Source organism: Scedosporium apiospermum (genome assembly GCF_000732125.1).
Source record: "Scedosporium apiospermum strain IHEM 14462 chromosome Unknown SEQ_SAPIO_0077, whole genome shotgun sequence".
NCBI classification, from domain to species: domain Eukaryota; kingdom Fungi; phylum Ascomycota; class Sordariomycetes; order Microascales; family Microascaceae; genus Scedosporium; species Scedosporium apiospermum.
In genome coordinates this window covers 187,012-308,907 of record NW_015971778.1, presented here as the reverse complement: position 1 = coordinate 308,907, position 121,896 = coordinate 187,012, and the positions used below count along the sequence as shown (strand labels likewise).

Below are 121,896 nucleotides of genomic sequence, written 5' to 3'. Positions count from 1 at the left end.
TCGACTTGGCAGTTCCATATGGCACTATGTAGCTATACGCTAGAATCTGGCAGGGTTATGACGCTATGGAAATAGGAGATTACAATTTCCGGTTGTATTTTGCCTCCACCTTTTCGTTTCTCTCCAAGGAGAGTTGAAGGGATAGTAGAGAAATGGGAATACACCACACACAAAGTATAAAGTGTACATAACCCTAGGCCGATGGGAAAGACGAAGCATGACAGAAGCCGCCTCGTGTGCTCTGCTCGCTGTCACTTGTATGTTTAACGATTGACTTGTCTTATGGCACGCTTCGCTATGATTTGTCCCACTTACACGGTCCTTTTGACCGTATTGTTTGCCTTGACTAGCTTCGGCTCGTCGTCTCACGTTCTGTTCGACGGCGGCACCATAGTCATTTTCAGCGAGCAAGCACGAGCCGTGCAGGTCTTGAGGAATCACTCAGTCCTCATCGAAGGTGATAGAATCTCAGCCGTCTTTCCAGCAGGATCAGACCACCGAGTCCCCTCTGACACAGAAGTCATTCCTGCAAATGGCAAGATTATTTCTCCTGGGTTCGTCGATACGCATAGGCACTTGTTTCAGTCGGCGTTCAAGACAATCGGCTCCAACATCACCATGGCCGCCTACTTTGCGACGCTGTCCCCATTTAACCCTAGCGTCATATCTCGATTTAGGCCCGACGACATATACTACAGCTAGTTGATAGGTATTTGGGAATCGTTGGATGCCGGAGTCACCAGCATTGTAGACCATTCGTATGGTACTTTCTCAGAGGCAACATCCGAGGCAAGCCTTCAAGCATCAATTGATACTGGTGCAAGAATTTGGTGGTGCTTTGGGGTTCATCAAATCCCGAACAATTTCACAATCCCAAGGCAGTTTGATGTTTTCCGCAGGCTGGCTGAGAGTGTCGACTGGAACGCCACGCCGGTGGAGCTGGGAATCTCTTACGACGAATTCTATAATGCACCGAAGAGCGATGTGGACGGAGTGATAGGTCTTATTAGGTGAGTGCCCCCTCGTCTGCTTAGATCAAGTTGAGAATAACTTAAAGGGTATATTAGACAGTTCAACATTTCAGTCTTAACAACCCACTTTCTTGGAGGCCCTTGGATCGGTAAGGGATCTTCTTCATTACCTCTCTCCCGTCTCCTCTGTAAAACCAATGGCCACTAACAGAAAGAAGCCCCGAATAGCCCCACGCTTCTCAATGAACTCGGATTGTTGAACGGCTCAACGCCCGTCATATTTTCTCACGCGACCGGAATCACGCCCGATGATGTTGCATTGCTCAGGCAATACAATCACCACATTGCCATCGCCCCCGAGTCAGAGATGCACTTCGGGCATGGTTATCCGCACTCGCACAAGGTCATGGATCAGGCTGCCCTGGCCATTGACGCTTCATGGGCATGGAGCGGAGATCTCGTCTCTCAGGCCCGACTATGGCTTCAGTCCGTACGGTTGAGGTTGTATCAAGAGGCGCTTGACAACTGGACAATCCCGAAGAACAGCCCCATGTCGGTAAGCCAGGCATTCCTGCTCGCGACTCGGGCCGGTGCCCAAGCTCTTAGGAGGTCGGACTTGGGAATCATCTCGGCAGGGGCGAAGGCGGACATTGTCGTCTTTGATGGGAACGCCTTCAATTTGATGGGCTGGAACAACCCTGTTGCGGCCATCATTCTCCACTCCCATCCCGGAAACGTCGAGCACGTCCTCGTAGATGGCCAGTTCCGCAAGAGAGATTTCAAGCGTGTCATTCCTCGCGTTGCTTCGCGGAGCCTGGAAGATGCGACGGATCGATTTCTCAATAGTGCCAGGCGCTTGCAAACACAGTTCCTGAAAGACCCACCTATTATCCTTGGGGGGGATCACAAGCCAGCGGCTCCCTACATCACGCTTAATGAAGTGGATGCCCTGCCTGGAGAGGGAACTGGGTACTAGCCGTCTACTCCTCTACCATTCTACCCAATTCTAAGAAGATTGGAATAGTGATGCGTCGGTCATTTACTCGGAAATGCTACAATGTATCTTCTTCTATAAAATAGTTTCAAATATAAATTTTAATTTGATTCTCAATTGCGCACTCCAAAAACTAATTACACAGATCAATTTTGAAATCGAGGCTGCCTCGGATTTCTGGAGCATGGCCTTGAACGCATCGAACCTCTCACTGTATATTGCTAAGATCTCCGCACACAGCTTTAAAGTTTGGGTGAGAGGTGAGAAGTGAATTCAGCAGGTACCTTCTTCAAATTTCAGTAGATACCGATGACAGTGGGCTTTACTTCATCATCGAGCAACTTTCGAACTACCGCTCGACAGGTTTGGGCTGATGCTGGGGCAATAGTAATTTGCCTGTTGAGATAAATGATCTACCTTGTGCTGGTGGAGGCACAGATTTACAGATGCAGATGTTGAGTATCGGCAAGGAAATGGGGTTTAAAGCGGCAGAACACAAGATATCCTAGTACAGGGTGGCGGCGTAGTAGGTATTTTGCATCTGTATCAGTCTCCCAACAGTAGCATAAAAACGTGCTTTAGTCTTTTGGTTATGCTCCTGGTTCCTGGTGATGACGATGCTGATTAATGTATGCCAGTGTTGTGTTTATGAAGCCTTTTTGTCATGAAACAACCCCTTCGTGGATGGATCACCAAATGTGTAACTTCTATGACGCAATGGCCTGGCAAGAGGAATGCAGACAGACATTCTGGGATATTATTGCCCGATAAGTCACGGCCACCATTACTTGTAGGATCGATCATTAGCTCTTTGCGCGAAGTCAGATGAGGGCGAAAGAAGAACATACAAAGGAGAAGTGAGGGGAAACAAGCATCAGCATCAAATCAGCAAGGGGTGCCCTTCCATGCCGGTAGTGAACTTACATGGACACGCCCGTCGCATGTAAGTCAAGACCCTAATCAACCGGCCAACCACCCCAACCGGCCCGCTTTTGCTTTTAAACGTGATGATGGACAATCCATACGAAGTATAGCATACCAAGTTAAAATTGTATAACTATCCTAAAAAATAGAAATCGCCGGTGGACTAGGGTCTTGACAGAGTGGTAAATACCACGTTGTCCACGTACTCCGTAGACCCCCAGGCAACTCTCAACAGGGAAGGCTCTACCAACCTAGTTGAAGGTTACAGATCCAAACAGCCCCCGATCCAAAGTAGGGATTTATAATCAGGATAGCCCCACCTCAGCCGGCCTGGGACCAAGCCCGCAAAGTCTTGGCGAATTATATTTCCTAATCGGGTGTAGCACGTCCGGAGACATCGGAGTCTAGGCTAGGTTTGGAAGTATTATTCGCCGATTGAAAATCAAGGTCCCCGACAATCCGCAGCGACGTTGTCCATCCGATCACATCAAGCAAACAAACATGAAGATTCGACAATTGACAGTATGCACTGCCTGCAGATCCTGGAGGCTCGGGCTAAGTCGTCTACTTGTAGGCCTTTGGGCGACCTAAGCGAGCTGACAATATGCTCTAGTGCGACGGCAAACGTCTGGGATGTTCCCAGTGCCTCCATTTGAAAAGGCAGTGCCCTGGATGTCACGGCGTCACGACATGACCGCGACCAGGTCACGAGGAAGCGGCGCGGCACGGTAGAACGAAAAGGTCACCTAGTCGCCTTTGCCAAGACGCGACCGATCGATCTAAGGACAGATCGACCGAAGAAGAGATGGAAGGGGAAACGTCTATATAAGTCACGGAATCCACCATGTATCTAGTTTGCCCTTCCAGACTCTTCAGTAGTCAATTCAAGTACCACTGCACCCCTACACTTGAATACACACTTTTCATACGATATCTCGTGAATCGCTGCTTGACTGCCTCATTTACTTCATAACAAGCACCCACGACCTTAACGCCAGCCGCACCCACCTGATATCCTGCAAAGCCAGTGTCAGGGTCGTAATAGGAGACTTATTTGAAGGTAGTCGAAGATAATATAATAAGGGATATAAGGAGTATCTGTTATATGGGGTTCCTGTGGAAGATAAATAATATCTAAAACTAAGTTATACTTGTCTGTCTCCTACCGCCTGAAGATGTTAATAAGAAGTGTACTAAGCTATAGAGGCACATCTGATTCAATGAAATTGATTTCTGTGGCCAAGGGAGCCATGGATGCTACTTTCGCGCCTGCCTCGTATTTGTCGCGAATACTAGAGATGAGTACCCACACTGGCAAGATGCGGGTTTGAAGCAGGGCTTGTCACATCAACCTACAAGTAGTGTAGAACTTCAAGTCTGAAACACGTGGGAGTGTCACTAACATCTCGGTAGCCCAGAGCCCCACCGAGTGAAGAAGTCTCTAAACCTTGTAATACAGCTGGGCTGGGGGAAGAGAAATTATGGTTGATGGCCCGTGTATACTAATATTTCAAAGTCCGTAGAATGGATAAGAGTGCTTTGCTCAACCGGGGATCTTGGTCGCCGAGCGAGGCCATGTGGTCGCCTAGAGTTTCCGTTACCATCCACCGGAGCTAATGGAAGTCGCCACTGCTTCAGTTCCATCCGGACATCAGTTTTCCCCCCTTGAACTTTAAACTCTGTGCTGGTTGCCGTCTTAATCTCTTTCCCATCTAGACTTTCAGAGAATGGGATGCCTCTCTAGATAACTTCACCTTACGCTCACACCTTCTTTTTTTCTTTTCTTTTCTTTTTTGTTTACATGGCGGTGCAGGTTCACAGTCAATTCGCGACGTTCATTATCCCTTTGTTAGGTTTCTCTCCAAATCATCGGTCATCATCGGTCATCTAGCTACTGCTACCGAGTTCCGACATCGAGCAGATTCGAAACCTTCCGGTTCGTGATATCCAGATGAAGAAGAACTCTTTCCAATGGGCCCGTGGCCTTACAACAAGAGCTTTCATTTTCCATTTCTTGTTTTGGGGATTTCATTGGGGAATTTTTGCTTATGGATGGTAAAAATATTATCTTTGGTTCCTTTTTCTCTTGAACTACTCTTGACTCCTGTGATAGGTATTCGCAAAATTCCGACGAACGCTTGCGGGGTGTTAATCTTCTTGAATTCTCGATATGGATTTCTCGAGGGGCTGGTCTAGTCCTGACCGTCGATACGTTCGTAATTTTACTTCCCATGTGCAGAACGCTTCTCCGCTGGGCGAGACCCAAGTTCAGATTTTTGCATCTAGACGAGTCAATCTGGTTTCATAGGCAGGTCGCATATGCCATGCTCGTGTTTACAGTTGTACATACAGCTGGGCATTATGTCAAGTACGCCGCCTCCTTTACCCTAAACTTGACGCGAAAAAAAAAAGAAAAAAAGAAAAAAAAAGAAAGGAAGAAATAAGAAGAGATAAAATACTGACTGTGAGCTGAAGCTTTTACAACATCGAGAGAACCCAGTTGCGCCCGGAGAACGTAACGCAGATTCATTACACGCAACCAGGACCGGTTACAGGCCATGTGATGCTTCTCTGCATGCTTTTAATGTACACCACGGCCCACCATAAGATTCGACAACAAGCCTTCGAAACCTTCTGGTATACGCATCATCTATTCATTCCGTTCTTTTTAGCGATGTATACGCACGCTACCGGTTGTTTTGTTCGTGACTCAGCAGAACCCGTTTCTCCTTTTGCTGGCAAGGAATTTTGGGACCACTGTCTGGGATACAACGGGTGGAGATGGGAACTCGTATCCGGCGGAATCTATCTGTTGGAGCGACTATACCGCGAAGTACGTGCTCGTCGCGAAACAAAAATTGTCCGCGTCATGCGACATCCGTACAGTAAGACTAGTAAGATTCCCTTGATTATCTCGCCAACATGCTAATTGTCTTTCATCTCCGCAGATGTTGTAGAAATACAATTCCGCAAGCCCAGCATGAACTACAAGGCCGGACAATGGCTCTTCCTCAACTGCCCCGATGTTAGCTACTTCCAGTGGCACCCGTTCACCATCACCTCGTGCCCATCCGACCCGTACATCAGCGTGCATATGCGGCAGGTGGGTGACTTCACACGAAACTTTGCCGATGCCGTCGGAGCCGGACCCTCGCAAGACAAACTGTACGATCAGCTCGATCCGAATGGCGTGTATGAGATTGCACTCAGGCACGGCGAGACAATGCCCAGCCTCCGCATCGACGGACCGTATGGCGCACCAGCCGAAGATGTGTTCAGAAACGAAATCTCAATACTTATTGGCGCCGGAATCGGTGTTACTCCATGGGCGTCTGTCCTGAAAAATATATGGCACACACGTAGGAACCCCGACAAGCAGGGCCGTTTACGTCGGGTGGAATTCATCTGGGTCTGCCGAGACACTACGTCTTTCGAGTGGTTCCAGACACTCCTGTCATCCCTCGAAGCTCAGGACGAGGACAATTCTTTTCTCGGGATCCATATTTATCTTACCCAGCGGATCGACGGAGATATGGCTGCTAATATCATGCTCAACACGGTCGGAGCAGGCAAAGATGCGGTCACTGAACTGAAGACAAGGACGAATTTCGGAAGACCAGACTTTAAAAGATTCTTCGGCGAGATACGAGACGGTATTATGGATGGTTCTTATCTGCCTGGGCTTGAGGCGTCCTTCAAGAAAAGCGTCGGGGTCTACTTCTGCGGCCCTAGTGCGGCCGGGAAGGGCATCAAGGCTGCTTGCAGGGATATCTCAGGGCGTGAAGTAGAGTTCAAGTTCTGGAAAGAGCATTTCTAACGCCAAGGCATGGAGTTGGGATCAACCCATTCCTGACGTGTACATTAGCTTTGTGTTCTGGGGGGAAAGTCCGGGTTGAACGTAGGAGTAGGAACGTGCAGCTGCACGGATTCATGAAGCGTGGTGCCCCCATCTTTTTGCATGACCAGTACTACATTACTACATCATCGCATGCAGCATAACGCAGCCGAGCAGTCCAAGTAGATTTCAAAAGAGCCTTGGCCATTTACTTACAGAATAGGATAGAACGTGTGTAAGCACCAAAGGGCCGCTTATAAATCTAGTCTAACTTCGTCGTAATTTCAGGAAAGCGAAACGAGCATCAATGAGCAGGCCCTCTCCCAAGTCTACACTCACTCCTCACCCCCCTTTTGCCAAAAAAATGGGGACTCTCCTGACCTTAAGGCTCGGCCGGTTTCGAACATAGTACCTAGCATAATCAGGTGACTAGTTATTCTTGGTGGTTGGTGGTCTTCTTGACAGATCCTTCTTAAGTCGGCTTCCTCCCGACTGGCCCATCAACCCCGTCATTCGATTAAATACTTGCTGTCGGCTGGGAAAACTCTCTTCGCTTGCTCTATTCGAATCTTTTATTTTGCCTCCAAACGTGGAAAATTGCATTTGTAGCCCCTGAGAACCTTTCACCAGACCAAGAGCCATTTCGACATACATGGCGAAGGACGTGACCCGCTCGAAAGACGAGGGACCTCACGGACTTCTGGAATCAGTCCGATCTCTTTGGTTCCGACATATGGTGGGCCATGATCAACTCGTCGTTCCAAGTCCCGAAGACGTTCAGCCATGGTTCACCCAGAATGATCAGTTCGATAAAGAGTGCGAGTAAGTTAATTTCGTCTAGCGTTGAGCTGAACGGAGTGGGCTGCTCATGTTCATCTTCCACCTAGCGCCGAGTTTGGGGGCACCCTTTCTGTCATCATGCAAGAAAATCCCAGTGCAATTGACATCCTAGAGATCTTGAAACCCTCTTCGCCGCTAGACTGGGTCAGTGTGATTGTGTTGTTGGATCAGATTCCACGAAATTGTTTCCGGGGCCCTGATGCAGCCATTGTCTACAACTTTTTCGATCCCAAGGCACTCGATCTTGCTTTGCAAGCTATTGAAGCAGGCATTCCCGAACATCCCCAAGTGCGATATCGCCAAGGGTACCGATTTTTGTTCTATATGCCACTCGAGCACTCCGAGAGGAAGGACATGCAGGAGCTAGTAGCAAGGGAGCATCAAAAGATGTTTGCCGATAGCCTGAAGCTGATGGACTCTCCGGCAGACCAGTTGGAGAGCGACGCCCGCCAATGTCGGGACTCTCTCATGAGGAGGAGAGCACAGTTTGAGGACTGGGTTTCCACACTTCAACGGCTTGACAGGCAACACATGGCAGAGCTCGATCACTTTGGTCATTTCCCCCGTCGTAATGAAGCACTGCAGCGCCCTTCGACAGAGGAGGAGGTGGCCTATTTAAGGGAAGCAGGGTGTCATTGAATTCAAGTCCAATGGAGAACTGGCAGAACGTTAGGACATATAGAGAATGATTCACGGCTTGATGAAGTCCTCGAGCAAGTCGTGCTGGAGGTAGACAAAATTGATCCAACCCACAGACCTTCCGAAAGTTAACCCCGTCGGCTGGTTCCTTGCTCGTGAACTTCGTCACGACACCTTGTCCTGATCGCTGTACGCGCGGCTTCAGGGTTTTGAAACGATGGGGATTTCTCTGTCAAAAAGCAGAGCTCTTCGAATTTTTGAATGGCTCTTCTTTTAACCTAGAGAGGAACCTGCTGCATAGGAAAGTTGCATGTTCGTGTTTCATTGACTTTATATGTTGTGTACTGGCTCCTTACTGAAGCCTCAATCAACTCCGCCCGTTTGCCTATAGCATGATAATATAAACATTGTTATTAGATATGACACTCGATTGGTGTTCCGAGGCGCCGTTTCTAGGTTCGTTTTGAGCGGGCTTTGATATCTTACGGGAGGTGGAGGATCCCTGCTTCTTAGGGCGAGCCCCTAGCCCCGAACTAAGCGCCACGGAGTAGTCGTCCCGTGGGAAACTCAATACTGTGGATGGAGCCAGGGTATGTTGAGGAGAAACGATATCATCGGAGGTGCGACTAGAGTTGATAAGCATGCACTTTGTGTTGGTCTCCGAGCCTCACACAACTTCGATACCATGTTCCCTTATGCCACGAAAGGTTCAAAGAAGCCCCGGGCCCCGTTAAATTAAGCTAGCCTTACTGCAGGAAGGAGCTGTTGATGCCCACTGGAGGAAGAAGTGTAAGGTCCGTGTGTAAGCGCGCCAGAAACAAAGGATGAGACGTAGGATTGGCGACAAGTTTGGGGCCCTCAACGTAGGACGTTATCTTGATTCACTCCATCTAAGAGCAAGACGCGACGCGCTCTCTCATCTACCTCCAGTGACCCGGAATCATTCCATTGAAAACACCTATAAAGGACATATCCTCTTCCGCGCGCCACCCACAATCTACTTCCACTCAACCACATCAACAAACCCATCAAAAAGAGTAACTCTTCATCAACAAAAAAGAGAACTCTTCGTCACCATTCATCATCATTCATCAGAAGCCTATCGGCATAGTACAGAACTCCTTGGTAAATACTTCTTATGACAGTCTTTTGAGCCGTAAACCAATACTAATATCAAAAGTCAAACAGCACAACGGAAGTGCGATCTAGGGTGACCATGGCCGACACCGCCGATAACCAAGCGACCGGCAACACCGAGACGGAATCGAACCAGAGAATGCCTCATGGAGAGAGTGCCTTACCACCCGCTGATCATCCCATATGGGGTGAGGCGCAATTGATGGATGGCATTTCCCTAAAAGGGAAATCTTATGTCTTCAATGAACGGGCCAGGGCTCTCAGACGGCCCGCGAACGTTTACGGGCACAACGGAATCCAGGTCAGTCCTAAGTGATAGTCTCCCGTCATGCCTATTGCGGTTACATTTGTTTTTATGTCGCTCGGCAAAGCCTTCAACCATCAAAGGTAGACTGACCTCGGGGCTTGTGTTTATAGGTTGGGGCCTGGTACCCTTTCTACGTTAACGCCCTACTAAATGGGGCCCATGGACACCCTGTCAAGGGAATCTTTGGGACGCACCAGGGAGTAATATCTCTGGTTTTATCGAACGCTTATTCTGGTGAGGATGGGTACGATGCCGACGACGGAGACGTGATTCGGTACGTCGAGATGGGCGCACACAAGGTCACGCCCTTGACGCAGAACGCTCATGACAGGGCGAGGGAGAACCTTTCCCTCTCTGCCTCCTACGAGTATGGAAATCCGATTCGAGTTTTGCGTTCATACAAGGCGGGAGGCCCATGGGCGCCCTCCGTAGGCCTGAGATACGACGGCCTATACAAGATCGTTGGTGTAAGGGGGTATGTTAACGAAAAAGAAGGAAAATATTTCCAGTACCGTCTGGAACGTGTGGCCGCCCAAACACCCCTCAACGATTTAGCCACCATCCCTTCAGAAGACCAGGTGGCATCCTATCGGCAAATCAAGGCCGGGTATTGACTATGAAGGAAGCGTGATTACCGGCTTTAGGAAGGTAGGGATCGGAGGCGGTTTTGGGCCAGCCATAGGGGAAGTGGTTACATAGAGGTACCTGGCCTCCGGCTTTATTACCCGTTTACCTTTTAAGATTTAGAGCTTGTGTATTGATATCAGCGGTCACGGTCTTATTAAGACGGAAAATATCCGCCCTGTGGATGGTAAACCACGGCGAGGCGCAACTATCTGTTTCGGGGCGAGCCTAATTGATGGCCGTGTAGGGCTAGGCCCGAGGGAATTCTCTGCTGAAACTATATGATAATTCGTGTGATGGAGCGGCGGATCGTGCTCGCAGGGTGTTGGGAAGCCCCGAGCGTCGAGTAACTCGTTCATTTATACTTCTCAGCCTGTCTTTTCGACGGCTATGCATTTACTCATGAGACGCACGTGATGTGAAGAACATAGATCGCGTTGCCGAAGGCGTTACTCTTGGAGCTGCTTGGTCCTGGCAGACCCGGCCACGGTTACGGGAGAACCCAGCCATGATCGATACACAGCCCCTTCTCCGACGCTGACTTCAACTATCGCACACAATCTCGAGAATACTCAACCTGCAGTATTCGACGGGATTTCAGCTTTCGCGGCGCACGCTGTTCACATGAGCGGGTTACAATACGGGACCCTCAGATCCAGCTCTTCGAAAAACGCTGCATCTAGCTTGGTGATCATTAGTTGCTCTTAGTGACATCGTAAATACGCAGCTGCGAGGTTTTCAATATCCCAAGAAGCGTTTCGGGATGCCAGTCAGAGGCAGTCAGAACCGTACTACAGGGATAAAAAAAAAGTTTCGGAGATCGCATTTTTCTCGCCGATTTAGTTGCTTGTTTTTGCATTTGTGAAAAAGGCGTTCCTTCCAATGTGCGGATGCTCCGAGTGCATTTGTACCAGAGGTGCCGGGTGGGGCCAGGAGTGGGGTCCGGACCGGACTAATCGGGTCTTATCTTGCCCCGCTTTCTTTATCGCCGATAAATGAAACAGCCGATCCTGGGAGAATATTAGCCCGAAGCTTCCCGGATTGTTTTTCAGATTGAAGCCAGACTTAAGAACGGGCCGAGTTCGATATTATCCTTAAATAAGATGTCGGTGGCGATCTTGTATTTAATTGTGGGATGTTGGTCGACTTCAGCTATGATGCACGACCGAATGATGGCGTTCCTTACAATGGCTAATACGGCAGAAAATAACACATATAAATCGTATCCAGTAACTGATAACAATGAACCGGTCTTGAGGTTCTGGTGGATCCCTACAGTTCACCTCCTCTTCCTCTTACAATACACAATACAAGTGTTCTTCTGCCCATGCGCATTTAGGATCCATGAATTTATATGGTGGCGCTCCCGGCTTCCAGATTAGGCATGGTGGCCACTTCAATGAAGATCCGCGGAGGGAATGAGGGGACGAGTACCCAGCTTTCCCATGTCGATGCAAGTTCTATTAGTAAAATCTGCAAAGGTTATTATGATCTAGCCATGAGGTACTAAATGAACTCGTCTCCCGGACAGGCACGCGAACCACCGAGCAGGCCGGGCCATCACCGCATCACCGCGACGCTCCTCTTTGCCTATCACGATATGGAAGCCGGTTCTCCCCAGCAGCTGCGAAACCACTTTCGCGATCTCGACCGTATTGCGTCCGCCGCCAGCCCTCCCTCCTTTAGTATGCTCGCCCTATTTAAGGCATGGAAAATGGTTCGCTATGAGGTCAAGATGTCATCCCTACCCACCCGAAGGTCTTCCTCCACCCATGACGCTCCTGGGCCGCAGCTGGTGGTCTTGGATCCGCAGCTGGCTCTACGAGACATCACCTCTGGGTCTGCGACTCAAACGTTTAAAGTCGAGGTAGTATTGTCCATTTTCAAGGACAGGGAGAATCGCCCGACATCTATCATAACTCTCTAAAGGGCGTATTGGTTCATCATTATTGCATCTTCTTCTTTTATTCATTAACCTTTACCTAAGGTAGCCTTGAGACAAGTTTAGAAAGGGCCTAGGTGCTTCAGACCAGAGGTCCGCCCCCTGAGAAGGATCCGCCCCCCAATGGAGGATGGCTGCGTGCAAAACGAGGCCGGGCGGTTCCAGTGCATGCCTCCATACAGCGCAAGTGGCTGGCTCGGCTCTCTGTAGGTTTCTGGCGTAGCACCTCAGCGTAGAAGCCGGAAGTCATCCTCGTTCAACCTAGCGCACCAGAGCAGCAAATTTCGGCCGAATTCGTTCGGTCACGAACGATCCGACAGACACTCCTAGCGCGCTTGCATCAGCATCGGGTTAGCATCAATTGTTTGATGTCCAAATACGAGGTGAAACGAGAATGTTTCGGACGCTCCTTGTCCCGAAACAGGCCAGAATTTTCCTGGCGGGATTTCAGCACATTCCGTCGCAAGCGAATTCCGAATCCCGTCTCCAGCCAAAAAGCTCAAGTTTACGTAAGCCTAACTTTGACCGGTACGCGGCAACAGCCAAGCCGGAATGAGGATACGTTCCGGCCCTGAAGTCCGGACTTCCTCCCGGAGGAGTAGGTTCGTGGGCAATAATAAAGCTGGGGTGACGAACTCCTCATTTCCATCTCTATTCCCCTTGGACCTCCACATCATTTCCCCCCTTTTCTTTACCCATACCTACTCTTCCTGAATTGTTGAGACAGACCTTTTATATTATATTCCAAAACATTCAAAAAAGATGGGCTCCGGTTGCTGTTCCAAAGACAAGGATGGCTCTCGAGCTCTGGAGGGCATGAGAGACAGCAACGCCGTCCTTGGAGAATCTCCAGTCGGCGGTGGTTTGTGCTCTGAGGATGGCACTTGTTGCGATGATGATAGTTGCCATGACGATTGTGACGCTTCTCTCTCCTTCGATCTCCAATGATGCACCTCGAAGGATGAGGCCTGTGATGGTACGTCTTACCTGCCTGATACGACACCCTTTCTGGCATCTTTTGCTAACGATTGATATTTACATAGAAAACTGCGTTCTTGCCGTTGCTGCCTTCGAATGTGAGAAGGACTGCGATGATGACTCCGCTCACAATGGTTCGTGTCGTTTGTGTCGTTCGTGCCCTCCCTACAACATAGCAGACCGCGACGCTAATATCAAAAAATTTCGATAGAGGCGGTCGGTCATAAGCATGCCCATGGCAATGATGGCAAGCATCCTACATCTGCCTGTTCCGATCATATGAACAAGGCCTTTGAGAAATATGCTGCCTACCTCGAGAATGCTCGCTGCATCTGCCGAAGCATCCTAGACCGTGGCTTCAGTTCCACCTGCTGTGCCAGCCATAAGAAGGAAACTGTTCCGAACTCTGGTCCCAGTACCTCTGCTGACAAAGAGGGACATGGCCTGTCTAGTGCCCATGGGCTGCGTACCCGACGGCACCACCACCATCCCAAGTCAAGCGGCGTGAAGTACCGTGGCGCCCATCTCCACGGTATTGAAGCTCATAACCAGGACTGCATCTCGGCCGCCCATGGCCATGATGACCACGGAGACCACAGCGACCACGGTAGCCATGATGACCATCCTCACTGCTCTGGAAGTGACTGTGCTACCGCAGCACCCCCTTCCACATTTGCTAACAAGGACATGACATTGAGAAGGCTGAAGGCCTAGAGCTTGTCTCTCTTGTTTTAGACGGAATGACGTGCTCTGGCTGCGCTAACAAGGTCGAGCGCGCCCTGAAAGGTTCTCAAGGTGTGTCTCAAGGTGTGTCACACGTTCGCGTCAACTTTGTCATGGGAAATGCCTATTTTGCTGTCGACCCTCGAATCGGCAACGTCAACCAAATCATCCGAGATGTCGAGAAGAGCACGGGATTCGGCTGCGTTAAAAAGGCTGCCGGCGGCCAGACCATCGATGTTCTTTCCTCTGGTGCGTCGGCCAAGGCTCTTGCCAATATGGACATAGCTGGAGTTACACAAATTACTATCACCAACAAGAAGATGGTCCAAATCGCCTACGACCCAAACGTCATTGGAGCTCGCGCCATTGTGAAGAAGATCCGTTCGCTCACTGACGGCCTTGCCCCCCCCCCCCCCCCCCCCCCCCCCCCCCCCCCCCGGCTGCTGATCCAACCCTATCCATGGGAAAGAAACGTCTCTACGATGCTCTTGCAAAGACGGTCGCCGCAGCCGTGCTAACTATTCCGGTTCTTTTTCTTGCTTGGGGAAATACCGGCGTCTCTATAAAGACTAAGGCCATTATCTCTCTCGTCTTCGCCACCCTCGTGCAGCTCATTGCCGTCCCTGTCTTCTATCGCCCGGCAATAATGATTCTAGTTCGCGAGCGGACCCTAGAGATGGATATGCTCGTCACCATCAGCATCACCGCCGCTTACGCCTATTCCCTCGTCGCATTTGGGTTTCGCATGGCTGATAAACCCCTTGAAACGGCTGAATTCTTCGAGACAAGCACGTTGCTCATCACGCTCGTCCTGCTCGGTCGCTTGATATCTGCCGTGGCTCGCATTCGGGCCGTTGCCGCCGTCTCTCTGCGATCTTTGCAAGCTACTACTGCGACCATTATCGAGGATGGCGTAGAAAGGGAGATTGACACCCGCCTTCTCCAGTTTGGAGATCGGTTCACGGTGCAGCCTCACTCCCGTATTCCGACCGACGGCCGCATCACCAAAGGCGCAAGCGAAGTGGATGAATCCATGCTCACAGGCGAAAGTGTTCCCGTGTCCAAGAAGCCCGGAGATGTAATCATTGCTGGCACAATCAACGGTTCTCCCCCCCTCCAGGCACAGGTCACTCGTCTCCCCGGCAAGAACACTGTAACCGACATCGCTCAGCTCGTGGAAGAAGCGGCCGACTCTAAGCCTAAGATTCGAGACTTAGCCGATAGGGTAGCCGGATGGTTTGTCCCTGCCGTGGCGGTCATCGCCGTCATAGTCACAGTAATATGGATCGTTATTGGCCTCAAGGGTACGAAGCAGCCAGCGTTCAAGGCCGTGCCGGACGCTGTCACGTACGCTATCGCCGTGCTTGCCGTATCTTGTCCATGCGCCCTCGGTCTTGCCGTTCCGATGGTCCTTGTCGTGGCAGGTGGCATCGCCGCCCGCGGTGGTGTCGTGATTAAGTCTGCCGAGTGTACTGCCACAGCTCGCAAGGTCACGGATATCGTATTTGACAAAACGGGAACTTTGACAGATAGTAAGCTCGAGGTCGTCGCAGAAGAGTCCTTCGCGTCAAATTCCCGCGAAGCCGCCGCCATCGCCAAGGCCCTTGTCACCGGGAACAACCACCCCGTCTCACTCGCCGTCGCAAAGCATCTTGAAAAGAACGCTGTTAAGTTAAGCCCGCCCCCTTGAGCAACGTCCACTCCGTTCCTGGTGCCGGTGTTGAAGCAACGGACTCTGGTGGCGCGGTTTTCCGAGCAGGAAACCCGCAGTGGACCAATAGTGAATCTAACCCTACCGTGTCTGCTCAGCTATCGGCAGGCATGACTCTCCTCCTGGTAACCAGCAACTCAAATCCAGTGGCACTTTTTAGCCTTCGCACCTCTCTCCGCCCCGAAGCTGCCACCGTAGTGTCACCTCTCACGGCCCGTCGTATCGCCGTACATATCGTTTCGGGTGACCAAACACAGGCCGTTAATGCGATAGCCTCTCTAGTCGGAGCCCCCCCGGAGAACGTCGCAGCGCAGCGCACCCCCGCCCAGAAGCGCGACTACGTAGCCTCCCTCATGGCTCGTGGTAAGAACGTTCTTTTCTGCGGCGACGGCACAAACGACGCCGTCGCTGTCGCACAAGCCAACGTTGGCGTTCAGCTCAGCGGTGGCCAGGGTGAGGCCGTGTCCGCTAGTGACGTCACTCGCGGTGCCGCCGATGTCGTCCTCCTCTCTGGACTCAACGGCATCCCTTTCCTCCTTGACGTCAGCAAAGCTAGCTATCACAGGATTGTATTCAACTTCGTCTGGTCCGCCGTGTACAATGTCCTGGCTATCCTTCTGGCAGCGGGGGCCTTTGTCAACATCAGGATCCCTCCAGCGTACGCCGGCCTGGGCGAGACTGTCAGCGTTCTGCCTGTCATCTTCGCTGCAATGACTATGCTGGCTCTAAACTTTCGCTCCTAGGGTTAATTGTATTGCTTCATGTATAGCCTTTGGGGACTGGGCTCTAGGCAGAATTTGGAGCATTCTCGACGGAAATATTGATTCTTATCTGTGGAGATAACTCAATGTAACGCAAGATATGTGCACTAGTTGATTTTGAAAGGTTAGCTTCTCCTCCGGCGAGTATCCGGATTATAGCTGGTGAGCTTGGACGTCACAGCCTATTCATCTCAGGTAGAAAGAAAGTATTGACGATCTATATATATGGCCAATTTCTACTCTTCAGCCCGGGGGCCTGGGGGGAGAACAGCTCGCAAGTCGCATCTATGGAAGGCCACACGGCAGCCTCTTGATAAGGCCTAGGATAGAAGATATGTAACAGAATTGCCTTCCATGATGGGCGGAACGGCTGATCCCTGGACAGTAAAACCCCGAGGCCCCTCAACCATTTTCAGAACGAAGCTACGAATTAAGAACGGGTTGAGTTCGATATTACTCCCGAAGTAAGGCGTTCGATGGTGACCTTGCAATTAATCTTGGCTCTTGGCTCTGGTATCTGCGATAAGCTTGATTTTAGTCGTGAATGCGGACCGCATGTGTCAGGTAGCTAAGCATTTAAGACTCCAAAAATAAAAGGGGGTTTTTTAGATTCCCAAAGTTTTGGGGGGGGGGGATCGACTAGATGACCCAACCAACTAGGAATTCTTCTTGACAACCGCCCAGAAGGGGGTTACGACTGACTACATCCACCCCATGGACCCCGCCGCTGCCGACTTACTGAAAGAAAGGCCTGCCGCTGTCGAGGTGTCGACTTGGAGGAGCTTAGGTTCGGAAAGTTGCTATCTAGGTAGCACCAACCGAAGCAAAGACTACGAATACGATGCCCTTGAGAAAATGAGAAAAACGTCTCACCCCAAGGCCAACGACGGAGAGAGGAGATCGTTGGAAAATAGAATCATCAGGAGAGCGAGTGTAATACGTGTTGTATCAACATAGACGGGAGGTTCTCAAGACACGATTCCGCAGATTCTACTTGTTGAGGAGTTAAGCTAAGGAAGCTATCTTCGTTCGGTGCCTAAGTAGAGTCTGCGTTCGTCCAGCGCCTACCAACTTGATTATAAGATGCAGAGACGAACCGTCGCCCAAAAACACACCGGGCGCCTCAAAACAGAGATTGGTAGTATCTTAGTAAGGCTTACGAGCCCTATGATATAAATAGCTACCCTGAGAGATAACAGATCCTGAGACACAATATTGCATGGATGACGGCTTCTTTCTGTCGGGGCGGCTACTTACGGCTAGTCGACTTGGCTGAGACGCAACAGATATCGTTATGATGCTGTAACGTAGCGCCCCGTGGGCTGCCTTAAATAGCTTGCGCGTCTAGCAGCTATTATAATCTTCCGGCAAAGTAACAGGTATGCATGCACCCCGGTCCCGATTAGATGAACGGTGAAACCAGAGGGTGACACTCCAGTCCAATCTCCTTTTCCCTTCCGTCGTATTCACTCATACGCGTTTCACTCGATCCCGTCCCAGATCCCTACCAGCTGGTCTTCTCACCCTACAGTAAGTCAGACCCCCCCCTTGCTAACACCCCCCACTTTCTAACACCCCAAATTCCACACTACCATTTCATCCCAATCAACTTCAAACCTATATTCCTCTACCATTTCCAATCCAAACATCTTCATATTCTATATTCAGCTTTTTCAATTAAAAATAAAATAATATATAGAAGAAGACCTCTAGGATATACTTAATATCATCATAAACAAGATATCAAAGTCTAGGGCTACTAAAAAATAGGGTATTCTAAAACTAACTCTTATAAACTAAATAAATAATATAAATCTAAAAAAAGAAGCCTTTTCTAGCTTATAAAGACTTAGCACTTCCTAGAAAACCTACTTAATAGTATAAGTTCTAATTTAAAGAGCTTTAGGACTTCCTCTAACTTATATTTAAGTCTACTCTTTTACAAAAAGAATCTTTAAAGCTTAAGGAAATATATAACTACTTAAAAAAAAGTAGATAGAGGGTTTTTTAAAAAGAAACCTATCTATTAAGATTATAAGAAGGAAATCTATTAATTTTACCTATATTAATAATATTATAACTAAGATAATAAGGCCCTAGTTTTAATACCTCTAACTACTTAATATTAAAAATATTAAATAAGAAAATAGATAAAATATAAATAAAGTAAAAATAATAAAAAACTAAGTTAATAATAAACTTATTTTTAAAAGAGCTAGAAAGTATTTAATCTAAAAGAAATAGCTTAGTTCTTAACTATAGATATTATTTATAAAATATATCTTAATTACTAGTTAAACTCTTTTTTTATTAGTTATTTTTTAAAAAAAAATTAGTTTAATAATAATAATTTCTACTAAATTTAGCTTTTTTTAAAAATTAATATTTTATAGTAATTAATAATAAATAGATAATTAATAATATTATTCTAAAATAACTTAAAAAGATCTTTATCTTTTATATTAAGCTAGCTTATTACTAAAAAGCCTATTTTCTTATCTTAGATAGCTATAAAAGTTATATTATAGAAGAATTTATATATAAGTATTTTTAATATAATATCTATCTTCTTTTCTTACCCCTATATATATCTTATATTCTTTAATTATTAGATCTAATTATATTTAGCTTTTTAAAAATAATATATTAAAAAAAAGTTAATTTTCTAGTTTTAATTACTATTTTTATAATAGTAAGAAAAAGAAATTTACTTTCTTATTATTATAAAATTTAAAATAGTAAATTAATTAATAAAAATATTAAAAATAGGTTTATAATATCTAGACTTTATATCATAGCCAGATAGTAAGACCAGGCAGTTAGACCTAGTAGAAAAGGAAAAACTATAGAATAATAAGATTACAGAAAGATAGATCACCTATACTTATAATAATCTATAAGTAATCTAAATCAACTAGGATTATAGTAAACTAGAGTAATCCTAGGAAAAACTTAAAAGGAAATATCTATATAAACTACAGTCTCTACTATATATCTAGTTTATCTTTCAAGACTTTCTAGTAGTCAATTCAAATACAACTATACCCCTATACTTAAATATATACTTCTTACCTATATCTTATAAATACTACTTAACTACCTTACTCTACTACTAATAGATAATATCTTAATCTTATTACTAGTTATATCTACCTAATACTATTAATAAGCTAGTATTAGGATTATAATATATTAACTATTTCTATTTAGTAAGTAATCCTATTAAATAATACTAATATCTAGAAATTATAATATTTATAAAAAAAGAAAAAATTCCTTCTAAGTTAGATAACAAAATTAAGATATATAAAGTAACTAGACCTATTATAGAAATTAATAATAACTTTAATAAAGAAAATAAATATAATAAGGATATTAAGGAGATTTATAATATTATAAGCTAATAATAAAATAAGCTAAAAGATATTAAAGGCTTTATTATTTAATAATAAAATATTAATATTCAAATTAAATAATAAATTATTTAATTAAAGTAAATAATCTAGTAACTAAATACTAATATAATAATAAAGGGAAATATTATTCCTTTTATACCTATTATACTTATTATATCTAAGTTTAAGATTATTATATCTAAGAAATATAGAGGAAACTAATAAAAACTATAAGAGTTCCTAACCTAAATAAAAACCTTTTTATAATATTATAATAAATAGTTTTATATTAAAGCTAATAAAGTTACTATAGTAGCTTAGTATTTTATAAGCAATATATTTACTTAGTTTAAATTAACCTTTTAAGATTATTTAGAAAATAATAAGATTAAATAATAAATAAAAACTATTAAGGTCTTTAAAAACTATAAGATATTTAAAGAAGCTCTTAAAAAAGCTTTTAAGAAACTAGATAAATAATAAGCTATAATCTAATAACTTAAGAAGTTAAGCGAGAAAAAATTTATTACTAAATATATAACTAAGTTTAAATAGATTACTACTTACTTTAATTAGAAAGATAAGCTCTTAATAACTTATTTCTATAATAGACTTAAAGAAGATATTAAAAATAAACTCTATAAAAAAGAAAAACCTACTTAATTAAGTAAGTATATAGAAAAAGCTATTAAGATTAATAATAAGCTATATAAATAATAATAGTAAAAATATAGCTATATTATTATAATAAAAGCCTATAAGCTCTAGACCTCTACTAATAATAAGTAGAAAAAAAGTAATAGTAATATATTATAGGGAACTTACTTAGAATTTATAAAACTTAAAACTAATAATAAAGAAATTATTTTTAAGTTATTAGAAAATAAGATTAGTAAATATTACTTATATAATAAATATAGATATTAAATATAAAAATATTAAAATAAGAATAAGATATAGTTTTAAGATAAGGGAAAGAAAGACTAGAAACTTATATCTAAAAAGAAAACTTAATAATTTAAGATTAATATAGTTAACTATAAATCCTTATTATAAACTATATATTATAATAATAACTATACTATCTATTAAAGTAAAAAAGATAAAGCTAGATAATATTTTAAAAAATTATAAACTTTTAAAATAATAAAATAGGAAGAAATTACTAAAATCTTTAAAATTAAAAATTATATTAAAAAAATAATAAAAAACTTACTAAAGAAATATAAAACCCTAATACTAGAAAACTTATTTTATAAATACTATTATAATAAAGTATATTACTATTACTACTAAATATTATACTTACTATAATAACCCATATATAAATTAGAAATAAAAGAACTTATAAAATCTAAAAAAGAAATAATTTTATATATTAAATTTATTAAATAATTTAATATAATTAAATTTAAATTAAAAAGCTTAAAAAATAAAGTTCTAATATAAATATAAAAGAATATAATAAAACTACTAATAGGATACTAGTTTTATAATATTAAATAAGAAAACTATAAATAATAAATTTAATAATAAAGAAAATAATAATAGTATAAAATAATAGAAAAAGGAGAATAGGTATAATAAGAAAGTAAAGGGGGTACTAGTAAGAGGAATTTTATATAAGCTAAATAAAATATAGATATTAAAAGTAACCTAATCAATCTATAAAGATAAATTAATTAATTATACTAAATTTTTTAAGATTATAAACTCTAAACTAAATAATAAAAAAAAGAATTTTAATATCATAAGGTATATATTACTAAACTTATAAATAATTTATAATACTAAATTAATAACTTAAATAAATAAATTAACTTCTATAAAGCTAAACTTACTAAATTAGAAAAACTAACTAAGTCCTAAAAAAAAACTAAGTAGGTAAATTAAAAATAAGAAAAATAGTTAGCTAACCTATTAATTAGCTATTATATAGTATTTAAAAAAGAAGAAAAGAGAAAAATCCTCTAAAGAATTATTAAAAATTTAGAAGAAGAAATACTTTAGTAAATCCTAAAAATAACTAGGAGAAAACTAGATTTAAAATAACTTAAATAAGAAATAATATAATACCTACTAAATCTAGAAAATACTATAAAATAATAAACTTACTATCTATAAAACTTAAAGAATCTTAAACTAAGAAACTTAGTAAAATAAATCTAATAGATTATAAAAGAATTATAGATAGAAAGTAATAAGTAGCTAAACTTAGCCCAAGACCTAATTAATAGTAAAAAAGAAGTAGCTAAGTTAAGAAAGGAATTATAATTATAATATAAAAAAATAAGAAAACTATAATAACTACTAACTAACTTTTAGAGATAATAATATAGTAATATATTATTAGTTATTAAAGAAGTTACTTAAGTAATAAAACTAAGATCTTAAGAAAATATATAAGAAATAAATATTATAGAAAGATAATAGATCTATTATCTAAAAGTACTAGTTACTATAGTAAATTAAAAGCTTATAACTTTAGTAGATAGTAGAATATAAAGAAACTTTATTTTACTAATAATTATTAATAAATTAAAACTTTTATAAAATATAAAAGACTAGCTATATATTCTAAATATATATAATAAAATACTAGTTAAGTATAAAGATAGGGTTATAAATACTAAGATTATATACTTCTATATTATTATTACTAGGAAAATTAATAATATCTCTTTTAATATTACTAGGATAGTAAATTACCTTATTATATTAAAAATATTATAACTATAAATAAGAAACCTATAAATTAACTAAGTAATTAATTAGCTTACTTAGGATAAAACTAAGTAAAGCTTAGGAAATAACTTAGCTTCTAAGAAGTATTAACTAGAAAAGTTATCTTTAAGTAAACTAAAAGCTTTTAAAATAATAATCTATTTTAAAATACTTACTATAAAAGATTTAAATCACCTACTAAAAAAAAGAAAATATAAATAAATATATATAATAAAAGCTATTATAAACTTTAAGACTAAGCTAATAGTAGATAAAATACTATAGTATATACTAAAAGAATATTAAAAATATAGTAAAGTATTTACTAAAAAACTAGATATTAGACTATTAGAGTATAGCTAGTAAGACTATAAGATACCTTTAAAAAAAGATATATAATTAAAATTTATACCTATTTATAACTTTAATAAAATATAATTTTAAACTTTATAAAAATATATTAAAAAGATATTAGAAAAAGAATATATTAGATTATTAATATTACTAGTAGGATATTTTATCTTCTTTATATCTAAGAAGAATAGTAAATTATAGATATATATAGACTATTAATAACTTAATAATATTATTATTAAAAATTAATATCTATTATTCTTAATTTCTAAATTATAAAATAAGCTTTAAGAAACCTTATAGTTTATAATTCTAGATTTAAAAAGAATATATAATTTAATTTATATTAAGGAAGATAATAAATAGAAAATTACCTTTAAAATATATCTAAAGTATTTTAAATATTTAATTATACTTTTTAGATTTACTAATATTTTTATAAGTTTTTAGATAATAATTAATTATATTTTATAGGAATACTTAAATAATTTTATAGTTATTTACTTTAATAATATCCTTATCTACTTAAATATTTTAGAAGAATATAAAAAATATATATATAAAGTTTTCTAAAAATTATAAAAAGTAAACTTATTAATAAAACTATCTAAATATAAATTCTATAAATAATAAGTAGATTTCCTTAAATATATAATCTAGCTAGAAAAGATCTAAATATAAGAATCTAAGATTAAAGCTATCTTAAGATAGCTAGTACTAGTAAATATTATTAAAGTAAGAAGATTTTTTAGATTTCTTAACTTCTATTAAAGATTTCTAAGAAATTATAATACTAATATATAAGCTTTTATAAAACTTACTAAGAAAGATAACCTATTCTAATAAAGACCTAAAAAATAGGAAACTTTCTAAAAAGCTAAGTAAGCTATATATAAATAACCTATATTCTATTAAGTAGACCTCTTAAAACCCTTTAAACTAAAAATAGATATATTAGACTATAGCTTAAGAATATAGCTAGGTTAGTAAAATAAGAATAGTAAACTCTATCCTATAATATTTATATTAAAGAAACTTAGTAGACCTAAATTATATTATAGAATACTTAATAAGGAGCTAATAGCTATTATTAAAGTATTTAAGGAATAAAAGTATTATCTAGTAAATACTAAATACCCTATTATTATCTATTTAGATTATAAGAACCTTATAGGGTTTATTATAATTAAAAAACTTAACTAATAATAAATATATTAAACTAAAGAACTATTAGAATATAATTTCAAAATTATATATATTAAAGGAAAAGAGAATAGATAAGCTAATATACTTAGTTAATATTTTAACTACTTTTAGAAAGTACTAAGGGAAGTATAAATAATATTATATTATAATAAAAAAGGAAACTTATAGTAAATTATAATTAATTATTAAATAAAATAAAACCTAGAACTCCTTTAGAAAATTAAAGAAAAGTAAAAAAATTATAGGATATATTATTATAAGGATTTTTTAAACTATTCTAATATAAAAAAGAAAGATAGGCTATAATATAGAAATAGAAAAATAATAGTAACTAGTAGCCTTACTAGTTATATCTTTAAAAGAATATATAAATCTATACTATATAACTATCTAAATTTTAAAAAAACCCTTTAAATCTTTAGAAGAAATTACTAGATAGACTAAAGCCTTAAAAACCTTTAATTCCTTACTAATATATATAAACTATATATATAAAATAAACTATTATAGTATAAACCCTATAGGTTACTATAATTAATACTAGTACCTAAAATATTATAGTAGAAGATTATAATTAACTTTATTATTAAGCTACTACTATTAAAAGACTTTACTATAAAAGTTAAGTATAATAATATTATAATAGTAATAGACTAACTTATAAAGTATATTTACTTTATATCCTATAATAAAGTAATATAAGTACTTTAAATTAAAACTATATAACTAAGTAATAAATTAAACTATAAGAAATTAAGACTATTCCTAATTAAATAAAAAGTTTTAAAAATTAATTATAAACTAAAATTACTAAAAGGAATAAAAAGATATCTAATTTTCTATATAATACTACTTAAACTAGTATATAATAATATATCTATAGAAGAGTCTATAATAATTAAATCTAAAGAAGATATTTAAGATATTAAGAAAATTCTTAACTTAATAAATAATAATAATAAAAAAGTTAAATATCTAGTAAAGTAGAAAAATTTTAAATATAGTAAAAATACTTAAAAGCTTATTAAATATTTAATAAGGAGCTAGTAACTTCTTACTATATTCTACTAAAAAAACCTAGACTAACTAAAGGACCTAAATCTATAAAATTATCTTTTAAATTTAGTAAAGATTAGTTAATAAAATTAAAAACCTTAAAAAACTAAAGATCTTCTATTATATAAGACTTCTAGATAGAAAAATAGATACTATCCTTTTTATCTAAACTTTAAATCCCTCTCCTAAATATTTTAGAACTCTTTACCTTAATATTTTTCTTTATCTAATAGATATATATTAAGTAATTTACTACTATTAATAATTATATTTAAAAAATAAATAATACTTTCTCTACTTTAACTTCTTCCTTTTTTAGTTTTCTTTATTCTTATAGAAAATAGGTAATTAAAAGAGATAGTTAGTAACTAAGTAATATTAAAGAAATAAAAACTTATAAGTAGAAATTATAAAAACCCTATTATATAATCTACCCTACTATATATATTCTATATATTAAGAGAACTTTTTATTTATTATATATATTTTATTATTTTTAAAATAATATATATATAATATCTTAGTCTTAGTATTTAATAATTTAATTATATTAATTAAAATTAAATAATTATAGGAAGCTTTAAAATAAGATTTATAAGTATAATTAGATATAGTAATAAATATAACTAAAATATTTTAGTAGAATAAGGAAGAACTTATAAAATAAAAAATTAATAAATAGAAAATCTACTTATAGGTCTTTAGAAATAAAAACTAAGGGAGGGGAGGTATTATATTATAATTATATATAGCTAGATAAAATAGCTAGATAGTTATAATTAATAGAAAAAGGTAAACTATAAAAATATATTAAGTATTATAATCTTAATACTAGCTTATTAATAATATTAGGTAGATATAATTAGTAATAAGATTAAAGTAGTTATCTATTAGTAGTAAAGTAAAATAGTTAAGTAGTATTTATAAGATATAGGTAAAAAGTATATATTTAAGTATAAAAGTATAGTTATATTTAAATTAACTATTAGAAAGTTTTAGAAGATAAACTAGATATATAGTAGAATCTATAGTTTATATAGATATTTCCCTTTTAAGCTCTTTTCTAGGATTAATGTTCCTTTAGTATTAGTTTTAATGAGGACTAACTATGTTCCTTTATTGGTCCTGCCCTGGACTGCTAGGACTGCCCTGTTAGTTTTGTTAGTCCTAATTCTATTGGTCTATGACCTCCTATAGTTTATCCTTTTCTGCTATGCCTGACTGCCTTGGGCCTTCAAAACAGCTAGCCCGTGACACCCTACGGTAGCTTTTGTCTAAGACTACCTCTTTTAGAAGTGCTCGCTTCTTATCGGACCTAAGGGTAGTATATCAAATCATCTTTCTTACTACTATCAACCCGGAGTTAAGAGCTTCCAGACACCAAGGTTCCTCTCTAGTCAACGGTAGTATGATGCGGCAGGCGGACAGCTGTTTCCTGGGGATCCCGATACTATTGGCTGTCCCTACGCTTTGTGCTTGTCATTATCTAGACTAATAAACAATATCTTTATACTGTATCTATATAGATGCCACACCGACATTTACTTAGACGTTGGAGGAGATAGGAGGAATTACCTAAGCAGGCTACCTTGGAAACAATAGGCCCAATGGTGCGAATTAGGTGAGAATGGGTGAGCTTTGCCATAGCCACCGCCGACAACTTCGGGCAAAGTTAAGGGAAGGAAATGTTCACAGGAAGCAAGGTCACCTTCGGGATGTGGATGTAATAGTGTCCTTGCCGAGTCAGGAAAGAATATCTGACAGGAGCTGGGGGTGTATAGCCTCCTCTTCCCAGGGTATTTAAGCGACAGACCTGTGGGACTGGCTCTCGTACTGAATCTACTTGAATTTGTAGAAATTGGTTCACTCGAGGCGGATATTACATCGACGTGATAATGGTACACAATCAGCCGCTGTTGTGAGGGTTGCGATCCGGCCATTTCCACAAAATCGCGCAGAATCTCCGAATCTCTGAATTTCGAAACCCCTAACTCTGGTACGAGGCTGTCGAAGAATTAAGCCTTTCCAACAAACGACTTTCTGAAATCAACTCGGATCCGAACGATTTGCCATTGCCAGCCTCCAATTTCTCCCCATGATCCTATTATTTCCTTCGCGCTATCCTCCGGAAGCCGAAGCCCGCTGACCGCACCTTGCACGTCGACCACTATGAGATGAATTGGTCAAATCTCCCAGCACCATGACTTGTCAGTGCTGGAGAATGCCGTTCAACTAAGAGCAAACGGCCCGAGTCAGGGGAGAGCAAGCCAGATAGCAACGGCGGAATCCAACACAGACCCAACGCCGAGGGATAGCTTTTCCACTGCAGTCCATTAAACTGAGTCTCCCAATGGCCTGGAGAACAATCACCCGTTCAGCTACTTTTGCGTCTCGTCGATTGGATAGCTGAGCCAGAAAGGGTTCTAGATAGTCATCTTACTGAGCCCCCCGCTCAGTATCTCGGCCCCTTCTCTAATGCCTGGGCCAACTTTGCTGCGATTGCCCCTGAATGCCACCAATGGATACGGAGTGTCAAGCTCCCCAGCACCGCTGTGAATCCTACGGGTCTCATCCATCTAGATTTCGTAAAATTAGAGGGCGAAAGCCCCCTAGCTGGTCGAGACCCTCAGGACGATCCTCACCAAACATCCAGGTCCACTGAGGGCCTCCTAGCCTCCATGTTGGCTTGCCTAGTGGATCCCCGCACATCGTGTCTAGTGATAGGGCCAAACTCGGGTTTCGTGGCGTTAACGCACCAGGTGAGTTTTACCATTGGAGGATGGCAATCCGACCCACCGAACTTCAAAATTACGGCCTGTGTTGATGGGTATCTCAAATCAAGACGTTCGCATTCGCGTGACAACCCACTATTGATTGTTTTCAAAGTCAAGGCAGACCCCAAGCCGGCCTTTACCGCGGATAACCTTGAATAGGTGCGGAGGTAGGAGACCGCTGGGATTGCTGCCCTGGCGTCTGCCAACAAAATTGGGGAATATTGCCCACAAAGTGCCTCATTCCGACGCTATCCCTGCTTCACAGATTCTCATATCGGCAACTCCCGATGAATTCTATATCAGTATCGCTGAGATACCTCGTGGATGGCTGCACTATGTCTGCCATGGCAGCGGCGAAGTGTGCCCTATGGAAGGGAAGTTGGATCCCCAGAATGACATGATGACCGTGCAAGAGTATGGTCCTGTATAATGGCGTAACCGGGCGCATCTTGAGAGTTTTGGTTTCATTGTGGCAGCTTTGGCCGCAAACCAACTCGAAAATGAAGATTAGGCAGGACGAGCTCGGCTTTCCCTCCTGGTGGGAGAGCGCTCCGCCCAGGTACCCTGCCGAAACGAGAATGAAGCTAAAGGGAAGGGAATAGGAACTAAAAATGAAAAAGGAAAAAAAAAAAAAAAAAAGCCCCCATGTAACCAAACCCCAAGACCTATTCTTAAAATTTCTCGGTGTATATGGAGGGTCATCTGCCTTTTGATGACGAAGGCCGGCCGCTCTCTCTTGTCAAGCCCTCTTAACTTTTCAAGGAGTCCAGACTCTAATTGGTGTGACCATAGAGGAGAGTAATAAATATCAATTCTCTCTTTGAACAATCTACTCACAACTTCTCTCTGAAACGTCCAGGCAAATTAAACCTCTCTACTAAAACCCTTGTCTTTCAACAGAATATCCAAAGAGAGCTCTCCCGTCCTCCGAAGCACATCTTGCATATCCTTCTTTCCCATCACAGCTGGCTTCGCGAGAATAGTACGGACGATCTCATCTCGGAGCTTTCTATCTCCGTCCAGCGACATTGTGTATACCTTCTCTGCCACTTCGAGGAATTCAGAGCTTTCAACTGCTCGGGGTGCGGCCTCTTCAAATTTCGTCCCGGCAAGAACCTTTAGCCCAGGGACACTATACTTGACGGCGAGGTTGTAGACATTGGCGTGGACGAGAAGATTAGTCTCGAGGATTTCTTCTGCAACGGGTCCTGGCTTCGGGATATCCCAAATCGGCGAGCTCTTCTTTTTCTCCGGGCAGCTTGTAGTGGCCAACAGATCCTCCACTACCTGCACCACCTCTGCAGGTGCCGCCTCTGCTTCCTTCTCTAATTCTGGCTCCGGCTCCGGCGCCGGCTGAAGTTCAGGCTCCGTGTCCCAGATCTTCTCCTTCTTCTTCTTCTTCTCCTTCTTCTCCTTCTTCTTCTTCTTCGAAGTCGTGGTCAACCAATCCCACTCTTCCACCTGCGGTGGCTCTTCCTCTCGTGCCAGCTCAGGCTCGGGCTCAGGCTCAGGCGGTGGCGGTGGTGCTGGCGCTGGCTCAAACTCGGGTTCAAGGCCCCAAATCGATGCCTTCTTCTCCTTCGTCGTCTTCTTGCTCGCGGCGGACCACGCATCCTCCATCTCCTCCAACTCTTTCTTTGGTTGCGGCGGCTCTGGCTCCGGATCTGGCTCGAACCCGCCCCGAATCGAAGGTTTCCTTTTCTTGCTTCCCCAAAAGGACCATGGATCCACCACTTCTTCAGGCTCTCTCTCTGCTGCAGGCTCAGAGTCGAACGGCGGCTTTTCGACGGCAAATTCCAGGGCAGGCTCCTCTAAAACCTTGACAGACGCGTCTGAAACCTTGCCCATTTTCGAAGTTTTGACCTTCTTAACCTTCTTAACCTTTTTCTCCTTTTTCGTGGTAATAATATGTGTCTCCGCCAGCAACGGGGTTTTTAGCTCAATGGCCTCCCCGATTGCTTCCGTATTCGCTACGACATCCCGGGGAGCCCCCTCCTCTCCTTCCATTTGGATGGACTCTTTCTTCATTCTTCTACCACCCCATCCATTCTCAGCCACCTCCTCTGATTTTGTCTCGAACTCCAGCCTCTCTTCCTTACTCTGCCCTACATCTCCTGGGCTCAGAAAGGCTACCTCCTCCGTCCCATTTTCATACCACAATACCTTATCACTAGTGGGACTAAGTTCAACGCTCCCTCGCGTTTCAAACCCAACGGGATTCTCAGAGATTCTTCTTGCCACATCATTTATTTCTTCCCGTGTGACATGTGGATAGTTTAGATGATAAAAGTAGTGGACCATGAGTCGAACGGCGATGGGGTCATCGTGAATCAGGCTGATTCTGCTCTGCAAAGCCAACGTTAGCTACAACAATTGTCAAGTGGCTTCTAAATAGTAGATGGTCTGCGAGTCCTCACACTCTTCCCCCATCCCTTCCGAGGTATTGGCAGCGAACACCTCGGAAGGACTATGCATTTGTGGACATTGTACGTCTGGTCCTGGCCCACTATGGTGAGATCCGAATATTCTGAGGACTCGTAGAGCCTAATTCACCTCAAGGTTAGTGGAGTGAGTTGGAAGTCAAGCGAGATATCATACCTGGATAGTAAGCTTCGCAACTCTACGTCAGGTTCCATCAGATTGGCGAGTGCTGAAACTGCATGCGTGTGAATGAAAAGGATGATCGGAGGAGAGCTAGGGCGGCGGCTCAAGGTTCTCTTAACATTATGGAACGCGCCACCTCATTCCCCCGCTCGTCCAGTCTTTGCTTTTACCTTTAGCAAGTTTCTTGCGCGTTGGCCTGCCGTAGCTAAGTGCGAAGATTATGCAGACACACCACCCTATCTTGGGCAATTATGTGAAGCTCTCCTGCATACGTTCTAATGCCATTCAAGCTCGGCGGTCCACAGCCTATCATTTCTGTGGCACACCAGCCTCATCTCGATGCACAATGCACAGCTGCCTGACTGTCATCTGAGGTGGAGGTCTCGTAATGCGGGTGGTCTTTTATGTGACCACCTCTACATCCGCTTTCATTGGGTGGTTTCTCTTGCAGGAGGACATCAGACGATTTCGTTAGGTTGGAGGAGGTTTTGCCTTTAAGGTCAAACTCGACCACCCGAGGCGGAGTCACCACACTGGCGATATATTTGGACCAGAAGCTGAAATCGCCAAAGTAAATAGAATGAGAAATGGCCAGAAAAACGAAGGGCAACAAATATCCTTCACCTTGACCAATGCTACCTACAGAGCATTGTTGTCCATCATGCCCCGATTCATCCTCTATACTCTTTATGCAATAAAGCATTAATGGATATATTAGTCAGCCGCATCAGCGAGCCAACAATTTGCAACTCCATCCTCACACTTCACCAAATTTCTCTGCAAATCAATCCTTCAGGCACGATGGGAGCATGTCTAATTTTCTATTACTTCTCGAGCGCACCGCCAGCGCTCTCGTACTCGGCTGTCTGTATGCCGGTGCTCCTCTTCTGGTCGGGCATTGCCTTCATCGGCTCTACTTGCACCCTCTTGCCCGGATCCCAGGCCCACGACTGGCGGCACTGACCAATTTTTAGTACGCATACCACGCCCGAAATGGCCGGATGCGTGAGTTGGGCAAGACTCTGCATCAACGGTATGGGCCTGTCGTGAGGATTGGGCCAAATGAGGTTTGGTTTGATTCGGTAGAGGCCTTCAAATGTATTTACAGTACGCCATTGTGCTCCTTTGCAACGTCTGCGTGTGCTTCGATCCACTTACACAAATCACACAGGCCCAGGAAGTAACTTTGAAAAATCGGATTTCTACCGTGAGGCACTCCACCTCGAGTCCGAGATATGAATAAGCTTCTAACATAGCCTCTCCAGTGGCAACCGCCTTGACCAGACCGCAGGTGAACCGGTACCTGGAACCCAGTTTCCCCGATAGTTTGGACCTGCTCTCTGAGCGTGACCTCAAGCGGTATCGCATGCAGAGGCGCCTGATAGGTCCACTATATAACATCACCAATCTGAAGCGCTACGAGGCAGCCATCGACGGCGTAATCGACAAGAGCATTGCCCAGATTCGGTCGCTAGGCAGCGCCCCAGTCGACCTCAAGGAATGGATGCACATTATCACTGTCGAATGTCTCGGTGCAGTAGTCCTCTCCTGGTCACCTGGTCTGTTGAAACAGAAGTCGGATGGTGGCTCCGGTGCTCATAGTTATCTCGGATGGAGGAAGAAAAGCGTTTTCGGGCTCTTTCCACTTATCGTCCTTCTCGAATGCCTTTGGAAATCGGTTGGGAGAGCGTTTGCTGTCTGCTGGGGGATTACCTACCAGGCGCCTAAGAACTTCAAGCCCTTCTTCACAGTGAGTCGAAAAATTCCATTACTTCAAGCTTCCACTAAGATATAATCATATAGGGAGTTCACAGACAAACAAAACGAAGACTAGCACGCGTCGCGAAAGGCGAATCTGCGAGGACTCATCAGGATCTCTTGGCCGATCTCATCAGCCTTCATGAGTCGCGACCTGAATTTAACGAAGAGTATCTGAAGCGAATGGCGGTTACCAATTTTGGAGCAGGACACGAAACCATGACATCCACCTTGACTTCGGTCATTTCAATGGTCTGCTCAAATCCCGATAGCCTGCGCCGTGTTGTCGAGGAGATCAGAAGCGCGGAAAACCCTCGACGGTACGACGCCAGAACCGACCTCACCTACGTTCAAGCAAGCATAAAAGAGGCTCAACGCCTGTTCCCCGTCATCGGCATGTCTCTCCCACGCAAGGTCCCCGTGCAGGGTCTCAATGTCCACGGTTATTACTTTCCTCCGGGGACGACGGTTGGCTGTTGTCCGACTTCCCTGCACAGAAACGCGGATATCTTCGGCCCAGATGCCGACGAGTTTCTCCCCATGCGCTGGCTGGAAAGGGATAACATCAGGGACATGGAAAAATATAATTTGATCTATGGAGGCGGTTCGCGGACATGCCCCGGAAGGCAGCTCGCCGAGCTAGTAGTCACCAAGGTCATCGTGGCTCTCTTTAACGAGTTCGACATTAGAGTAGACGTTCCTCAAGAGGATAAGATGCCCGTTTATTTCATGGCCATGATGAGCGGCGTCAAAGCCAACTTTTCCCCGAAGCAGGCCTCCTAAATCTTAAAGCCATAGTTCCAATAAAAAGAAATTAAAAAAAAAATAACTAATTAATTGCAGGCCCTCCCCTCCCTACCCGTAGGGTTGCGCCTCCCGATTGGACCACCGGGGCCCTGGGCCACCAGATGGGGATCTCCATTGGCCGGGATATTTCTTTATTCGATCCCTGGCAACCGAGCAGCCGCTGTCCTTAAAGGAACTTGGACGTGGTAGGACTCGAACCCAAGCCCTCCCGGCGGGGAGGCAACGGCTACTGTGGCCAGCCGACTGCGTCAGCTGGCTTCGGTGACATTTCACTGCCGTATTCTATCTTATATCGCGGGGAAATTTTGGGATCTGGGCAAGGAAGGAGCGAGTCTCTCGGTGAGGAGGCGGGTTGAGGAAGGGCCGAGGGGACTGGTTGGCCATAACCAAACCTCATTTCGTGCTATCGAGCATGTTGGTAGCCTGTTATCATCATCAACTATCATTCTAATGACAGAGTCACTATTTCTTTTGCCTCAAGTTCCCGTCGAGCCCTGTTCCAGGTCAAGATTCGAGACAGTATCACTCACAGGTGCGAACTCGGTAAGCCTGTCCGGACGACATGGCTTCCACGAGACCTCATCGACGTAAGATTTACAGAGGTAAAGCCCTTCTGTAACGCCGTTGTGTCGATATTCACAGCCCCTAGTCGTCCCGTTGAAGCATTATACGCACTTATAGGGACCCCCAATGCTATTCCAAGCGTAGGATATAGGCTGTGACCAAGAGTTAGATGGCGCAAGAGCAAAGACAGTCAAGTCTGCCGGCGTCTTGCCCAAAATCGACGGTGCTCTAGTATTAGATGACGAACATGTAGAATGAGACACGAAATTCAACTTATTCACTGAGCATGGGTCATTACCGCATCCAATTGCGGTTGCTTCAAGCCGGTAGCCGCGATCGTCGCCTAGCCTTCGCATAAGGTGAGGTGGTAGGTGGCTTCACATCTAGAAGGCCTTATATCATTTAGGACCAAGGTTCCTGGGGCCGAACTCGTTCTTGAATTCTTGGGTATATTTCTCTGCACACCCGCTCTTTAGAATACGGCATAAAAATATCACGTTGCTTTACGCGTTCCAATTGCCTTTGACGGCTCATCTAACTCCTCCCAGGACAGGCAGAGAAAAGTAGTCAAATCTACCTCAGGTCAACTAGGCAACACTTCATAATGCCGTACATTAATTAATCAAGTTTTAGGCCGCCTAAGCCCCAAAAATAGGACTCCTCCTGTGATGAACCCAACAATAGGCTGCTATTGTTAAGGCCCCAGGCTGAGATCCATCGCAAAACAACTCAGCCACGCTCCGAAGAGGATGGGACTGACTCTACTAGACGGAGTATTAATGGTGCACACACCTGACGAGCGGCATAACAGAAGAACGTGACCAGTGTATGGATTGCCCTATACATTAATGTTATATTGTGGCTTCGTATCGCCTCGAATTGCAGAGAGTGAGGCCTCCAACAGAGTGCTACAGCGTAAGAAGTCTATTTATTGTCTCGCAGCAGCCTAAATCGCTCCCGAAGAGGCTCCAAAAAGGATTCACAGGTGCTTGCCGGACTCCGTATTTCATCATGGACGGGTTCAATGGCCAGTCGCCGCATCGACCACTGTCAGAGTCCGATCCAAAGCAAATTCGGCTCGTCAAACTCTTTCCGGGGAAGTTCGAGGACACCATCCGATGCGAGCTCGAACATGTTTCTCTGAGCTCAAATCCCACTTTTGCAGCGCTGTCGTATACCTGGGGAGATCCGGGCAATACTAGTCCGATTGTACTGAACGGTCAGGACTATCATGTCACCAGGAACTTGGAGTTTTTCTTACGGCACATGCAATCAATCCTGAATGAGATAGCAAATGCCCGCCCCAAGGACTCGCCACCTGTCAACCAGGCTACTCTCCACCTACTTTTCGAGAGTTTTTATCGGTGTGTCGAGGATGAACCAGCCGTAAGATCGTTCATCCTAACCAACTTTCTGAGGGATATCCAAAATGGGGAGCTTGGATCAGACTTCCTCACTCCAGAGACCCGGGAGACGACTCACCAAATTTTGGATGATGGAAACTCTCCGGATCTTCAAATACCCGACTCGAGCCAAATGTATCTCAGTATTTGGATTGATGCTCTATGCATAAACCAACAGAATATCGCGGAGCGCAATTGGCAAGTTGCCTTGATGGGGGATATCTATAAATCAACTCGCTTGGTTTACGTTTGGGCCGGAAGCAAGGAGACCGAACCTGATGTCAACGCCAGTGACGCCTTTTCAGTCGTTGATGACCTCACAAGTCACTGGGGGCAAATTCTCGAGTCGACCTCGGACGAATCCCCAACGGAGAGCATGGTGCGTTATCTATGCAGTCCCGAGTTTCTCCGGTCGAATAATGAAGCCATTCAGAACCTGTCTAGATTTCTTCGAATACCGTGGTTCTCTCGCGCCTGGATTCTACAAGAAGTTGTGCTGCCAACATCGCGCCGCCGGATTCAGTTATGGTTTGGGTTTCGCTCCATCAATTTCAACACTTTCATATTTATTTCACCGTTATGCTGTGAGGTGCTCTCGAAATTCCGTCCATTCAGCTTGACCAATACCATGCACAGCATCCAGTATGGCGAACGCGTACTGCGCGCCCGACTGCTTTATTCGACGTTCCTGGGCGATGATGGGGCCAACAAACCTGGTCCATGTAGCCGCGAGATTGCGGTCCGACTTCTTCGCCTTCTGACCGTTGCATGCCCAGGCGTCAACCTTACGGATCCCCGAGATATGATATATTCTCTGCTCGGCATGCTGGCTACAAACCATCTTCCGAACGAGCTTCAACCGAATTATGCACTATCAGCGTCTTCCATCTACCACATGACATCAGCTTTCTTGCTCTCAGCTCTAGGCTCCGAAGCTCTAGATTTTTTCCTGTCGTCGAGAGAGAGGATGGCAAATGTACCAAGTTGGGTACCTAACTTCGTGAGGATGCCTCCAGTCGCAATGCCAAAGACCACGAACGATCGTCAAGACGTTGCAGTTTCCTCCGACTTGACCGGTCTCGAACTACGAATTGTCGTCGTTCAGCACATCGTCTCAGTTGCCATCCCGAGTATACCAGGTAGTACTTATAATTTCGAGCTCCACGAAAGCGTGTCTGTCCTCGTACCCACTCTAGGTAAAGTGTTTGCGGCTTTTGAACATCAAGTTCTCTCTGAATTAGAGAACGGGTCTGGCATAGCCCCGCAGCACTGCGCAAACACTTGGTCGGTATTTTGGAAAAGAAAGATGGGCTCCGACGGCTGGGCTGCTGTGGAGAAGCTCGTTCAGGCGTCCAAGGCAGAATACCCGACGCTCGACTTCAATCAACGGATTTCCGACTCGAAGCTCTTCGGACTCCTGATGGCGCTGGAACATATGTCAAGCAGTGGGATGGCGGTTACGCAGGATGCGCACCTCATTTACCCCATGCGGCCGACACGACTGAAAGTGGGGGACAAATTGTGTACGATTCGAGGCGTGAGCGAACCCTGCATCCTCAGACAGAGAGGTGATAAGTACATCTTTATCAGCCTCTGTACGAACTCAACCTTACCTACGAATGGCGCCGAAGAATCAGAGAAGATGCGGGAGGAACTAGCCAGAATCATCTAGTCACGCCGATCGGACAGCGATCTAGTAGACAGAGCCAAACACACAATCCCGACTATATGACTGACGTATATGGTGTGCTATTGAATACCCGTTATCATAACTAGTAGGACTACTCAGGTTCCCCTTGCGAATCATCGAAAGTTTAACGTATTTCACCAACTTGTAGACATCCCACCGATGCTCGGGACGCGATCATTTTCTTGCGCAGCCACTCCAGAAGTAAGGGGCCACTTCGAATAATAGCCTTGTATGGGGTCATTCCCCCGTTGAGCACTATAGATAGATCCCTGTCTTCGTCCGAGTCGCCCTTTTATGTGGGCTTGAATCAGGGAACTGCCATATTTATTTCCTTTTCAGAGGGGAGCGCTGCCAGCCCGTCGAGGCAACAGACTATACTTCCTTTCGCCAACTTTAATCAAACGTCGATCTCGGAGCAGAGACCCCTTTTATTCTCTCCCCTAAGGGGCGTAGGCTCCCAAGACATACACTAAATATGACATCACTTCAAAAGTACACGACTGATAGACAAAAACTAGCGATAGACTGGGACTGCTGGCTCCCCAATATATATTAACTCGTGTACTGGCAATCTTGTTCTATGTATTGCCTTTTCGTCTTTATTCTTCCCCAATCCCGCCCTCCTTCTCAGCGTCTTCCAGGCGAGCCTTGTCCTCGGCAATCTCCTCTTTCTTCCCGTCAGCCTCCTGATTGGGGCTCGCCTTCCGCTCCTTAACTATTATGCAACCGTTTCCATTGACGATAGCATTCTTGATAGGGTTGCCCTTGTGAGCGTCATTCACCTCGACCCCATTCACCTCAACCCTTGTAGATCTAGCGAGCATCTGGTCATGGGGTGCAACGAGTTGCTCCTTCGCCTCTCTCCGCTTCTCTTTCCTCTGCTGCTTCCTTTCCGCCCTTTCCCGAGCAAGAGCCTCGGCCTCCTCCACGAGCCTGATCTCCTCCCTCACCCAGTCCCCAATCTCCGCCACGGCAACGTCGGGCTCCCGTTTGCGGCCGAGGAGAAACCCTTGAATTTGGGCGGGTGTGAATTTCCCCTCCGGGATCTGAGCACTGAATTCAGAGGCGAACTTCTCGAGTTCCTCAAAGCTATGCTTCGTCTTCGTCTCACGCATTCCGTGGTCGCCACTTTCCGTCTCGGAAGGCGCGTACATCCTCAGGAACATCTTCTCCGCGCTGATGCGCGATATGTATCCGAGGAAAATCATATGGTCGATCCGACCAGGTCGAACGAGGGCCTTGTCGAGCCTATCGGCAAAGTTGGAAGTCATTAGAACGATACGGCCCTCTTGGGACGCGACGCCGTCCAAGACATTGAGGAGGCCAGCGAGGGAACACCCTGGGTTGTGGGACGAGTAGTTAAATTTTGACTTCTTCTTTGCTCGGCGGAGGGGTTGGCCATCATCAGAGTTTTCGGAATCACTCTCTTCTTCTCCGCCAAGTCCACGACGCCGCTGCACACCCACGGCATCTATATCCTCGAGCAAGATGACGCACTTGGGAGGCAATTTTGCGAATTGGTCCTCGAGAGCCCCATCATCTCTCACGCTTGGAAGGTGGCACAGATATAAGTCAATCTTAAAGTAGCTTGCTAGTGCTAGTGAAAGTGACGTCTTGCCAGTTCCGGGAGGCCCATGCAAGAGATATCCTCGACGGTAAGGGATCCCTCTCTTAACGTAGTACTGTCTCGTAGATGGTTCTAGATAGTGCGAGATGTCCCGCAAAAGCCGCTTCTTCACCTCCTCGTCAAAGTGAATCGTCTCCATGGGTCGCACCGGCCTCAAGATAACGGAGCTCCAGCACGCCTCAGAGTATACGCTCTTCTTGGACGTTCGAATAGTCACATAATCCCTGCGCTGCTCTTCCGCAAAGTCACGACAGGTGTCGAGAAACTGCTTCAGCGGCTTCATAGATCTTCCCAGACGCATGATCAGAAGCGGCTCGTGGCCCTCAGGGGCGACAGAAGTCCCAACAGGGAGGAGTTGTTTCCGAGACCCGATCCTGAACTCCATCGGCTGGCAGCTCACCAAGAAAAGACTGCCGTCGTGGACGAACCAGATGGTACCAAACGACGGGAGGTACTGGACTGGAACTCGGTTCTCGTGGCGAATGTCGTTCCTCTCGCTAGTGGGGCTCCAATATTCGGACTTGGCGTTTTCGGTCTTTGCGCTCATCGCCCGGACGGAGCGTTTGGGGAGCACGTTATGAGCCACCCAGTTGATCACGTCCTCGCTCAATTGGTCTTTGCCGGCGATGGAGACCGATGAGATGAAGTATTTGGCTATCCACCAGTAGATGTTGTAGAGGACGGTCTGGAGGCGGACAAGGGTGTTGGGGAGGGTGCCGAGGAGGGCGATTGCAACGGTCCAAGTCGGGATGTCGATGTTTTTCAACCTGAAAATCCATTTGAGGGTCTGCAACAACCTCGTGGCGAAGGGGCGATCTATGAACTGACCCAATGGGGTATTTCTGCCGGAAAGGAGGGAGACGATGCTAGACGAGCCGCTCCAAGGAGGGGAATTCGTGGGTCCAGGGGAATTGCTCATTCTTGTTGGTGTTGCAGGTGCTGTCCCTCTCACTCTGATGATGGAAGGAATGGGAAGTGACAAATGGCTGAAGGAGGGCAGGGAGTTTGAAGTCGATGATACTTTTATGAGGGCATGGAGAGGTAGAAGCTCACCCTGTTCGATCACAATCCTGGAAAGGGAGGTCCTTTTAAAGAACTCGTGGTCCCAGTCTGTCGGAATGGGAGACCTCACCAGCGTCAATTAACCCAGAAAAGTGGCAGAATCAGGCATTCACTAATAGCATTTCAAACAGTCGAGTTGTGCGCGTCAGGCAACCAACAAAAGAGAGGAAGATGCGTCACAAAAGGACAAGAGAAAAAAGTCTACGATGCTGTGGCGTGTACACCCATTCATGCTGCGGACCGAGAGGCCCATAACGACCGACACATGAATCGTCTATTCCAGAGGCCCGGCCTTGGCCAGGTCTCAAAGGTGAGGTTGTACGGAACCGACCATGCCCTGAATGGCGTATGCAGAGTGGCTTTCGCTGGTGGAAGTTGAAAAAGGGAGGGGTGGGTGTTAACCCCGTCCGGATGTGTATTGATTGAATGTCGTCAGGATATTGGACACTGACTGGCCTGCAAAGGCGCTTAATAGAAGCCCCGAGACGTGGCGGGCAAGGCATTTGATCAATTGATCAATGGTCAATCAAGGCCGGAATGGCGAAGTCAATGGCCGGACCTGCAGGCAGCCATGAAAACAGGGTAATGGGAGCGGAGACCACGGGGGTCTGGGACCAACGGCAGCAGAACCAAAAACGGGAAAAAAAAAAGAGAAAAAAAAAAAAAAAAAAAAAAAAAAAAAAAAAAAAAAAAAAAAAAAGAATCTATTAATCGAAGACCAAGAATGACTAGCATTGTGACCAAGCCACATGCTTTGGATTTGAACCGACGAAGCGAACTTGGCCTAACACACTCAGAGCCAACTGCATCGGGAAATCTGTATCAATTGGGCAGATGCTCTGTCAGGAGCACACAATTACACGTTTGCTGCATTCCGGTGGCTGCACGACGGCACTAGCGATGGCACCTCCCTACAAGACGCGATGTCCAACTAGGCTCCAGAAAATCCTGACCAGTGACGGGGTAATATCACGATGGCCTGAGATGGGCGACCAGGATGTCCACATCACCAGCAATGCTCCTCATTAGGCTTAACCGCCTGGAGGCAAAGTAATCGTCTTGTGCAGCTAATATCTGCAGTGCGACGGTTCTATTGGGCGACCAGGACCGGGCCACGAGGGGACTGGGGAGAGACCGAGGCCGCCGTGAGGCTTCAGCAGGCGTTGAAGACATGCTGGAGAATCGAGACGAGGTCGCTCCAGAGGACCCGCCTGGTAGCAGATGCCATAGCTGGCATGGCTGGGACTTCCCAAAAGACAAAGCCAATTTGGATTGTATTTTTGATGGTCTCCAAATTTGAACGACTAGAGCAATTCCAACATGTGCACGCTGACAAAGCAACATGGGATAAATAGCAACTTGAATGACATCAGGATTGGAACAGCGACAAAAGGTCCTTGGATTCAAATTGTTGATGATAACGGCCCCACCTGGCGTTTGCGCTTTTGGCAAGTACCATCGACGCGGAAACCCATCACCACCACACAAAAACGTCACCGGCACTGGCCGCCCATCCCGATGCAAGCCATCACCGTGCTTTAGCTCCCCGCTCTCCACCCACCTCTACCTCTCCCTTCAACCTCTTTTCGTAACCGCACGTCCATCCCGCCCACCCCCCGCCAAATTTCTGGCTGGTTCCCATGACCTGCATCATCAACTTCCCAACAGCGAGTCGAATCGTCTTCTCGACTAGCCGATCCATAGCCTGCCGCCCTTCCATCGCGTCCCTTAACGCTGCTCCGGTCACCTGCTTTGCGCCAGTCGTCAGACCCCGCCATCTTTCTGTTACTTCCTCTCGACCTCGACCACCACCGCGCCCCTCGTTCCAGCTTCGCAAGAGCTTTCAGCGCTCCCAATCCACCATGTCCGTCGAGACTATCCTCCAGGGCAAGTACCCTGCCAAGGCCCATGCCCGACGCGTAGTCGATCACATTCGTGGCAAGGTCCCTGATGCCACCGGTGTGCTGTACGTCGAGGGTCGTATGATGAAGCTGCTGGAGGATAGCGACGCACCAGAGCCATTTCGGTAAGCACTTTAATTTTCGTCCTGGATTGGTTGCCTACATTCGAGATTTAGAAGGCTGGCGGCCATGCTATTACACTAATATCATTTCTTGATGCTCTCTCCTTGACTTACTAGCATATTGACCAAAAACTTTCCAGCCAGCGTCGCTTCTTCTATTACCTGACCGGCTGCCAACTCGAGAACTGCTACTTCGTTTACGACATTGCCGCCGACAAATCCACCCTCTTCATCCCGCCCATCGATCCCGAAGACGTCATCTGGTCCGGCCTCCCTCTGAGCCCCGCCGAAGCTCTCGAGCAATACGACGTCGACGAGGTCAAGTTCACCACGGACGTAAACCCCACCCTCGCCCACCTAGGCAGCTGCGAAGCCTCCAAGAGCACCGTCTACGCCATCGCCGACCAGGTCTCGGAGCACATCACCTTCCTCGGTTTCGATGAGAAGAACTTTAGCCTTCTGAGGGAGGCCATTGAGGTCTGCCGTGTCGTTAAGGACGACTACGAGCTTGCGCTCATGCAAAAGGCCAATAATATTTCCGCCGTGGCTCACAGGCTCGTGCTGGAGAGGGTCAGGAACGCCCAGAACGAGCAGGAGCTTGAGGCGGTGTTTTTGGGAGCTAGTGTTTCTCAGGGAGCGAAGAATCAGGCGTATAGCTCCATTGTTGCCTCTGGGAGGGCAGCCGCGACTCTTCACTATGTGCGAAACGATATGCCGTTGAAGGGGAAGCTCAATCTTCTTCTGGACGCTGGCGCCGAGTGGAACTGCTACGCCTCTGATATTGTATGTTGAGCAGGATCTGTCCAAGTCCATAACCCGCTCCTCTTCCCTCTGTCCGTTTGTGGCTAACATTGATGTCGCATCGTAGACGCGGACGTTCCCCATCTCTGGAAAATTCTCCAAGGAGTCCCGCGAAATCTACGAGATCGTATTGAGGATGCAAGAGGAGTCGATCGCCATGCTGAAGGACGGCGTCCTCTGGGACGACGTGCACTACCGTGCCCATGAAGTCGCCGTCGAGGGTCTCCTCGCTCTCGGCATCCTCAAGGGAACCAAGGAGACGATCCTTCAGAACAGGACCAGCGTCGCCTTCTTCCCTCACGGCCTGGGCCACTACCTAGGCATGGATACCCACGATACGGGCGGGAACGCGAACTATGCCGACAAGGATACCATGTTTAGGTATCTCCGTGTTCGTGGGCGACTTCCGGCGGGATCTGTCATCACGGTAGAGCCAGGGGTATGTGCTCTCAACAAAACTTGCCTTGAGATTGCGAGCTGGACTAACATTGGGTAGATTTACTTCTGCAACTTTATCATCGAGCCTTATTTGAAAGACCCCACGCACTCGCAATTTATCGACGAGTCCGTGCTGGAGAGGTATTGGGATGTTGGTGGTGTCCGGTAAGTGCCACTCGTTTCCTTCGCTCGTTGCCGTCCATCAGAACAGTTAAGAAGCTAACATAATCGGAAAACAGAATCGAGGACAACCTAATCATCACGGCGACTGGATCACAAAATCTAACGACTGTTGTCAAGGATCCTGATGAGCTAGAAAGGGTCATTAGCGCTCACTAAAATTGGATTTCATTAGCTTTGGGATAACCGAGTTGGATATTGTATGCTAGAGGTCAATGACGAGCCCGCGTCTGCTTCGCATCAATACCTGCGTCTACTAAGCAGAAGGTGAATTTCATGTCCGACATGCAAACGTGCCCCACCGTGATCCGACGATTTCTTTCTTTTGGATCCACGAGCCCGACGGAGCTGAGCGGCAATATTTCTCTCGATTCGTTGCCTCTCACCATACATATAACATCCGACCTTGGAGCGTAGACATAGTCTTCTGTCGTGAGCTATGATCAGTCGGCCACACAGCTTTCTGGTTTTTCCCTCTCCAGGAAACGAACTATTGGTTGTTTCAGCCTGTCTAACCTCCCTCGGTATACATGAAGCACTGGGTCGCTAAAAAGAGATTAATGTACAAAAAGTATTGAGGTCCAGTCCCACGTTGGTCACAAAATTTGACAACATACCCACTCTGTCCGCTGATGTTTTGCAGGAGCTAAGCCGGCGTAAGTAAGACCAAGTTTTCCTCTTAGACTGTCATCGATGAAGCATTCGGCCCAGCCCGTTTTGCGAACCGCTTTACGAACTGCCGTGCCAGCCTGATTCCCCCAGCCTTTTATATATGGTGCTCGTTCTGTGCAAGTCTTATCCCTGCCGAGTTGCCAGCTCACCTCTGAGGGTTCCAGGTGGCATTCGCGCTCTTTCGAATATCCATACTCGCCCCATTGACTATCCACTTCCAGTCTGTTGACAGGCGCAACGATTGAGGAAAATAAAATAAAATATCAATCAAAGGCGATTATTGAGAGAAGGCTCCACCAACCTGCCCCTGAGGGACCATACCTCCTTGAGCCGAGATGGGTCTGCGGAAACAGTCACTGGCGGTGGTCCTGTCAACCAGTCTGGAGACTATTCATGGCCGTTCCCACAACGGTGAAGAGACATGTCCACAACCTGAGAATCAAGTTTTCGCTCTATTGGTTTTAACTTTTTTTTTTTGTTTACTATATCTATAACTATATTGGCCCTTAGGTCGGAGGACGAAGCAAAGGCATCAAATAATTTTCCCACGCCCAACACGCAGGATTCTCACAATACCCCTCACCCACCAGAACCAGCCTCCGCTTGCCCTCTCTACTTCATCTCCTTGACAGGGTACATTAATAGTGAGTTTACCAGTGAATTTAGCTCCGAATGCATCTTTAAACGGGTTTTTTTTTTTTTTTTTTTATTATTTCTGTATAATTTCAACTGTAAAACTTCATCGTACAAAATGACGTTGACGTCCGTGATCCTTGGTAACATGGTCACACATGGCGTCTTGAGATGCTGCAACCAATCTTGTCTAACAAGGACAAGATTTTCCCGAAGCCGTAAAATTTCCGGCAACAATGAATTGAAGTTTTAGTCTGCGTAGGCCTCTCATCAATGTATTCACTCACCCAACTTCCGCTTCGCACCACCCCAACCTACTCCTGAATCCCAATACCACCCTCCCACCCACCTTGGCGTCTCACGCGGCGGTCCACGCGGCGGTCCACGCGGATGGACTACGGATTCGGCGCAGCAGTCTGCTCAGGACCTTGGGACCACATGAGCACTGGCCCATCCCTGCCCAGCCTTATGGAGGGTGTGATTCCCTCAACTCCATCTCCATTCCATGCTCCCGCCACACTCCCGCAGTAACCACACCTTCGATTGGTTGACTTTAGCTTACCTCGTACAGCTGCAAGTGATAGGAGCACAGAGTTATTATTCACTTCTTCCAGTTCTGGACGAACCTCTTCGATGCATACGAAGTATTGATGCGCCCAGCCAAGTCTGTCTGCCAAGGCCCCTCTTTCAGGTAGCGACTCTCTTTTCTTTATTGTGTAGTTTTTTCTGCCGCCCCTCTCATCTTCTTTATTCCGCCAGCTCCAGAATTCTCCGCCGACGACGACATACTTCGTAGACACTCCACGCGTTGCCCAACCGGGTGTTGTAAGCCTAACCTATCACTAACTCTTCCCACACTTGCATGCCATGCCGTGCCCAGCCATGGCGAATCGAAGCTATAGGATTGGAATCAAAAAAACGCCCTTCCCGACCAAATTCCAAGCTCCAAAATTCCGAAGTCTAGTCCAAGATGTCTCTGCCTGATGAACCCCTCCAACCCGGTCCCCCTCTTGCGCCAACCCATCCAAGGAGAGACGAGAGAAGTCCCGCGGTCCCCCATCCTCTCCCCAACCCGTCTTACCATCCATTGTTTTATCTCCCCTCTCCTTCCCCCTTCGTCCTCGCCTCTTGTCAGATGATGGGGACATGCTGCCATTCCACTGAGATGTCTCAAAACCTTGCATTTAGTGCTCCATGTAGAAAACCACTAGTGTGGCTGGCCAAAACCCGTACCTTTTTTGTACAAAATGTAGAGCTCCCTCCTCGAGTCCGAATGTTTCATGAACACCATAAAAGCAAAGAAAGATGGCAGAGTAGAGAGATTAAACGCTCCACACGAAACGAACCAAACTTATATACGAAGCCCCTCGTAGCCTCAGCCCGAACGGAACCTGAGTCGTGTACGGCATCGCGAGAGCTGATCCCTTATTTCTCCCTTGCTTCGTGTTTTGAAGATCTTCATCCCCTTCTCAGGGTCACGGAGCATCTTATTCGTTTCCGGTCTTGAGGTCAGCATTCCTGACGAACTGGCGTTTTTTTGTGCCGTTCAGCCCCGACGGCACCATCTCGTTCCTGGCCTCTTTTATCTACGGAGAATCCGTCACACCTGTATCTCACGATCCTCTCGTCGAGCTCTACACCTCCGTTCATTTTTCATTTTCAGTTCTTTATTTTATTTTACTTTTATTTTTTATTTTCTATTTTCGGGTCTTCATTCCTTTCTAGTTCTTCGGGCTCTTCTTAGTTTCTTTTCCTTCTTTTCGTATATCTTTTCCCTTCTCGAGCCAAGCTCTAATCTACAACATAGCCACCATCATCAACACCCCAAACTTCCCCGATGGGCGTCCTCCGCCCTTCACCCCCCGAGGGCAACCTATACCCGCGCCAGCAACCAACACCAGCCCCCGACATCATCCTCACCCAAACAATAACCCGCTCCTCCACAACCTTCACAACCTACGTAACCCTCGGCGGCCCTCCCGCCTCCGCTTTCCAACCCGCCTACCAAACCCCCGAACCGACCCCTTCCCCCTTCCCAACCCAGTCAACCACCGCCCAGCCCGAACCCGAACACGTCCTCACCAGCGGCGAAATAGGAGCCATCCTCGGCTCCATCTTCATCTTCGTCATCGCGGCCCTAGTCGCCTGGGCTTGTCTCGGCACGCGGAAACGGCACCAGCCCATTGACGATGACTCTGATGACGACGGCAGCTTCGCGAGTCATAGTACCCCCATAGCAGGGCCGCCGTTTGCTCATCACAGGCGCATGTCCTCCGATCGCGTCACTACGGACTTTGGGTCCGTGTATGTCGAGAGGTCGCCGTGGACGCGGTATCAGCAGGCGAGGGTTATGAGGGCGGCGCCGGAGGCTCATGAGGTTCGGATGCATCCGAGACCGAGGCCGGTTTTTGGCAATGTGAGGCATGTTAATGTGCCGCCGCGGAGTTATTTCAGTAGAGGTTAAGCGGAAACGAAACAAGACAATCGGGGGGCGATTCAAAGTTAATCGGAAAGTGAAAAAAAATAAGCGATGAACGGAGGTCCGGGAGATCGACAGAATCGACTACACCTCTCTTTTGTCGAATTTGGAAAGGCGTTGAGGTATCCGCATCTTGTATCAGGTTATCTTAGGAGTTTTTGGCCTGGCCGAGGCTCTATAATCGGGTGTTTGGGATTCATAATACGGCCGGATTAAGTTGGAGTATGACAAGGTGTTTCCGGGTTTCAAGGCAAAATGGATTGAGATTTGAGAGCAACATCCCGGCGTCGGCGTTGGTTGAATTATATATAATTTCATTGATATTTCATTCATCTAGCTACATACACCTTGGATTAACCACCCGCCCACCTTCCGCCTGGTGGATCCCCCTTGCCTGGGAAAGGCGACTAAGATGCAAGCAAGCCTCACCTCGACCTAATAATACAATATCTGTGCTCCTTGCCAAAGGCAAGCCGGGAAAATAACTCCACCCTGACGCCTTCCATGGAGCTTAGTTGACAGACAAATACCTCGCTCTCTCATTCCGTAAGCCTGTTTCATTTCAGCCCTCTCCGACTAGCTCAGACGTAGCCCGTCCTGCGAACGCGACCACTACGTCTCGGTCGACCACCGTCCATCGACTCTAGCCTGCTCTCCGCATCGGGTGTGCCCATTGCCGACCGGCTCTCTGAAGCGAGCGTCTTCCTCCCCCGCACCCTAGCCTCCGACTCAGGATCCAAGAATCGATGAACCACTCGGTGGTCGAGAATGCGCTCTTCCTTGTCCCGGCTATTAACCTTGTCTGTTTTAGGCCAGATGTAGCCGTACAGCTTCGAATGCCGCTCGCAACGTGGACACGAACTTTTCGTGTAATAAGCGTTGTGTTGTACGAACGCGATGCTGCAAATCATGCAGTGGATCCAGGCGGTCTCGGGCTCCGAGAGCAGAAGAGGTGTGAGTGTGTAATCGCCAGGGATTCGCTTGCGTGGGGGAGGGGTCGGTTCCTTTTGGAACTCTCCTCGCCGATTCTTGCGCCTCTTTCCTGGTTGTTGGTCTAGAACCTCGTTGGGCGACGGCGACGGGGATTCTGTACTGGGAGGGTTAACTTCTCCGCGAGTCGCACTTGGAGTCGGTTCTTCCCGGTCTGCAAATACGACGGGTGCCGGGCGGCTGGGTACGCTAGATGGCGTTCGAAGGCCAGTGAGGCCACCGTTCGCCAACGCAGCCGGCGGGTGATTCTTCTCATTCCGTGGTGTACATGGCGCCGCCTCGTCTAGTAATTGCCGTTGCACTTCATCAGCATCCTCGTTCTTCGTCCGCGTCCCCCAATCATCCATGGCCTTCCCCACGGAATCCGCTCCAGGGGCTGCCGAAGGGCTGCATTTGGGAGGTGATGAAATGTCTGTTGGTGGTGTTGATTCGGTAGACGTGCTCGGGGCGGGACTGCTTCGGGCTGAGTTGTCCGTGAACTCATCAGGGCTTGGCATGATCGGGCCATACAAGATCAGTGGAACCGGATGTAACGCAGATCCGTCCTCCACCCTTAGTCGTTTGGCTGGCGTAAATGGTGGCGTGGCCAGTGGGTCGAAAGGGCGCTTTGTCCCAGCTACGGCTAGCTCGTCAGAAGGCGAATCAACCGAGGCATTCTTCCGCGAACCTCGGGGGCGTGTCTTGGAGATTCGTGGTCGTACATCTGGCGTGAGTGACGGAGTTCGTGATCTCGAGCAGGTGCTGTCATCCCGTCTGCGCCGACGCAAGGAATAGCCTTGTGGTGGATCCCGTTCGATGCTCTGCGCTAGTGGAACTTCCCCTTCCCCAGAAGCCCAGCCGTTGATACGAGCATCTTCACACGTCTTGCACAAACACTCGCAATTGCCCTCACCAAAGTAGTTGTCGCCGTAGGTCACAGTGATTTCCTCGCCGACGTCAATGTCCCTCGTAGCCACAACTTCCATACCAGCCTGGCCCGCAGTCTTCAACTTCGCATTGGCATTGCAATCGTGATTCGCAAAGCGGGCTGGGCCCATAAATAGGCTTGTACACTTGTTCCGGGAGCTCACAACAATGCTGAAATCCTTCTTCCTGAATGAGATCTCGGCTTCTTCCTTCGGGGTGATGATGACCTGAATACCCGTCAAGTACTTGATCGTCTCGTTCTTTCGTATCGGACGTCGGGCATTAATGCTTGCTTCATGGGTAACGATCGTATAGCGATTGGTCGAGCTGACTTCGAAAGGGCAGTCGGGAAGGTAGATACTCAAATAGCGACGGAGATGTTTGCGAAAGTCATCCCTCTCCTTGTCGGTCTTCAGCGAAATTAAAAACTTTCGCAGTCCATCAGTCTTGAGTAGTCGCTCCTCCGCCTTGTCTACATCCTTGTTGAGTACAATCTCCTCCTGAATAATCTTGGCCACATCCTCCTCTCGAATGCCTCGGGACGGGTGGTAAGAAGGACGATTCTTGGGAATCGTCGTCCAGTAGTACACCTAAACAGAGGGATTTGTTAGTGATACCAGTGGGTAGTGGAACTGGCAGTCGGAGTGACGATTGGCCCCCCTGGTCAGGGAAAATCATACGTGGTCAACCAGCGCATCTGTTAGAATGTCATCGTATGCCGAGATCTGCGCTAAGGTGAGCGCTTGTTTCTTCGGAGGGAGCGAAGCCTTGGGAGGCATGATGGATTCCGAGTCTCGTCCGAATTATGCAGGAAGGTAAAAAAAAATTAAAGAGTGATGTAGCCCGAAAAAATACGTAGTGAATGCTGTCTCTCCAAAGTTCTAACTAATTTTAAGCGCCGTCGTAGAGAAGCACACGACAAAGGGACGAAAGACACAGAGACGCCGTAAAATGAGTAGAAGGAGTGGACGAAGGGAACATTCGACATAGATCCCTTCAATAAAATGGCAGGAGAATACGGCGCAGGTGCCAAAAGAGCGTAAATCTCACAGAGCCAGTCTGGGAGTTGTGAGACCAAATCTGGGGAAAGCCACGATTTCGAGGGCTTCGAAGGGGGTCGTCGTCGACGGGAGAACAGCGGATCCGTGTGGGTTTCAGACCAATCGTGAGGACGTCATAAATGCGAACCGGGTCCAATTGGAGATCTGGATACTGCCAGGACACTGATTTCGCTGTGCGACAAGATTGAGCTCAAATAGATTCAGAACAAAGGGGAGAAGATGTCGATGGAAGGGAGCGAAGAGAGTTTAATGAGGGGGGTGTGTGTCATTGCAGCTGAGAGGATGAGAGGATCTGTATGGAAAAGGAGCACACCAGTCCATTGCGCTTCATCTCTCCTTCCCAGACTAAAATCCGGTGGCAGGAAGCCGCAAGTGCGGTTGCCCTGGGTACTGAGCTGACGTCCCGCTTTGGAAGGAACCGTGCGACAGGGATGGTTTAGCGCCGGCGTAGCCTGACGGGTTGGCTCATTGTTCTGTCAGCTGGCAAGAGCCTGTCAACGCCAGACAGGTGACAGGAGATCTTTGACAAAATCTTTTGTGCTGGACTTCATTGCCATTGTCGTGTCGAACGAGCTGCAAGCATTACCCAATTGCTAGTTGCCAACAATCCTACGCGGCAGCGCCCAGCTTGCAAGATGATTCAATTGAAGGTACCGATTCAGTCATGCCCGCCCTGGTAGCTTTGCCGTTGCTGACACCAGCTTGCAGACGATGCTTAACTGCATCGACAACTCGGGCGCCGCCCTCGTCGAGTGCGCCATGGTTGTCGGTCTCAAGCGACATGCGAGAATCGGTACGGCCCTTCCACCAGCGAACCCCCTCCGGAGTCATAAGCTTTTATCTTTCGTTCCTCTCTAACGCCTTCCTCAGGAGACAGATTAGTCGTCGTCGTCCAGGAGCAGCGCAGCTCAGCCGATGCGGGAGGAATGTCCTCAGCGAACAAGGTCAAGCGAGGCGACATACGGCACGCCGTCGTCGTGCGAACGAAGTACATGACGCAGAGGCAAAACGGAAGCGTGGTCAAGTTCGACGACAATGCCTGCGTCCTCATCAATAAGTCGGGCGATCCCGTCGGCACCAGAATCAACGGCGTGGTTGCGTCGGAGCTCAGGAAGAAGAAGTGGCACAAGATCCTCTCCATGGCACCCATGCAGGTGTAAATTCGACCGATAAACGACGTGTATTATACGAATCAATACGGAGGGTGAGACCTTTGCTTCTCGGAAAGAGAAGCAGACCCGCTTGCAGGGCCGATGAAGCAGAGAGATCTCGATTGGAGTACGCTGGTGGGTGTGGCGGGTGTTCACGATTGTACAATATAAAGAGCGCGACCATGTCGATACAGATGCATTTATGGTATATTAGACTTGAAAACAATGATCCCCTCAACGCCAGAACAAGGTCCCATCCATGGTTATAATGTCAACGTGCATGATATGTATCCGTAACTTCATTTCTCCCTTTTCAGCCAAAACCTCTCTAGCCCATCTTCCAAACTCGTATTCTGACGCCTCGATTGGTAGATATTGGAAAAGCTAGGACCGTAGCCCTAGGAATTACTGGAAAATGTGACCACATTCGCAGCAGACGTAGAACAGTTTCTGAAAGATATATGTGAGCCCATTGGAGGAGCAAAAGGGGTGTTCGGGCGCACGGAGGTAAAACCTACCATTCCAGTCTCGGCACTTCGCTGTTGGGATTGGAAAAACACAGCTTCGTCATGCCTACAGGCAGGACACGTCTTGGTCGCACGGGGCAGCTAAACGGCCGGTTGTGTTAGCAAGCCGTAAACCCCGATGATTTGTGTAATCCCCAGAGTCCGAGTATGATCCTCCATATCTGTGCGTCCGTATCCAAACATGACCGATTACGAAAGGCTAGTGGGCATCCATCTGGTCGGTCGTCGCGTGATTCGTGTCGGACCCGCTCATCTCTATGTCTTCCGTAGTGTCCGTCGTATCAGGCTCCCAGTCGTCCGGCTCGTCGAGGTCATCAAGAAAAAGAACGCTATCGGATATCGATTTGTCGCCGTTGCCCTCCGCATCCGCTTCCGCCATATGTGGACCGCACAAAACAGGACGACCGCACATGAGGCACAGGGAGTTCTCAAGAGAACTTACCGTAGGATCGGAGCCCACATCCTGCGTCACGCCGGCGGTCTCACCGGCGGCGCTGTTCAGGATGTTCCTGAAGACACATGTCGACTGGGCTTCCTCGGTGTACTGACAGGTGCGGCAGGTGAAGAGGAGACGACGGGTTTCGGGGTCTTCTTTGGGGTACAGCATGTTGGAGCATTCGGAGCAGAAGCGGAAGCTGATCTGCTCGAGGTCCTTCTTGTCGGAGTCGGAGGTTGTAGAAGCTGGAGTCGCCATGGTTGCGGTTGACGGGGGGTCAGATAGGTGGGGAAATATGGGTTGGTGAAGAGTTTGTCGACGGCGGTGATGGTGGTGATGGTGGCGCTTGGTTGTCGCCTGAAAGAATCAAATCCCACTGAGATCACGGGTTTGACTCTGCGATCAGAACCAAGCACTGGTTGGGTTTACTGCTTAGTCATAAAATGGCTGGTGCAACAACCTGGGCTGAATGCTCTGATTTGCAATTATCCCAGCTGCATCCTTGAACTCAATGCGATGCGAGCTGGCAATTGTGTGTGATTGATCGATTGATGAATCATAATTATGACAACATCAGAATTTAGGATCACCAATCCCAGCCATAAGAGAGATATCTGCAATATTATCTATTGTCTGGTTTTTACCGTGGGGAATAGGTCCTTTCTCCACGAAGTGTGACCCTGAGGGTGGGAGCCGTCCTCAATTAGCTTAAAAGGATCGGGTTGATCTTATCCTCAGAAAGATATGCCGTCCCGTCAGTTATAATAATAGTTCAATTACCGGAGAGCTGGGAACAGGAACAGATTGGCCTGCTTTCAGGTTGTCTCGGTATCACCGACTCCATCTCTTCATCGACAAGTACCTCGTTGTGTAGTGTACTTTGCAGACCTGGCTGGAAGAGCAGTTGATGCCAAATGCCTCCCGCTAGCGCTGACGGACGGACCGGGATCTGCAGGGTTCAGCCAAAAAGCGCCTCCTCCAGAACCCCTCCCCCACGTCACCATGTTTCATCGCTCCAGGCTGTCGACATGTGCGGAATGCAGACGGCTCCTTCTGAACGGGCGAGAGCGTGGTCTGGTGATGACCTGCAGAACGTCTTTTTCTTGGCCTGGCTCGCTCCTTCCGATTCCCCAGAACGACTCCACCATAGCTCCAGGCAAGAAAATAATAGTGCAATTGTGGACAGTACCTGAACATTGTATGTAATGAATACTGATTACACATGTACACATCTGGAATGCTGCATCTCAACCTCGTTCCTTTCGTTCCCTGCCTGCCCCACGTCGTTGCTAGGGAGCCAAAACTCAGTCATTGAATCCATCCCCAGGATTCTCATTGATCTCGCATTCTCAGGACTAAATCACCAAAGGTCAATGTACGTGATATAATTGGTGTCACCATCACAACTACCCCGCCCCCTCGACATTTCCCCCGATTCCACGCGCCGAGTCCAGAATCAAGGCACCAGGCACACTTCCCATTGTTGTCTCCTCTCTGTCTCGCATTGATCTCTCCCCCATTTCCAACTTTCATCCAAGAAGCCATCTAACACAGGCTGGACAACCACTTCCTCGAGTCTGAGAATAGCAATTGCCTTCCCTCGAATACGCGTTCCCGTCTTTGAGCCTCCATCCCATTCGTGCATTCCTTTCCCTCAAATCAACAAGGCTCGAAGAATCACCAAAACCATGTCTGCAGTGAGTATCCTTCCCAAACCTCATATCAATACAATCCTGCGGCTCTTTGTCTCCCTTCAAGAAGATGTTCTTGTGTAGTCACTATCGCAACGATCCCAGATAGCAATGGCACACAATCGTACAAAAAAAGAAACCCAGCTTCTAACAATAACTTCCAGCCTGAGACCGGTCTCCCTCCCAACTGGGAGGTCCGCCACAGCAACAGCAAGAACCTCCCCTACTACTTCAACACAGTAGAAACCATTTCCCGCTGGGAGCCACCCGAGGGCACCGATACCGACAAGCTCAAGTACTACATGGCGAACCATCACAGCGCGAACGCGCGGGGCTACGTCAAGCCCCAAGGCGTCCACGTTCCCGAGGGAAGCATCTGGGCTGCGCACCTTTTGGTCAAGCACAGGGAGAGCCGCAACCCTTCCAGCTGGAAGGAGGTGAGTGTTCCCCTCTTCTCACGACGAATCTCCTCATTTGTACGAATCGCGAAACCAAAGTACACATTGCTGACCACATTTCCCGCCACTGTAGCCCCGTATCGAGCGCACCAAGGAGCAAGCCAGGGAAATCATCGAAGGCTACCGCGACCAGATCCGGGCTGGAAAATCACTAAGCGAGCTCGCCAAGCAAGAGTCGGACTGTAACAGTGCTCATAAATGGGGCGACTTGGGCATCTTTGGAAGGGGCGTCATGCAGAAGGAGTTCGAGGATGCGGCCTTCGCCCTTAACGTTGGAGAGCTGAGCGATGTTGTCGAGACGGCGAGCGGTCTGCATTTGATTGAGAGGTAGGTGGATCTGCATTCGAGTATTCTTCATTTCTCCCTTTTCAGTTCTTGATCATTGCTAAAACGAACGCATCTTTAGGTTGGGTTAGGATTGTACGTTCAACAATTAATGCGTGTTTACGGAACGAGAAAATCGACTTAACCATCTACGAAACTGCTACTCGAAGAGCGTTTCTAGATTCTCACAGCCAGTCCGGCAAAGTTGAGCAGATGACCGTTGATTCTCAAGTAAAAAGCTCCAGAAAGAACAAAAAGCAATGAAAACAGTATAATGCCAGACGAAAACAAAATTTCCTCCGTTGACTGTGACCGGTCCTCGCCCATGCAACTCTAGGGTTTACCAATGCAGAAAATCCATTCAATAGCTCACTGATACCAAAACACCGCCAAACTTTTTGTGTCTATGCCGCCCGTCTATCCATAAGCCCTCATCCAAAGTCAGAAACTCCCACACTCCAAAACACTGCTCCCCAAGGCATCTCCCTGATGCATTTCTCTCAAACATCGCCCGTCGCAAGTGTCTTGAGCAGGCCCTTGGATGGTCCTAATACCGCTAACATCGTTGTTGCAACACCGAACGCCGTCATAGAAAGTGCAGCATACGGAGCTACTCGACTCTGACGCTCGTACAAATACGAGACACCCATCGCCGCGCCGTTGATGCCGATCGTCGTGCCCACAGCTACGTCAATCGCGGAATCCTGGTGGCCCCTCTGCCTGCTAACTATCTTATCTGCATTGCCATCGACATTGTGGTCACCAGGGCCGTCGTTGTCTTCCATATCCGTTCTTTCATCTGGAACCCGGAATGCACTGAGTATGTAGGGAGATACGAGCTGCCCTACAATACCGTTGCCTACCACGAGCCCGGCGTTGACGGCAATGCTGCCTCCTAATGCAGCTGTCGAGGGCCGAGCTAACGCCAAGGTTGAGCTCCGAGAAGCGAATGCCAAAGCCACGGGCGAAGCAAGCCCGATTGCCCGAGCAAGCAGGAGCGAAACGATGGCATTTAAGCCCGCCAAGAGGGTGGAGATGAGAACGACGGCCAGACCCCTGCGACTGCAGAGTTGTCCGCGACATTCGTAGAGCTTGAAACCCCATACAATAATTCCGCATTCGAGGAGGGATATAGCAGCGTCCCCCGCGCCGAACCAATTGTCCGAATCGCTGTTGGAATCTCCCCCACGCAAGGCCGCGGACCAGACCTGTGATAGCGTTGTGCTGCTGCTGAAGATGGTGAGAACTTCGTCGAGGGAACGCCTTTGGGCTCCGGCTTTCGCGTGGGTATATAACATCATGATGCCTGCCGACACCAGAACAGGGTTGATAAGGGTAGCTAGCGCCGACCCTATGGCTGGCGGTAGCTTTGGCGCCCGAAGAGTTTTGATCGTGTATTGCATCTTGACCGCCACCATCCACGTTAGCCAGAGAGCGCAGACGTCCAGAACGCGGTCGTCCTTTGTGGCTACGGACACAGGAACCCCGATGACAAGTAGGCAGAGCCCGCTCAGCATAACGCTGTACCAAAGATGTGTCCGTCCCTCGGCGTCCGGCGTGGTTGATTCATTTGGTGATGTCGGCCGAGCGCTAGCCGCCGGGCTCACGGCTCCATTGTCGACGAGGACGAGGCCACGACCTCGGGCGAGGTCGAGTCGCGTGCTATCTTTGTCGAGCTGGCTTCCTTGGCTCTGCCCAGCTGTACTGGCCCCAAGTTGGTGTAGAGGGATGGGGCCGTGATCCTCTGGCTGGCCCAGGTGTCTTGTCCTGTCACTTCGCCAAGGCTGCCGGAAAGCGACAGCTAGGATTGTCGCGGTTAGGAGCAAGATTAAACACCAAAAGATTAGGCCCGTAACAACTAACCAAGTTTCCCGTTAGATATATATAGAGTAAAGCAATATTAAAGCCAGAATACGCATGGTGGTATCCCGGAGAACCGGGGTCGTGGGTATGATAGAAGTGCAGGAAAAAACAAAGCGAGGAATAGCTAGGCGAGGTGGAGAGGATGAAGTGGCAAGAAGCCAGGAAGAGTTGATTATGCCTCTCTACTCACAGAAAGTTCCAACGACTCGACCTGCAGTTGCTCCACTGAGCCGCTCCTTGTCGCTCATCATAACCAGGGGAATGGGGAAGGCGAGACCGAGATTCTGATTTATAAAGTCGACCTAGAGAGAAATAGGAGTTGACTCGGTCAGTATGCTTTATTCCCGGAGCGTGATGATAGGCTGATAGTTTGTTGCTCCACAACAGTAAGGAGAAATTGGTTGGCTCACCCTAGATTTGATATTCTTGTGGTAGATACCATCAATCGGAGGCCAGACTTTGCGGAGGGTTGCCATAAGACACAAGACTGCTAACATCCCGAAAATCGAGGCCAGATAATCCACATGTAAGTGGCTCAATGCAATAGTCAGACCCCAGACGGCGACCTCACAGGCCAAGTACATCACGACGACGGGAGAAATGAATATCACTCTCAACAGGAGAAACCTTACGGCCTGCTTCCGCCAAGCGGGTGACTCGAGAGTGTCTCTGATGTCCAGAGGCGGCTGGCGAGGGTATCTGGAGAGGAAGAGCGTTTGCAAGGCGAGACCGGCGGGGCTACCAGGGGTTCGGAGGAGCTGTCTTAGAAGGTGACCCAATTGACCGAGGACGTCGAGGAAGCGACCCAAAGGTTCATTACCCCTGTCATCCATTTTGCCAGTCTCAGAGAGGTTGGAAGTTAGACCTTCATTGATCGACCTTCATTAGCAGCTCTCGATGAAAGAATAGGATAAATGTCTGTTTGGGTTCCAAGAAGTAGAGGAGCTAGACTTCAGACAGTTCATTGCTCCAGTATGAAAAGATCCTCCATAGGGCTAGGCATTTCGATCGCAAGGTTCGAGATACACATGCATCCAATGACGCTGTGAACTGGAGCAATGAGCAGGCATATAAGAAGAGGGATCGTCACAAAGATATCGGTTGAAGATTTCATTCTTCTTGGCAGTGATGACCAAGAATATCTGTTTGTATGTGAGCGGGATCGAACATAAGTTGGGTATTAGAAAGAAGTATGTAATAGCTATTATCTACTCAAACCTAGGGGGAAGAACAAATAGAAGAGCAGTAGGGTCAGAGCCGGAGTTACCCAGCTCCAATTGACAGATCCGAGGCGGACAATGGCAGGCTTTCCCACATGGTGTATCCCGAGCCATTGCTATGTCCACGCTCTAAACAGAGTGGACGCGAAGCGAAGGAGGTATGCATGTGGCCGGTGGAGATGGTCCGGGGAAAACGGCGAGACGGCGGGACGACAAGGAGAAGGGGGGCAGGATTGCCCAAGCCAAACCGGCGACAACTAGGTCCCATAGTCCGAGATACCTGAAGCGCAAGAGGCCCAGTCCTACTCCCATAGAGGTATATAGGAGCGCAAGCAATGTCTGTACACCTTGGACTTCATCTGATATATGCTCAAGCCAGTTCGTAGCGGCCTGATGAAGGTTCCGGAAATCTGAGGAAGGGCAGAACGGAAGGCTGATGGCATTTGTGGACAGATACGACTCTGTGGACAACCGTAGGAGCCCATTATGTCAGTTCTTGAAGCTATTTTTGTCCGTCTTTGCTGACTTAACGATTAAAGTTGCTGGGAAAGATGCCAGGAACTTCGAGGTAAGGAGCTTAAAGTTGTAGAATTACTTGTATTCCCAAGCGTATGGGGTGTCTTTCGTACAACAGTTCCCGAGCTTCAGAATTCCCAGCCCCTTACACATCTAGAGAGCAAGTTCGGAAGAAGAAGTACCTGCGGCCAAGCCAAGGAACGGGTTTATGATGAATGCAAACGCTTCAGGAAGGACCGGGCTGCAGGGACAACGCGGACTGTGGTGGGCTCTGGCCACGTCCTCGACAGAGTACACATCAAGACAACAGGACGATATATATTTAGATATTGGCACGTAGAATGCCGGAACTCTGCAGAATTGTAGGATACATTGCCTGACGATAAGAACAAGAACTGCACAAGAACTGCAAGCTTGAAGCTGAAGTTGCATCAGTGATGCTGGTGTTCATCGTTGAACCAGCTGGTGACAGTTGGTATGACCGAGCTCTCTCACCACTCTTGTTTCTGTCAAATCCCAAGCCCAATTCAATCATCCCATTCATTGCCATCACGATTCTTCACGACCAAACCCACGGATCTGCTCGTCCAATTCCATTGGCACAAGACTTGGAACAATCCATAATACGAACCCGAGAGCTTCACAAGAGCCACACTAGATCCGCTTCTTGTCTCACGGCTCGGCACCTCTTACCGACCTCTCCGCTCTCTCTTCCCTTGAACTGACTCAAAGAGAAGGCCTCCAACTGTGGTTCACCTGGCCCCTGCCTGGGTTCGTGACACTTTACACAACATTTCTTCAACCACAATACGGGACGACGCCACCTTGTGATTTGGTCTCAGCAAGGCATTGGTAGAAAAGCTCTATCGCTCTAGTTCATCCTGTCCTCGGAGCACAAGGTGCAATCCCGTCCGTCACACCCACTCCTCTACCCCTGGGATGTTACATGTTTTGTGCTGTCATCACACACGTCGAACTAGTACTGAGGCCGATGTTTAAAAGCGGCTTCTAGCTCCAGCTGCTGTTGTCAAACGTACTGCACATTCGGGCCGCGCAATCCCTCCTGACTGAACAATACCATCGGGGCCGACTTCCACCCTACAGCTTTAGCTGTTGCCTCCTCTGTGTTTATTTTGCATTTTAAACCTGTTTTGAAACCTTGTGTAAGGGCCGCTCTCACCACGCTCGCCCACCCTCGGTATCCAACCGTTGTAGTCCCCTCAACTTTGCCTCCCTTTACCCATGGACGAGCCGGTACCAACACAAGTTGGAGGAGAAACCATGGACGTGGACACTGTCAGCCGCATCTTGAAGGATTATGGTATCGATATTGGTCGATCTGAGCTGAAAGCTGCCTTCAACTACCAGGATGGTGACACCTCCTTCTCCGAATGGGCAGCCGTTCACCTCGGTCATGAAACTCTCCTCACACCAGACGAACTCGCTCTGTAGGTCATCCGTTTCCCTTTCCGTATTAGTTGTTTGGTTTTATGTTCCCCCCTTTTCCGATTAGATTGAGATGAAATAATACCGCTAACCTATTCATACCCATATAGATATTCGGCCTTGACAAAGTCTGGGTTTGTCGACCGCTTTAACGCCGCCTCCAAGGACTCGAGCACGGTTGGCCTGCCGTATCGAGACGAGTCGGAGGTTCGCCAGGCAATCGATGAATTGAATCGCTCGACGGCTGCGATATCGAAGCAAACCGAAACGCTACGACAGCAGCAGGAGGCCTTGGCGAGATTTGCCAAATCGAGGATCAAGGACGAGGTTGCGAGGTCTGACTTTGATGCTGTGCGTATGCACAAGCTTGCCTTGGAGATTCGAAATGCCAAGGTCCACGTGAGTATCGCGACCTCTTATTTTGATACATGCGCAAGTGCTAGACCGGCGATTAACGCTTGTGGTTCAGGTTGAGGAACTATCGAGGTCCCTTGAAATCAAGATCTCCGAGCTCGAGGAGCAGGATCATACGAAGAATCAAGATTTCGAGCAGAATATCTCCGCCTTGCTGGAGTCAGACGACAAGCTACTCCGGAGTCTGGAGAAGCTGAGCAATGAGTTCACCCTGACGGACGATCGCAATGACGACGCCGTTGATAAACTCCAGGAAACGTGCATGAAGTATGTTTCTCTCTCACCAATATCGCCATAAATTTGGGGACCAACACTAACGATGTCTTTTTAGACTAATAAAGTGCACGGTCGAAATGATGCGCTGTAAGCTAGATCGGACGTATCTCGAGGCACTGTCAAATGCTTCTGGCAGTCAAGATGACGCCGGCTCCGCATCAAGGGAAGACGTCAAAGCTCTCCAAGAGGAACTCGATTCCCTCTACTCGGAGATCCTCCCTGTTGTCCAAATGTCTGTCGAAAATCAGTACATGCGTCCCGCAATGCGAAATATTACAGCCAAGACTACCCAGGCTCTCGACCATGCGTCGATCGCTGTAGACTACGTACGCTCCTCCCCCGCTGCCTCCTACGTGTTCTAATCTTCTAACTCTCTATCTTTAGATCCAAGGTTGCCTCGATTACCTGCTAGACCACACAAACGCCCTCTTATCCCGCGTCGAGACCTACCGATCCCACCAGGCAGCCACTGCAATAGTCATAAGCACAGCAAAAGCAGAACTAAGCAACCCCGTCCCCAAACCCCGCAAGCGCAACGAAGAAAACCGCTCCCCCACCCGCCGCCGCCGTCGCAAATCCTCCAACCACGGCTCCCCAGTACGCACGCGCTCGCGCTCCAACACAGGCGGTCTAGTCCTCCGCCGCCGGCGCTCCTCCACCACCATCACGGACGAGCAGCCCATCGAGACCCTCATGCACATGCTCTCCGTCTCGCTACCCGACCATGCTGGTGCCCGAGAGCAGGTAGCCGCGCTGTCGAACGTGCTCGCTGAGAGGAGCGCCAAGGCGGATGACGTTGCGGCGAGCGCGCAGCAGGGGTTCGAGGAGGGTGCGGCGATGCATCTTGCGGATGCGAAGAGGGCTGTTACGCTGCTGAGGGATTGTGTACTTGCTGATAGTCCGTTCGGGAAGGTGAGGCTTGTGGATGAGGAGATTGAGGCGTCGATTGGGGTGTTGGAGGAGGAGATTGAGAAGTTGAGGAGGCAGGTGGATGGGGTGGATCCTAAGAATGTGAAGGTGAGGAGTGAGAAGAGGGAGGAGCTGTTGAGGCGATGGGGCTCTAGCCGACGATAATGCAGGGGAGTTTTACTAGACAAATGCTCACTTGCTCAATATATGTCAACGGATATCCAATGATACTAATACTGCGTCATGTCCCCCCTCCCCATCTTGAGAGCGATCGTTGGACCTCCTTCTTCCCACAAGGATTGCCAGCTGGTGTCAGCTGCATAGCCGTCCGCACTTGTCGTTGCCCCTGGTACCGGCCGTGGGAGCTGTCGTTCGACTTGAAACCTTGCTTGCGACCGAAGCTCTTCCAAAGCTCCTCCCCACCATCACCTCTTTCCTATTTCCTGTCTAGCTCCCATCTCCAATCGTTTTTCTCAATCGATACAGATCGTATCAACCAGGCGCGTCGCAACTGGGATTTTTCTTTCCTACCAATGCAGTTCCTTACATTAATTTCCTAATTTGTACAATTTCTAACCGCCTGCGCCTCTCGTTTCCGCTTTCCGCATTTACGCTTATACCACCCTGGTTCACCACACCAAAAAAGTGACTCGTAACTAAACCCTTTAATCGAACCCTTCGAAGCCCCGGCATTCGAACCTCCGTTGCGGCGCATCCTATCTTCCCATTTTTTTGTACCCAGTACCCGTCGCAAACCATGTCCGAAGAATTCGACTCCACGCCCGCCCATGAGGTAGCTTTGATGGGGGGCGACACCGAAATGGTCGAAATCCACGAGAGCACCGAGGTTGGCGGGGTCGGCAACGCGACCACCTCAGGAGAGCTCCCTTTTGCCAACGAAGCTCTGACGGAGAAGAGGACGTCGTTCGTGAGCTATTTGATGAGTCCCGTGGTCACGCTGCTGGTTGGTAGCGACGGGAACGGGGCGATTTTGACGGCGCATCAGGCTCTGCTAGTCCAGAGCCCTTTCTTCAGGCAGGCGTGCGCCGGGTTCACTGAGGATGATATCGTACGTACCTATGCTTTCCCTCCTTCCCCCCTCTGTTTTTGCAATCTTGGACTTCCAATGCGCAATGCCCGTTCCCCCACTCCCGAACGAGCCGCTGCTCCAACCCGAGCTTGAGCTCACATGCTAATCTTCTCCCACCCACCAGCCCCGCCAGATCGACCTCGCGGACGAAAACGTCGATGCGATAGGCTCCTTCCTCGAATTCCTCTACACAGGCGACTACTTCCCCAAGAAAATCCCTGGTCAACGCACCTTAGAAGAAGACCCATCCCTCCCCGCGGTAGACGACGACGGCAGCCAACTCCTCCGGCACGCGCGGGTCTACACGCTCGCAGACAAGTTCGACGTCCCGACTCTCAAACAGCTGGCGACGTCCAAGATCCACTGCGTCAACTCGACGGCCAAGGGGGAGATCGCGTACGCGAGGTACGTGTACGGGTATACGAGCGCGGACGACGCGGCTATACGGGCGCCGATTGCGAATTTTTGGGCGACGAGGTCGCATACGTTGCGGTCGGAGGCGGAGGACGAGTTCAAGGCGTTGTGTTTGGAGTTTCCCCAGTTTGGATACGACGTTCTCAGTGAGTTTTTTGTTGTCTTTTCTTAGAGCGCCGGCCTCGTTGCCGAGCTTGTTTGGAGTGGGAACGTAGGCTAATGCATTTCTTGAATCACAGCTCGCGTATTGGACGAGAAGCTCAAGCGCGAAAGGAGCGAGAAGCTACACCCTCAGACAGTCAGCGGTCGCAAACGACAGAGACAGAGTCTTGTTTAAGACCTCTTGGCCTGTGCGTCTGGCCTGGCAGCGTTGTTATACTGCTATTAGTACTTCCGTGCAATAGAAGACACGGCCTCCCCTTGGGCAGTTCCCGGGAAATCGACCGCTTTACTTTTTTTTGTGGTATTTTTGAATGGGTTATTTGGGCGCCACAACTTGCGATTACGGCGTTGGGACCGGTGCAAGGTGGAGCGAGGGCGGTAACATGCGTTCATTGATATCTTCAGAGGAGGTGTGGGTGAAACACGGACGCATAAAACCTCCCGGCAGCGGCAGGAAGAGTAATACTCTACATTATGGGGGCGAATCGAGACTTGCGGTTCCGTTTGCCAAAAGTATACTACCTTTGTCGAGGTTTCTTTTCAGTTGTGCTTGGATAGGAATGATCCGTCAAGAGGTTTGCTTTTATTTTCTGTCTGTATATTATGCGGAGGGAATGTTCTTAAACAGGGTAGCCATAGCAAATACCACAGTTGTACCAAAGATTCCATTCGGCGAAACCCTCGTGAAAAGCCAAGAGACTTGGCACATCCCATCAACGGCGCAATGAACTTCCACTACTCATATCCTGCCATCGATGACCATCCCAGTGACTTAGAACGAGGTATCATGAGCAAACCAGAACATAGCCATCCATGCTGTTCCCCTCACCCATGTATGGGCGCAGTCAACCATCAGCAAATGGTACACACATTTCCGATGGCGCCGAAAAGGGCCGCGGAAGCACATTGATTAAGGCGAACGAAAGGAAACCAGGAGGGTGGTGAGTCCGGATAATGTTCAATGTTCAAAACACAGCGAAGACATGCTCCGGTTTACAACCGGGACCATCCAATTTATTCTACATGACACATTACCACAGGGCGATCTGCACAAGGTGGGCAGGTCCAGGATATTAATCAAGCGCAGACGATGAGAGGTGCGATTATCGACTGATCTGAAAATTTGGAAACGGGGAGCGGGCCGGAACTTGGGTTGGATCCAGCCAGGCTGGCATTGAATGGCGAGACTCTTTGATATTATGCAAACCAGACCTACCTTTACCTTGATTTAACTGATTGATAACCTGCCATGGATGGCGATTGAAGCAGAACCCGGTGCTTTTCATCTTCTCCGGACAGAGCGTTCGCGCGCGCACCCTTCTGCCGATTCTACATTCTAGTGCAGGGTCCGGATTGATCTCTTTGCAGCCCAGGTCTTGCTTCGCCATCCATATAAGGGTGCAAAGCTGCGAGCATGTCCGAATTGAAATCCAACCACAAGAGCCTCGCGAATAAATCCTCAACGAAAATGGCCAGCTGGATTAGCAAGGCAACCAGCTTCTCCGCTGGCGTCGCCATCGCCATCCTCGCCGTAACGTCCCCCCAGCTCCGTGACGTCGCCACTCTCAACCTCGACTCCTTCCACCGCAACCTCCAAAGCTACTGGCCCGGCTGCAGCACGAGCGACCTCTCCTCCTCCTCTTCACCTCCAACGAGCGAAAACGCGACGGCGCTGCCATTTGAATGCCTCGTCCAGCCATATCGGACGCAAATCGTTTCCATGGACCCGCTGGTGATTTACATCCACGACTTCATCAGCAAGCGCGAAATCGGGGCCCTTCTCGACGCCGCTGACGGGCTCTTCAAACCTTCCATGACGACGAAGTACGGACGCACGGCGAAGGATACGTCGAGAACGTCCTGGAGCGCGGGACTCCCCGTCGACGTCGACGCCGTCAAATGCGTGCTCGACCGCGCCAACGAGTTCATGGGAACCATGCTCTCCCCCGGCAAAGACGAGATCGGCTCACCGCAACTAGTCCGGTATAAACCGGGCCAAAAGTTCGATCTACACTACGACTGGTACCCCTCCCCGCAACGAACGCAGCGAGACGACAATCGAGACAGGAAATGGAATCGCCCCACGAGCTTCTTCGCCATCCTCGAAGCCGACTGCACGGAGGGTGAGACCTACTTCCCGCACCTGAGCGCCGTGTCGCCGCAGCACAGGGCGGCGCCGGATGCTTTTCCGTGGAGGGAACACGAGAAGGGCGGGTTGGCGTTTAAGCCCATTGTGGGGAATGCGCTGTTTTGGGTTAACCTATTCGCGAACGGGACGGGGGATGAGAGGACGAGGCATGCAGGGTTGCCGGTGAAGGAGGGGTTGAAGACGGCGATGAATATTTGGCCAAAGCAGTTTGTAGGGCCGGACGCGTGGGACCCGGAGCCGGAAGTTAAGGAGGGAGAGGGAGAGGCCGAGTAGGAGTGATGGGAGAGACATTATCCCGAAGATTGAAGAGTAGTTGGAGTTTGGAGTTGGAGGACAACGGGATAGTTTTGCTAAGGATCAAAGGACTTCCCATTCACGTTCTGGGGGCGATTGTAGTCCCTCGTTGAGTCCATCACTCACTCGAAACATATGCCCCATTCTGCCTCAGGTAAACTCGACGATGTAAGCTAAAGGAAAAGAGCGTCTCCCGCATCTTCCTCGACACCACTCGGTCCCGGCCACACGCTTTATATATGAGTCTATGGCAAGAATGTCCAACCGAGCAGCTCAAGCACCAACACTGCGAGTCATTGGCCTAGCGGTCAGTTGCAGCGCTCAGAAAGCTAGAAAAAAGTGTTTTTCGTAACTCCCTGTCCAGCGGGGAATTGCTTCGTTCGAAGTCCAACCAGAGCAGCGCATGCGATCTTTTTTGCATTTTTTGGGCGAGAAGATAATGAATATGTTCAGATAAAACAGGAGATATCCTCCCACCTCGGTCTTGGAAATTTAAAAGCTCTCCTTTTTTTATTTAATTATTATTTTGTTGATAAACTTGGAAATGCTGCTCTGGGGATGTCGTCGGATTTCATGTAAGAGAGCTGCCACGATCAAGACCATCACGAATTCCGAGTCACGTGATTTCGCGATGCTCTGTGAGGTGAGAAGGGAGCTGAGTTGTGGGAACCAGGAAATTAATGAATTGCTTATTACAGGCTTCTCGATCTCATTACTTCATTGAGAAGAATAATTCCTTCTCAATTCAATCGCCACGGCTGTAAAGTCGTAGAAGCTGGGAAAGCCTCAGCGGCTCCAAGTCATCAAGGCGTCCTCTACCATTTGCCCCTCCCCCGCCATTACATTGATTTAAGCGTTAGCCCCGCCAAGATTTTCATCATCAACTCCCCCGCCCAATTCTCACATCAGAAGCGCAGCATTCGTCCCAGCTCCAAGGGAAGCACATCGTAGCCATGGTCTATTACTTTACTTCCACGGCGACCGATCCGCCGGCCAAGATCTACGTCGGAAAGGACAAGTTCGAGAGTATAGAAAAAAACTCACAATCATCTCACCTCCTCCCATCCGCAGACTAACATCCAAACAGATGAAGACCTCATAAAATACGGCTGGGACGAAGACGTCTGGTTCCACGTCGACAACCTCTCCAGCGCCCACGTCTACCTCCGCATGCAATCCCACCAAACGTGGGACTCACTCCCGCAAGCCCTCCTTACGGACCTTGCCCAGCTGACCAAGGCCAACTCCATCGAGGGCAACAAGAAGGACAACGTCACCGTCATCTACACGCCCTGGGCGAACCTGAGGAAGGACGGGAGCATGGACGTCGGGCAGGTGAGCTTCCATGATCAGAAAAAGGTCAAGAAGGTGTTTGTTGCGCAGAGGGAGAATCCGATTGTGAATCGGTTGAATAAGACAAAGGTGGAGAGGAAGCCGGATTTTAAGGCCGAGAAGGATGAGAGGTTGAAGGAGTTGAGGAGGAAGGATCAGGCTGCTCAGCAGGCGAGGGTAAGTAGAGACCTGTTTCCATCATTTGATCTCTCTCACATCCACATCACCCTCTCTATTGCATCATGAGATGTTCCAAACTGGCTGACGGAATCCACGTCTAGAAAAAGGAGGAACTCAAGAAAGCACAAGAGTACAAGGAAAAGAAGTGGCAAAAGGAGCACGCGTACGATGATCTCTTCGACGAAGACGCGCTCGCGGCTACAAGTAACCAAAACCGCGGCGAAGACTGGGAAGACGACTTCATGTAACGAATAAGAAAAAGAAAATCGAATAAAAAAAAACATCAAATTATATAGCTTAAAGATGGATATCAATAGTAATAAAAAAAACCACAAAAGAAAACAACTCTGCCTGCCAATCGGCAATCTATCCAAGTCCCAATATCCCATTCATCTCGTTAAACCGAACAAAGCCCTCTTTCTCCCCACCCGCAAGTCATAAAAAACGATTCCCGTAAGCTCTCGGCGTGGGCTGCATACAAACAAGCAGCTCACCCGACGGCACCTGGGCACCGGCCACGCTCTTCTCCTCGACCTTTTCCGATAGGTAGGGTATCTCCAGATTACTACTCCTCGTTACCTTTTTCTTCTTCTTCTCGGCAATCTCCTCCTTCACTTTTCGTAGCGCAGCGCGACTTCGTTTCACCTTTTCGCTCTGAATCGGCGCCTGTTCACGCTCATCCTCCGACTCGGCCTCATCATCCTCATCCTCATCAAAGTCATCATCATCAACCTTCAAGCTCGAAATCTTTACAAAATCAGCCTCATCCTTCGCCTTACCCGCGACGACCGCCTCACCCCCCGGTAGCTTCACCTCCGCCGCCTCCAATGTCTCAGCGATATCGTTCAACAACATCTCCATGGGACAGATATACGCCACCTGTTTCCTTTGGCTGTAGGCTAGCACGTGTCCGCACACCCGCCCGTTATTCTTGTCGACGACCCACGCGCCGCTATCTCCCGGCACACCTAGCGGATGGCGCCGGCCCGAGGTGCTGCTCGAGTTCCGCGCCGTGCTCGTGATCTGGTATGCGTGGCTCATCGACTTGCGCCCGTAGATCTTGATGCTGGTGAGCGCCGGGAGGATCTTGCCCGTTTGCACACCGCTCGTCCTCGCGCTACACTGCACTTCTAATCCGGGGAGGAGATCCGTAGCCACGACATTCGTTGGCTGCAGCATCAATGGAGCGCTCCCATCACCACCAGCGGACCGCGGGAAGGAGTTGGTATTTGGAAGCCTATCGCTCTGGAACTCGAAGAGCGCCCAGTCAACTTCGTGGATCAGTCCACCTTCGTGTCGGCGCCGCAGGCCGCTCGAGGCGTACATTTCACCAAGGCTGAAGCTGTCGAGGTGGTCCTCGTTCTTGGTCTTGGGCGAGGGAAAGAACCAGTCTTCGACGTCATCGAAGGCCGGCTGCGTGATGATGTACCCATCGCCGCAGCCAGGTTCGATGCCGGGGATGTCACCGGGCTCGGTGTACTCACCCTCTTCGTCGGATTCGTCCTCTTCTTCCTCTTCCTCGTCGTCGCTCGTAAGCTCGGTGTCGGAGTCAGAGTCGGAATCCGAAAATTCGCAGGCATAGTCCTCATCGCTCTCGCCGGAGGAGCTTCCTGACCAGCCACCGTAGGCTACGGACCTTTGGGGCTCCTCCGCGGACTGGTTGCAGCCGGGGTCATCCAACATGTGGTGAACCGTCATGCCGTACGGCCTGTCGTCGATCATGACTAGTCCGCCGAAACTCACGGCAGGCAGGTGCCTGTCTCCGATCCAAGCGCCAATACTCGCACCATTGAGAGGCCGCTCTTGATAAAAGGGGTTGACTGCAGCAGGCTCATCGTCGCTGTCCTCATCATCATCGGGATCCTGGCGGCCTTTATGTCCCATACTCCGCTTCGCATCCGCTCCGGTGGCAGGGACTTCCCCCTTGCTGGCCCGAATAACCTTGCCCTTGCATACCTTGAGGCCGAACTCGGGTGTGGTACCTTCAAATAAATCCGACATCTTGCGGTTCAGAATGTTCTTCACCTTGCCCACAGAGGTACAAACAACCAGTACTGTGGGCTTGGTGGAAGTCGGTGATGGCCCAATAGCTTCGAGGGAGATTTCCACCGACTCTGGGTACTTTCGGTAAAATTGGCGAAGCGCCGTGTTAATCTTTGGCATGATGTCTTTGTTCCACCTCTCGATATACTCGGCCGGTATTTCGACTTGAGGGTAGAGTCGACACCTCTCCTTAGGTTCTGGTCCCGAGAGACACAACACCGTCAGCACAGTAACACCATGAAATGAGATTTCGAGGTAAAAAAGAACAACATACCGGATGATTTCTCTTTCGAGGCTGGCTTTGTCCCGATCTTAGATCCTTGTTTTTCCTTCGGCTCTGTCCGAGGCGCCTCTGGCTTCCTATCCACCTTTGTATAGCTAGTAGCCACATCGGGAGAAAACTTAGGCGTCAGTGTTTTCAAAGATGTCCGCTCCATCATCGCCTTTGGGGGCAGAGACCTCATCCTCGGCGATGGCGTTGGAACAGCGGCGGCAGGAATGGGGGTAGGGGTGGGTGCTGGCACCGATTCCTCTCTCATCCTCTCCTCCATAACCCTAAGCTCCAATCCACTCACTCCGTCGATTATGCAACAAGCCTCGAGACACCGACTTACGTCCATCTGCACGGAAGCGAGGAGCTCGTCTCCGGTGGGGCCTTCGCCGGAGAACTCTTGTTCGGCGGCGCGCCAGCAGACTTGTACGGCTTTCATGTACAGTGTACCGCACTGGATCGCAAGCTTTTCCATAATAGACTCGGGCACAGATGGAACGCTCGGATTGGGGACCAACATCTCAATGTTGGACCACATACCGATACAGAGAAGCACCATGGCGAGGGAGTAGAGGTCCAACACCCGCAGATCCGTCCAGTTACCCAGCGGCGAATGCTTCGTGATGTACGGGTCCAAAGGATGATGAAAGAGTGGCTGGCGCAACGTCGACGTCTCATCCGAAGGCGTGTCGGGGAAGAGCTCAAACGACGTGACGAGCGGCCGCCTCACGTCAGGCTCGTCAGTATCGTCGCCGATTTTCGCCGAGCAGAAGGCGATGGCGCTGTCGACGAGGTTTCCGTGCGTGATGCCGCGCGTATGCATGTCGAAGACCGTGTTTGCGAGATTGTGCGCGAGGCGGAACTTGGCCTCGAGACGTGGCTCGTAATCCGGTCGCGAGAGGAGATCCCGGAGGGTGTAGAGCTGTCCTGAAGGGGCACGCGTCTGCGGGTCGAAGGAGACGGGGTTGAAGGCGGTGGGGAACTGGTAGACGAGCCCGAGCCGTGAACGTTCCAAATCCTCGTAGTATCCCAGAAGGCGGGGGAGACCGGTCCAGGTGCCCGGGGAACGTTGAGGTCCCCTCTGAAGGCCAGCAGAGAGCTTCTCGAAGCGAGCCATAGGAGGCATGATGCCCGTCGTAGAGTAAATGGAATCAAAGGTAGCAAATTCAAGCAATAACGGAGCCCAGGGCTGGGCATCGCCGGCTCGCGGGAGGTCGGAGAAGGCCTGCTTATTCATGACGACGATATCCCGCTCCTTCAATTCGGAAACGGCGGAATACGCACCATCGGCCTGCGATATGTATCGCAGGGGCTTTAGCGTCGAAGGCGCGATAAGCTGCGGTGTCCGCATCCGCGTCGACTCAAAAGTCTTAGCCTCCTCACCTGACGACTTGCCGGCATGGAACACTCCACTCCCACCGGCAGGCGCGCGGAAGCTCGTAGCCGTAGACGACCTCGTCCTCGACAGGTCATAAAGCGTGTCAATAGACATAGTCAAGTCCCTCACCAAGTCTTCAAACCGGCCCCTATCCCAAATAATAATAGGCCTCTTCCGATCCGCCGCATTTCCCTTCCCCGCGCCTCCATCCCCCCCTCCACCCCCCGAAGCGCCCCCTCTCCCTTTGTAACTCTGCCAAAGCGGCTCCGCCTCGGCCAGGATGTCCTTGATGGTCGACATGATGCTGCCCACGACCTCGCTCAACCCGGCCTTAGAGAGCGACTCGTCGATCTCGGCCGACTGCGTGGGGTCGGACCACTCGACGCCCCAGGTTACGAGCCGATCCTTTTGGATGCGCAGCTTGCGGTGCAGCGCCTTGATTTCGGGGTCCTCGGCATTTTGGACGGGTTCTTTGACAAAGTCGGAGGACTTCTTGGTGTCGTTGTAGAGGTTGCTGAGCCGTTTTTGGAACGGCAGTTGGAAGCCGCCCCTAGGGATGAGGGAACTCATCGCGGACGGAGCTCAACTTGGGGTGTGATGTGGTTGATGCGCTGTGATGCTCGGTGAGTTGTGCATGCAGGGGTGAGCAACTGTCTTATGGCGTACGGCTGAAGGCGGGGTGAGATTGAGTCCGTCCTCCAGAGCGCAAGACTAGATCATTAGAGCGCACGCAGATAGATGCATATCAATTCGATTGTTTGTCGCTGTAGAATCCTCGACTCTTTCCAGCCGATGGAAATGTTGGTTTTAATCAACGGGTGTATCTGTCTCACCCTTCGATGCGATGAAGAGAGGGCGTCAAGCGACAGGACAGGGAATCCTGTTGCCTGGGACGGTTCAGCGACAGACCAAAAGCCAAAAGCCCCGAGTCCATCACCGTTCGCCGATTGGCGGTTATTTCGCAGCCTAGTCGATCCTCGAACCCAGCCAACCAGAAGGGCCGTTTTGACGGGTGCCTAGAAACAGCGCTAATCTTGTTAATTTCATTGCCTGTTGTCCGTCCAATTTGTCCCTCCGCGAGCCGAGACGGGCATCAAAACTGACCATCGTAAAACGGAAGCCTAACGTGTCGTAACGGAGTCCAGTCTGCTTTGGACAACGACTTCGTATTCGTTTTACAGGCATTTTCTCCTGCCCTGCTCACCAGCCAGATTTGCCTCCCATAATCCTAAGAGGACGAGAAGAATGGCAACAAGGAGAACGGATCAAGATATCACAAAGAAAAGTCAATTCAGCAGCAGGGAACTTCGCTAAAAATCCATGCTTTCCACGCTCATAGCCGTACATCCATCATACACTTCATCCCCGAAACAACCCAGTCAAACCCTGTCTAGCTATAGAATAGAATCATATCAGATCCACCCAAGATATCTCTCTCCACTGCTTTCGCTTTCGGGTATTTCTCATCCAGAGGCATCCGTGATGCTCTCTGGTCTGTCCCACTGTCTGCGCTGCACCATTTTAACGTGGGCGTAAACTTTGCCTCCTTGGCAACATTTGATGAAAAAAGCACTAAATCATCCCGACTCCGTTCGCCGATTCCGCCACCATCAGTGAAAGAATGAAAGAACAACGGCCCATACTCGCGACGGGACGCTTTCCACCACGTGTACCACCTTTTCATTTTTTCCCCTTCGTCCCAGTCTGCATCCGTCGTGAAAAAAATGCCGTTTGTCATCCCCATCATTCGCGTCCGACGAGTCCGAGAAGCGTAATCCAGCCAAGAGCTTGCCGTGGCGCAGCTACCGAAAATGTGGAGAGCGTGACGCAGCGCCGTTCGTAAAGGATGGAGAAAGCGAAATAGACGTACAGGCATCGTATGCAGCTTTCGCCTCCCGCTGTGGCGCCGTCTTATAGCTCATCTTTGACGGTCGCATATGTCGCCTCCGCGTTGTCGGACCATAGAAGGCTGTCGGCATCCTTTTTATCTGTCTGTTCGGACATAGGCTCCTCGGGCTTGTCGTCAGCAACAGGAGCACTCTCTTCTTCCAAGTCAGCTGCTCCCCGGCTATGCTCAGCAGCGGGGGCTTCGCTTGCAGAAGCAGACGCCTCTGAAACAGTAACGCTCTCCTCAATTTCCTCCTCGGTTTCCTCCGCTTCATCAAGGATCGGCTCACTCCCGCCCTCTACAGATGCCGCTGCTGCACCAGGAATAATCGGTTGTACGGGAGGCATCTCCTCGACGGGCGGGATAACGCTGGCAGCAGGCGAATCCGCTTCCGCATCGTCTGCAACAGCAGTATCCTCAGAATCTGCAGTGGGTACCGCGTCGGCCTCTGCATGCTCCACAGCATTCTCATCCTCTTCGGCAGGCTCAGGTATAATAGCTTCGGAGTCGCTTTCTCCCTCAACAATTGCGTGAGCTTCAGCCTTGATAGGCACATCTGCAGACTCATCCTTTTCCAAGGGAGGGAGCTCGGCATCACCCCGCGTTTCAGTCTCGAAATCCTCTTCAGCGGGCAAAGGGTCAGCTGCCGCCTCGGTTTGGGCATCTTGGGGGTTCTTAGGGGTTCCCTCTACTTCGTCCTCGACGTCGGCTTCGGGAACGGGTTCTGGAGCATCTTCGGGAGAAGTTCCGAGCTCGGTATCGGCGTCTGGATGCTCCGCCGATGGATTGTCGACGACGTGTGATGGTATGGTATCCGGGTTGGCATCCGCTGCTTCGGCCGCACGTCTCATATCATCGCTATCGAAGTTGTCCGAAGCGTCACCTGCCCCAATCTTCCAGGCAGCAACTTGCTTCAGACGCGCAAGCTCCCTAGCTGCATTCTGTGCTGCCTCCATGCCGTCATCCTCCACATATGCCGCTTCGTTCATGGCGGCTTCCAAGGCGGGGTGGGTCACGATCAGTTGCTGAAGTTCTTCTGTCCACTCGTCGAACCGCTTTTTCATGTCGTGGTACTTCGCCCAGTCCTTATACGTGACGCCGTCCATCCACGCCCACTTCATGCCGATCTTCTGTAGAGCCAAATCCCTCATGTTGCCGAGTATGTTGAAATGTTCCTGTGCGGCCGCGGTTACGGCAGCGTGCAAATCCGCCTCGAAATCCTCGCGCCAGGTGCGAATCTTTTCAGCCTTCTCCTTGACGATAAGACCAGCCTGTCGGACGGCCGCAAAGGCCGATTCTTCAGTTTCACTTCGGGTCACCTTAGAGGATGACTGGACGAGCGAAATAATGTTCTTGTGAAGCTTGGCAATCTCTTCCTCGGCAGCTTCCTTCAATTCGGCGACAAGTCTGTCCCCCTGACCCCGGACATGTGATTTTATCATGCTTTCGGAGATCTCATGTACTTTATCCTCCATCTCAGCGGCGCCCTCATCCGCCGCATTGGCGAACTTGGTTTGCCACTGGTTCAAGTCCTCGGCGACAGTCTCGGCAGCGAGGCGTCGAATTTCCTCCTGTGAGGGCTTCTCAGAGGTTTTAGGCTTAACATCGACCTCAACCTCGGCCTCCGATTGTGTCTCGGGGCTGGCGTTAGAATTTCCGCCGGCGCTAGACTCAGGAGCAGGGACGGTGGATACCGACGTGGTCTTCGCAGATGCGACGGAGGACGAAACCTGCGGCGGTGTTGACTCGGAAGGCTTGACTACGAACGAGGACGATTTCGTGTCGGGGCTTAAAAATGACTGTCAGTATTCAAGTGAAGTTGCAGGGAAAGCAATGGCAGACGAACCTAGGAGGCACACTCTTCTTAGGGATACCGGTGCTTGGTGCGTCCCTGTAGCGTCCGAGACGCTGCCCGATCCTGACGAGTTGAGGTTCGACGTTTTCAACATAGAGCCCCTTAACATGTGGCCAGACATTATCATCAAGGAAGGTATACGTCTTGTTGAAGGTCCAGACAGCAGAGGGAATAATGGTTTCTGTAGTGACGGTCTGAGCGGCATCGTAAGCTATCAAAGCGTAGGGTTTAACAAATTCGTAGCTCGGTAAAAGAAGCTCATCGTATGTCCGCAGGGCGCTCGTTCGCGCAGCGTCGTAATATGGCGCCAAACTTTGCGAGATCTGGTCCAAATAAGGAGCGAGGTTGCGCTGGTACTGCTCATTCGCCAATTCGCGAACTTTATCCACCTGAGGCTGGCCTGTGGTTGCCCAGTGAGCCTGCAGGTACTCCTTCGCTTGTTGAGCCTTGGGCGCGCCGTATCGCTCAACTACGGCGCGGGTTGGTGTGATGACGCTGTTGGAAACGGCTTGGAAGTACGGATTGATAATCTCCACGTAAGGGGCGGCGTATTCGTCTAGGTAGGGCTCGACGTGTGGAATGATGGCAGCCTTGGTGTGGAAGTAGGCTTTGCAAATCACCGGAGAGGTCTCGTCGCATTCTTCTAACGTGGATGGGCACCGGAAGAGGATTGTGAGGATGGCGTACCAAGTGAAGAGCCTGTGAACACAACAGATAAGGGGTTAGCTCGCGTCAAGTCTATAAGGTTTTCGCTCTATGCATCTCACCTCGCAGCTGTGTTAAATAGCCAGGCGCGCCAGCTCGAGGTCTTTGCGGAACGAAGCTTCCTCCTCGCGGGTATCGTAGCATTTCCATTGCTTAAACGCGAACCCTTCTTGGCGAGGCCGTTTAGCTCCTCCGAGGGGGGTTGCGGGGGCGGGGAGAGATTCCTCACCACCATTTTTGTGGTGAGAGTGGACGGGAGTGATACGGGTGGTTAGATAGTCAAGAGTTTGGGGTTAATGTGAGGTAAATGTGAGGTCTTATCACCTCGAGGAAAAACGCGACAACAAAGAGATGTCGGTGATGGGATGAGATAGGACAGCGTTGGTGACGGATGGCACCAGGCCAAAAACTCAGTCCGTCGCGTCGTTCGCAATTCTTAGGTGAATTATCCTCGACTAGCTGAGTGATCAGTCGAGATTAGTGCCAAGATGGTGGTGATGTGAGGTTGGTAAGTGGAGGAATGGTTGAAGAATTGCGGTGGAAGAAAATCAGCAGGTCTCATGCAAAGAAGGAACAACGTTCACAGGCTCCTGGGGACGGACCTTTCTTGATTTCCAAGATTGATGTGCAGGTAACTAGCGGTGGGCGGAAACTTGGGAAGGGACAAACCTGGTCTGCAAGGGGACAGAGTGAGTGACAGCAGATAAGTGGGTACCTCAAGTACGCGAGGTCACCAAGTACGAAGTATGTACTGAGGTATTGCCTAGAGTTCCCCGAGATCGTTACCTGGGATTGCGACATGGACTGTTCCCAGCCTCCAAAAAAGATCACTAGGCAAACTCTTACAATCCAAATTCGTCCGTACTCCAAGTCCAGAGCGCTCGTTGCAGTCCTGCGCTGAGGGCATAAATTTTTTTTTTTTTTTTTTTTTTTTTTTTTTTTTTTGTGCACTTCGTATACACAGGTAGTGCGATGATGTTCAAACTAGCTCGAATTTCCTAACGATAGACGAGATAGATTAATCTAGCAGTAGCCCCCATCCATGCCAGAGCATGAACTGCGGGGAGAGAGAACTCAATCCCCGGCACATGTGAGGTCCAGAACGTGATGGAGGTGGAAAGCTGCGTTGAGACAGCGTGGCATGTGCCGATGCTTCGACAAGAAAGTACCTGAGAGCTCAGACCCGGCAAGCAACCCCTAACATCATTCTACGAACTCTGTATCAGCGATCCGAAACAAAAGCCAATAGAATCAAAGTGCAAAGTCTGGGATGTTCCGATGCAGGAGTCCTTGGCACGGCACGCTTCAGACAGAACCTCCGGACCCCGAGAAAATTATCAATGTTTCATCAAGGCTTAAGGAGTCCTCTCATGTACATCTGGTTACCATGAGTTTAAATAAGAGTTGGGACAGATCACAAGGAGTAGGATAGGCACTTGGACAAATGACCGGTGAAAGTGTAGTTAAGTACACACTCCGAAGTTGACCAGAGAGCACCGCATCAGCAGATCTCATCGCACAATTAATTGTATCAGAGAGGAAGAAATCGGCCATTCCCTCCTGCCACTCTATTATTACTCTTTCCTCAGGTACCTCGGGACCGTGAAGGAACAAGATGGCTGGCCTACAATGAATTACAATGAATACATCATTGATTCGAGTGCTGATGTCATCACACGTCAACAATAAATCCACACCGTTTTAATATCTGGACTAAGGCCCACAGGTGTTCTTATTTTGGGCGGAGACAATTCAGACTACCGTTTCCGAGCTAACTTGATCTCGTAAGAAAAGCCCACATTGATTTGTCAAATTTAATCCGTTCAAACTATTCCGTTTTCCCTCCAGCACCACGAAGTAAATCCGTCGAGAAGAAACCCCCCAATTTCTTGAGCCCGTTCGTTGGTCAAGCACCTCCCCACAAGCACACTGGACACAGGGCTGATTTCACGTCAACTTGATCTTCGTTCTTCAAGGTGAACGATATCGCTTCTTAACACCAAGCACGTGCTGTCATTCCTCTATCGACACGACGCCTAGGCACGTCGATATGGTGTATCGCCACTAGACCAGAGGTAAGTCCAGCTTCTTGCTTCTTCCATGCGTGCATGAATCGCCATTCAAGCCCAAACCTCAACTCCGCGCCTCCCGTCGTTTGCAATCGTAGATCGATTCGGACTTTACTAAATGCCCCTGCGCTTGTCAAGATAGGCACGCGCATCCTATTCGAATCACCGCGTCCTCGAGACTGTCACGGCGGCTTTTTTTTTTCTCCATCAGCGACAGATCCGTCCGTTTTGGCATGGTCGATACGATTCATCTCCGCAAGGCTCTGGAGCCATCCCTTTAACATCTCCCGTCATACCCGGCGATCGGGCATTGTCATCACACCGCCTGAGCCGTAGCCGCTTCTTCAGCCTTCAAGATGGCGGACATGGATTTCGATTTCGCGGGAGGTCCTCCCCCTTACGCACGCCGCCGACGCTCCCCATCTCGACCATCTCATCACAGGGCCAGCGACTTCGGCGTCATACCCCAGAATGCCGACCCCGACACTTGCCGCATATGCCGCGGGGAGTCTACACCCAACGAGCCGCTGTTCTATCCCTGCAAATGCAGCGGAAGTATCAAGTATGTCCATCAAAACTGCTTGATGGAATGGCTCTCGCATTCGCAAAAGAAACACTGCGAGCTGTGCAAGACGCCCTTCCGGTTCACCAAGCTCTACTCTCCAAAAATGCCCTCGACCCTCCCGGTGCACATCTTCGTCACACACATGACCAAGTACATCCTCAGTAATGTGGTCGTGTGGTTAAGGGCGCTCTTGGTCGCCTGCGTCTGGCTCTGCTGGCTTCCATACCTTATGCGACGGATGTGGTCGTTGCTCTTCTGGCTAAGCGATGAAGGCCTCGGTAGCCTACTTCTAGCGAAGAACATGGGTTCTTCCACTTCAGCCGATACCGCCGCTCTGGGTGCTTTGGAATCCGTAAATAGCACTTCATCATTGGTAGCGAGCACTACACAGAGCCTACAGGACGCCGCCGCTACCCTCGTAGCGAGTGCTTTCAACACTTCTTCAAACGAAACTGTCACAGGGAATCCGAACGAGCCGGCGCGGCTATTCTTCTTCATTCTTAGAGCGCTCTTCCCATCGATCACACGCAAGAACCCTGCCACAATGGCAATTCAGGATGCCGGTTTCGGTATTGATCCGACACAGGGCTCTCTCCTCAGCAATGTGACCTTTCTGCGCAACCTGACCCGGCAGCCATCGATCAACCGCTTCGTGATTATGGTCCTTGAGGGACAGATCATTACAGTTCTCGTAATCGTCTGCTTTATTCTCATCATTCTGGTTAGGGACTACGTCGTTCAGCAGCAGCCGGAGATCAACATGCGAGCAGCCTTTGCTGGCCAGGAAATAGCGCGCCTCGACGACCAAGTTCCCGACGTCATCCCTCGGAGAGAGCCAGAGGCTCAAGCTCCAGATGCCGCCGGATCCGATAACGAAGGGAACGAAGGTCATTTCCAGGCTCCTCATATCGATGATAATGATGACGAACCTGCCATGCGACCCCCGCGATTCGAGAACGAGCGCCCCATTGCTACCTTCCGTCGTCGCGCCCCTCAGCAGTTAGATGCGGAGCCAGAAGGTGAGGCATCTTCCTCCCATGGAGCAGTCCAACACGGTGGAACTCGATCTCCATTCGATGACCGCGCATCTTCTACAGAGGCCATAGGCGCTTCTCATTCTCAGCATATGCCTGGCCCTCGTATTCCGGAGGATGGGCCTTCAGATGCCGATCAATATCTCCGAGAGTACAGAGAGGCCCAAGACGATCCTGAGGCCATTATGAGACTTCTTGAGCGTGACTTTCAGAGCTTCCCACGTGCCCCCACTCCTACGGTGGACAGTGCGGAGCAATCGACCAACAATGACGACTCTGGTTCATCCGACGTAGCGGAGGCATCTAGCAGCCAGGTAACTGAGCAATCCTTACGGAGGGACAGCTACGGAGCACGTTCCGGAATCGAGGACGTATTCGGCCCGACGACAATGAGATCGTCGAATGAGAATGAAAGGGAGGAAAAGCAGGAGGAGGAGGAAGAAGAGAAAGAGGCTATGTCATCCAAAGCCAGATCCAAGCAGCCCATTTGGAACGAACCCTCTTCGACAGAACGCGGGACTGATGCGCCAGACCATGACCCTCTATTGAGCAATGGGAACCCAGAGCCTGTGGGCTACTCTCGTCGCCGTGCTTTCTCCGACGGGGCCCAGCCGAGAGAGTACGTGAACCCACTCGCGAACAACAGCTGGAGCTTTTCCCCAATTCCGACGGAGCAATCCTCGCCCGATCAAGATGAGTCAAACGACAAAAATGCACCCACCTTCATTTTTACGGCAAACGATATCCTTGTAGCATCACCCAACGGCGAGGAATTTGGCCCGACAGGCCCTAGCAACCCTGATGATAGAGTAGCACGCGAGGAAGATGAGAATGACCGCGAGTCCACCCCGTCGGAAATTTTTGGCCGCCATCGAGAAGAGACCCCTATCGCCGAAGGACCAAGGATGGAAGACGCCAGGGGTCAAGCGCCAGTTCCAGAAGCCGTTCGGGATGCCGCCGATGTCCCCGCACACCAAGTAGCTCAAGAGCGGCCCGTTTGGGCTCGCGTCGCAGATTTCTTATGGGGTGACATTGAGGATGTCAACGATGATGCTGCCGCTCGCAACAACGAGGATGAGGGCGAGGACCTAGATGATGACGATGCTGAGGAAGAAAATGGCGAGGAAGATGATGATGATGCTGACGGTGGTGAGGGTGGTGGAGGGGCGGGATTCGACCAAGACGCTCTTGATGACATAGAAGACTTTGAAGGCATCATGGAGCTCATTGGCATGAGGGGCCCCTTGGCCGGGCTCTTCCAGAACGCCGTTTTTTGCGCTTGCTTGGTCTTTGTGGCCATCTTCGTCTGCATCTTCCTCCCTTATAACCTTGGCCGAACGGCAGTCTGCCTTGTGGCTAATCCCATGCGGATTGTACGCATCCTATTTGCGCTTTCAAAGTTCGTCCAGGATGTTGCGGCCGCTGTGGCGGGTGTCCTCTCCTGGGCTACGTTGTCCGTAATGGCTCTTTTGGGACGAGTAACGGGGCGCCAAGCTCATCTAGAATCCATGAACCTCAGCATTGCGTATACCTGGGAATTGACGGCTAATGCTTCCTCGCGGCTGTCTACCGGATTCATCCAAGAGCTTCCATTCCACGCATCTGAAATACAGAACTTCTCCGCCGTCAGCCACAGTGCTCTCCTCGAATTGAAGGGACATGTGGCCACCGCGTTTGCCGCGATCTGGAATACGATCTCCTTTGCCCTCGATTCCCCTGCTCCAGAGGTCGCGAGCGCTCTACTCAACAACACAGCCTACTATGCGGATCTCGTCAAACATACCACTACCTCCACGCTTACTTCCGTCTTAACCCCCGGCGCCTGGATCATTGACCTAAACAGCAATGATCCCCTGGTCCCCATCGACCCAGCCCTCGCATCATGGTCCGGGACAGACAGGTTCTGGGCCATTTCGGCTGGGTACATAGCCTTTGCACTCTTAGCCACCTTGTATGTTACCCGCGGAGCCCCGTTCTCCTCGGGGCAGCTCGGTCAGGATTGGGAGGCATCTATCGTGGACTTGATCAACCAGGCTAGCGGGGTTACAAAGGTCATCCTCATTATCGGTATCGAGATGTTAGTATTCCCCTTGTATTGCGGCCTCCTCATGGATGCGGCCCTCCTACCTCTTTTCGAGCATGCCACGATCAAATCTCGGTACGAATTTAGCATCAACTACCCTCTAACCTCGATTTTTGTCCACTGGTTCGTGGGAACGGGGTACATGTTCCATTTTGCCCTTTTTGTTTCCATGTGTCGCAAGATTATGCGAAAGGGCGTTTTGTGTAAGTTTAGATTTCTCTTCCTACTGCATTTTCTTGCTACTGACGAGGGTCGCTTCAGACTTCATCAGGGACCCCGACGACCCCGAGTTCCACCCAGTTCGGGATGTGCTGGAGAGGAACTTCTTCACTCAACTCCGAAAGATAATGTTCTCGGCGCTTGTGTATGGCGGGCTCGTCGTCATTTGCCTGGGCGGAGTTGTTTGGGGTCTCAGCTTCGCATCCAGCGTCCTACCCATCCACTACTCGTCCAACGAACCTGTGCTCGAATTCCCCGTGGACCTGCTGTTCTACAATTTCCTAATGCCGCTAGCCGTAAGGGTTCTCCGACCGAGCGATGCGCTACACTCCATGTATACGTGGTGGTTCAAGCAATGCGCCCGCACGCTAAGACTAACATGGTTCCTATTCGGGAAGCGCAAGGTCGACGAGGAAGGCACGCTGGTTCTGGCGCCAGACTCGCCGCATCAAGCGCTCCCCTGGTACCAGAAACTCTTCTTACATATAGACCGGAACGAAGAAGTCGCTCCCGTGTCGTGGAATGATATCGCATCCAACATATTCGACCCCAAGCCGTCCCCCAAGCGCAAGATGACCTCGTTCTCAAAGTTGAAGAAGAAACTCGTGAGGAAGGGCCAACTTTGTCCAGACGGACGGTTCGTCCGCACCCCAGCGTCGGACCAGGTCCGCATTCCCAAGGGACGTAGAGTCTTCCTCGACGTTCACGAGACCACGCAGGCTCCGCTCGCGAATGTGCCGAATCCGAGCCAGTACTTCACCGACCAGTATCAGCTCGTGTACCTACCGCCGAATTTCCGTTTCCGGATTTTCCTCTTTATTTTCCTCATCTGGATGTTCGCTGCCGTCACAGGCGTCAGCTTGACTATCATCCCTCTAATCGTAGGCAGACGACTCTTCAAGTTCCTGCTCCCGGCACACGTGCGCACCAACGACATTTACGCCTTCAGCATCGGAATTTATGTCCTGGGAACGATTGCCTATTCGATCTTCCGCGCAGCTGCGCTCGCTAAGAAACTGCGTGCCTGGGCGGGCGTGGCGGCGAAGACCATCTCGGGACCGGGTGCGGCGAAACGGATTGGCAGCTTGGCGCTCCACGGCGCGAAGTTGACGTACGCTTATTTGAACGTCTTTGTCTTCTTCCCTCTCCTCGCCAGCGCTCTTGTGGAGTTGTACGTCATTATCCCTCTCCATACCTACATGTCGCCTCCCAAGGTACCCGCCATGGTAGGCGAGGCCGTCCCCGCAGCCGGCGGGGATGCGCTAGTGATCGCCTCGGCAAGCAGCATCCACACTATCCGCGCGGTCCAAGCGTGGACCCTCGGTCTCCTCTACCTCAAGCTCGCAACACGCGTGCTCAACACCAACTTCGCGGCCACCCGCCTCGCAACAGCCAGCCAAGCCATCTTCCGGCGCGGCTGGCTCCGCCCCGACGTCAAGATCCTCACACGCGCCTTCGTCATCCCCGCCATCCTCCTCTGCCTCGTCGCCGTCGCCGCGCCCCCCGTTATTATTGTCCCTCTCATCAAGAAGGTCCTCGTGGCAGCGGGGGTGTTCGAGCGCGTCTCGGACGACCCCGTGTCGATGGCGCTGATTTACCGGTTGAGCTTCCTGTCGGCGGCGCTGGTGGCGCTGAGCTCGACGATGGCGTGGAGTTTGGTGGGAGTGTTTAGGGGGTGGAAGGGGAGGATTAGAGATGAGGCTTATTTGATTGGGGAGAGGCTTCATAACTTTGGGTGTGGGGCTACGGTGGCAGCGAGGGCATAGGAGGGTTTGCTGTTGGTTTTTAATGTCTACGATTTGACGATTTAGATTGGGAATTGCTCGGGAAGGGATTGAGCATAGAATGGATGAATGGATGGCTTTTTTCATTCTGATACAATCTTGCTCTGTATTAGTATTGATCGTCTTCGACTCATACACACATACACATACAGATGCGCGACACAAAGACCCTTTTAGAAGATGGAGGAGCATAACCAAAAAATACAAGTTTCTTCTTTTTGTTCAGAAATATCTCGGTGGTGACCTTTGATTTCTTGCTTTGTGATATGCTTCATAAACTGACGATCCATCGTATCGCCTCCCTTCATCAATGTTTCTCACTGTAGCATTTGGTATCGTAGCCATATGTACTCAATTACTGTACAATAAACACAGCCCAAAAAAGAAAGCTCCAATTCCAATCTCCCCCCAAAATAGACAGGAAGAAAACCCATTTTACAAAACAAAGACACCAGCAACAACAGCAGCCGCGGAAAGCACACCGAAGAAGCTCGACGCGAGGGCAGCAGCGCCGCCTTCGTCCCCGGAGCCGCTGGCGCCACCGCTTCCGCTGCCACTTCCATCCCCACTGCCGCTACCGCTGCCGCTGTCGCCGCTGCCAGAGGAGCTGTTGCCGGAGGAAGAGCTGCCGTCGCCTACGAGAGCATCAAGGGTGGAGTCGTCGACGAAGGAGGCAGTTTTGGTGGTGTTTTGGCATTCGCTGGGTGGTTGGCCGGCGGCGCCTTCGACAAATTTGACTTGGGAGCACTGTTTTTCTCGTGTTAGCTGCCTTTTTCTTTCCTTATTTTTTTTTTTTTCGGACATGTCTCTCCCCCTCAAGATGACTTACAGCATAGAGAACACCATCTTCAGCATTGGCAACAACCCCCAAAAGCCCCTGCCTCCCAATCCACGCCTCCGGCACCGTAACCTGCGGCTCGCAGAACTTCCCCGCGCCGTTCTGCTGCACAATAGGGAACGCCTTGGTCCAGTTCGTGGCGCCCGTGATGTCATCCGTCACGCGGAACAGCCAGTTGCTCTGGGGGTGGCCGCCGATGACGGCGACGGCATCTCCGCCGACGTGGAAGTCGGTGACGGTGCCCTTTTCGAAGTCGAGCTCCGCGCCGCCGCAGGGCCCGCTGGCGAGGAGGTTTTCGTTGGCGGGTTCGACGAAGGGGGGGTAGCTGATTGTGAAGTGGGCGGTTGTTGTTGTGGCGAGGAGAGAGAGGAGGGTGGTGGTGAGGCGGGCCATTTTGCAAGTTCTTTTTTTGGAGTTAGGAAATAATTGGGATTAATTCGGGTTCAATTGAGTTTATGAGAGTTCTCGGAGGAGAATTTTTTGCAATTGAGGGTTTGAAAGGAGGAAGAAAAGGTAATTGGGGAGAATTGGAGAGAAAGCAGAAGGGGAGGAAGATCTGTGATGACGACAGAGGCGGCGGATATCCGAAGCTCTATAAGTGGCAACGAGGCATGCACGAACAAGGGTATGGATGCTTGGTATGCAACCTTGGGAAGAGGGGAGCAGGAAGCAGAGAAGCTCCAAAAAGTGCGGGCTAGTATTAATAGGGCCAAGACCGCATTAAGATGCCGGCGCAACCGGTGATCGTTTTATCAGATTTTAACTAAGACGAGACGAGCGAGTTTTGGCTGGAGTTATGGTTGCAGAGGCTATTTGGAGTGGTTCCGCTAAAAAGCTACTTGTTCCGTTTTTTGCTATTTGCCGTCCGTGATGGACACATGGCCAGCTTGAGATTCTCAGGTCTTACGAAATAGGAGCTCGGGCTCAGACACATTCGTCTGTTACATGGCGAGGATGATTCAGGAGAGAGATCTCATTTCCTTCGTATCAATCTTCAAGGATCTTGAGCATCCTTGAAGCTCGAAAAGTACCTGGAGGGTTCGCAGGAGCTTGCAAACAAGCCCCGTTCATCTCTCCCATGGCGGCAGAAGTTACGCCAGTTCTGGGAGGCTGGGTCCTTCTTGATGCCGGGACGACGGCAGCTCGCGCCTCGGCGATAGCTGCGTCCTGTACGAAGTTGCAGGTACGAGAGTAACTGCAGGGAGGGGAAAAAAAGTTCAAACATGCTCAAATCCTACAAACGTTTGATCTCTGAGAGCGAGTTAAGCTGTATGTCCGTGATGTCGAACTTGGGAAGGAGCGTTAGAGCCATGTACTTTGTAGATTCTCACCAAACTCAATCCGGGCACAAGTGAGCAAATTCTTCGAAATTTCCTTCCAGGGCATCATCCCCCACTTTCCTGACATTCGGAAATGGATCCTTGACCCTTCTGTAAAATCCCCGATTGGGCTTCCGCCGCCTCTTGGACTCTTTTGTTCCTCTTCGGACCCAATGGGCTATTGCGGGTGCCTCGCGGCGATTGGTCCGTCTGCGGAACATGAGCGCATTTGAGCAAGTTGTGGCTGGCTCCCCGCGTCGCACTGGATCTCTTTGACTCTTTTGTCAATGCTTGATTTTGTGGGTTTTTGGGCTTGGCCAGACCGGCCCATCCCACCTTTTGGTTCGAAGCTACGAATCGAGAGAAGGGCTTTGAGCGAAGGAGAGCTCCGCTCCGCTTCTTGATCCCACGATCCCGCGCCTTGGTATTTTTCTTCGCTTGAGGCCTTTTGCGCGGGTATCGATGACGATTGTTTGTTCCAAAATTGGTCAGAGCCCCAGAATCTCGGAAAGCGGCAACTAACGACCAGCGGCGTTGATTCCAATCTCGAAGCGCCTGCATTTCTTCCTTGGCTTGTCCATTATCGATCTCTTCGTGGACGACTCCCCCATCCACTCTCTGCAGACTCTCTCTCTGTCTATCCCGACTTGCCGGGGCACCACAACGAGTGCATTCTCACATCTGTCCCGCCCGCTGTAACACATTTCCCTGTTTTTCGTTATATATTTACTATATTTTTTTCTTCCTGGGCTTCAACTCTTGTCATCCGAGATCCAATTCTCCCCCTCCTCTTGCTCCCACCACTTGTTGAACGTGTCATCTGTGAATGGGCAAGTTCTCGTGTCACGGCTATTCTGCATACTTCGTATAAACCCGCGGAGAAAAACAACATGAGCCAGTCCTGATATCCAACCAACCACGTCATTCTCAATTATGGCCAATATCAATTAACCCTCTTGTCTACCAACTTAATCTAATCAACCTTGGCTAACGGCCCCGAAAGTGCCGTGAGAAGCATTTTCACCTTCTTCTCTTTCTTGGGTCCCGGCTAACAGAAGCCGTCTGGAATTCGGCTCGCGAACTGCACCCCAGATTGTTTAGCTCTCATTTTATTGACTGATCTTCCTCGTTTTACCCGTTTCTTTTCATCCTCTTTCATCAAGCTGGGGAACCACGCCACGGGCGGAGAAAACTGCCGGACCCTTCTCAGACAACTTTTGCGCCAAGCTCCATCTGGAATCTAGAGTCGCGCCACTCTCTCCAAAGAGACTACAAACTAAAGAAATAAGAAAAGAGGCTCTCGGAGCACACGAGGCGCGAGAATGAATCACAACCATGGCGGATCCTCAACGACAGGGACCGGCGCTTTCAAAAAGAAGAATAGGGAACTCGCCGAGGCGTATTGGTACATCGTCGCTGGTGTTGTTGGGTTTTGCGGTGTTATTCGGCTCATCGACTATGTGCAAGTAGTAAGGAGGTTAGTTGAGGCGGACTTCTTTCTCCCTTCTTTTTGTTTCTCGGGCGCACTTATACTAACTTCAGACATCATGAGGTTTCCAGGCGGCGGAGATGTCGAGGAGAATACATTCTCTCACCTAGCCGCCCAACAAATGTCTTATCCCAGGCGTGGGCAACGGTGACAGCAATATGCAGAGAACTCTCCTACCCACAGCTTCATATCCCCATACATTGGTTATCATGGGCCAGTCCACCGCCCCTCGGTCGCGTCCTAATCTTGTTCGCCTACTGGGCCGTCATCATTTACATGATCACCTACAAAGCTATCATCGACGACGTATACTTCTGGGAACGCATCGGCTTTCGAAATGCCTGGATCACAGTCACCCAGATGCCCCTCGTCTTCTTACTATCGATGAAGACGAACCCCATCGGTTTGATTACGGGGATTAGCCACGAACGACTCAACTGGTTGCATCGATGGGTGGCGAGGACCATGTTCGTAACAGCGACTATGCACGGGTTCCACTTCTACACCGAATGGGTTATTGCCGACTTTGTTGAGCTCGAGCTGAAGATTATGCCTATGGTCAAGTACGGTCTGGGCGGCTGGGGTATTTTGCTCTGGATGTTTATTACATCATTTTATCCCGTTCGATCCGTCGCCTATGAGGTGTTCGTCATTCAGCATATTCTCTCGGCCGTCATCTTCATCTGGGTCATGTCCAACCATCTGCCTCCCGTGGCTATGTATAACCTGTGGCTTGCTGTGGGTTTCATAGCTTTCGACCGCGCTGCCAGATGGGCACTCCTCGCTTTTAGGAATTTCAAGGTAAAGGTCGGAAAATCGCCGTGTCAGGGGAGGAAGAGGATCGGACACGAAGCACTCGTGCGAACGGCTGGAGACAGCACGACCGTTGTCACTGTCAGGGACGCCCATTTCAAATGGAACCCGGGCCAGCACCTCTATCTGTGGATGCCGACCGTTGGTCCTACCGAAGCCCATCCTTACACGATCGCCTGCGCGCACAAGGTCGCCGGAGAGTGCGTGTGCAACTCGATCGAGTTCGTTATCCGGAAACATTCCGGATTCTCCAAGCGTCTTCACACGGCGGCCCGAAAAGCGCAAGAAAAGGGAGAATTAATGCGCACTACAGCTTTCGTTTACGGACCGTACGGAAGCCCGCCGAGCTGGGACGTCTACGATACCGTCATTTTAATCTCGGCGTCGACAGGCGCGTCTTTTACGCTCCCCATACTCGAAGACATTGCCCGATCGAAGAAGAAGACGTGTCTACGGAGGGTGGAATTCATCCTCACCTCTCGCCAGAGCGAGGAAACTGGTTTCTACGTTCAGCAGGTTCGCGAATACCTAAGCCGCGAACGCACATCCGATATCGAACTCCATGCACACGTCGCCATCACCGGTCCTTGCAAGAACTCACTGCCTGCGACCAAGGGATCCACTATTGAAGCCGCATCCTCGTCGACCTCATCCGTCAATCATGGCGACGAGAAGAAGAGCGTCGACGCCGTCACGCCGCAACAGAATACCCCCACACCAGCGAATATAAACGATGCCGAAAAGGCCGTCGCCGTCGACACAGTCACGGCCACCCCCACAACCCCGGAAATCAGCACGGGCGATATCGACATTATTCGAGAGTACGATTGCCGTCTCGACATAGCCGCGCTGCTAAAGGAGCCTGTGGAGGCTGCTCTTGGCGAGACGTTGGTGGTGGTTTGCGGAGGGCGGCCGTTGGTGGCGAGGGTGAGGAATTGTGTTGCTAGGCTGTCGGATCAGAGGGCGGTTCATAAGGGGACTGGGGCGCAGGGGATTCATTTGCATGTGGAGGAGTATTCTTTCTGAGCTGGAGGTTGTTTTGTTATGCGATAGGCTATGAGGAAGGATGACATTGGCGGAGTATGGAGTTTGGGATAGCGAGAGACTTTGAATGCAACTTATCTATTCCGATGATATGTGATCAAGAGGTCTATTGATCAATGGATTCGGTGTTTTTTCTAGGCTGAGTCCCCCCATCGTAGGGTAGGTAACCTCCTATCCACGCCATCAATCACTTTCACTTTCGCATTCACTGATTCGCCCTAAGCGAGCACTTCTGGTTTCCAAACAACAACAGAGCTCCTATGGCCACCGATGTTTCTCCATTCTTTGAATGAAGTCGATTGCGCCACTATCCGACTCGCCAGCTTGGGGGTTCCCCTCCATCAGCTGCAGCCTGGCCAAGCACTGGTCTGGTCCAGGCCACATCCGTCGGCCAAAATTGATTGGCCATGGCGACATTCACAGCCTGGTCTGCATCAGGACGGAGGAAATGTATTAAGTCTACCCCGCCCCAACCTCCAGTGGCTCAGTTGTGCATTCAACCATTTCATCAACGTTCTTCTCTCTCGACGACCAGAGGAATGCCCTTTGGGGACCAAATGCCAGGATGAGTTTTGGGTTCAGCATCGGCGACTTTCTCGCCGTCTACGATCGCGCAGACAAGGTCAGAAGAGCCTTTGCCGGCGCTCCATCTCAGTTCAAGAACATCAGTGACGAGTACGTCTGCGAACATGTATCAAAACGTTGGCATGGCTTCCGTTAACCAAGCCCTGGCTACTAGAGTTAGAAACCTCTCCATCGCAATTCAAGATATCGATGTCGCCCTCTGCGAGTTCGAGCTCGAAGACCAGCAGAGAACCGAGCTCCAAAAACTTGCTACTAGCTGCGACCAAGTCCTCATTGATTTAGTGAAGACGCTGAGCAAGTATTCCGAACTGGAGTCGAGCCATGGCTCCTTTGTTTCGAAAGGGAAGAGAGTGTGGAAGAGGCTCAAGTGGGAACCCGACGACATTGGAGAGCTTCGACATCGAATCACCAGTAACGTTACGCTGCTTAATAATTTTCATGGGCGAATAACAAAGTGAATACCTCTTTTTATTTGAAAAGAATGTTGTTCTCCCTCTCATGGGATCATTGCTAATTCGGGAAGCCAAATCACTCTCGAGATAAGAAAGGGCGTAGATCGCCTGAATATGGAACAGGATAACGAAGAAAAGCGAAGGATCCTCGACTGGATCACCCCAGTGAAATATTCTACTCAGCATAATGACCATATCAAGGAACGTCAAGAGGGGACCGGCCAATGGCTTCTCGAATCATCCGAGTTCAAATCCTGGCTTCAAGGTGATCGGAAGACTCTGTTCTGTCCCGGAATACCGGGAGCCGGCAAGACAATTCTCGCAGCAGCAGTGGTAGACCATCTTCTGGATCAGTATCGCGCTGACCAAAGTGTCGGCATTGCATACATCTACTGCAACTTCAAATGGACTGAAAAACAGAAACTTGACGACTTGTTTTCCAGTCTTTTAAGGCAGCTCGCTGAGGGTCAGTCCTTGGTACCGGATTCTGTAAAGGAGCTTTACAGGCGATATAAGGCGGAACAGAGATGCCCACCAACACAGGAGCTTTTGAAAGTCCTGCATAATGTTGCTTCGTTGTACCCGAGGGTGTTTATTCTTGTTGACGCTCTCGACGAGTGCCAAATCTCGGGCGGTTGCCGAAACGCGTTCATTAAAGAACTCATCCATCTCCAAGCTTCCACTGGAGTCAATTTATTCATGACTTCGAGATTCCTTCCTGAGATAACGGGTAAATTCGACCGAGAAGGCTGGCTGGAAATCCGTGCCACCAAGGCTGATGTTGAAAGATATCTGGAACATCACATTCGAAAATCCTCACACACGATACAGGAGATGGAAGAGGAGATAAAGCGAACAATCTCAGATACGGTCGACGGAATGTGCGTTATAGGAATTCCCGAGTGGCATAAATCGAAGAGCCATGCACATATGCTAACAAGAATCATAAATAGGTTTCTCCTGGCTCGGATATACTTGGAGCTGCTCACGAGTGAAGTTATGCCAAAGAAAATTCGGAGCATGTTACGTAGATTTAGGAGGACACCCACTGGATCTGGTGAGGAACAGAGGCGTGGGATACTGCACCGTGCTTACGAAGACACGATGGAGAGGATCAAACAGCAAGAACCCAGTCGTTGGGAACTTGCCAAGCAGACTCTCATGTGGATTACATGCGCGATGGAACCACTTCGCAAGGTCGAGCTTCAACATGCCATCACGGTCGAAGAAGGCGACTCGGAGTTAGACAAACGCGATCTTGTTCAGATTGACGACATCATCGCAGTGTGTGCCGGATTAGTGACAATCGATGAAGAGAGCGACATTATTCGATTGGTTCACTTCACCATGCAAGAGTATTTCGAGAGCACTCATGATCAATGGTTCCCGTCTGCCCAGGAAGAAATCACTACCCTCTGCGTGACTTATCTGTCATTCGATAAATTCAAATGCGGAGCATGCAAAGAAGCTTCCGATATTGACAGCCGTCTTGACGACAATGCCCTGTACAGCTATGCAGCGCGAAACTGGGGACATCATGCCCGGTGGACATGGAAGCCGCCTACCGAAAGAATTCTCGATTTCTTGAAAGAGCGTGGGCAGGTTGAAGCATCAATCCAAGCCTTGTTTTTTATTACCCGGCCGACATCACCACGCAATTACCCGGAACGATTCACGGCTCTTCACGTGGTGGCATACTTTGGGATACATAAAGGGGTACAATATCTCCTCGATCGTCACGATGCCGACATAGATTTAGGCGATGGGGATGGCCTGACGCCGCTTAGCTGGGCTGCTATGAATGGCCACCAATCTATGGTGCGCCTGCTTCTAGAAAACGGCGCCAATATCGAGTCGAGGGATAACAACGGCTACACACCACTTGCCTTAGCTGCTGAGCAAGGGCAGGAAGGGGCAATAAAGCTGCTTCTAAAAAGCGGCGCCAATATCGAGTCGAAGGATAACAATGGCCGCACACCACTTTCCATAGCAGCTTTCATGGGGGAGGAAGCAGTAGTAAAGCTGCTTCTAGAAAACGGCGCCAATATCGAGTCGAGGGATAAAAAAGGCCGCACACCACTTTCCATAGCAGCTTTCATAGGGGAGGAAGCAGCGGTAAGGCTGCTTCTAGAAAACGGCGCTAATATCGAGTCGAGGGATAACAAAGGCCGCGCACCACTTTCCATAGCAGCTTTCATGGGGGAGGAAGCAGTAGTAAAGCTGCTTCTAGAAAACGGTGCCAATATCGAATCGAAGGATAACAACGGCAAGACGGTACTTAGTTGGGCTAATGAAAGCAATGAGAGGCATATTCTCGAGTTGCTCCTGGAGAAGAGGCCTGAAGCTAATTCGAAGAATGCTATTCATAAACGAACGCCTCTCGACTAAGCCGCATGCATCGATCGGCGAATTTGGCCGAATAGAGTCTAGGTAGATGTTAGTTAGCTGTTGGACAAGAAAATCTATCTACGCTCTCCATGAGGACTGCGTTTCCATTATGCCTATAAGAAGAAGAAGAATCGGCTGCTTCTGTCCTTCCTCCTCTTACCAATACAGTTAGAAGCTAATGTCAATTCCGAGAGGAACAGGGCCACTAAATGTGAGTGAAGTGGCCATTTAGGATGGAGAGGAGTTGGAAGACACGACACGCAACATCAATGGATCCCCACAGACGAACGGGCATGGAGCGGCACACAGTGAAAAATGGTGCATTTGAATACCCCATGTCGAACCTTGTAGCAAAATCGTAAGTGTTTGCTGTCGCGTCCCATTCCGAACACGAAGAGTGAAGAGTGAAGGTCTTCAGCTGTGCACACGGAAACATACTTTGGCTGTGGACGGGGAGGCCCTCCAGAGAGCACGAAGCAGTCTAGTGAGATAACAGTTCTCGCCAGCCGAGTCCCCCCATTACCTCAAACTTGTTGTTTGCTCCATACCGTGTGAATTGAAAAGAAATTGCAGTTAATCTAGCTGAGTTATACTGTAGTGGTTACTGAACTCCTTTCCGAGAATTTGCCGAAGCAGAATTTTTTTTCTCCTCCCTTTTGGCTATGCCCCCCGAACAGCACAGTCGCAAGAATTAATGCGCGGTTTGGCTTTCAAGGTCGCCCGCCCAGTGCACCAAAGTAATAAGCGTACGAAGTAAACACTTTCTCATAAGGTCAATTGTATGCACTACGCATACAGTTGGGCAGATTTGATGCAGGACGCTCGAAAGGTACAAGTTACTTGCACATGCGACGTGCTTAAGTCATCCGCCTGAGCAGTTGCAAGTCGCCAGTACCTGGCTCCTCTGCTAGTCGAGCGCCCCGCGCTTGCTTGTGGGTTGCCCCGCCTGCCGCTGGACTTCGCTCCTGCCCACACTTTGACTTCACTGGGGTTGAGGGGCGGCTGCATTTTCTTTTTTTAAAGGATGAATCACACACCAGCGCAAACTTGGCGAGCAGTTTCTACGTGTACCAGACGCTCTGCTGCAAAGACTTCTTCCCTCTTCATCCAGCGCAATCCTCTTTCATCGTGCACCTCCCACCCCTCTCTTCAAGTCCAAGCCCGTTATTCGCCTTTTCGTCGTTCCGTCTCCTCGTCCTCTTTACCAACACCCCGACGACCGTTCCCTCGTCGAGGATTTTTACCCCACCATCACCACCTCCTCGCATCCCCCTCCCCGCAAACCCTCACTCACCACCGAACCTTCGCCATGGCCACGACTGAACTTCCCCTCCGCCCCGCGGCAACCTCTGCCGATGCCGCCTCGGCCGCGGAAACTCCCAGCCCTCTCCCCGTTGACAAGCTCGAGTCCTTCCCCAACTGCTACCCCGCCGTGAACCCCTTCGACGTCTACCGCTCGCACCTGACGACGCTGCTCCATGAAGTGACGGGCGTTGATAAGGCCATCATATACCCCGCGCTGCAATGGACGCAGTCGAGCGACAAGGGAGACTTGATTCTCGCTGCGCCGGCCCTGAGGATCAAGGGCAAGAAGCCCGCTGAGTTGGCGGAGGAGTGGGTTGCCAAGGTAGGTTTGATTTTTTTTTTTTTAGCCCTCTAGTCATCGTCGAGGATATATACCACCAGCACTTGTCTCATCCCGACCCTTCCCTCTGCTCAGCGAGATCGATTGCTGACTCTCTGAGATATAGTTCCCCGAGTCTCCTCTTGTCAACAAGCCCGTCGCCGCTGGTCACTTCATCCAATTTTGGTTCAAACCCGAGCCTCTCACGAAGCTCCTCCTACCCATGATCCAGAAGCGTGGCCCCAAGTACGGAACGAACGCGGCCTTTGGCCTCAAGGACCCCAGCGACCCCTCCAAGGGCACCAAGCGAGTAATCATCGAGTTCTCCTCTCCCAATATCGCGAAGCCTTTCCACGCCGGCCACTTGCGAAGCACAATCATCGGCGGTTTCCTAGCGAACTTGTACGAGGGCGCCGGCTGGGACGTCGTGAGGATCAACTACCTCGGCGACTGGGGAAAGCAGTACGGCCTGTTGGCGCTGGGCTTCGAAAAGTACGGAAACGAGGAGGCGCTGACGGCGGATCCCATTAACCATCTTTATGAAATCTACGTCAAGATTAGCAAGGACCAGGCTGAGGAGAAGGAGAAGATGGATGCATTGACGGCGAGCGGAGACACCGCGGCCGCCGAGGACCTCAAGAACAACGGTGTCGACGAGCGGGCCCGACAGTACTTCAAGAGGATGGTCGACGGTGACGAGCAGGCTCTGGGACAGTGGAGGAGGTTCCGTTCTCTCAGCATCACGCGATACCAGGACACGTACGCTCGTCTCAACATCCACTTCGACGACTACTCGGGTGAGAGCCAGGTGCCCGAGGCCGCCATGGCCAACGCCGCCCAGGTTCTCGCCGACAAGAAGATCTCCGAGGACTCGGACGGCGCCGTGCTCATCGACTTTTCCAAGCACGTGGCCGGCAAGGCTGGCAAGAGTCTGGAGAAGGCCGTCATTCGCAAGAAGGACGGCACGGCCCTGTACCTCACCCGAGATATTAGTGAGCTGCTCATCCGACATGAAAAGTACAAGTTCGACCACATGATCTACGTCGTCGCCAGCGCGCAGGATCTCCACCTGAAGCAGCTGTTCAAGATTATTGAGCTCATGGGACACACCGAGATTGCGAAGAAGGTTCAGCACGTCAACTTTGGTCTCGTGCTTGGTATGAGTACCCGAAGGGGTACCGTCAAGTTCTTGGACGACATTCTCAAGGACGTCGGTGCACATATGCATGAGGTGATGAAGAAGAACGAGACCAAATATGCGCAGGTCGAGAATCCTGATGCTGTTGCGGATATTCTTGGTATCAGCAGTGTCATGGTCCAGGACATGACCGGCAAGAGGTGAGATCTAGCCTCAACCCTCTTTTTTTTTTTTTTTTTTTCGCTCTTTTCATTTGCTAACACTTCCCCATCTAGGATCAACAACTACACTTTCAACATGGATGCCATGACCTCCTTCGAGGGCGACACCGGTCCCTACCTCCAATATGCCCACGCCCGCCTCTGCTCCATCTCCCGCAAGGCAGGCTTCACACCCGAGGAAATTGCCACCGCGAACCTCGACCTCCTCACCGAACCCCACGCCGTCAATCTCATCCGCTTCCTGGCGCAGTACCCCGACGTGGTGACCAACACGCTCAAGACGCTCGAGCCCACGACGATACTGGTGTACCTGTTCAAGATGACGCACGTGCTCAGCTCGAGCTACGAGCATTTGCAGGTCGTGGGCAGTGAGAAAGAGGTGGGCAAAGCGAGGGCGGCACTTTATGAGGGGGCGAGGCAGGTACTTAATAATGGTATGAGGGTGTTGGGGTTGTCGCCTGTTGAGAGGATGTAAAATGTGAAATAGATAGGAGATGTAGAAAAAAAGAATATGGGAATCGAATTGGGAATGGGGCTTGATGGAATATAGCATCGATCTCTTCTCGTTTTGATAGATATCGTGTCTTTTACCATGCCATCGTTGAAACATTGCTAGATGAAGAGGTTTGGGAAAGCTGATTGCGTACTACAGAAGAATAATGTCGAGATCAGTCGTCGTCGATGGACTTTCGTTCATAGAGGACAAGAATCGGCCCAAGTTGATGATGAAAAATAATCCAACATCATCACGGTCGTCAGGACGGACAGGACGGATCCCGGGCATTATGGTTCTATTATATTTAGAAGCCAACGCCAACTACACCTCTACTACTCTAAATCTATTTCTTTATGAAGGAAGCTAGATTTGAAAGGCGGATAATCGGGAGAAGGAGGAGGAAAAGAAAAGGAATAAGAAAAGGGTGAAAAGAAAAAGAGAGGAAAAGGGGACATAATGCTGAGTTGGAAAGGCTACTAATAATAAACACTCGATGGAGAAATGAAGAGCCTTCGACTTGAGCTGGCAACAACTTCATCCCTCTTGAACCTGTCGTATACAGTGTACATGACATCCGGAGTGGGTGAGTCTAATTAGGCTTTATCCGTCCTCAGTTCGACGCGGAACCCGAAAGCCGGAGTCCCCACACGACCGGAGGCGGGAAACGCCGGAGAGAGGCTTCAACTGCCGGGCCTTTACTTCGTACACGCTGATTGATAACCTCAGCCTACTCCATAAAATGTCTTGTCCTAACATACGGGCTCGTAGACACTGATTTTAATTCTCAATTCGAGAGGTCATGATGCTTTTCATAATCGCTACACAAAAAAAGCTCCTAAAAGATATAAACAACGAAGGTAAAAAAGAGAGCTAGCGAGATGCCTCGATCGCTTCGTCTCTCAAATCTCGCCTGTTTTCTCCCTCCACGCCAAGCAAGGCTCTTTGTTCCTATGCAAAAAAAAAAAAAAAAAAAACACTGAAAATATCCTAAAAAGGGGGCTTCCCCTCTCCCATCTTGCTGCCAGATAGACTATGAGGTATCTACAACGATAGATAGAGGTTCTAGAAGTGAAAAATGAAAATCCGTAAATTCCCTAAAATCTATGTTTCAAGAAGTGAAGTATTCAAACAACATAGAAAAAGATAGAAGAAAAAAATCCTGACACCTGGCTCCCAATTCTTGCAGCTTGCAAGGCATTTAGCTCATGCGAGCACCGTGGCGAGCGGCATGCATGTGCATGTGTCGTCGCTTCTTCGCAGCCTCAGTAGGAACGACATCCTCGTAGACGGTGACGGTCTCGACAACAGTCTTAGTCCTCGTCACGCAGAGGGGGTCCTTGGTAGGCTTGGGAGCGAGAGTGGTAGCAGGAGCAGGGGCGGGAGAGTCATCGACCGGCGATTCGGGCTCAGGCTGCGACTCGGCGTCGGAATCATCAACGGTTTCCTCCTCGGAGCTCTCATCTTCGGAAGAGTTCTGGGTGGGCGTGTCAACAGGTGCGGGCGAGGACTGGGCGGGAGCAGCTCCGTACGAGAAGCCAGAGAGAGGGTTGTTGCCGGGGAGCTCAGAGATGGCACCGGAGCCGGTGGTGCGGAAAGTGGCAGCGTTCTCGCACTCGCACTCCTCCGTGTTGATGTGAGCCTCGACACCCGGGCAGGCCTCCATACCGTCATGAGCAGAGTTGCAGTTGTCGATGATGTTCTGGAGGAGGTCCTCGTCCCAGGCAGCAAGGAAGTCGGCGTGGAGGGAGTATCCCGTGACATCACCGTTGGAGAGGACGAAGGGCTGCTCGCCGTTGCCGGGGGTCCAGCGGTCGGAGAACTTGGGGGTGTCCCAGTAGACCTCCATGAAGAGGTGGGGCACGTGGATGTAGCCCTCGGGACAGTTGGTGCGGCCGCCGGCGCTGGCGCCCTCGGAAGAGGGCCAGGCCATGTTCTCCTTGTAGTTGGTCAGGCCGGCCTTGGGGTTGTAGCAGGAGGGAAAGTGGATGTCGGCGCGGAGGGGCGAGGCGAAGCCGTCGCAGTACTGGGTGGGGAAACCGACGCCCTGGCCCTTGTTGTTGGGGTCCTGAATGCCAGCGGTCGTGCCGTCGGAGCCCGCAGGCCAGGCCGGGGTGTCGTAGTTGGCCCTGGGGCAGGTCCACAACACGTTGTTGACGGGGCCGTTGCTGGGATCAAGGTTGCCAATGCTACCGGTGGAGGGCGCAGTACGAGTGCTGGCATCGCCGGCAAGGATGGAAAGGCCCCTGGGGAAAGCGACGATATCATCGTCGGTGGCCTCGAAGCTGTCATAACGATTAGCCGTGAACTTCGACAAAAGGGCACGTGCGGTGTGTACCCCTGGCTTTGTACAACTTACAAGTAGTAGATGTTGGTGTAAAAGACGGGGACAGCCTCAAAGGTGCCTGCCGCCTTGTCATGGAAGTAAAGCCTAGGAGCCCAGTAGGCGCTCTTGTCGCCCTTGAGCTTCGCACTGGTACACTTGGACTGGGAGAGTGACTCGCCAGTGGCGTCGGGTCCGAAAGCGCTGCCACCGAAGACGGTGTGCTCGTGGATGGAGGTGGTGCCTGGGTTGACGATGGGATCCAGACGGCCGTTGAAGATCTCCTTGCCGTTGAAGCGCATGACGGAGAAGGTTCGGGAATCCTTGGCCGCGAGGGCAGCGCCGAACATGGCGGCGCCCATAATGGTAGAGAGCTTCATCTTGTCGAAGAGTTCTTTGTCCTTTTCTTTTTCTTTTTTTTTCCGATTCCTAAAAACTAAACCCTGTTGGTTTTCTCGGAATTTGTTTCTTCTGTTCTTGTTGTGTGTGTATGATATCCGTTGGACTGAAGTTGCTAAAAGATGCAAGATGCTGATACCAGAGCACCGAAAGAATGGAAGGGTCTTGACGTAAATACCAGGAGCTGGTTTCAAACGGTCAAAGACTTCTGTTTGGTTGTTCAAAGAAGGGAAGATGTTGGGTTTGCAAGGAGAGGACGTGCCAGCAGGCTCAGCAGCTTGTAGCAACAGGAACAAAAAAAAGCAAAGAATGACAGAGAGAGGGTAGTCTAGACAGACATGAGAATGAAAGAGAACCAACGGTTCGAGAAGGAGAGAGAAGAGTTAAAAGGAAGGGGAGTGGTGCGGAGCCAGAGGGGGTGTGTGGACGGACAGTCGGTCTAGGCGGGAAGGGAGGAGGTATCTCGAATGGATGTTGGTGGCGGCGCATGCTAGGGTCGCCACGTCGGCGGGACGCTACTGCTAGTAGTTTACACTGGAGCGAAGGGCTCCCTGGATGCGGCGCCTAACCTGACTGACCAGACCATAGGGCTCTATGGGCCCCTAGAATCTCAAAGTGACACCGACATTACCTCGGTGGCGTGGCAAGCGCCCTTGAACCCCTGCCCAGACTGAGTGTCTAAGTTGCTTTTCGCAGCTGTGCCAAGCCTTAGTTCCGACAGGAATGAAGTCAGCTTCTCCATCAGACTCAGTCATGAGCACTGCGTAACGCCGCCCCCATAGGACGATGGCCCAAATGGCTGGCACTAATGGGTGAAACTTGCAGAAAGAAGTCTCACAAGACCCTACATATCTTGCACTTGGAGATGAGAGAAGTGACAGAACAGGGACAGATAGACAGATACCCGTCAGAAACTGAGGTCTCAGTCCGGAGAAAAAAACGAAGTCAATCAGAATATCAGATTCCTGACCAAATGGCTGGCAAGGCACTAGTCCCAAAGCAGAACGCTCTTGCTCCGCCAGCACACAAACCAGGACAGGGTTACAGGGTTACAGGGTCGACCAAGAGTCCAGGATGAGTCGGGAATCGGAGAAACATGGAGAGGGGAAACACCTTTCAAGCTTGACCAGGGCAGCACGATCTTGGTCTGGAGGCGTTGATCGGATGATAATCGCAAACAGAGGCTCGCCACGTTTCGTTTGAGTTGTTTTCTCTTCCAGCCCTACTTGCGGCATTTGGACTCAATGGGTTTTAGGTTCTCTTCTCGTCTTTCTACATGGCCTGGCTAGCTGAAGAGGAAGACGGCATGCATCGCAGGACAGCGTGGCGTGGCGTTTTCGTACGAATTTTCCCATCTTCTTTCATCTTCTCGAGTTCTACGGCGTCACTGCGTAGGTGCCCGGGATCAATTGATTAGAATTTTTCAGTTCGGAGCATCAATCCAACCGTCCGTTGGGACCGAGCCCTGTCGCACAACAGGGGAAAGCCCTGAGAATGGATCGAATGGACGTGGTGGCGAAGTGAAAGGGGTGGATACAACCACAAACGGAGGGGCCCGGGCCTGGACATTGGAGGGGCCAGAGAGAGAGGAGAGGAAAAAAAAACTTTGTACCTGCGTGTGCAGTCAGGAGAAAAGGGGAGAACAATGTCGTCTATTGGACAGAGCAACCGGTGATGGTGGGGATGGCAAGGTCGGTCAGGGTCAGGAACAGGCACAGACTGAGGCATGCGTGGGATGGGCTTGGCGGCGGCGTGCGTTGAAGTCCTGGACACTGCTGCCCGAGGCATTGCCAAGTTGGACATGGAGTACCTCAATCCGTATGGGCTCTCGATTGAGAAATCGTGGCCAGCAGTCGTTGGGTATTGAAGAACCAACAAACATTAGCATTCCCGAGCGGCTTGGGGGTTTGCAGATTGGATAAGCACCAACAACATTTGGCAGAAGCAAACATCATGATCAAATCAATCAATTGATCAAGCCAAGCGAGTCGAGAGGTCCACAGTGCATTCTGGAAGGATTTATGTTTTCACTAGCCAAAGTCGTGCACTCTTCAAGACAGAGTTCACTGCAAACGACATAATAATAATCGATCGGTACCTTTTCAGACAGTATGCGGTGCGGAGCCTGAGCATTGGCAGCTTCTTTGACTTTCCGCTCAGTCCCAAGCACGAAGTACGAAGTACATTGTCAAAAAAATGAGGAAACGACGTGGCATTTGGGTTTGTCAACCCCGTAATTTAGATGAGATGAAAATACGCCGTCAACATCGTGCCTTCGTCTCCAAACGCTACTTTGCAATCTCACGATAGCCTCGAGAGTCAGTCTGCGCCAACTTGAAGGGCAGCTCGTGACGAGACATGACTTCAATGCCCGGGTCTTGTCTGCTGGCCTGGCCTGACCTGGCCATGGGCTTCACTCTGCAGGCCCCTTTTAATATCTCTCCCGCCTGGTACACACACGAAGTGAAGGGACGACCCGGTCGGTTGTAGGCGACCCGGAAGACTGGTCTTGACAACGGAGAATTCCTGGGATCAAATAAACCACCGCATCAATCAATTGTTTTGCTCCCTACTTCGTACTTAAAGTTAGAATTAGGCTTTGGCTAAAGCATCAATTCAAATTAACATATCCATTCTCTCCAATTGTTCCTTTTCATTTCCATAGACCAGGGAGGTTCTCATTTCCCCCTAAATCCCGGCACTCCCAGCAGATCCGACGGAGATCTACAAGGAACCACGCTAGGCCTGCCTTCGATTGACAAGGAGAGGAGCGGGGAGACGCTGGTTCCCTCGTTCGTAAAATTTCAGGAGGCGTCCTTGCAAGTTTCGAAACGCGCCAACAGGGTACGAAGTGTACACAGGTACGCCAGGTTACATTGCAGGGGTCCAGATGGTGCCTGCCATGCTCGTCAACGGGACCGCTGCTACCACTTCTCGGAAGTGGCTTCCAGAGTTCTGGCCAATGAGAGGCTCAAGGTCAGCCAAGGATTACAACTGATGGGTCCGACCAACCGCACAGAGCCTGCTCCACCTTCCAGGAATGACGACGCTCAATTACTTTTACGAAGTGCTTTGTATAATATACATTGACTTCTATTCATTTTTCTTATTTATATCATGTATACACTACTTTTCTCACGCTATTTTCGACAACGATGGAAGAATGCTTTCCTTCGTCCTGGCGCATCTTGAAAGTTTGACAACCTGTTATTGTAAATATCAGGCTCAGGCCAGGCCAGGCCATGAAACCTCACCTGAATTGCCGCCGGAGAAACATGCCACAGCTGTTCTTATCGAGCCGCCACATACCGCGAAGATGCAGGTTGCTGACTATTTCTGTCCATCCTCGATGCGGTGCAGCGACAAAGCCACAATGATGGACAACATTCCGTGCCAACAGTCATGACTCTGCATCTGCGCTGTACCTTTACTAACAACAGACATCTACGGATCTGCACTCGATGTCGTACAACCAGTGCTCTCTGTACGGAATACATGGTGCTCACAACACTGTCGATCCTCCGTCCGCTCCGGGCCCCAATGGCCCGACTCCACAAGCTCGTGTTAGCCAGACTCCAGGATAGGATATCCTGAATTCCTTCGTGAGGTCCAACACCTTCATCGGTGTGTCCCCAGTTATCAACTGATATCGTCTCTGAATCCTTCAAATACGATCCATATTTATCGCTCCCCGCTCGTCCCCAACGTCCATTATTTCGTTGCTGAATCAGTTCTTCGTGTTGGGTCCACAAATCAGTTGCTGATTACAAGTATGCGCCTTACCCTCCTGTCATCTCTCACCTTGCATGAAATGGGTGTGTAAGTTGGTCTTCTTCTCAGTCGACCGTCTAGCGCATGCACTTGACAGCCTCCGAGGACCAAAAACTTGCCCTTTTCAATCATGATCTTTCCATGGGGGCGTACCGAAACGACGCCAGCCCTGAACCAGACCTAATAACATTTGCGATATCACCTCATTTCCTTTGGGCAGCTGCTCACCGTTCTTGCGGTCGAAAGCGGCTTGACGGCCAATGTCCGTATCCTTCAGCTTCAGCCTCCTCCCGCCGTATCCTACCCTTTCAGCCCCCAACCACCTCTCATACACTCCATCCCCACCGCCGTGCCGAGGAGTCCGGATCTGGCAGGTCAATTATTAGTTACCGTCGTCCTTCATCTCCGTATGCACGCCACTCTTTGTTAGGTTGCGGCATGGGCGAGTGTAAAAGTCCACTAGCTGCACTATCATTCCTCCTTGACAGCACTTGGGGCAGGACCAGTGACAGTCACTTCTGACACGTAAAAACAGCCGATCATTTACACTACACAGCCCAAGAGGGTACTTTTTTTTTTTTTTTTTTTTTTTTTTTTTTTTTACCAAATCTCAAATCTCAAGAAGACTGTTGGCAGCTTCGCACAAGTGTGTCTATCACGGCTACGAGGAGAGCCCAAGTCTCTCTTGCCCTCGTACAATATCGAATACGTCCCGAAGGCCCATGTCACCTCAGCTCGTACGTCGTCTTTCAGGTATCAGCCCGCACACAACCCGATCTATATATGCACCTATCCGAAGGCCTAACCCGGCCAACTTCTCTACGCGTGTCCCCCCAAAGCCCTTCTCTATGCTAGTGTCAACCGTGAAAATTTGGTAAATGAGCCGTGATAAAATAAATCTTCCTGTTCCGTATATAGCTCGACAACGGGAGATTTCAAGGGCCGGACTCTCTCATTGGCATTGCCGCAAGTGGAACCGATCCATCCATCACTCTCCACTCCGCCGTTATTGTGGGCAAGCCAAAAAGCGTCGCGCCACGAACCTTAGAAGCAAATGAGCAATTACAACAAGAATACGTTCCCGTTTCTTCGGACGGACGAGGAGGAAAAGATGCATTCAACGATTCAATTATTAAACAATTAGACGAATCAACCATGTCTCTGTTAATCGAAAAGTCACCAACTATCTTACACAAGAAACGAAGCCGCAACCGATCACCTCTCGCACTCCCGAGGAATTTCGCTCTCTAAGACGGATCGGAGTAATAGTACATTTCATAGTGCTTCAGACGGAGCTCATCCGCTGACAAATGTGTTCTACCGGCGGAGGCACAAATGTGGACAAGCCGTTCAGAGTTCGGCCATCCGCGTTCGTGATGTAGGAGATAAAATGTCTGTTCCGCCGGGTTAAACGGTCCTCTGGCTGGATTATTCCCCGCTCTTGGGGCTTCTCTTCGGACGCCTCGTCAGTTGCGACATCGCTCCCTCTCGTATCAGGGTAGGCAACTAGGGGGAGTAGCACCAAAAGACGACCTACGTAGAGCGTTGGAAAAGAGATGAGCTCCCCTGCCCGAAGAGGGAGGGTTGAGACGGAGTTGTCGACGTGCTGGAGGGCGTGGCGGCAGCACTCGATGCTGACCCAAAGGCAGATCCTCCAAATAAGCCGCCTGTCGATGGGCGAGGACTTGGAGTCGACCCGAAGGCGAACCCACCCGGCGGTACGGTGGTCCCCTTCTTCCCACCGAATAAAGGTTCGGAGTACAAATCCGACGCAGAACCATTCCCTGCTGGTGGAGGATTTGCCGGTGTAGCAGCTGCTTGTGACGGGGCAGGCTTGGGGAACAAGCCCGGCGAAGAAGCAATCGCTGCCAACAGCGGATTTACTGGTGTAGCAGCTGCCGGTGGCGGTGCAGGTGCCGGAGCCTTACCAACAGGAGTACCATCTCTCAACGGCAAAGCTGCCGATGTACCCCCATTAGCGGGTTCCATGTTCTTTTGCTGAGCGACTGAAACGTGTGGAATCGGGGCTAAATGGTCCAAAACGTTAGGTATGGACTGTCTTTACAGAAAATGAGAATATCGGTTTACCACTGACTAGTCCTAGAAAACGGCTTATACTGCCGACACAGCTTCAGACCGTCCCTCAACATGGTCGTCTGGGTTTCCAGGCGCTTTCTCTCCCGTCGAATATCTTCGGACTCCGCCGCCAACGATCGGAGTTTGTCGTCATCCATCTCGCCGACTAAAGCGGGAGTCAGGATCTTGGAGACTTGCGTGATCAAACACCTCTCGACGACAAGGTTGATGATGTTTTCCGTGAAAGTCCGAAGGGACATCTAAACAATGTTCCTTGTTAGCGTGGGGGTGCCGTGAACCGTGAAGGGGAAAAGAAAAATGCTCACCTCGTAGTAGATTTCCATCATGTCGACGATTTTCTCAGTCCCAAACTCACTGGCCAAGAGCTCGTCGGAAATCGCCTGAACAATCTTGAGAACAGTGCCGGCATTCCGTTTAGTCCTCTTAGGCTGGGCCTCTTCGGAGCCCTTGGGATTCTCTTCTTCCACAACACTGGTAACCTGTTGCTTCAGCCGCTCCTCCAACCTACTGGTCATCTTGGTATGATACTCTCCGGCGAGAGGAAGGCCATAACCTTCGGTGTACGGCGTCAACATTTCCTCCAGCTTCTGCTTCAGGAGGTCTCTCTTCAATTCAAAAAAGGGAGCCACGAGAGTACGTAGAATCGCTGCTAAGGTGGACTCATCCCCACCAATAACATATTCCAAGAGCGTGTAGACGAAATCATTAACAACATCAGTAACTAGGCCCAGGTGGAAGTCGGCAATCCCCTGCCATGGAGTGGCCTGCTTCCGGAACAGCTGAACGACGAGATCCCTATTAGGTATGCCCGGAAACTCCTTGCCGCGGTTCATAGCCGCGCTTTTCTCAAGCGATTTAGTCAGCTCGGAGTAGGTGACTCTCTGCGGCTTCGGGAACTTGTAACAACCAACAAATGATCGAAGGTGGTCTGGGACAGGCTCCTCGTCCGGAGCGGGAAAGAGCCCAGATGATGCATCATCGTCCACGATCTTCTGCATCGCGCCTTTGGTGGACAAGGTGAGGGCAAACGCGCAATGGAAATTTTGGACCTTCGCTCGAAGCTTGTTGTCGGGAGTGTCCAGTCCGCCAAAGAACTTGTCGTTGTACGTCCCGTTAACGGCATCACTAGCTATTCGCTGGAATTTTGTCGCAATGTCGATGAGGTACGAGCGCATCTCCCCCGGCGTAGACCGAGCTGTTCCCAGCTGCCGGAGCTTAGCCTCCCTTTCTTCCAAGTTGACCTGCAGATCCTTGATGAGACCTGGCAGAGTCTCTCGGATGTGGTCCAAGAGCACCTTGCTAAGCTTCTTTCGGAGGCTAGCGATTCCCTTGTCTCGATCGGGGATGTCAGACCAGACACCCTTACTGAGAAACTCAGCCTCGTTCGCATCCCGGTCATCGTAGGTGTTGGAAGCTTCATTCTCCTTCTTGTTACGCAGGATATGCCATCCCAATTTTAGCTGATGGGCCACCTCTTTGTTCTTGGCAAGTTGCAAGTACGCCCGTTCATTATCGGACCCTTCGTCTGCCAAATCGGGCTTCGTGATGACTCCTAGAGTCCTGGATCTCTCCGGGTCGAGCGTCTTACTCATGCCAAGGACGATTTGGTTTGCATGCTGGGTGTTGGCGGATACGACGGCGAGAATTACGCTATTCGCCTCCCCCATGTAAGAAGTCGTAAGTTGGTCAACGATCCTCTTGTCTTCCGGTGACTGGTCGGCCGTCTCAGAGTGAAAGAAGCCGGGGAGATCGACAAGGGTGAGAGATGGCACATCAGGGCCGGTGATTTGCACTCGAAGCCTGTCCTTAGAGAAGCCCTTGGTGCTTCCAACCTTGATACCCATTGCTTCCTTCGCCGCCTCAATCAGTCCTGGCAAGGCCTCTTTATCAAAGGCCGTCTCATGAAATTTCTTGCGAGTGGGATCAGCTTCCGAAACCGGGTCATCATAGCTGATCCGAACATCAACGCTCGAGTTTCGAGCCTTGCGAAGAGCTAATTCCGTGGCGAAGCGGGTGCATACGCCACCCTTGACGGGAAATCGCACATGAGAAATGGCCTCGAGGACGGAGGATTTTCCAGAAGACTGGTCTCCGACGACAATGATTTGGGGAAGATTGACGATCTCGCCGACATGGAGTGCGCGAAGATTGTCAATCGTGTCAAGAAGCTCCTTCGCTTCGGGATTATTGAGCTCATCGAGAGCAGCAGAGTCCAAAGAGTTGTGGGACTTCATGGTGCGATGACGGAAGGGTACATCTAATCGTGGATAGATGATAGAGATTGACAACCCTCCGGAACGAGAGGCTCAAGGGTGTCCCGAAGCTTGTCGGCTAGAAGGAGGGGAGAGAAGAGAAAAAGAATAACGAGAAAGATCCGACTCAAACCAACTTTTCCAGGCTCGATCCTTCCAGCTCAAGGTATCCATCTCTCAATCCCTGTACACCACGTGATTGATTGACTGAGATGTCGAACATGTTGGTTCGAATCTCCATGAACAGTGCATGAACGGGAAACAGAGAAGCAGGCGATCGAGTTGTGGCTGAGTGTTTGAAATAATGCAGTTGGTTCTGCAAGTGGAACAAAACGCAGGGGTGATGTGCGTCGACGTTGGTGTTGGTGATCGACGATCGTGCATGCTGCGCCCTACCCGCCAATCAAATGTTATGGTTTCCCGCTTCCATGCGTCGCCGAGTTCCTACCAGCTTCACCTCAATCTCCCCCAGATGTCACCCGACCCCCTCCGTTGTCGAGTTAAACCTACGAAGCAAAAGCACGTCATTGGCAATACTGTCGGAGATGATGATTTAGCTATGAGGCATCCATTAGTATAAGTCTTCTCAATAGGTAATACAATAAACGAGAGTTTCGACCATTTCATTGTTCGACAGCGTCAAACTCGATTCAGGCAAAGGGGGCCCACAGCCCTGCAGGCGACAAGACGCGGGGCTCGTCCCTCACCCCGTCAGGCAGTAGCATCTACTTCCAACAGAGAAATGGATGGAAAGGTGCTCTTTCGGGCATGGGCCATGTTCAGGGGATGCCTTGGGCCGACACACACACACACACACACACACACACACTTACTTCAAAAGAAGAAGCGAGAAAAGAAAAGAGTGACAGTGAGAGAGAACTTGAGTGTTGTTCTGACAGAAGTCGATTTAGAGTGCTGTTAGAATGCTGGAGGTCACGTCGTCACTTATGACAACGGCCGCTTTTACACTGGTAGAAGTGTATAGTCAAGATGGATTCTCTATCTACAGGTAGGTAGGAGAAAGTGGCTCTGCTACTTCTTATATACCTTGTGATCTGTCCACGCCAGAATTGGCCCGGTCATCGGAGGAAGAGATCCTCAGACTCGAGTCACAGGAGACCACAAGAAACTCTACACGCCATCGGAGTCTCGGGTCAGCATCCGCGACCGATTGAGATCGGGCGACGTCGATGGTTTGTACCTCAATGGACACCGGAGTAGAATGCCCCCGGGTTGTCGTTGCCCGGGACGTTCCTCCTTACGCCCCTCCGCTTTCCACTTCTTCAGAGATTTTCCTTGAGAGCGCTTATCGAGTGGCACTAGTAAAACGACCGCAACGGCGAACCGAGAAGCATTAAACCACCATCGCGCCTTTTCGCTTAGGGATTCCCCGATCTGTGTAAATCCGTCCTCCACTACTATTGTTGGGAAGTCCCTTCCAGATGGGCGCTTTGATACCGGCTTGCCGCCCGAATCCCCTTCGTCTCCTGTGGGTCGGTTGTCTGTGTAGCCCCGTTGCGTGTATGTCGTGTTGCCAGCTGGAATAAACTTCTTGCGTAGTTGCATCTAGCCTAGGTTCATCTGGCTGCCGCGAGAAAAATCTCGTCGTCAAGGCCACCGTGCAGCTGCTCGTCGGCGAGGGCGACCGACGGAACGGAGACAATAAGCCTCTTTGCGTCTGCCGAGTATAAAGAAAGCCGGAGTTTTCAGTCACGCTACCTGTGTGCTGAGTATATACAGTTGAAATCATCCTGTGAAACATTTCTCGTAATGACCGTGTCGCCGGAGCTGTAGAGGTTTAGTACAGGATCTGTTTAAGGAATTGGTCTCACTTGACTTTGGACTTCGACTTCCTTGATAGGGTGGCGCCTACCTAGGAAGGCGGACTTCTTGGCAACAGACATCAATCTGTTTCTGCAGACCCGGACTACGAGTATCGCGACTAGTTTGCGATTATGCGGTGATGTGGAAGCTCAACAGCTCAAGATCTTGGGCTGCGTGATATACTTGACTTTCATGGCATCGGCAGCCGTGCGAACCTGTGCCAGGTCCATCACTCAGAATTAATCGATGAACGCTTTGATCCAGCCAGAACTGAAATTATGAGGTATTAATCCAGCCAAAGTGCAAAAGGTTCGGAATGGGGTATCAGCACCCTTTCCGAGAGGGATTTACCTTGCCCTCGGTACCAAGGCCTTCAATTTTCATCGTTCGATGCTTATGCTTCGCCGTGGAAATCGAAGGTCAGGTTGGCGAACTCTTCTTTCTGAGGGATGGCCTCGTTGAAGATAATATGTTGAGTCATTACAGAGATGGATCATATGACTTTGGGGCAGGAAGAAGGGAAGAATGGCAGAAGAGGAGAGGATGTTGAGAGGGCCGACTAAATTGGCCTTGAGAACCGCCCGAGTTAGATGCCATTATTACTAGAGCGACTAGCGGAAGGTTGCCCAGCGATCAGGATTCTAACCTCGAATCGGTACATTAATATATCACAAATCCAAACGGGGAGCCGCGCTGGAGGACCGCCTGCTGGGATTTGAACGCTTGATGAGTCTAGCGGGAACAGGGAGGGGCAAGCTCAACCAATCAGTCGGCGATAAGCCGGGCGATTTTGATGGAATAGGCAATGGGTGTTTGATGGACCAGGAATCCAGTCAGATCGAGAACTACTAATCCCAGCCCAGTAATTTCATGTTCATCGATACTTCATGTTTATGACCTCAAGTCCCGCTTGCCTACATGTCTTTCTTCGAAATATCTCCTCCTATGATTCTTAGCGAGTCTTCGCTCTCCAGAAAAAGCCTTGAATCATCTGCTAGTCTATTGAAGGCCGAGGCTCAGGAATTCTGCCATTATCATATCTCCCGCCAAGTTCCCCCCTCCTCGATCCCCCTCCTCCCCTTCCTGCTACTTTCCTCAACCGAGCCCATTTTCCGTATTTATCATGGAGATTACGGTTTCTATCTTCACTGCACCTATCCATTTATTTCACAGCAACCACTCGAATGACCGATTGGGCTCCGGCCCACCCTCTAAGGGTACGATCATCAATTGGCGCATCAAAATGGCGAAGCAAGCAACATCAAATGGCTTGTTTGCGTCGGCCGAGAATGGCCCGGGGCGCAAGGCGTCACAATATCAATTGATGCACTACAGGTGCAGAACTGCCAAACCTCACGCATCGTTCTAGTAGGGAAGAGGAAGACGGAACAAAATCCTGTATCATCCTCCACCAGTACGCTGCAGGCCAATTGCTCACACACACCAACATGGGGAGGATGAATCTATAAATGTCCTCTAAAACCTCTCACAGCAAACACAAACCTGTGATCACACAGGCTGCCATATCACGTTGTTTGCTCCTGCCGCCATCACTTCGTGCTTCTCTGGTTGGCCCTGCCTTGTTTGGCCTTGCCTTGTTTGGGAGCTACACTTATCTTGAAGTGCTACTGCCTAGATCAGTTGACGCGCAGGCCGGCTGCTGCGAGGGTGCGGAGCAGCTCCTGCCTGCGTCCATAAATGGTAGGAGCAGCACCCCAGACGCTCACATGTGACGCTGAAACACCAGTTACTAAGATCTATATAAGCTCATCTTTCCTCTCTTCTCTCTTCCTCCGAATCTTCTACTCCAACCTCAACATGACACACTCTTCAAGTCCCGGTTTCTCACTATAGTCGTTTCAATGTTCTATAATAGAATCTTTGTACGGTCCGTCACTATCACGGTGCCAAGTTTATCTACCACAAAGGCTCGATGCTACCTCTTCTCATTGCCATTCTCCGAAAGTGCGCTGCCAGACATACTCGGATAATCACAATTGGAAATTGATGTCTGCAGAGAAAGCTCAAACGCAGCAGGCCCAACTGAAAAGGCGGATGGCTTCAGTCAGATTTACTCGCGTCCACACTCAGCTACGGAGTCCTGATCGATCCCGGAGGGCGGCCTCAGCTATGGTCGCGGAGGAGGTTCTCTGAATACTTGATCAATCAGCCGGATCTCCCTCTGGGACACTTACGTGGGAATGGGCACCCCTCTCCAGGCGCAGGAGATACCGAGAGTCTGTCTTCACTACGTCAACGACCAGCTACCTACGCTATCTGATTCAATTAATTTTGCTCCTCGAGCCGAAGAATGGCGTAATACTCGATACGGTATCGCCGATTCATCACAAGGCTCTGAGGAGTAGTATATGAAACTTACCCGGAACCCCGTCGAACATCACTGGTTGGTTTTGATGATCGTTACCAGCGACCAGAACACGATGATAAAAGGATCAATTGTGTAAGCAATGGTGACTGAGCAGGTATAAAGCTCTACTTCACTTATATTCACAAGGCGGATCATCGTGGCTCATTCTCAATTTCGTGTGCATGAGCCTTCTACAAGGCTATTACCTCCTGACTCTTACTGAATACCGTACTTTTACTATCCCTTCCCAACCCCATTTGGTCGCTCGTTCAAGAACTAAAGTCTGGAGAGCCGACAGGCAGTGCCGGAGCCAAGTCATACTCTGAAAGAGTTACGACGGCTCGGGCGTATAATGCGATGGTCCCATCGAATACCGCGCCTGTGGGCGCGTCGCCGGGGCGCTTGAGGTTGCCACAGAAGGGTTGCAGTCGCTCACCCCCAACGCCCGTGGGGCGCATGACAGGGAGAAGGCACAAGTAATCGGAACCGCCATTTTCGGCGCAGCCTCAATGGCACTCATTTGGTACCAATCCCGTACGCTTCGCCATCATCCAGAATAATCACCCGACAATTAAGGGCAACCGTCCTCTCGCCGCAGTCGGTTGCCCGGTCGGGTGTCTCCTCCGATAACCTCGGGTCGTTGATGCCCCTCCCTCGAAGAGCGGAGAGGCTGTAAGTCTCAATGATAATGAAAATACCAAGGATAGCCACCATCATCCTATCTTCCGTGGAAGAGAACGAGAAGATTAACGGAACAGTGATGAAGACGGGCGGCTGAGAGAAATCGAACTGTTATCGCTAATTTTATCCACCGTCCTCTCAAAGAGATCTTGGGAAGCTGCAACGCGAAGCGAAATGGCCGATGAGCAACCAAAGGACCGCGATCATGCACAACGGCCCTTTAACGCATCGGCAAGCTGGTGCTTGGGACCATCGAGAATAAAAGCAGCGCGCTCACGGATGTTCTGGCTGACAATCTCTAGGAATGCGTTGACTCGGCCAGATGCCGACGCTCGCACCGATGGATGCCCGCTGGATGTTGTCGAAAGAGCGCTCCCCGCTCATGGGATCCCTATTGACCAACGGGGTCGGTACCGGCAAGACACCTACTTGTCACTCTTCCTCATGGCGAGGAATACCAAGACGGAGGGGCTGTATCTCCCAACGCTCCTCATCCTCCCTAGCAATCTCCTCACACAGGTATACGTGGGGGTATCAAATGCTTTTGCCATGCTCTCACTTTCGCATCTTCTACTCTGACCAGAAATTCGGTCAATAATCAAATGAGGCCAGATGCGCCGGATCCGCCAACTGGCCAGTTTGCGGTCTGGATGGACTAAGGAAAGACTGTTGCAACAACTTCGGAAAGAAACCTAAACAGTACCCATCAAATTCGATTTTCTCACTCTTCAAACCATACTCGACCTTCATACTTAGGGCGAGTACAAGTCGCCTGTCTGATGGCCCGCCGGCTGTAGCCGAGCGAGTGCCGCCTCTCTCTGATAATAGCAGAGTACGACACCAGACTCGACCCACCAGAAGGCCGTTCACGATGCTCTGGATCGCAAAGGGAGTGCTCAAGGAGGCCAGCCATCCCAGATGGTGAATGTATTCTCGTCCAAGTTTACAACACGAAGGCGACATCTTTCGAGCCTCCGTACCAATGTTATTTCCGTCGAAATGGCGGAACGATCCTATGCACCTTTCATTTTGCACAGAAGGACAAGATCTTCGGGTCTCCGGAGAGAATATACTGGTAGGACCTCATGGGGGTCACATTCTCCCATGTTATGACCGCCCTGTACCGGTGCCAACACCGCTGGGTCATCAATCGGGGGTCTGCTATCGAGCTTGACCGGCTTCCTTTCCGGTTCAAAGTATATCGAAACCGACTCCAACCGCTCGAATCCATGCAACCGACAAACGAGAACGTCAACCTGAAATTCAAGGTCCGTCACCTAATCGACGCCTGCGACCTCTACATCGAATATAGGCTATGAAGGCGTCCGCCATCGTTCTTGCCTGAACACTATCTTTTTAATCCATTGTGTTACGCCTACATTCAGAGAACTTGCTATTTTCGTTAGCACCAACCGGGGTTTTCCTATCTTTACGCAGTATGCTCTCCCGGCATTCTCCCCTAATTCATCGTCTGCCAATTTCACAGATTCTTCCCTCTCTGGGAGGTTCCACTCAGATTGTCCTTCTCTTCTCGAAGGAGTTGTTGGCCGCCTAGCTCGCTTGGGGGCTTTCCGTGGACTCTCCAAGCCCTGAAACCCCGGCCGAATTTTGTTGTTCTCAAGTCCGCAGCGTTTGCCATCTCGACACGAGCACGATGCCTTTTTTTTCAGAACAGGGGCATGTAAGGAGTTCGGCGACTTCATCGTCAATCAGGAACCGCTCAAACGCTGCTGCCACTGAGCGCAACTTGGAACGAACAGCACAACCTACAAAATTCACCGTTCTTGTTCATGTTCGACAACCAATCATCACAAACATCGAATCTGCGGCTGTAAACCGTCCCTTTACACCTATTCTGAGGACCGACATATTTAGCGGTCGTGGAAGAGAAGCCTGCGTCGCAACTCGAAATCGGTGCTTCCTACTGCTCGAGCTCGGCTGGCGTTAGCTACCTCCTTAAGCGGGTGTCGGAGCATCGCCTCCGAGCTCACTTCTCCCCTCTACCAGTATTCCAACCTATGCTGGAGTTCTCGCCGAACCGAAAAAGAGGAAAATTCAACGAGCTGGCGGTTTATACATTGGCAGAATTATATAAGTGGCTGTTACTACACTGGCCATGTGTAAACACCGCGAGCCGCAAGTCTACAACCTATCGCCTTCAGGAATTGTCACCACTGGAAGGGTGGTGGCCTGCTGTTGGAGAGGAGGTGGTACGTTAGAACTTAGTAGTGCGCGCTATTCCAACGTCTATGTCCAACAGCCAACTAAAGAAAGCGAAGCACTGATATAACTGTGCCGCAGTGGGAGCTGACGTATAGTCGATGCCTCGCTTGTATTATGATTGCCTTCGGAACTGTCTGAAGCGGCGGAAGAAAAAGGAGTTAAGGCGGATTTATATATGGCATATAATACGGAGGCTACTGATGTGCTTTGCCCTCTAGGCCCAGGAGCAAGGTTGGATGACTCTCAAAGAGACATCCTCGACTGGGGCACCATCGACAGTTATATAAGTACAACAGATTCATGTCAATAAACACATCATTTCTCAAACGCATCATTGTGCAAAATATTTTGAATTGTTTCATCCTAACTTTGGTAGTCACCGTCACTGATGACTGATATTCTCTATCTCCCAGCCCCTCAACAGACCAACGCCTCGCTTGGAAAAAGACTCTGGAAAGGAGGGAATTGAGAGGCGGACACCATATCCGCCTCTCGTCGTCAAATACTGGTATCTCACAAACCCAACCCACCCGGTAAATCCAGGAAAACAAAAACTCATAACCCCGTAAATCGCCACTTCCCAAGATATGAATAAACAAAGGAAATGTCCGTGTCGATCGAATACGCCTAAGCCAACACAATGGTAGTAGTCGGCAGGTGTTGACCGTAACAGCTCATGAATATGTCATAACTCGCATCAAAATAACATCCCATCATACAGATCCACTTTTAAGCCCCCATGTTACCATTATATCATGAACTGTTTACAGTCGTTGCTGCTGCTGTTGCCGCGCCGGAGCATCTGACTGACTCCTGCTGCGACGGCTGTTGTAGTCAGACAGACTTGTCCGCGTGCCGGCGCTCAAGATCCAATCGGGAATTGGTGGTGTCATTTTCCGTTCCGGCGATACCGGCTCCTCCTCCTCCGGAGACTCGTGAATAGAACTGGGCGGCGTGTCCCTGTGGGCGCTGTGGGCAGAGCGCACAGGAGTAAAGTCATCAAAGCTTCCCTGTCGGCTAAGGGGGCTCGGGGCTGCTGGAAGACTGCCGCTCCTCATCCGGCTTAGCGATCGAATGCTTTGCCTATCCGAAATAATTTGGCCTGCGTTAGGGGCAGCCATTACGATCGTTCCGGGAGTGGTGATTGGTGGTGGAGTGGGGGAGTCGGATCGGAAGAGAGGGTGAATGTGAGCTTCGCTGCCCGTTGGGGATTGTGTGAATGGTGCTCGTGGGAGCCTGGTTCCCGCGGGACTAAAGCTTCGACTTCGGCTCCGGCTGCGAGGCGGCTCGAGGTCCAGAGGACAGCCAGGGCTGGGACTCCTGCTCGTCGTAGGGCTTGCCGGAATAGTTTCAAGGAGCCGCCCTGGGGTTGGCGATGAGGAGAGCAACACTGTTTGCCTGTTCTGAGGATCTACGGCCGAAGTGTCCCATGAGTCGAACCCATCCTCGACCATGCCGGAGTCAAGGGAGGAAGATCTCTTCTCCCTAGTAAGCATTTTCCGGGACGAGAGTGGTCGTACTACACTAGAGATAGAGGTGCGGATCGAGCCCATCGTCTCGACAGCGGAGCGTCCACTGCTTGTCGATGGCGGGCTGCGAGAGTCAATTGACATGGTACGAGTCCTTTGAGTCATAGGGCTGGAGCTCGTCTCGGTGTATGGGATCGACTTGACCTCGATCTGGACGTGTCGCTGTTCTTCCTCGTCCGTATGGAGGGATTCCGCCATGCCGTTTGGCGGTATCCGTACTAGAACGAAATGGACGACTAGGAACACAAGTTGAGAAGCAAAGGCAATGACCAAAGCTACCGATGCCCCGATTAGGAAACTTGTCCGGTTCCCTCCGAAGAGTTCGTCGGTCGCAAACCTAGATGATTTGCTGAGAGTGATGATTGTGACCACCGAAGCAACGGTCGCTAATGTACATGAGAGGAGGCTGAGGCCGAAAAAGATACCAAGGAATCGTTTCGAGTGCTGGGGCGCTGTGATCAGGAAGTAGGTTATAAAAATGTAGGACAGTAAAAGTATCACCACGCCCTCAAGAGAGGCTGAGATAACTGCACTGGTCCGCACCGATTCGCCATCTCGAACATGGCCAGTTAATATGATGTGTACGGCGAGAATGGCTGATGTGCAGACGATGGCGGTGGAGCCAAGCACGATGGGGAGGATCCGAGGTAACAACATTCTGATCTGTCAAGGTGCCGTCAAGCCCGCTGACAGCTTCTGCGGATAGGAACAGAGGGGAAGTGTTGGAAAATGAGGAGCTTCCTGGCTGCACAGCGCCAGGGATTGTCGATATCACGTCTCCACTTCGTTCCTTACCACTCCACAAAGCGTTTGTAGGAATGGCCGTCTAAAGTGTAGTTGGTAGCCTTCCAGGGACCATGGAGGGAAGGGGCCCAGCCTTGATGGTCCTGAACAGGAACCAGCTTGACGACTCGGCTCCTGCGAATGAAGGCGGGGAAGAAGACCCCACGAGAAAGATCAACCAGATAGCCAGCCCGGATTGGGCTGGGAAGCGTTCGTATATATCCGCAAAGGATACAGAGGTTGAAGCTCGATGGAAACCGGGTGAGCACTGCGTTTGAGAAGCGGGTTCAGGAATATAGATGATAATAGACCTGTGCTATTGCTTCTAGTCTTGGAATAAGCCTCTTCAGGTAAGGGAAATATTCCAAGAATAGGAGCCAGCTGCGTCAGACTGCGCTATTGTCCTTCGCCCGGCTGGGGAGGCGAGCGAAAAACGGGGAGAGCCGTCTTACGTCGAGCAGCAGGACCAGAGAAGCTGGCAAGAAAGGAAGAGGGCAAAGGCCAGGCCGCTGTGGGATAGGATAGCGGGGAATATATTTGAGACGCGGATGCGGATTTGCAAAGTCGGGCCAGGCCACATCCAAATAGGCGGATTTCCCGGGTGATGCACGAAGCAGGGAGATCGTGTGATTTCCGGGAACTCTCAGACTTTTCTTTTCCGTCCGGGGCCAAGAAGCCTCGGCTTTCTTTTCTTCTTCTCTTTGGCGGCTCCTTAGGAACGTCGCCAAAAGAAAAAAGAAGGGCAAAAAAGATCAATTGGAGTTGGTTAAATTGAAGCCAGTACCTGCTGTATGGGTCGTCGGTAGTTGGACTGGAACCAAGTCAAGACACACATGAACACCCGCACACACGAGGGCTAAAGTCCAATGGAAAAACGGGCACGCTTCCGGTTGAGCGAGCGTTGAAGAAAGGTGTGATGGTAGTAAAAAAGATCAAGGAGGGGCGTGAGCCGAACTGGTGTAAGTGGTGAGTGAAAGTGGCCGAGCAAAAGTGAGGAATATTCGGGAACAGGCGTGTAAAAAGCGGCCCCGGCCTTATAGTGCGGGGGAATTTGAGGGCAGAGATTGAATTGGCGGGACAAGACTGGAGAGAGCGTATCAAGATGTGGAGAACAGGTCCTGTCAAATGGGAGGCGGACCAAAGAGAAGGTAAAAAGCGAAGGCTATCGAGATATTGGCAAAGCCGGCTTGGCCTCGAGTACGAAGTAGTTGGGTGATGCACTGATGCACGAAGTATCGAGCCAAGTGGGAGTACTCGGTACACAGTCCTGCGGTGCATATATAAAGGGCGGAAAATGCGAGAATATATTGCTGACCAAGTCCAACAGCCAACCAGTCCCAAGGGCAGACAAACGGGCCGAGAACGTGGCGCACTTGCTGAAAGACCTCTGCTGATGAATACGAAGAGACGGGCTGGAGGAATTGGCGGATTCAAAGAAGAATATATCAGCTGGTGATGTTAGAAGCGAAGGGCAGAGCAAGCAATGGCCGACCTGGGACCAATGCAATGGGTGTAGTAAGCCGGCGACAAGTCCAGGAAGGAAAAAGAGTGATGATAGACCTGGGTCACTGCGAGGAAAAGACTGTCGTGTGAGTGTGAACTTGGAAGTGTGTAAGTGGATATTGGCAATATCCAAAAGTCGAGTCAGTAAAAGAGAGAAGAGAGAAGAGAGGCAAGATCAAGATCAAGATCTGGAAAGAAAGACCCCGGAATCAGAGAAGAAACGGCGCGGAAGGAGAGAAGGAGGAAGACGGGAAGGAAGGAGGCTCTGGGGATAAACGGATAAAGTAACAAGTCGGGCAAGACCAGACGCGTCTAGGATTCGTATAATAAGAAAAGTCGAAGGTGCGATGCGCTCGCTCCAACAAAGTCGCTGATGTTGGTGGGGTGGGGCAGGAATGGAACTGAGGAAGGGCGACCAGGGTTCGCAAAGGAGCAGGGAAGGTGGCTCATGGGCATGGGTACTGCCCATGGGTATAATCTGCATGCGAGCAAAGGATGCTCAGCAGGCGGGGTACGGAGGTACAAAGCTACCAGGGATCAGTGGTTGTAGAGGTGGAGCGCTACACTAAAACTTCATGTTTTGGGGCAAGAGCTACCGTGCGGGATCATATGGTACCTCACTGTGCATGCTATTTCCTTACGGAAAGGAAGTATTGTACTTCTGCTCTCAGAGAAGAAAGAGGAACGGGATTCGAGAACCAGAAGACGACGGTGTACTACGCTAGCCCTACTGGCCCAGTCTACCGATCAAGTACCGAGGAAGTCACATTTTTGTTTCTGGTAGCCTAGTCTCTCCACTCACAACGAGGTGATTGCTTGTTTGTCACGGGTACGATTTCCGCATGGTCCCGATCCGTTTGGCTTAGTGTGTTTGGGACGCAAAGAAACAGAAAAAGAAATGGAAAAAATTGAACACATGAAGGGGAGCAAAGAGGGAGAGGGAAGGGGATTCTGCTTCGGCCAGGCGAGTCGAAGATAGGAAGTAGACAAGGGAGTGCATCAGGCGCTTCAACGCACGACTGAGGATCCCACTTGCTCACTGCGCAGCTTCACTTTTTGAACAATAGCGACGAAATATGACTGACCAAACCAAGCTGCCCCACTGTATCTGCGGTGCAGGGCTGAGGCCTTGTCAGAGGCGCCCGAGCCTGCTTCGAAAACGGAGCTCTTTTCTCAGTCGAGATGAGTTCTGAAACTGAAGGCTGTCACCTGTCGCGCTGGCCTTCCCAATGGAGTGAGGCCGGGATATCTGACCTCTGCCACGGCCCGGGACTTGGGAGAACGCCCGGCGCTCAAGCTCTTCACTGAGATGGTGATAGTGCGCCAAAGTTACGCGTAAATGTCCTGACATCAAATTGATGGGATATTTTGATACTACTGCGACAATGGCATCTGTAACAGGGTTGGGCGTGTTTCCGGTTCTGTTTCTTCGTCCATCCCAGCTCCAATGACACAGTCTTGAATCTTTATGGTCGTTTTCACTGATTAAAGAATGCCACCCTTCGAATGAGACGCGGACGCGTGAATGTCCATCCGGTAGGAATCAGGAACATCTGCACTGACACTCAAAACTACCATCTGAGGGTTGCGCCGATGGCGGGGTAGAGCCTATAGCCTAGCTGGGGCCTGCTATAAGCAAGCCAACGATCGTGAGAAAAGGACGTTGAGCTGGATACCAGACCACCTTCACCAAGCTGTTGTGATGTAGAAAGGCGTGCTGTCCCGGATCTATCACTATCAGCCGCCAATGTCGGATCTCAGATCGAGATAAGGCCGATGACAAGCTAGTCAAACCCCGCACGTCAACGTCCCGAAGCCTCTTAGGCAATCGCAGATTTCATCCAGGAACACGATGCGCCATCTAGTGATGCCATTTCACTAGTTTCAAGCCGGTGGCGTCAACCTCGAATAGTCAGGTACCCTCCAGCGCCGGCAGTATCACGACATCTATTAGCTTCGGCGCCGGGGCGACGATTCGGAGGGACCGGCCACTTTGCTTGACCGGTAGCGAGTAACCCTATCAAGACCCTTTTGAGTCTAGCTGTACGGTTGAAGTGAGGAGGAGAAATTCCCCAGATATCGTCTGCTCTTAAATTTCCCCGGCAGGTGAGAAAAAGAGAGAGGATATATATTATCTTTTTCACGGTTCCAGACTTGGCGCACATACATGTAGATAGCATTTAATCTAGCAACGAATTTAATCGACCTGGCATATCAGTAGGCAATATGCTCGAGGAGATAATAAGCCGACCGGGCTAAAATGACCTCTCCAGATCCGAGCGCACTTCATCCTGCTCGATTGGCTCTGTCATGATATTGAATTTCTACGAAGTCGGCGAGATTCCTCATGCACGATCTCACATGAGCCGAATTGAACCGAGCAAGTGCGAGATGCAAAGTGAATGAGTGCATGCGCGATCCAGAAGATGAAGATACGTGGTTACTGCAATCTGTTACTCACCTCTTGATTTTGGGGCCATTCAGACCATGAGCTTGAACACGAAGTACAGAAGAAATCCTACAGTTTCTTCGACCAATAATTGGAGCGAAGCGGCTAAGTTTAAGTGTCCGAAATCCAAGGCAGTCGATTCCCCCTTCAAAAATGGCATCATTCCATCGCTCTCGTTGACGACTGCCAGCTGCTCTCGAGGCATGAGATCTCATCCTGATCAAATATACCTCGTACTTTCTTGCAGAAGGAAGAGACTGCGTCCGGTCAGCCGGTGACATGGATGAACCTGGATCAAGAGAGCTCGGGGAGAGACGGGATGAGAGGGTCTCCCGTTTCCAGGTTTTACGACTTTCGCAGAGAGTGAAGGAAGAGTCGGCTCATGTCCGAAACGTCTGTATTACTGGTCCTTGGGTAAGTTCGCTGTCTTTCCGCGTCTCGTAATTTCAAGACTCTCAAGACTTTGACTGAGCATCCGAGAAGAGAGGCTGTGCACTTGCATCTGGCTTTATTACAGTACCAAGCCATTTGACGTCGCTTCAAGCTCACTTGCATCGAAGTGGTCCTGTTGAAACTATCGAAACTCTTCACCGACTTGTCTCTCTCGAGCAAATCAGCATGGAGATGTTTCTTTCTTATTTCTTTTTCCCTATTCCCTGGCTCTCTCATCTTGAGGATCTCGGGAAGGTGGAGTTTCGGAGAAGAGAAAATGAGGGCTTTCGCATGGTCAGCGACTTTCTCTCTTTGGCCGTCTCTGACGTGTTCCTTTCCCCACCGGACATGGATCTTGCTGCGAGAATTACGAAGAGATGAAGCTGATGAGAAGCCCAGTGCGAAGGTCCTGCATCGAGTATAAGAAGGAGCAAGAGTACATTCTCCTTCATCCACGGTCCGCTTACAAGCCTGCCTTAGTGCGCACTAATCCAGGCACAAGCGCGCTATTGCGAACGCTACAGTTGGGCTAAAAACAGAAAGTGAGAAACTGCGACTTGATCGGGCTTCTCCATCAATCCCTCCAGTGGAGAATGCGGAGTGGACACCGGGTTTCTCCTCCCAATTTCCTGACCTCCGGAATAACCACTCCAGTGAGACGAATCGCACTCAAGAAACGGAGGTCTTGATCAACAACGAGAGAGAAATTGTTTCTCGGTGCTCTTGCTCAGAACAAGGAGCTCCCATCTAAAATCACCCGATTCGGACATGTTTACGCGCAAGCTCCCTCACCGCGTGCTACAGTCACAACAACGCGTCCCAAAGTCTGTGTGTCGACATATAATCTGTGATCATCATCTCGCTTTCCCGCCCCGGGCTCTCAAGCCTTTTTTTCGTTTCCCCTTTGGAGCTTGGGAAGGCAGACCTGTAACTCTCCATTCTGTTCGCTCGGACGGTCGACGGCGCCGGACATTTCCACCCATGTGTCCGTGTCCTTCTTGCCGGCATGAACGAGAGTCTCAGAAAGGACTGTTGCGCCCCCAAAATGGGGCGTTGGGGCACCGATTTCCGGATCTAGGTCCGCATGAAGTTTAGCTTCGTTCTAAACTTCGATGAACATCGTTGAAGCTTCTTACTCTTTGTGGACTGGGAGCGGGCGATCTCCACAACGCTATGTTTCGGCTTTTTTCTTCCTTTATCTCTTTCTTCATTTGCCCTAAAGGCTTTTTCCACCCTGTACATATATAGGTCTGTTTACTTGCGCAACCATTGTTTACTCTGCTTTGTACTTTTGCTGAGCGACGAGTGAGACTCGAAATAAAATGCTCTGGTTAATAGTTTGTTCTTTTCAAGGACACTACTTGATACATACTGACCTAAATGTGAAGCGAACATTGCTCTGAGCCAGGCGTATACACGGACGACAAGTTCTAGAAGAGAGGCGTCATTCCTGCCGCCGTGAGGATTAAGATGAAGGGGAGGCGCAGGATCGAGGCAGTACTGGTGGCCAGCTGGATCTATCCTTGCGAGCCACAAGAGAGCTCCCAGCGTTGTGTCGAGCACAGTGATCATCTCAGCTTGTTGTATTTACCGATGGTGACAGTGCTGGTTCTACTGTGGTGCTCCAGTCACAAAAGTGCTCTCTGCCTAAGACTCGGGTCTGCGAAGTGAGATTGCCGCTCCCAGATTCCAGGGTCCATCCCATCTCAAGACCCAAGTATTACACAAACGCGTCCCAAAGTTTAGACGAGACACGATGACGAGCAGCAAAGTGGCTTCAGCCCATTCTCCATTCTTCCACATCTACAGTGTTATTTTCGTTTTCGTCATTGTATGTCGCAATGCTCTCTTGCTTTTCTCGAGGAATCAATAGCTTCTCTCAAGTTTCTCCACTCAAACCCTGAAGAAAATGGGGCAGTTTGATGAGGATACGGACTCGAGAGAGACATTTCTTTTTCCGGGTCGCCAGGCCCACATCAGGCTTTGACTCTCAAGTGAAATATCACACACATTGATCCCAAAGATCGCATTGCTTGTCTTGTGTGTATATATTCTGCAGTAATATAACATTTCGTCCAATCGCGGCGTGGCTCACTTCCCAGAAACTGCAACATCACGACGCGTCGACTTCACCAGCCAACAAGAAGAAGCAAAGCAGATGAAAAGAAGCGCACTGAAGAAAGGAGAAAAAAAAAAAAAAAAAAAAGGTAAATTTTTATTCATGATCTTCGACAAGGATCATATCCACGATCTCCCTTGGACCTCGCTCTTTCTCTGATACCCCGCAAGCGCATCAATTGGGCTTGGTTCGACCCCCTCATCTCGAGAACTTGTTCTTGTTTCTTGTCCCCTCCATTTCGGCATTGTGTCTTTCGCTTTCCTAATTTCCTTTCCTCTTGTTCTCTTTGGCGGAACAGGGCCGAGGAATTAACTGGGCTGAAATAAACTAGCATGATGCTAGGCCAGGCCAGACTCGGCTGGCGCAGAGTCTAGTAGGGTGGACCCGATGCAACGGCAAA

At 49.5% G+C, this 121,896-nt stretch overlaps 21 protein-coding genes and 9 pseudogenes across 21 annotated transcripts; 19 read left to right on the top strand and 11 right to left on the bottom strand.

The window, feature by feature from the left end:
• Positions 1-297: 297 nt before the first annotated feature.
• SAPIO_CDS1750 (uncharacterized protein) lies at positions 298-1,947 on the top strand (the record flags this gene model as incomplete). The annotated part of the gene is made up of 3 exons (XM_016784945.1): positions 298-554; positions 900-1,010; positions 1,200-1,947. 3 exons carry the CDS (start codon positions 298-300, stop codon positions 1,945-1,947), a joined length of 1,116 nt encoding a protein of 371 aa, XP_016645242.1.
• Positions 1,948-5,869: 3,922 nt separating this feature from the next.
• Positions 5,870-6,706, top strand: SAPIO_CDS1749 (annotated as a pseudogene; the record flags this gene model as incomplete).
• Positions 6,707-7,642: 936 nt separating this feature from the next.
• Positions 7,643-8,203, top strand: SAPIO_CDS1748 (annotated as a pseudogene; the record flags this gene model as incomplete).
• A 1,216-nt stretch (positions 8,204-9,419) lies between these two features.
• SAPIO_CDS1747 (uncharacterized protein) lies at positions 9,420-10,261 on the top strand (the record flags this gene model as incomplete). The annotated part of the gene is made up of 2 exons (XM_016784944.1): positions 9,420-9,641; positions 9,758-10,261. 2 exons carry the CDS (start codon positions 9,420-9,422, stop codon positions 10,259-10,261), a joined length of 726 nt encoding a protein of 241 aa, XP_016645241.1.
• A 1,520-nt stretch (positions 10,262-11,781) lies between these two features.
• On the top strand, positions 11,782-12,198 carry SAPIO_CDS1746 (annotated as a pseudogene; the record flags this gene model as incomplete).
• A 777-nt stretch (positions 12,199-12,975) lies between these two features.
• SAPIO_CDS1745 (uncharacterized protein) lies at positions 12,976-16,368 on the top strand (the record flags this gene model as incomplete). The annotated part of the gene is made up of 6 exons (XM_016784943.1): positions 12,976-13,075; positions 13,257-13,325; positions 13,403-13,831; positions 13,927-14,261; positions 14,483-15,446; positions 15,587-16,368. The coding sequence occupies 6 exons, from the start codon at positions 12,976-12,978 to the stop codon at positions 16,366-16,368; spliced, it is 2,679 nt and encodes an 892-aa protein (XP_016645240.1).
• Positions 16,369-28,759: 12,391 nt separating this feature from the next.
• Positions 28,760-29,923, bottom strand: SAPIO_CDS1744 (annotated as a pseudogene; the record flags this gene model as incomplete).
• A 1,569-nt stretch (positions 29,924-31,492) lies between these two features.
• On the top strand, positions 31,493-33,040 carry SAPIO_CDS1743 (uncharacterized protein; the record flags this gene model as incomplete). The annotated part of the gene is made up of 3 exons (XM_016784942.1): positions 31,493-31,532; positions 31,765-32,249; positions 32,303-33,040. The coding sequence occupies 3 exons, from the start codon at positions 31,493-31,495 to the stop codon at positions 33,038-33,040; spliced, it is 1,263 nt and encodes a 420-aa protein (XP_016645239.1).
• A 4,280-nt stretch (positions 33,041-37,320) lies between these two features.
• Positions 37,321-39,267, bottom strand: SAPIO_CDS1742 (annotated as a pseudogene; the record flags this gene model as incomplete).
• A 2,005-nt stretch (positions 39,268-41,272) lies between these two features.
• On the top strand, positions 41,273-43,011 carry SAPIO_CDS1741 (uncharacterized protein; the record flags this gene model as incomplete). The annotated part of the gene is made up of 5 exons (XM_016784941.1): positions 41,273-41,436; positions 41,574-42,216; positions 42,302-42,673; positions 42,731-42,837; positions 42,912-43,011. 5 exons carry the CDS (start codon positions 41,273-41,275, stop codon positions 43,009-43,011), a joined length of 1,386 nt encoding a protein of 461 aa, XP_016645238.1.
• A 2,983-nt stretch (positions 43,012-45,994) lies between these two features.
• Positions 45,995-46,621, top strand: SAPIO_CDS1740 (annotated as a pseudogene; the record flags this gene model as incomplete).
• Positions 46,622-47,217: 596 nt separating this feature from the next.
• On the bottom strand, positions 47,218-49,311 carry SAPIO_CDS1739 (Histone-lysine N-methyltransferase SET9; the record flags this gene model as incomplete). Its single annotated transcript, XM_016784940.1, has 2 exons — positions 47,218-49,122; positions 49,213-49,311. 2 exons carry the CDS (start codon positions 49,309-49,311, stop codon positions 47,218-47,220), a joined length of 2,004 nt encoding a protein of 667 aa, XP_016645237.1.
• Positions 49,312-50,228: 917 nt separating this feature from the next.
• On the top strand, positions 50,229-50,753 carry SAPIO_CDS1738 (uncharacterized protein; the record flags this gene model as incomplete). Its single annotated transcript, XM_016784939.1, has 3 exons — positions 50,229-50,243; positions 50,302-50,386; positions 50,464-50,753. 3 exons carry the CDS (start codon positions 50,229-50,231, stop codon positions 50,751-50,753), a joined length of 390 nt encoding a protein of 129 aa, XP_016645236.1.
• Positions 50,754-51,470: 717 nt separating this feature from the next.
• On the bottom strand, positions 51,471-51,965 carry SAPIO_CDS1737 (annotated as a pseudogene; the record flags this gene model as incomplete).
• Positions 51,966-53,395: 1,430 nt separating this feature from the next.
• On the top strand, positions 53,396-54,272 carry SAPIO_CDS1736 (uncharacterized protein; the record flags this gene model as incomplete). The annotated part of the gene is made up of 4 exons (XM_016784938.1): positions 53,396-53,404; positions 53,563-53,835; positions 53,930-54,183; positions 54,263-54,272. The coding sequence occupies 4 exons, from the start codon at positions 53,396-53,398 to the stop codon at positions 54,270-54,272; spliced, it is 546 nt and encodes a 181-aa protein (XP_016645235.1).
• A 408-nt stretch (positions 54,273-54,680) lies between these two features.
• On the bottom strand, positions 54,681-56,876 carry SAPIO_CDS1735 (uncharacterized protein; the record flags this gene model as incomplete). The annotated part of the gene is made up of 3 exons (XM_016784937.1): positions 54,681-55,981; positions 56,234-56,345; positions 56,676-56,876. The coding sequence occupies 3 exons, from the start codon at positions 56,874-56,876 to the stop codon at positions 54,681-54,683; spliced, it is 1,614 nt and encodes a 537-aa protein (XP_016645234.1).
• A 2,145-nt stretch (positions 56,877-59,021) lies between these two features.
• On the top strand, positions 59,022-60,989 carry SAPIO_CDS1734 (Uncharacterized protein; the record flags this gene model as incomplete). The annotated part of the gene is made up of 5 exons (XM_016784936.1): positions 59,022-59,227; positions 59,336-59,624; positions 59,695-59,906; positions 59,971-60,241; positions 60,300-60,989. The coding sequence occupies 5 exons, from the start codon at positions 59,022-59,024 to the stop codon at positions 60,987-60,989; spliced, it is 1,668 nt and encodes a 555-aa protein (XP_016645233.1).
• A 592-nt stretch (positions 60,990-61,581) lies between these two features.
• Positions 61,582-62,665, top strand: SAPIO_CDS1733 (uncharacterized protein; the record flags this gene model as incomplete). Its single annotated transcript, XM_016784935.1, has 3 exons — positions 61,582-61,893; positions 62,039-62,474; positions 62,568-62,665. 3 exons carry the CDS (start codon positions 61,582-61,584, stop codon positions 62,663-62,665), a joined length of 846 nt encoding a protein of 281 aa, XP_016645232.1.
• Positions 62,666-63,904: 1,239 nt separating this feature from the next.
• On the top strand, positions 63,905-64,912 carry SAPIO_CDS1732 (annotated as a pseudogene; the record flags this gene model as incomplete).
• A 974-nt stretch (positions 64,913-65,886) lies between these two features.
• On the top strand, positions 65,887-66,693 carry SAPIO_CDS1731 (uncharacterized protein; the record flags this gene model as incomplete). The annotated part of the gene is made up of 3 exons (XM_016784934.1): positions 65,887-65,959; positions 66,021-66,442; positions 66,547-66,693. The coding sequence occupies 3 exons, from the start codon at positions 65,887-65,889 to the stop codon at positions 66,691-66,693; spliced, it is 642 nt and encodes a 213-aa protein (XP_016645231.1).
• Positions 66,694-66,880: 187 nt separating this feature from the next.
• Positions 66,881-70,707, bottom strand: SAPIO_CDS1730 (uncharacterized protein; the record flags this gene model as incomplete). The annotated part of the gene is made up of 2 exons (XM_016784933.1): positions 66,881-68,685; positions 68,763-70,707. The coding sequence occupies 2 exons, from the start codon at positions 70,705-70,707 to the stop codon at positions 66,881-66,883; spliced, it is 3,750 nt and encodes a 1,249-aa protein (XP_016645230.1).
• Positions 70,708-72,048: 1,341 nt separating this feature from the next.
• SAPIO_CDS1729 (uncharacterized protein) lies at positions 72,049-74,820 on the bottom strand (the record flags this gene model as incomplete). Its single annotated transcript, XM_016784932.1, has 3 exons — positions 72,049-73,813; positions 73,872-74,579; positions 74,648-74,820. The coding sequence occupies 3 exons, from the start codon at positions 74,818-74,820 to the stop codon at positions 72,049-72,051; spliced, it is 2,646 nt and encodes an 881-aa protein (XP_016645229.1).
• Positions 74,821-77,010: 2,190 nt separating this feature from the next.
• SAPIO_CDS1728 (uncharacterized protein) lies at positions 77,011-82,321 on the top strand (the record flags this gene model as incomplete). The annotated part of the gene is made up of 2 exons (XM_016784931.1): positions 77,011-80,539; positions 80,598-82,321. The coding sequence occupies 2 exons, from the start codon at positions 77,011-77,013 to the stop codon at positions 82,319-82,321; spliced, it is 5,253 nt and encodes a 1,750-aa protein (XP_016645228.1).
• A 453-nt stretch (positions 82,322-82,774) lies between these two features.
• SAPIO_CDS1727 (putative gpi anchored protein) lies at positions 82,775-83,570 on the bottom strand (the record flags this gene model as incomplete). Its single annotated transcript, XM_016784930.1, has 2 exons — positions 82,775-83,086; positions 83,169-83,570. The coding sequence occupies 2 exons, from the start codon at positions 83,568-83,570 to the stop codon at positions 82,775-82,777; spliced, it is 714 nt and encodes a 237-aa protein (XP_016645227.1).
• Positions 83,571-85,818: 2,248 nt separating this feature from the next.
• SAPIO_CDS1726 (uncharacterized protein) lies at positions 85,819-87,824 on the top strand (the record flags this gene model as incomplete). Its single annotated transcript, XM_016784929.1, has 2 exons — positions 85,819-85,973; positions 86,204-87,824. 2 exons carry the CDS (start codon positions 85,819-85,821, stop codon positions 87,822-87,824), a joined length of 1,776 nt encoding a protein of 591 aa, XP_016645226.1.
• Positions 87,825-88,407: 583 nt separating this feature from the next.
• SAPIO_CDS1725 (putative nacht and ankyrin domain protein) lies at positions 88,408-91,267 on the top strand (the record flags this gene model as incomplete). The annotated part of the gene is made up of 4 exons (XM_016784928.1): positions 88,408-88,517; positions 88,588-88,881; positions 88,951-89,760; positions 89,833-91,267. The coding sequence occupies 4 exons, from the start codon at positions 88,408-88,410 to the stop codon at positions 91,265-91,267; spliced, it is 2,649 nt and encodes an 882-aa protein (XP_016645225.1).
• A 1,309-nt stretch (positions 91,268-92,576) lies between these two features.
• On the top strand, positions 92,577-94,725 carry SAPIO_CDS1724 (Arginine--tRNA ligase, cytoplasmic; the record flags this gene model as incomplete). The annotated part of the gene is made up of 3 exons (XM_016784927.1): positions 92,577-92,894; positions 93,019-94,229; positions 94,305-94,725. The coding sequence occupies 3 exons, from the start codon at positions 92,577-92,579 to the stop codon at positions 94,723-94,725; spliced, it is 1,950 nt and encodes a 649-aa protein (XP_016645224.1).
• A 1,219-nt stretch (positions 94,726-95,944) lies between these two features.
• Positions 95,945-97,446, bottom strand: SAPIO_CDS1723 (uncharacterized protein; the record flags this gene model as incomplete). The annotated part of the gene is made up of 2 exons (XM_016784926.1): positions 95,945-97,028; positions 97,103-97,446. 2 exons carry the CDS (start codon positions 97,444-97,446, stop codon positions 95,945-95,947), a joined length of 1,428 nt encoding a protein of 475 aa, XP_016645223.1.
• Positions 97,447-102,769: 5,323 nt separating this feature from the next.
• Positions 102,770-105,567, bottom strand: SAPIO_CDS1722 (Uncharacterized protein; the record flags this gene model as incomplete). Its single annotated transcript, XM_016784925.1, has 3 exons — positions 102,770-103,263; positions 103,332-103,572; positions 103,639-105,567. The coding sequence occupies 3 exons, from the start codon at positions 105,565-105,567 to the stop codon at positions 102,770-102,772; spliced, it is 2,664 nt and encodes an 887-aa protein (XP_016645222.1).
• A 7,878-nt stretch (positions 105,568-113,445) lies between these two features.
• SAPIO_CDS1721 lies at positions 113,446-114,408 on the bottom strand (annotated as a pseudogene; the record flags this gene model as incomplete).
• Between the last annotated feature and the right edge of the window lie 7,488 nt (positions 114,409-121,896).